At 31.9% G+C, this 118,142-nt stretch overlaps 19 protein-coding genes and 6 pseudogenes across 23 annotated transcripts; 19 read left to right on the top strand and 6 right to left on the bottom strand.

Moving 5' to 3' along the window:
* Positions 1-267: 267 nt before the first annotated feature.
* Positions 268-1,174, top strand: LOC107171351 (uncharacterized; annotated as a pseudogene).
* A 2,269-nt stretch (positions 1,175-3,443) lies between these two features.
* Positions 3,444-4,673, top strand: LOC149060482 (uncharacterized). Its single transcript, XM_089229308.1, has one exon. The coding sequence runs from the start codon at positions 3,444-3,446 to the stop codon at positions 4,671-4,673; it is 1,230 nt and encodes a 409-aa protein (XP_089085434.1).
* A 1,514-nt stretch (positions 4,674-6,187) lies between these two features.
* LOC107171911 (uncharacterized) lies at positions 6,188-8,170 on the top strand. Its single transcript, XM_015522171.2, has 2 exons — positions 6,188-6,238; positions 6,339-8,170. The coding sequence occupies exon 2, from the start codon at positions 6,410-6,412 to the stop codon at positions 8,168-8,170; it is 1,761 nt and encodes a 586-aa protein (XP_015377657.2). The 5' UTR covers positions 6,188-6,238; positions 6,339-6,409.
* A 6,996-nt stretch (positions 8,171-15,166) lies between these two features.
* On the top strand, positions 15,167-16,349 carry LOC149060483 (uncharacterized). The gene is made up of 2 exons (XM_089229319.1): positions 15,167-15,239; positions 15,364-16,349. Exons 1-2 carry the CDS (start codon positions 15,167-15,169, stop codon positions 16,233-16,235), a joined length of 945 nt encoding a protein of 314 aa, XP_089085445.1. The 3' UTR covers positions 16,236-16,349.
* A 3,308-nt stretch (positions 16,350-19,657) lies between these two features.
* Positions 19,658-27,132, top strand: LOC149060484 (uncharacterized). The gene is made up of 11 exons (XM_089215897.1): positions 19,658-20,089; positions 21,202-21,279; positions 23,634-23,837; positions 24,293-24,454; positions 24,529-24,720; positions 24,808-24,930; positions 25,180-25,332; positions 25,402-25,512; positions 25,591-25,853; positions 26,214-26,373; positions 26,938-27,132. The coding sequence occupies exons 3-11, from the start codon at positions 23,642-23,644 to the stop codon at positions 27,054-27,056; spliced, it is 1,479 nt and encodes a 492-aa protein (XP_089072023.1). The 5' UTR covers positions 19,658-20,089; positions 21,202-21,279; positions 23,634-23,641; the 3' UTR covers positions 27,057-27,132.
* On the top strand, positions 21,365-23,460 carry LOC149060485 (uncharacterized; annotated as a pseudogene).
* An 11,236-nt stretch (positions 27,133-38,368) lies between the features above and the next one.
* On the bottom strand, positions 38,369-39,223 carry LOC149060486 (uncharacterized). The gene has a single exon (XM_089229339.1). It carries the CDS (start codon positions 39,221-39,223, stop codon positions 38,369-38,371), a length of 855 nt encoding a protein of 284 aa, XP_089085465.1.
* A 1,146-nt stretch (positions 39,224-40,369) lies between these two features.
* LOC149060487 (uncharacterized) lies at positions 40,370-41,013 on the top strand. The gene is made up of 3 exons (XM_089229347.1): positions 40,370-40,439; positions 40,493-40,603; positions 40,658-41,013. Exons 1-3 carry the CDS (start codon positions 40,370-40,372, stop codon positions 41,011-41,013), a joined length of 537 nt encoding a protein of 178 aa, XP_089085473.1.
* A 37-nt stretch (positions 41,014-41,050) lies between these two features.
* LOC149060488 (uncharacterized) lies at positions 41,051-42,106 on the top strand. Its single transcript, XM_089216813.1, has 4 exons — positions 41,051-41,165; positions 41,221-41,397; positions 41,458-41,562; positions 41,628-42,106. The coding sequence occupies exons 1-4, from the start codon at positions 41,147-41,149 to the stop codon at positions 42,104-42,106; spliced, it is 780 nt and encodes a 259-aa protein (XP_089072939.1). The 5' UTR covers positions 41,051-41,146.
* Positions 42,107-48,645: 6,539 nt separating this feature from the next.
* LOC149060489 (uncharacterized) lies at positions 48,646-49,916 on the top strand (annotated as a pseudogene).
* A 42-nt stretch (positions 49,917-49,958) lies between these two features.
* On the bottom strand, positions 49,959-63,345 carry LOC149060490 (uncharacterized). Of its 5 annotated transcripts, XM_089216827.1 has the most exons (6): positions 53,748-63,345; positions 53,653-53,689; positions 52,755-52,897; positions 52,170-52,360; positions 51,953-52,113; positions 49,959-51,856 (listed from the first exon to the last, which is right to left on the bottom strand). In XM_089216827.1, exon 1 carries the CDS (start codon positions 59,563-59,565, stop codon positions 54,916-54,918), a length of 4,650 nt encoding a protein of 1,549 aa, XP_089072953.1. In that variant the 5' UTR covers positions 59,566-63,345; the 3' UTR covers positions 49,959-51,856; positions 51,953-52,113; positions 52,170-52,360; positions 52,755-52,897; positions 53,653-53,689; positions 53,748-54,915. The 5 variants fall into 5 exon arrangements, with proteins under 5 accessions (XP_089072953.1, XP_089072954.1, XP_089072955.1 ...); XM_089216825.1 differs by lacking the exons at positions 49,959-51,856; positions 51,953-52,113; positions 52,170-52,360; positions 52,755-52,897 and adding exons at positions 52,963-53,162; positions 53,229-53,383; XM_089216828.1 differs by lacking the exons at positions 51,953-52,113; positions 52,170-52,360; positions 52,755-52,897.
* Positions 60,137-61,517, bottom strand: LOC149060491 (uncharacterized). The gene is made up of 2 exons (XM_089229351.1): positions 60,756-61,517; positions 60,137-60,175 (listed from the first exon to the last, which is right to left on the bottom strand). The coding sequence occupies exons 1-2, from the start codon at positions 61,515-61,517 to the stop codon at positions 60,137-60,139; spliced, it is 801 nt and encodes a 266-aa protein (XP_089085477.1).
* A 40-nt stretch (positions 63,346-63,385) lies between the features above and the next one.
* Positions 63,386-64,400, top strand: LOC149060492 (uncharacterized). The gene is made up of 4 exons (XM_089216840.1): positions 63,386-63,459; positions 63,515-63,691; positions 63,752-63,856; positions 63,922-64,400. Exons 1-4 carry the CDS (start codon positions 63,441-63,443, stop codon positions 64,398-64,400), a joined length of 780 nt encoding a protein of 259 aa, XP_089072966.1. The 5' UTR covers positions 63,386-63,440.
* Positions 64,401-70,822: 6,422 nt separating this feature from the next.
* LOC149060493 (uncharacterized) lies at positions 70,823-72,211 on the top strand (annotated as a pseudogene).
* Positions 72,212-72,371: 160 nt separating this feature from the next.
* Positions 72,372-73,226, bottom strand: LOC149060494 (uncharacterized). The gene has a single exon (XM_089229360.1). The coding sequence runs from the start codon at positions 73,224-73,226 to the stop codon at positions 72,372-72,374; it is 855 nt and encodes a 284-aa protein (XP_089085486.1).
* A 1,868-nt stretch (positions 73,227-75,094) lies between these two features.
* LOC149060495 (uncharacterized) lies at positions 75,095-76,109 on the top strand. Its single transcript, XM_089215885.1, has 4 exons — positions 75,095-75,168; positions 75,224-75,400; positions 75,461-75,565; positions 75,631-76,109. The coding sequence occupies exons 1-4, from the start codon at positions 75,150-75,152 to the stop codon at positions 76,107-76,109; spliced, it is 780 nt and encodes a 259-aa protein (XP_089072011.1). The 5' UTR covers positions 75,095-75,149.
* Positions 76,110-82,414: 6,305 nt separating this feature from the next.
* On the bottom strand, positions 82,415-88,104 carry LOC149060496 (uncharacterized). The gene is made up of 2 exons (XM_089216324.1): positions 82,692-88,104; positions 82,415-82,602 (listed from the first exon to the last, which is right to left on the bottom strand). Exon 1 carries the CDS (start codon positions 84,939-84,941, stop codon positions 84,087-84,089), a length of 855 nt encoding a protein of 284 aa, XP_089072450.1. The 5' UTR covers positions 84,942-88,104; the 3' UTR covers positions 82,415-82,602; positions 82,692-84,086.
* LOC149060497 (uncharacterized) lies at positions 82,538-83,926 on the top strand (annotated as a pseudogene).
* Positions 86,810-87,824, top strand: LOC149060498 (uncharacterized). The gene is made up of 4 exons (XM_089216325.1): positions 86,810-86,883; positions 86,939-87,115; positions 87,176-87,280; positions 87,346-87,824. Exons 1-4 carry the CDS (start codon positions 86,865-86,867, stop codon positions 87,822-87,824), a joined length of 780 nt encoding a protein of 259 aa, XP_089072451.1. The 5' UTR covers positions 86,810-86,864.
* A 6,017-nt stretch (positions 88,105-94,121) lies between the features above and the next one.
* LOC149060499 (uncharacterized) lies at positions 94,122-99,811 on the bottom strand. The gene is made up of 2 exons (XM_089216833.1): positions 94,399-99,811; positions 94,122-94,309 (listed from the first exon to the last, which is right to left on the bottom strand). Exon 1 carries the CDS (start codon positions 96,646-96,648, stop codon positions 95,794-95,796), a length of 855 nt encoding a protein of 284 aa, XP_089072959.1. The 5' UTR covers positions 96,649-99,811; the 3' UTR covers positions 94,122-94,309; positions 94,399-95,793.
* Positions 94,245-95,633, top strand: LOC149060500 (uncharacterized; annotated as a pseudogene).
* LOC149060501 (uncharacterized) lies at positions 98,517-99,531 on the top strand. Its single transcript, XM_089216841.1, has 4 exons — positions 98,517-98,590; positions 98,646-98,822; positions 98,883-98,987; positions 99,053-99,531. The coding sequence occupies exons 1-4, from the start codon at positions 98,572-98,574 to the stop codon at positions 99,529-99,531; spliced, it is 780 nt and encodes a 259-aa protein (XP_089072967.1). The 5' UTR covers positions 98,517-98,571.
* An 11,519-nt stretch (positions 99,812-111,330) lies between the features above and the next one.
* Positions 111,331-112,932, top strand: LOC107166498 (uncharacterized). The gene is made up of 3 exons (XM_089229365.1): positions 111,331-111,393; positions 111,621-111,876; positions 112,130-112,932. The coding sequence occupies exons 1-3, from the start codon at positions 111,331-111,333 to the stop codon at positions 112,930-112,932; spliced, it is 1,122 nt and encodes a 373-aa protein (XP_089085491.1).
* A 566-nt stretch (positions 112,933-113,498) lies between these two features.
* Positions 113,499-115,022, top strand: LOC107172728 (uncharacterized). Its single transcript, XM_015523024.2, has one exon. The coding sequence runs from the start codon at positions 113,565-113,567 to the stop codon at positions 114,921-114,923; it is 1,359 nt and encodes a 452-aa protein (XP_015378510.2). The 5' UTR covers positions 113,499-113,564; the 3' UTR covers positions 114,924-115,022.
* A 791-nt stretch (positions 115,023-115,813) lies between these two features.
* Positions 115,814-117,906, top strand: LOC149060502 (uncharacterized). The gene is made up of 2 exons (XM_089229374.1): positions 115,814-115,993; positions 116,635-117,906. The coding sequence occupies exons 1-2, from the start codon at positions 115,814-115,816 to the stop codon at positions 117,904-117,906; spliced, it is 1,452 nt and encodes a 483-aa protein (XP_089085500.1).
* Positions 117,907-118,142: the final 236 nt, after the last annotated feature.

The following is a 118,142-nucleotide window of genomic DNA, read 5'->3' on the forward strand; positions in this document are numbered from 1 at the left end:
ACTCGGTACATTTTAGCGCATTTACATAGTTTTACCACTCCTGAACAATATATTTTAGAGTTGAGCAAAAATAAAAGTCATTAAACCCCCCCCCTCGGGTAATTCCTGGCTACGCCACTGGAAAAACTAACATATTTATTTCATTTATAACATATTTTGTTTTATTATAGGTTCACAGAGTTATTCAGTTTAATCAGTCAGACTGGCTTAAGAAATACATAGAATTAAACACAGAGATGAGAAATAAGGCGAGGAACGCGTTTGAGAGAGACTTTTTTAAACTTTTAAACAATGCTGTTTTTGGAAAGACGATGGAATCCGTTAGGAAGAGAATTCAAATTGAGCTGATTTGTAGTAAAAAACGTTTACACAAGCTTATAAATAAGTGTACGTTTAAACACTGCACTACATACGATGAAAATCTCAATGCCATATCGTTGGAAAATAAAATCATTGATTTTTGCAAGCCTATTTATATAAGTAAATATAATATACTTCTTATAGTAGCTGAATTTTAATATATTTTTTTCAACAGGTTTTGCAGTGTTGGAAATTTCTAAGACCGTCATGTATGATTATCACTACAACGTTATGCAAGCCCATTATGGAGATAAAATTGAGCTCATGTATACCGATACAGGAAAATGTTTTCAAACTATACTAATTTTCATATATTAAATTATATTGTTTTCCAGATTCACTGGTATACTATGTCCAGACCTATGATTTTTACAAAGACCTTAAGAATAATTCCAATTTACTTGATCGAATGGATACATCAGACTTGCCACCAGATCACCCTTGCTACATTGCCGAACGAAAGAAGATACCAGGACTCTTTTCCGATGAAACTAACTCAGAGGTAATGACACATTTTTGTGCTCTCCGTGCAAAGTCTTAAACATATAAGATCAATGGGAAAGAGAAGATCAGGGCGAAAGGAATCCGTGGACGTGTAGTGAAAAACCACATGAAATTTAACGATCATTATCGTTGTCTGTTTGGAGATGCAACCTTGGAAACTATGACAGAAAATGTCTCTATAAGTTCATTCAAACATCAATTGAAGACCATAAAGTCGAACAAAGTGACTTAAAATAGTTTCGATGACAAGAGGATTGTACTTGAGGGTAAAATACATACCCTGGCTCACGGACACTACTACACAGAGTAAGTTAATAATTTCATACTTGTAATATTTTACTTATAATATTTTTTAATTTTATAGGCAACCCGATCAGCGAAGTAAGATATCAACCCGATCCGGACAGATAGTTTTTAATCAAAAATAAATAAATAAATTGTAAAACACCTTTTTAAAATACCTTTGTAGATATTTATTTTTTGTAAAATATGTACAGTGAAATTATTTATTTATTTATTTTTATTTTTTTTTTTTTTTTTGTAAGGTATTCCTGTAGATATTAAGTTTGGATAGGTTAGGATGAAGAAAAAAACTCTATAGTAAAAAAATATAAATGATTTTTATGAAATGTGTACAAGATTATAAAGAATATTTAAGGACCATGTCAACTTTAAACAGTATGAATAATATTCACTAACAAACGGTTGATCTTAATCGACGAATATCATATCGGCCGATGATATTTAATCTGACTTATCCTTACCACGATCAAAAGGTTTTGGGAGTTAAAAAGCCCTGACATATTGAGTATAACAAGTCAATAGACAGCAACGAAAACACATTAACGACAGAAACTTTAAAGGAGCACACAACACAAAAATCTAAGTTTTTAGATTTTTAAAATCATATTCGATTCTAAGCATAATGGTAAAGGTTAGGTTTATACGGTAAAATTTAGGAAGACTAAAAAAATAAAAATAAGCAATTCAGTCATGAACAAAACAATAAAATTAACTTAATCGAAAGCGAATAACTTCATTTTGACGAGAAATACCCCACATAACAATTATTAGTGTTTAAACTTATTTAAATATTGGTTTTGAATTAAATTATTAATACTCAAAAGTAAACGTTTAATTTAACTTGGTTTTACATTATTTTATATATATTTAAAACAGTTACATATTTTAATATTAAATTAACCTTAATTTATGATTGAAACATTAACGTTTATTGTACAACATTTACTTAAGACTATTGTATAGCTAAAATTTTAATATTTAAATTCAGTTAGTATATTAATATAAATGAAATATCGTTTTGTAAGTATTCCATCAATATTATGCTCTTAATATTTATAATACATTAGTTAATAGTATTAAAACCTAAATATTTACTAAACATATATTAATGTTTAAAAATTATATTATAATATAATAATTATAGGTATGTAAGAATACACATACAAAATATATGTATTATTATATAACAGTTGGATGGTGGCCCGTGGTTAAATATGCTGAGCAGACTAAAAATTTAAACATATTATAAAAATAAAATTTTACTAATAATAAAGGACGCAGAGTAACACTGAAAAGTGCGGCGTACAATTATGCGTGACTATATAAATATATAATAATACCTATATAAATAGTGATGATAATAATGATGCCCGGTGCGACAGCCGACGTCATGCAATCGTCAATTATTGAACCCAGCATAATATTATAATAAAGTAAATTTACTTAATCCATATTTAACTCAGTTTCAATTGTCAATACCATCCATAAACGCGAAGTGACATTATATGTTATAATGTTATGACTGAAACAGCCGGCCCGCGGCCGCGGCGTCGTTATCTTTATAAAAACTTCAAAAACCCGTCGAATGACCTATTTATAAATTATCTAGCTTGCTATAATATTATGAAAAACACAATATTTCAATTCAGTCATTCAGATACATAATATAATATTATCATTATTGTTAAATATTTCTCATTCTAATTATTTAAAACAATATTACTACAGATTTTTTGAATATATGGAAAACTTGATTTTAAAGTCTCCCCAGACAAGCCTCCACTGCATGTATATTAGATAAATATATCTGTAACATAAAATATATAATATATAGCCTAAAATTGAAGACCTGAGGGCAACAACAAGACATCTCCATATTTTGGCCAAAATCAGTTTTTGATTGTACATTATCAAGAAAAAAAAACTGCGTCGTTTAGTGCAACAACCAGACAAATCCGACTGCTAAATACAAAGATATCATATAAATGGAGATGTCTGGTTTTTATTTTAGTGCAACAACAAGACATCTCCGGAGATATCTTGTTGTTGCCCTAAAATAAATAGTGGGAGATATCTTGTTGTTGCATTGGGAACACTGTTAATTCGCACATGGTCCTCTTGTTATGATTGTGTTAACGTATCACTGTATTACTAGTGGCGGGCTGCTCACTACAATCACACTCGATATTCGATAATAGCAAAATATTATTAATATTTCTAGTATTAAAATATATTGTAAGTTAATTCTACGTTTATACTTTTAAATCAAATTTAAAATGAGTGATATTAGTGACTTAAGCTCTTTTGATGACACTATGAGTGATCCAGATTATGGGAATCCGAATTCACCAATAGAAGTATCAGATTTCGAAAATATGTCTGAATATGAAGAGTTACTACGTAAAAATGCAGAAGAAACTAACAATACTTTTGGCGTTGATGGTGACGACGGAGTACGTGTTATAGAAGACTCTGATGAAGAAATAACCGTAGGTAAAGGTAAAAAAAAAATTAAAGATCCTAATAACTGGAAACGTAATAAGTGTAAAAATGCGAATGCGTCTGGGGATGAGCATTATAGTTTGCGTGGGAAACATATTTTACAAAGGAAAACAGGGCCGGATTGTAAGTGTAAAAATAAATGTTTTTTGAAAGTAAGTGATGAAGAAAAACATAAAATTTTAAGTTGTTTTAACCAAATCGGAAATAAGGAAAAACAAGATACGTACATTGCGGGCTTGATAAAAATAAATAACGTAGTAAGACATAGACCAAAAAATAACACTAAACCAAGATCTTGTTCATGTATTTATAAAGTTAGGATAAATCATGTTGAAAAAGTTGTGTGTAAAAAGTCATTTTGTTCTTTTTTCGGTATTGGAAAATCTAGAGTGGAAAGGATTGTTAAGTTGCTCCAAAACAACGTACCGAGCCCAGTGGATAGACGAGGAAAACACAGAAATAGAGGCAATATAAAAGATGAACACATTTTATTCCAAATTGATACACATATTCAAAGTTTTCCCGCTCGTCAATCGCATTATAGCCGTTCTAAGAATGATGAAGTAAGATATTTATCGCCGGATCTGAATATAAGCAAAATGTATAATCTTTATTTAATGAAATATGAAAATGAAACATGGGAGTTAATGAAAAATAAAAATAATAGCATAAAACCAACAGTTTCCGATCATTTTTATCGAAATCGTTTCTATACAAATTTTAAATTGTCTTTCGGGTATCCACGCTCCGACACGTGCCAAACTTGTGATAATTTAGTAAATTTAATATCCACTGAAAATGACGAAAATATTTTTAAAAAAATGGAAACCGAAAAATTATTACACCTATCAAAAGCCGATGTATTTTACAGTGATCTGAGCCAAAGAACTGTTGAGGCAAAGGTAGAAGGTAATAAAATAGATGTCTTAGCATTCGATTACCAACAAAACATGCCGTTACCTCACATTCCCTGTGGGGACGTGTTCTATAAAAGGCAACTTTAGGTGTACAACTTTTGTATTCATTCTGCAAGAACTGGGAAATCGTACTTTTTTATGTATGATGAAGTAACGGCACTCAAAGGACAAAACGAAGTTATTAGTTTTCTGCAATATTATTTTTCGAAAATTATGAACCAAACTGTAGAAAACGTTTACATTTTCTCAGACAACTGCAGTTCACAAAATAAGAATTTTGCTTTGACACAATATTTGTATACGATTGTAACAAAAAATTTATATGGCATAAAAAATATAATACATCGGTATCCGGAGCCCGGCCATAGCTTTTTGCCCTGTGACCGTGCATTCGGTTTAATCGAGAAAAACAGAAGAAAGCTTGAACGAATATATTTACCAGAGGAGTATAAAGAACTAGTTAAAGGTACTTGTAAAAAATTTCATATAATCGATGTCAAACAAGACATGATCTTAAATTATAGCGAACATTTAAAACCCCTTTTTAAAAAAACCGTGACAAATAAAGACAAAGCTAATTTTTCTATTTTGTCGTATCGGTTTATTGAATATACACAACGTGGATTATATGCTAGTGTGTCTGTGCATTCAACTGCAAAAAATCATTTCATACTACAGAAAGCAAATACTACTTTAAGTCTACCCGAACCTACGTATTTATTATACCATGGCGCCCTAAAGATAAAACAAGCCAAGTTGAAAGATGTAAGCGATCTTGCTTCGAAGTATGTTCCAGCTGAATGTCTATGGTACTATAAGGATCTTAAATCAAATGAAGATCAAGAAAATATTGACTACAGTGATATAGAATAAAAATTTGATACGTTTTTTTTATTTATTATTTTATTACAGAAAAGTTGTTGATTTTTATTACATAAAGAAAAAGTTGTTTATTTTTTATTTTATTAGGACTTAGTTGTTTTTTATTTTATTTTATGACGACTAAGTTGTTTATTTTTTATTGTATTACAACAAAGTTGTTAATTTTAATTTTATTAGGACTTAGTTGTTTTTATTTTATAACGAAGAAATTTAATGTATTGTTTATTTTATTTTATAACTAAAAAGTTGTTTATATTTTGTTTTATTTTATATTATTATGTTATATTAATGACAAAAAATAGTGAAATATGTATTGTAAAAAATACATAAAGTTAAAAATAATTTGTCAAGTTCTAAAATATATTAAATATTAAAAATAAATAAAATTTCAATTGTGTTGAATATTTATAAATATAGCTATATGTTTCGAAAAAAATAAAATATTTCCTTTGAATATAAGTGATTTTTAACAATGATGTAGGTAAGTATACATTTTTTTCATATTAATAACCGTAGAACGGGGTGAAGTGAACCTGCTGGTATGAAGTGGCCCATTCTAATTTTTTTAAATGTTTATCAGCATAACTTTAACATTGTTTCATCAAAATTAGTTTAATAAATTCTACCTCCATAGCATTATGATAACAAACAATGTTTGATACTAGTGATAACAATACGTGCAAAATATGTTATCAAAATAATTTTGATAACAAACCTCATTTTTTTTGTTTTTGTATGATGGTTGTCAAAAAGTCAATTAAATCTCAAAAGTAAGTAACTAAATTGAAAATGTTCATACTTAATAATCATTTCAATAAGTTCATATGAATTAATTATTTCAATCATAATTGTTATTGTATTGTTATTTAGCTTTTGGTGAAACAACTCGTACAACATTTTAAAACCATAGGCTGAAGTGGTCCACCAACCAAAAAGTAAAAATGCCTAGAAACCATAAAAAGAACTTCACAGGACGTTACAATTTGAAGTACACCAACGAAAATTTATCTTTGGCTGTAAATGCTGTTAAAAGAAAACAATTAACCCTAAGAAAAGCTTCAGAGCAGTATGGTATTCCAAGAACAACTTTAAAAAGAAAAGTAAGCGGTACTCATACTCGTAATTATGGAGGACAAAAAGTCTTAAATGAACTAGAGGAAACTAATTTATGTGAAGGTTTATTATTGTGTGCTAAATGGGGGTTTCCTATGACAAGAAAAGACTTAAGATTATTAATTAAAAGTTACCTTGATAAGATAGGACGTAGTGAAAAGCGATTCAAAAATAATTTACCTGGAACCGATTTTGTAAAACATTTTTTAAAACGCCATCCGGAGTTAAGTGAACGGTTTGGAGAAAATATTAAAAGAGCAAGGGCTAATATTACTAAAGAAGTGGTGAACAATTTTTTTGATAATTTATCACAGTCACTTGAAAATGTTTCTCCTTGTAGTATTGTAAACTACGACGAAACTAACTTCACTGATGATCCAAAAAAACAAAAAATTATTACAAAAAGGGGTTCCAAACACCCTGAAAATATTTTAGATGCTTCAAAGACTAGTATATCTGTGATGATGGCAGGAAATGCTGAAGGTGAATTATTACCTCCGTACATTGTTTATAAGGCTGAGAATTTATATCCAACTTGGACAGAAAATGGACCTCAGGGAGCTAGGTATAATCGAAGTAAAAGTGGTTGGTTTGATGAAAGGATTTTTGATGATTGGTTCCATTCCCTTGCTCTACCATTTTTGAAGAAAAAACCTAGTCCACGTGTACTTATTGGTGACAATTTATCTAGTCATGTTTCTATTTCTGTTATTAATACTTGTATAGAACATGATATAAAGTTCATTTTATTGCCACCTAACACAACACATATATGTCAACCTTTAGATGTGGCATTTTTTGGGCCCCTTAAAAGGAAATGGAGAGAAATTCTATTAACTTGGAAAATTTCAAACAGAGGAGTTGTACCAAAAAGTGAATTTCCTATGCTTCTAAAGTCTACAATTGATGCACTACAATCAAAAAGCACTAACTTAATTGCTGGGTTTTCTGCTTGTGGTATATGTCCTCTTAATAGATTACAAGTCCTTAAAAAATTACCAGATTCAGAATTAAGTTTAGAAAGTTCTACAATTGCATGGTCCAGTTCCATAATTGAAACTTTAAAGACACTAAGGTGTCCTGAACAAAGAGAAGGTAATCGTGTAAGAGGTAAAAAACTAAATATTGAACCAGGTAAAAGTTTTGGTGCTGAAGAAGAAGAAAGTGATCTACATTCATCTATTGATTCTCCTGACTCTATTAGTGATATAAGTTCTATTGAAGAAACTAATGCTGAAGTCGAATCTTTATCCCCCATAGATTCCAATGACAATAACATTATAGCTTGTCTGCCAAATAATGAAACAGTTTATTTAGTTGATGAATTTATTGTGGCTAGGTTTGAATCCAAAAAAAGAGGCTTATTATATGTTGGTAAAATTTTAAATGTGAATAAAAAAACATTATATGTAAGTTTTATGAGAAAAATTACAGGGAAGAATAATATTTATTTTTCTTTTCCAAATATCAATGATGAATGTGAAATTGACTATAAAGATGTAGTATGTAATATTTATGAACCAGTAAACTTAAGAAGAAATAGGTATGTGTTTCCTAATTTACATTTAGATTATGATCTCCTTAACTGATAAGTGAATTAGATATGTGATAATTATGATAAAACCATATTGTATTATATTAATTAGTGCCTATAAAGAGTAAATATAGGTACAATTTGTTAACATGTTTAAGATTTTTCCTATTGTTTTTTATACTTAATTATATATTATCCATTTGTTGTAAGTTTCAAGATTGTAATTTTTTTTATGTTTAAGAAGTATTTTTATTTTAACAATTGTTTTATAATAATAAGGACAAAAGACTTAATGTAAAATCAAGACTGATTACATAAAAATATCGAAATGTTATACCTATATATAAATAAAGTGATCTTAACTATGTACCAGTGTCATTTTTTTTTTTAAAAATGTAATTTAGTGGTCCACTTCAAAACTAGAATCGATTGAAGTGGTTTTTAATGAAAAACAAATGACTGGTCCACTTCACCCCACATATTGAGGTAAAGTGGACCACTTTTTAGAACAAAAAAAAAAGTTTAAAAAAAGTTTAAAAAAAAAAATAATGTCATTAAGTGTAGCATACATATGTATAGATTATATATTCCAAGTTTCAATCGTTTTGATCAAATAGAGTCTTCAGAATCTTAAGAAATATACCAAAAACTGGTCCACTTCACCCCGTCCTACGGAACATTATTCTTACTATAATATTTATATGTATATAATTTCTTAGTGTAACAACAAGACATCTCCAAGTTTTGTTTTTTATTTTTTAGAACAAAAAAACTTGAATTTGACAACTTGTCACTGGCTACTACTTATACGTACTGACGTTGTATCTAAATATATTTTTTGTTAATTTTTAAAACTATTATTTAATTTTTAAAACAGTTTAAATCGATTCCTGAAAAATTGTATAAATTGGAGAAGTCTTGTTGTTTCCCTCAGGTCTTCAATTATTCATTACATTTATAAATTATTTAAATTATATTGTTATTGGCATTTCGCCCCCTTCGATATGTAGGTATTATAATATATAACAGTCTATGTTATATTATATAATATATAGTTGCCCAGACAAGGACAATTAATAATTATGTTTTATAAATGTATTATAAATTATAATATATACATTAATACGGCTGTAATAACTTGCTTGATTTGAAGCATACTTTGATTAAAGCTTATTTTATATAGATACCTGAAGTTATTGGGTTTCGTTATAGACTCGAAGACTGATGATGATGCTCTTGTGATTCTAACGGCGTGTAACATATTTTAATTTTGTTTACGGTTATTTATCGAAAACTATTATGTTTTATTTTCTCCAAAAGATGGTGAAACGTCGACGTAACCGATAGTATTAAAATTTACAAAATATGTCTAGGTACAATGATTTATAACAGATGGCTGGATACGTATTTGTTACGTTAAGTTAAATGTATTTTTATTATATTATTGATCTAGTATTTAGATTTCCCGGGAGTGATCCCGGGAAGAAATATTCCCGTTCCCAGGAATTCCCGACAACGCCAGGAACGGGAATTCCCGGAAATTAAAAAAATTGTTGAATCGTCGGAGTAGTAAAATAGTATAATATTATTAGCATGATAAAATAACATCATTAATTATTCTGATTATTAATACGTTATTTTCTGTCACCTGTTGGCATCACTGCATCGGCAATAATCATGACCACTCATCGCCACAACAACAACTACACTAATCCGTCTATTTATATATTTATTATTAAAATATAATTAAAAATAATTATACTCTATGGTAAAAATATGTAAACACAGGGTAACACACTCTATGGTAAACACATAGTTCTGATAACGATTACAAATTATTTCAATATTGTGAGACGTGAGTTTATTCTTTCGTATAACAGTACATTCTTTATGGCTACATTTTTATTTAATCCATTCCTTTAAATTAAAAATAGTAGCTTGGCTTTATAGAAAAAAATAAATATGTCGTTCAATATTATAAGGAAGTATTTTGATTATAGCGATTGTTTAAATAAAATTAATTACCACTGTAAATATTGCGGACAGTTGTATACCCACAAAAACACAACAAAAATGACTAAACATTTGACCAACAGTAAGTTGTGTAAAATACCACATGAAACCAGAAAGGCTTTATTAAGAGAACTTAATATATTTGACAAACCCAAAGTTGTGGTAAGTATTTTACCTGTTAAATATATCATATTAATTGAAATATGTATTGTTGTAAGCTTATACATATAATGCAACTTTACATTATTAGATGCGAACTGTCATGAGTAATTCTCAGCTGAGTAGTCAAGAAATAGATTCACCAGATGAAGTTGATACTAACAAAATGTTAAATAATACAGAAAATACAACAGTGCCCATATTTGATGTAATGAAATCATTTGTTGATAGAATGGATGACTCTTCTAAGGTATTATGATGATAAATACTTATTATATAATTTTTTTTTAAATACTAACAATAATAATAAAAAAAAAATACATAGATACATAATTTTAATGGTTATAGATATTTATTTATTTATTTTTATTTATTTATTATTTATTTACAAACAAACAGTGAATTATAGTACATTAAGCAAGAACATTTGTTTGACACCTTCTTTAAGCAATTGCTTGTGTTGAAGGTGGTGAGTTCATAATATCTTAATATCTAAAGTTTACATCGATCCATTTTAATATTAAGTTATATTAAAAGAGAAAAATAAATAAAAAAACAAAAAAGAACAAAACATAAATTTAGTAATCAAATTAAATCCTTATAATAAACTAATCTGGTTTATTATATAAGATTTAAAATGCTTATAGTTATTGAAATTATTAACATTAATTGACATTTTATTATATAGTGAAAGTGCTCGACTTAGGCAACTTTTATATCCAAATTGATTGTTACATTTTGGAATAGTTATATTTATATTTTTCCTAAATCTCGTATTGTAATCGTGGTTACAAGAAGATAAGTACATTTTATGCTTAAAACTTAATAGTAAGGTACATTTAATAAGAAGTTTACCTGGACTGCAGAAATCCAAGTAGTTCAGCTTCAGATGTCCATACAACAGAAAATGATATAATTGATATAAACATGGAAGAGGAGGTTACACAAATTGACACAAATTCATTTGTCTTGGTCAATTTCTTTGGAAATACTTTGACAACTAAAAATCAAGTTTTTAAATATGTGTGTATGGTTAAAAGTATTCTGAAAACTGGTTTTAAAGTTCAGGGTCTAAAATCAGTTGGTGGATCTAAAAAACATTTTAAAATTATTGATGGAGATGTATCATTGGTAAAAATTACAGATATCATTTCCAAACTTGATTTTCCAAAGAAAACATATGATCAAAAAAATAAATGTATGATATATATATTTTCTTCAAATATTGATATAAGTAAACAGTGAGTGTTGTAAATTGTTTTTATATATTTGAACTACCTATTAAAACTAAGAGAAGCTTATTTGGTTTAATAAATATTACTATTTACTACTATATTTTGGGTTTTTTTTGTTCATATTTAATTAATGTTGATTAATACATTTTTGAAGTTGTATATGCAAAAAGGGTATTCTATGTATTTTATTAAATTGGTATTTGCTATTTATTATAAGGTTCTAAAGGGACGAAATAACAAAACAAATAAAACAAATGGAAAGCGACGGTATAATAGAACCAAGCAGTAGTCCATGGAATAGTCCTATACTTTTAGTTCCGAAAAAAATAGACGTATCAGGAAAACCTAAATTTCGTTTAGTAGTGGATTTTCGAAAATTAAATAATATTACAGTAGGTGACAAAATGCCATTACCACAAATACAGGACGTATTAGATCGACTAGGTAGGTCTAAATACTTTTCTATACTCGACCTTGCTCAAGGTTTTCATCAAATTTCGTTAAATAAAGAGTCACGGGTTAAAACAGCCTTTAGTAGTGACATAGGGCATTGGCAATATACTAAGTTACCCATGGGATTAAAAAACAGTCCTCCCACATTTCAACGATTAATGAATAATGTACTTTGTAATTTAATCGGTTTAAAATGTTTAGTATATTTGGATGACATTATAATTTTTTCCACTGATTTACGTGAGCATGACAAACGAATTAGAGAGGTGTTTTCTCGATTACGCACACATAATTTAAAATTACAACCTATAAAATGTGAATTTTTAAGAAAGGAAGTAATCTATTTGGGACATAAATTAACAGAAAAAGGTGTACAACCCGACGAACGAAAAATTAAAAGTGTTAAAACATTCCCTACACCCACAACGGTAAAAGAAATAAAATCGTTTCTCGGATTAACAGGTTACTATAGAAACTTTGTACCTGACTATGGAAAAATCGCTAAACCAATAACAAATCTATTAAGAAAGGGAATAGAATTTATATGGACACCGGAGTGTCAAGAGGCTTTTGAAAAATTAAAAAGTATACTATGTAACGAACCACTATTGCAATATCCGGATTTCGAAAAACCATTTATTATTACGTGCGACGCTAGTAATTACGCGGTAGGATGTGTTCTCAGCCAAGGTGTTATACCGGCCGACTTACCTATCGCTTACGCATCACGTACACTCAATAAAGCTGAAATAAATTATTCAACAACCGAAAAAGAACTAGTAGCTATTATGTTTGGTGTTAAACAATTCCGACCATACGTTTATGGACGAAAATTTACAATCATAACCGACCATAAGCCATTAACATGGTTATTTAGTGTCAAGGACCCAGGCAGTAGACTACTTCGATGGCGAATAAAGTTAGACGAGTTCGATTATGAAATTCAATATAAAAGTGGTAAAACTAATTTAAATGCGGATGCATTAAGTAGAATAAAAGAAATTAACTTAATTGAAACTACAACCACATACGATAAATTTTGGGAACAGTTTAATTCTAAAATAATTATAAATACTCGAATAAAAGAAATAAGTGGACAAATAGCAAATGCACCTAGGGATTCAATAGTAGTGATAGATATACCTAAGGATAAAATAATAACTAACGAATTAATCCAAACCATAACTAGAGAGGTTGACCTAACTAATATTAATACCATTATCGGGGATATAGCGTATATAGAAAAAGACAAATTAATTTGTTTAGTAACTAAGGAAAATGATAGCGACGTACCTACTTACGAAAATATATATAACACGTTAATAAACCCACACAGCATTTGTCAATCAAAACAATTGTATAAATATTAAATTTGAATTGGGTTTCAAATATTTAAATTTAAAAGTTAATAAATTATTGATAACATATTTTATTTTTTACCTTTTAATCAAAACATTGTATAGTTACAAATAAATATTGGTTTAACAATATTTAATTTTTAAAGATGATTAAAAATTGAATAAATCTTAAAATTTAACATTTAATTAACATGACAAAATAAAAATTTATTTTTGGTTTAAAACTCATTATTTATTCATTCTTTAATATTAATATTTTATATTTATTTTCTATTTGTTGAATAAAATATATTTTATTTCCAATGCAAATTGGAAATTAAATGTATCTTATGATGTAACATTAAATAACTAAACTATATTAATATTTATTTTTTGTTAATACTAATAATTTATTCAATGTTTATAATTATTATTTTATTTTGATTTTTTATTCATCAAATAAAATTATATATATTATTTTCAATGGAAATTTTAAATTAAATGCAACTTAAAATGTATCATGAAATAATTATAATATACTAAAAAATGTTGTATTTAATCTTAACAATGTTTATTATTTTATTTATTAATCTGCATTAATAATACAAATATATAATATTAGTATACTGCAATTTTGCACTTAGCAGCTATATATATAGTTGACAATATAAAATAATAGATGTTCATATATTATAGTTATAACCAATAAATTCATTCAATGAGTAGGTATTTCACTACAATTAATTGGTGTTTACATAATTTATCCAAGATTTTATTAAATCAGATTATCAAATAATGGAATATGGATAATAACTTTGATATATTTTTTACTAATTCTGTTAATAATAATGAAGCTCTCATGTTGTATAATAATAACTTAAAAGAAGAATCAGCAATAGATTTTAACAAATTATCAGTAAAACTTATATTATAGATCCAATGATTTATTAATATATTTATATAATACCTATATAACACAAATTTAAAAGGAGTAGGTATAATATTTCCATCACAGAACAATAACTATATATATTTAAACCGCTTTTTAAAATTGGGGATAAACAAATATTAAATAATTACAAACCAAAACCGTTGGTCAGTAATTTTGCAAAGATCCTGGTTGAAAAAGATCTAACGCCAAGTTGTGTTTAAACATTTTTAGAAATAGTAATAAACTGCATGCTTTAGAAAAATCAATAAGGTTTTAGACCGAAATAAAAAGGATGATGCTTTATTATACATGGCATAAAAATATATATTTATGATGCACTTGATAAAAGCTGCTTAAAAAAAAAATATTTTCGTATTATCGTATTTCTAGATTTTGTAAAAGTATATTATACGCTGCTATACCGATATGTAATATTGGCGCTATAGACTATAATACAGTCGTGCTATACAATTATTTTTACATATTACCTATACTGATTGTAATATAATTGAAATATTTATTGGTTTGTAATAGCAGGTATCTATTTTTTAGCTTTATATTATAGTAAAATACTAAAATATAATATTAACGAGGTAATAATAATAATAATAATACCTATTACCATTGATTATACATAGTATAGATGTCTCACTGGCGACATTTCACGCTACGCTCAGGCTAGTGCAACTGTATAGGGACGATTTAAACAGTGTTAGTTCGTTTCACAAAAACTAGTAGCGTTGCATTCGCGCAGTGGTTGCCCCTCCAGTGACCGTTAATCGGTGGCCCGGCGGCCGGACGGTTTTCACTTATCAGTTTATCACTAACCCACTTTTGTACTTATCTATGAAACCCACCGACGTTGATTTTTATTTTTTGAGTGCATCGTGCTTTACTGCTTTTGTATTAAAATATTGAATTCTATGAAGTTTATAAATACAAATGGAAAAGTAGTAAAAGTTCCTACAATTCAAAATTGGATTACTACTATTAGAGGTAAGGTTACATTTAAATATTTTTTTTTTTTTTTGTTAGACTTCACTAGGCCAGTGCGCACTATATTAATCAAAGTTACATTGATAGATAACTAAAATTGAGTATGATGTTTTTATTTTTATAGGGTTTCAAACATTGTCACAAAGTCTTGGTGAAAAAGGTATCAAGTCGCTACTTCCAAGACACCTGAACCAGGATCCTCTTGAAAATTTCTTTGGTGCTGTGAGAAGTCTGGGTTGTGATAACCCAACATGTAGTGCATTTATAACTGCCTACAAAACGCTGCTATTGAACAATTTGGTGTCGTCACAATCTCCAGGGGCCAACTGTGAGGATTTTACAGAAAGTTCCTTAATATCATTCCAGCATTTTTTCACTGCTAATCAAGAACCAACCAAGTCACCTGAGCTAGCAATGAATTTACCACTACTAGAAGCCAGTAAAGAGATGGACAAAACCATTGAGCACTTGACAACAGTGACTCATACCTATATAGCTGGCTTTATAGCAAAAAAACTAAATCGGGATGTTTTTAAAAAGTGTAAGGAATGCTTAAAACAAATTTGTAGTGATCAAGTATCCAAAGAACACGAACTAATTATAGCCCGAGATTATCAACCGGAAAAAAAATGTCTGAAATATCCAGCCCAGCAGTTCCGTTTATTAGTTCATAAAATAATGGTTTATGTCGGACAACAGCTACCATCAAAATGCCATTCATTAGGGATTGGAGACCTATTAGTTAATGAAGTCATGGCATTATTCGACACCAAACAATTACATTGTCCACAACATGATGAACAATACACAAAGAAAATCACAAAATCCATAGTAACATTGTTGGTGAATCACTGGTGCTGTGACGTGAATCGTTTGCTTAGAGGAAAACGGATGTTTCAACAGGGAGAAAAGGACCCGATTAAAAAACTGGCCCATATATGGTACTCAAAACATTCAAAAAAAAAAGTTATTAGAGGCAAGTTTAGTATGGTTTAAATTCTATACTATTATTATTATTTTTTTTTTTTTGGTAAATGTTGTACATTGTTGTGTTTTACAATATTACATGAATACATGATAAAACTTAATAAAATAATAAATTAAAAATTATTTGTACAAAAGTATAAAAATGTGTTTTTTTTTTCAATTCTGTATTAGGAATAGTTCCTTAATATTTAAAAGAAGTACAATAATTAATAATATTTATTAAAAGGAAAAAAATGGCTACACTGTTTTAGTTCGTTTCACAAACACCGCCCATCTAGAGCGCTATAGATGGTTCAAAATTTTTACATAGGAGTTGCCGATCTATTTTATATACTTATCTATGGCTACGCTCAAATGGATACGGCCGTTACGCATCGCTGCAGTCGCGGCGTTAGTTCTGGATAGAAACACTAGATGAGCGCTAGAAGTCTACTATAGTTATGGATATGTTCGCTAGATCAGCGCTAGTAACTGTTAGACGTTAGTAGAGTAGTAGACAGTGTTTACTAGATATCCATTCTTTATATTATCTATGGATACTACGTCCTGGGTGCATTTTTGTCTATGCTGTGTAGTGTCGTGTTGGTTTATGCGGTTTGCGCTTATTATTACGCCAACGCACATGAATACTCAATTACACTATTTTTTTTGTTCCGTTTAATATTAAAATTTGACTATTATATATTATATAAAAATAATATATATATTTTTATTATAATATAATGAGAATACTGAATAACAAACGTGTTCCGGTATTCGACCGACGACCGTGTCACTATATTTATTATAGTAAAACAATACTGTTGGTTAATGAAATTAATTAATTGGTACCATAACTGCCTTATGATCAAATTTGTACAAATGTACCTAATATTGATGTAACGACCTAATACTAGGACGTATTATAATATTAGACGGAGACAACACATGCGGGTGTGACGTCTTCTTAAGGAAAAACGGGAATTTTTATGTAAAATCGGTTTTTGACCAAATGGATTTTGATTTTTAGTGTAACTCAAAAACAAATGACGTACCTATATACATAATAGATGAAATTTTCACTGGTTGTTTGTATTCGCATTTTCTATACACGAACATTTTCAAAATATTTTGTTTTGTTTTGAACTGTTAGGAACTTGGGAACATTATCAGTTTCCAATTTTATTAATCTTTTTTTTCTATGCATGTTAATAAAACTTTATTTGGTGGGTAAAAAAGCTTGAAGATGTAATACAAGGCTCCAGGGCCTGATTTACCAATTTATAGGCCCAGTACAATTTTCAATTTTGGGCCCCAAATTGTCCATCTCTACTTTCTTCAATGCTAAAATAAAATTTATGCATATTGTATTTTTAAATTAGTTGCATATACATGAGTATAAGTAGTTAGATCCCAAAATAAAATTGTATTGTTAAAAATTTGATTATTTATAATATACAAGAACACTTTACACTTTCAATGCGTCTAATTAATGTTTAATATTTATTCAAGTAAGTATACAAATTAAAAAGCAAACGTCTTTTTTTTTTTTTTTTTATTTAGTATTTTTGATTATTACACTTATATAATATATCAAAGTAAATGTTTTTAAGTTTAGTGTTTAAAGTCAAATTTGATTTTATACCGTATAGTATTTTTGTTTCTTCATCTGGTCTATCCTTTAATTTTCTCTTCACTGAACCATTTAAGTATTTTTTTGACATTTTAAATTATTAAAAATAATAAACAAATTACAAATATGAAATATATATACAATAAATACGACTGACGTACCTATATCACGTAGCTACGCAAGACAATAACCTCAATAGTAATATTACGACGGTAATAACGGTAATTTATTAGATTTTGTTGTCAGCAAAGTTGATTAAGGCCGTCGTTTTCAGGGAAAATACATTATACTTTATGACCCACCAAAATATCCAAGTAAAATCGAAATCTATTTTGTTTTTTCAAAGTATTATAAAAAGGCATACAATTAATATTTTGTATGCTTGTAATCGGTGGGCCCCTCTCTTGAGTGGGCCCAGTGCAAATGTCCCCATTTGTCCTTGCATAAATATGGCACTGCAAGGCTCCTAATATATTGTTGCAATGACATTTAAAAAATATTAAAAATCCTTAGTCACAGTTTTTTTTATAAGTATTTAAAGTTCAAACCTTAACAAAGTACGGAAAAATCACCAAAATATGCAAATTTTTATAAGTTAGAAATTCATAAAAGATTTTCATTTTAAATCCAATAGATTTTAAAATGTAATACAAGATTTCTTATTTTGTCTACCCTTATCAACAAAAAAATCTACCGGAAAGTCAAATTAAATTTTTATGAGCGTATGAAGTTCATATTTTTACAAGATTAGATTTTCACTCGATTCCTCATGTAGCGATTTTGTTGTAATTCAAAAACAAATAATGTAGACACATGAAAAATTCACTAAATGTTCATATTTTCATTTTCTGTACACCATAAAATTTTGAAAATATTTTCACTTTTTTTGAGCTGTTTACGAACATTGTCAGTTTTTAATTTTTTTTTTTCTATAATTGTATTTGTTGGGTAAAAAAGCGTGAACATTTAATACAAGGTACCTGCAGATATATTGTTACAATATCAGTTGAAAAATATTAAAAATACATATATGTAGGCACAATTTTTTTTTTATAACCATTTAAAGTTCGAATTTTTACAAAATTTAATAATTATTTTATAGTTAAAAATGTATAAAACGGGTATGAATTTATAGGTATGGATTGAAAATTTAAAACAAGGTTTTACGTAAATAAGTTTTATATACATTATTAAAATCAAAATTACTAAAATCATAATATCGAAAATATAATGTGATATAAAATGGCGAATGTCTTTTCTTAATCATTACCAATGTGACTATGTTGAATTAAAACTATTTAATTTGGAATACTTGTCTTATAATTATATGACTACAAAAGATTCAATTTGTTTTAAAAAAAAATAAAATGTAATAAAAATGATGAGTTTAAAATTTGAAATTTGCTCCCCTCTATGTTTAGCGCCCGGGGCATGGGCTCCGGATTACCCTCCCCTAGATCCGGTACTGTAATAAAATTACACATTTAACACATTTTTCTGGTGTAAATATAATTAATTTAGACTATTGCTAAAGAGTGCTTAAACTTGGTGTTTTATACATAAGCGCAACTATGGAGGGGTGCAGGACCTAGGCCACCCCAAAACTACTCACATCTCCCTAAAGAAAAATTAATCTTTAAACTCATATAAATTATCAATACATAGCATACATTCTTAAAAATAAATAATAATGAAGCATTAATTTAGCATATTATTAGACGGTAAAATGTTGTGCGTGAGCGTGACATGCACATATTCAAAATTATGCAAGCACACAACGTATTAGTATTTTATAATGCCAGAGCTATCGCGTATCATGGATAAATGAACAGTTGTTTTTTCCGTAATCTATTGGAAAATTTGAAATATTGGCTATTTTTATATTATCCGTGAATTTTCTAGAAGCGTATAATTACGACCCCACCCTACTCCTCATTATCTACGACGGTACGAACTACGAATTTCAGCCGCTGTTCTGCGTAGCGCGTATTGCGCGTCTGCAGTCTGCAATTCTGCATTTAATCTTTTTCCATGTCCACTGTCCGCACGAGCAAGTCCGAGACGTCGAAAACTCGAAACTGTCCCGTAGACAAGAAACTCAAACGCGTTATAGGTAATAACTAATAATCAATTATTTTGGTGCGACATCGAAAGTTCAAGTATTTGGCACTGCGACACTATTATTATATACTCACTACCTCACTACGATATACCTATATGGACACATATCACACATGGAGTTATAAATGTTGTAAGTATATAACTTAATCAATATTATTATTGTTGCTATACCTACTTATATTACTAAATAATAATAGACGTATTCTTGTCCGATCGCTTTGTAAAAAGCTGCTAGGTTTTACTATAGCTGTTATTAGAATTTAGGAAGTACCTATTATCTTCTAATCATATTCCATAAAATCGAAAATTGAATTTTGGAAAATTTTCACTTTAACTACCTACTGTATTTTTTGATTTTCTTTTACTTATTTATTTTAAATAGTTAAGAACCATGATGCAAAAAAATAATTTGGAAACTACTATATAGTTTTGAAGTTTAGGTATTGCTGTTTTGTTTATTTTATTATAAATATTAAATACATCTATGAATAGGGACTCTAATTTTAATATAGTTATAAATGCACTACTTGCAGTTAAATTAATAGAAATATATCTAGGTAGGTAGTAACCAGTAGGTACTAATTTTATAATAGATATTATAATAATGAGTATATACTATATATTATACCTATATGCACATAATAATTACCTAACTTATAAGTTATAATCGCATATCATAATAATATTACTCATCGCCTTTGACTATCGCCCCGATAGTATCCTAACCTAACCTATTTATTTTTATTAAAAAAAGAAAATACTTTCCTCTATTGAGTGTTCCAAATTAAACAAAATAACAAGCATAATAATACGACATATTGTTCTATTTTAATTATTGTTGGATGAGCAATGGTTTTTGAGATGCAATTGCTAGAAAAAAGGGTATTACCAATAACTGAAGTTAATGTAAATTAAAGATACTAGGTAGGCATATTACCTGGACTATGCTAAATTTGTGTAAAGAAATAATAATAATTTAATTTTGGTTTTTGCTGTTATGCATCAACTTTTATCATCATGATTTGTAAATCTTCATTTGTACAAATTTAATTTTTAGTGAAATATCAAAAATAAAATTAAAGTTACTGACAACAATTAATAAATCCTAGCATATACCTACAAGTAAAACACTAAGACATAGCAGCTTTTTACCTATAATGATCAAACTTTATTGGTATATTAATTATAATTTATTTATACATAAGAATATAATTATGTTTACATACAATATTTTTATTTCAGCTAGTTGTTGCACATATATCAAGCCTAATCTGACGATCACCATAGATTTAGACTAATAGTAAATAGCTTTGATAGCCAGTAAGTAATTTTTGTATTTATACACCTAGGTATTACCTACTAAGTTAAATAATTACTTTTATATAATCAAAAACAATATTCAGTTATGTATAACCATAATATTAGTAAATCTACTAAGCGTAGAAGGTTTTTAGAAGAACTTGAAACAGTAAATTTTTTGATCGATGACCAACCTGAATTAGGTCCTCAACCATCTTGTTCATCTTATGAAATCCCTTTTATGTCAAGTTCTGAGAGCTCTAATAATCTTATAACTGAATCAAACATTTTAAACCAACCACTTGATGCTACTGAAAAAAATAATTTTGTACATGGTTCTTTTTCAATAACTTCTGATTCTAGTAGTGATGAATCTATTTGTCATGAAATTAATATGCTGGACATATTTGATGAAAAACAATCAATATTAAATTCTTTAGCGAAATGGACTGTGAATTATTCAATTACATCGGAATCTTTTTCTAGTTTGTTAAAAATATTAAAAGGTCATAGTTGTTTCAACAATTTTCCTATTGATTCAAGAACAATTTTAAAAACAAATAAGAAAAATCAATCTAGTGAAATTCAAACTATTCATCCTGGTTTATATTACCATTTTGGTATTGAAAATGGTTTAAGATCTCTTTATGATTTGAGTCTTTTTGAGGAAAAAATTAATTTAGTTGTGGGGATTGATGGCTTACCACTGACCAAGAGTTCTTCAAGTACATTCTGGCCCATTCTCGGTTATGCTCGTTATCCTAAATATAAACCGAATTTATTTATAATAGGTCTTTATTGGGGGAAAGAAAAACCTAAATGTAGTAATTTGTTTCTGAGTGATATGGTTGATGAACTTAAACGTTTATCCTATAGTGGCATGATTACGGAATTTGGTACTAAGTTTGTTGTTTTAGATTTAATAAGTTGTGATCTTCCTGCTCGAAGTTTTGTTACTCGCACTAAGAATTTCAATGGATACAATTCTTGTTCAAGATGCACTGTTGTGGGTGAAAGGATTAATTTTACAACATGCTTTTTGGGAACAATTTTTTGTAAAAGAACCCATAGTGACTTTTTAAATCGTACTGATGATGATCATCATGTCACTAATGATGTTTCTATATTAACTGAAGTACCATATATTGATGTGGTTACATGTTTCAGTTTAGATTATATGCATTTAGGGTGCTTAGGTGTTATGAAAAAGTTAATTCTCCTTTGGTTAGGAATGATGAAAAATGCATCTGTATCAGTTCGATTACAAAATTGTGATGTAACAAAAATATCTAATCATCTTTTATCCATTAAATCATTTATTACAAGTGATTTCCCTCGAAAGACTAGAGGGTTAAATGAAATTTTGAGGTTTAAGGCTACTGAGTTTAAATTTATGCTAGTATATGTTGGACCAATTGTTTTAAAAGGTGTAATTACAGATGAATGTTATTCTCATTTTCTATGTTTACATGTAGCCTTTAGGATTCTGTTATCACCACACAGTAGTATGAATCGTGTAGAGTTTGCTGAAAAGTTACTCGTATATTTTGTAGAAACATTTGAAGAATTATATGGGGCACAGTTTTCTTCTCTTAATATACATGGTTTAATACACCTTGCTGATGATTACAGAAAATATGGAGCCCTGGATAATTGTTCATGTTTCCCTTTTGAGAATTTCATGAAGTTCTTAAAAAAATGGTTAGGAAACATGAAAAACCTTTGGAACAGGTGATAAATCGTTACCAAGAATTCATAACTTTCAACAAACCATTGGTCAATAATAATAGCAATGTATCTTTCAAAAAAGAACATACCAATGGTCCTTTAACTGAACATTATACTGGACCTCAATTTCAAATTCTTATTAAAAATAACCTTAAAATTAATACTAAGTCTGGGTCTGATGTATATATTGGTTTCAAAGAACAAAACAAACTATCCATTTTTAAAATTCTAAACATATGTCATGATCCTCGTTCAGGTAAAAATGTATTTTTAAGTAAAAGTTTTACTCAGGTTGAACCATTTTTTGATAAACCCATTAACAGTTTGAAGCTAGGTATAGCTAAAGTTGGTAATCTATCAAAAAATTTTACAATTATTGATATTGAAACGGAATTTTCTAAATATATGATTATGTATGATTATAGTCTCAACCATAGTATTGCATATCCTATTATACATACATATTATGAATAGTGTGAATATTAATTATAATAGGTATTAAGAATTTTATTTTATTGTTTTGTCACTTTTTAAATATTTTTAAATTATCAGTTATTATTATATAATTTGTATTTGCTAAATGTGTGAAATTTTAATTTAATAAACAAAATTATTACTGTATTCTATATGTATTATATTTTATAAAGGTATAAAAATGAATACCTATTCAGTGGTCGTTTTCACCGAAGATAATTCTATTGAAGCTGTTCCTACAAACTGGTTTAAAAATAATAAGTGTGCCTGGCCAATAACCAAAAATCATTCTACAATTAGAAAACTAATTGAGCGAAGAAGTGTCCCTAATGAAATTGAATATACTTATTTCAACGCCAAAGTATTGAAAACAACTGGTAAAATACTTACTTAAACTTAAGTAAACTTAACTATAGTTTTTAATTTAGTGTATATTTGGTATTGTTATATTTATAGTTAGGTATTTCTTATTATTTATGGGTATCATTATGTATTTTTAATTTGCATTCCAAGTTAGGTATGGTTATAATAAACCAACATGACTTGTAAGTTTGTGCACTAAGAAACAAAATTCATCAATAATAAGCTATAAAAGGTTAATATCTTGAATGTAATTTCCATAATATGTCACTTATTTAACTATCGAGACAGCAATAAGTCCTGCTTATAACATAAACATAATAGTACTATAATATAACCTTAATAGTAACATATTATTATATTATACATTTATAAAGAATCAGTATAGAACATCAATGAATATGTTGATATATCTCATACTATCATATTCATAGTTGTTATACATTATACTTAAAAATGTACAATATTATAGATTCATTGCTTAGAGCTCGAGAAATGACAAAAAAAGGTTTAAATAGAACAGATATATCATCTGCCGAGGACTATGATAATATTGTAAGAACCAAACGGAAAAGTAAGGGTACAACATTAAAAAATATAATGGAGCCCGGTTCCTCCTGCCCAACTTACTCAGGTATCTACATTAAATATTAAAATACCAAACTACTTGGATGTTTGTTAAAAAACAAAGATTTTTTTTTAATTTAGCATCTGAGGATGATGATGATGATGACAATAGTACTGACAAACGTAAAGCTTCCTGTAGGAATACACCTAAGAGTGGATGGTCACCGTCACCGAAAAAAATTAAATGTGGGTTAAATGATGATGACAATAGTACTGACAAACCTAAAGCTAGGAATACACCTATGAGTGGATGGTCACCGTCACCGAAAAAAAGTAAATGTGATAGTTAAATACTTATACTTTTCTGAAATACCTACTATAAAATAATAAATAAAAGTAATACATCCCATTTGTATATAGTTTTGATAAGTCCAATTTCTCCAAATACTAAAATCGTAAACAGCAGCTATTACAAAGAAATGGATCACCATTCACAAACCAAATCAATCTCCAGAAAACTTTCTTATAATATTGCAAATGAAGGTATGTTGGTTTAAATAAATTATTTTCAGCCTAAGACGCGTAAATGTTGGTAGTGACGGCATTGGGAGTAAAAGATGAACATTTTATACAATTTTACTACAATACTCAGTATAAATAGCTATTTTTTTGCATTTACAAACATTTACATCTGCAAATTATTTTCTTTCATTGTAAAAATATAATATAGGTACTATTAAAATAATATAGAAACATCTTATTATAATTTATAAATTGTAATCTAATTTACAGTAACAGAAACTATAACTAAAAAACCATTAAACCGCAATGACTATACAATTGATAATGATGGGGACTGCAGTGTTGGAAATAATAATGACATTAATACCACTGATGTTTTACAAGTTGATAAAAATATAACAAAACCTATTGAATCCCAACCAGGTAAATTAAATTAATTATTTCTAATTATCAAAACTAATAATTACACAATATGCATTAATCCATGACTAGGTATTGTAAAAAATTATGAGCATTTTGTGAAAATAAATGACAGTTTTAATAATACATCCGCTTCCCCAGATGACCAATCATTAACTAATATAATTTCATATAAATCAGTGGGTAAGTTACATTGTGTGATATTCATTAATAAAAAAAAACAATTATACAAATATGGTTTTAAAATTTCCTGCAATATAGATAATGGTTTTCAAAAAGATGTCCTGCATAGATTGGCTTTTATAAAGTATGAGTTAAGAAGAGTTGTAAACAATCAATTGGATTTGAGCCAGAGATTTGAAACATTTGAGTCCAAATTTGAAGACATTTCACATGCTAGTCATCCAGATAACCAGTCATTATTGAACAATATAATCGACTGTCCTTTACCTATGGATAATACAATTGACCTTGAGACGTTTAACGATAAAATATCTGGCGATAGCAAATTCAGAATTAATTTGGTATACTAACCAACATATTTTAAACATTAATTACTTTTGAATAGAGCTGAGAATTTTTTGGATAAGCGTTTTTATTAAGCTTATTGCAAAATATAATTTTCCATTGATGAATATTTTTATTTTAATTGAGGAACTATTGAAATAGTTTAAATGTTAAAATTTTTTATTCATAAAATGGTTTTTTATTTTCTATATGACTATTGACTCTTATATTAGAATTTTGATTTTTTAATGAATTGTACGGTGTTTTAAGAATATTGAATGTATCAGATTATAATAATCAGATTCACAGCCCTAATTATTTTAACATTATTATTTATAACCCATACCTATAGTCAAATTATTTTCTGTTTTTTTAAGACCAATCAATTATCTTACATCGGTGGAAAACATTGTAAGTCAATGATTAAAAGGATTATGAGTAAGCTGTTTACAGATGAGTTGTTGAAATTGTATTCATTTAGCGGGAAAAAAGGAAAAATTAAGTTTTCACAATTGGCTGTTTGTTCAGTCATATTTGGTAAGTTCACAATTACATTGGTTTTATTAATTTATTTTAGATTCTGAATAGAGCGATGAATAAATATTAATATCCTAAAATATTGATATCTTAATTCTTAATCTGATAGAGATCATAATTTCTCTTCAGAATCACTTTTTATTATATACAATAATTTATCATTGAATTCAAATTTAAAACATCTACGAGTGGCCTACCTAATGGCGAGGTGCACTCGAAAACTACTATACAGCAGAGAAATTTTTCCGTTTTTAAAGTTTTAAATTTGTTTTCAATACATAATCGCTAACAACTGTGACTACCTAATCAATTTTTCCAAATAATTCTAGATTTCATTAAAAAAATATAAATAATGCATGCAGATTTTTATTATTGCTCTTATAATCAATAAATATTTTTACATCTAATCAACTTCTTTAGTATTTTGAATTAAATAACTTAATATTATCTTAATTCTAATATTTAAATAATTAGTATGTAATGATTAATTACTGACCCAACTGATGTATACCTATTAATTATTATTATATTAATAATGATTTCCAATACATTTTATACTTGCAGATGCAGTTAAACAAAATCATAAATTCAAAAACGTTACTCAAAATGACATGGAGGAAGTTATAAAATATGTATTGGCACAAGCTCCTTTCAATATTAAAAGACTTGAAAAAAAAAAATGATTCTATATTCTTTTAATTATTAAATTTTATAATTTTCTATATACTTATTATTAATTTTTATTAATTTTTCAAAATGTAAAAGGATACTAAAGATTATAATCCAGCGACACGGTAGTGTCGCGAGCTAAGTAAAAAAAAAAGGAAGGCGAAGCACTCGACCGTGTATATATACAGAAACCTAAACATTCCCATTTAATACGTGTTAATATTTTGGTATTCTTTATTAAAGGCTGTAGGTCTAATAAATGAACCAAATAGTTAGAATGAGATATCAATCGATCGAGAAAATCATAGGCTACGTGCTTTTATAATTTTAAATAGAATCGGTTGAATAGTATTTTAGTTATGATCAAAAAACTGTGGATATTTAAGTGATCATTTTATATTACTTTCGCCGCCGGCTGCCGTATTAAACGCGTCATGTTGACGGGACGAGTGAGAGGATTCTTGCGACGGCGGCGTGTGTCTCCCACTACTATTGCTTCCCCCCACCGCTAGACACATACAACATACTAACACGCGAACATGGTCCACAATCGCTTATCAGTTATCGGTATCGGTGCATTCTGTTTTCGTAATTTGAAATTTCGTTCTTTCGTCTCGCGTCCTGCGTACGAGCTTGTTGTCGGCGTTATTGTCTCGTGTCCATAATATTATTATTCAATGCACGTGGTATCACCAAACCTAACCGTATCGACTATCTATCATTTTCCATTGAGCATTTTATTGTTAAATAATATATAGTCGTTATAATAATAATTATTATTATAACAGTCTTTATTATAATTTATAATACTTTATTATGACTGTCTTCATATTTGTGTCGAATTGTGTCTACATTAAAAATGGTAACTTAACTCCAAAAGGCGCGAGATATGAGGAAAAAAAATATCAGGAGTCTACTCAATCTAAAATCGTAGTTGAAAGTTATAATAGTACTACTATTAAACAGTGCAGTATTAACACGGTACATGAAGTACCACTAAAAAGAAAGAATCCAAAATCCAAACAGTTATTTCCATTTTATTAAATATTGAAAAATGTACCAATAGATCAATTGGTAAATTAAAAATGCCTCTGGTTCAAGGTAGGTGTACTGCAGATAGAGTATTAAAATGGGTGCTGAAGTATAGGAAACAAAATGTACTTTTGTACAGAACGATATGTTTAAACATCTTAAAAAAATTATAAATAAGACATTACATCATAATAATGGAAAAAAAAATAAAAAATATCTTGACCCTAATAAAAACTAATGATATCTCAACAAAAACACTACGTCAACTCCGTGTAAAAAAACGCTAAGTAAAAAAAAAAAAATATATAAATGCAATAAAATGTGTGATATAAGGTGGAATCTAAGTAAATAGTTTAATGAATAAAATGTATGTATAAATAATTAATTCAAATTTAATAAAAATTGGTTATTTATATTAATTTATAATATGAATTATTTTAACTCAAATTGATCCAATTTTGGTTTACTTGGCCGGAAGATTCAGTCTAAAAAATGTATAGCCAAGTACTAATAGTTTATGTAATAAATAATGAAAGCACCATTACAATAAATAAATTGTTTCCGGCTAAGTAAACCAAAATTGGATCAATTTGAGTTAAAATAATTCATATTATAAATTAATATAAATAACCAATTTTTATTAAATTTGAATTAATTATTTATACATACATTTTATTCATTAAACTATTTACTTAGATTCCACCTTATATCACACATTTTATTGCATTTATATATTTTTTTTTTTTTACTTAGCGTTTTTTTACACGGAGTTGACGTAGTGTTTTTGTTGAGATTTGAAATACATATTATAATGATTTTTATAATGCATCAATATTTTTTGTATTAATAAATAAATATAATTAATATAATAATCATAATGCGTTGGTAATTTATTTATTTTTTATAAATATTCATTAACTAGCTAGGTGTCTTGCAATACAAATTAAATATTGGATTTACAATATTTTATACAAAAATTAGGCCAACATTTATTGCATGTCTTTTATAAATGTTGATTTAACTTTGGATGTATACTATTAAATAATTATTTATAAAAAAAATTTATTTAACATTGGTTTTCAATATTTAATTGAAAATGCAAAAGGGTTCACCCAATGGTTATTTAATCAAAATTAAATATTTAAAAATCTATTGTCAATAAAATTTCGATATTTAATAATGATTGACATTTATTCTTAAATATTTATTTAACATTGAATAAATATATCTATGCTGTGTGGGAAAGCTAAGACAGTTTTGTGAAAGTAATCGGATAAATAAACTGACAATACTTAAAAATGAAATAAATTATACGAAAGATAAATTAAATTGGGCACAAGTAAGAGCCATGTATAGATACATATTTAAAAGTACACCTATAAACGTTTTAATATATTCTGAAACTGTAATGAGTAGCCAGGACAAAATAGATGTAATTAAGTTATATCACGATTCACTTCTGGGAGGTCATTTAGGTATGACCAAAACGTTAAAAAGAATACGAACACAAATACAATGGAAGGGAATGAGGAAGGACGTACGACAGTATATAGAAAAATGCGAATCATGTCAAAAGAATAAAAATTCTAAAAATATTAAATTACCAATGGCAATCACTACGACATCGACAAAACCTTTTCAAAAGATATTTCTAGACATAGTAGGTAAACTACCCACATCTTATAGGAATAACTCTTATATATTAACTATTCAAGATGACCTAACAAAATTCTTATTAACAATACCTTTAGAGGACCATACAGCTAACACAATGGCTAAGGTATTTGTTACTAATTTCGTATGTATTCATGGGATACCTATGAATATATTAACTGATAACGGTCCCGAATTTGTAGGTGAAATATTCACGGAAGTATGTAAAATTCTTAAGATTAATAAAATGATGTCTAGTGTATATCGACCACAAACGAACGGGGCTCTCGAACGGGCTCATAAGGTAATAAAAGAAATGCTTAGGCATACAATAGATAAGCACGCACAAAATTGGTGCGAGCACCTGCCATTTGTAACATTTGCATATAATTCAGCTGTACATGAAAGTACCAACTTCCAACCATACGAATTATTATATGGAAACCCCGTAAAATTACCATCACCTTTGCAAAGGCGAACCGAACCTTGTTATACATATGATAATTATGCATATGAAATGAAACAAAAAATGCAAGCAGCACATGAACTTGCAAGAGAACTGCTTATAAAGACGAAACATAAAACAAAAGAATACTATGATAAAGGACAGAATGAACAGAATATACATGTAGGAGATAGCGTATTAATACTTGACCATGCTAGAAAGCATAAGCTGACACCAATATGGGTGGGACCGTATCCGGTAATAAAAGTATTAGACTATAATGTAAAAATACAAAAGGAAAAACGAATAGCTACTCTGCATAAAAATCATGTTAAATTATTTAAAGAATAATAATAATTAGTTTACTGTACATTAATATAATTTAATTACCGTAATTCGGGGTAACTCCGGACAGACGGGGTAACTTCGGACAAAACAATTTTTAAATTATATTGGATCATTTTGATAAGCGCTTTGATAAATTAATAACACTGTTATCAAATATTATCGGTGGGTATCTCGAACAAATGATTTGCATCGGTCGGCATATTCGACCTCCATAATATGCGTGTTGTATGGAGGTAAACGGTTGATAATCAAAAATGCCGTTTGTAAAATTCAAAACTGATAACAGTCACAGCACATTGTGTGATAATGTGATCGGAGTGTGGTTTTTATCATTATCTTCATATTTTTGTACACTACAAGTGGGTTTAGTTACAATTTAGATTATATAAAAACCTAAGTTGTGATTTTAATAAGTTCCGAAAATTTGTGTTTGGTGTATAACTCCGGACACAATTTATTTAGTGCGTAATAGGTATAATGCCGAGAACATACGTGCGAAAAGTTGGCGGCAGGCCTTATCAAAACTATAATGTTGAGTCTTTGGACAAAGCTTTAAATGCTATATTGAAAACAAATATATCGATAAGACAAGCTGCTGAACAATTTCAGGTACCAAGAAGTACAATAAGTGACCACTTGAAGGCACACAAATCAAATAACATTATTCATAAACCAGGTACTCCCACAATTTTAAATACTGACCAGGAGGAAAAACTTGTTCAAGGGCTATTAATTTTTTCTGAATGGGGATTTCCTCTAAAGTGTAGAGATATTCAGCTAGTTGTAAAGTCGTTTTTAGATAGGTTAGGGAAAAGTCATCGCAATCGTTTTATAAATAACATTCCAGGTAAGGATTGGATTAATTCATTTCTCCGAAGACATCAAAATTTGACATTACGTTTTGGTGAGAATATTAAAAGGGTTCGTGCAGGTATAACGAAAACAACTTTACAATTATATTTTAATAATATAAAAGATATTCTTAAGGATGTCCCACCAACCAATATTTTTAACTATGACGAAACTAATTTTGTGGACGATCCTGGAAAAAAACTAGTTGTTGTAAGGAAAGGTACAAAACATCCGGAGGTAGTTAGGGACACCTCTAAAACAAGTGTTTCTGTGATGTTTTGTGTGTCCGCTGATGGAAAAATATTACCCCCATATACTGTGTATAAGGCAAAACATCTTTATCCCACATGGGTTGATGGTGGTATAGAAGGGGCTGGTTATAACAGAAACGATAGTGGATGGTTTGACATGCCGATTTTCGAGGATTGGTTTATTTCGTGTTATTTACCAGCAATTAGACATTTAGATGGGCCCAAGGTGATAATTGGTGACAACTTATCAAGCCATTTATCACTAGAAGTTATAAAGTTATGCGATGCGAATAATGTTCGTTTTGTATTATTGCCGCCGAATGCTACACATTTGTGCCAACCTCTCGATGTGGCCATTTTTAGGCCTATTAAAAGAGAATGGAGAAAAGTTTTAGATACTTGGAAAGATAAGCATTTTGGCACAATACCTAAGGCTGAATTCCCCAAGCTTCTTAAAAAGACAGTTGAAAATGTTACAAATATGTCGGACAATATTAAGTCTGGCTTTAGAGCAACCGGAATTTATCCATACAACGACCAAATTGTTTTAAAAAAAATCCCAAGTTTAACAGATGAAGATGAATCAACTACAAGTATTGGTACAAACGCTTCGTGGACTCAAGCTTTCGTTGACATTTTATCCGACTACAGAACTCAAAAAGACACACCTAAAAAACCCAGGGGAAAAAAAATTAATATTGAGGCAGGAAAAAGTATAAGGTTAGAAGACATTAATATTGATCAACCCGATGACAAAGTAATGGATGGTGACGAAATCATAGAAGATATACATTTACCTTCAACAAGTGGAACGCAAACAAATTATAATAACAAAAACAAAAAACCCCGGCTTATACGAGATGATGAAGATTATTCGGAAGACGATTTAGCAACTAAAGACAAAGAAATAAATTTGGAAAAAATTAACGAAAATGAAACTATTAATAGTAAAAAAACAAAATTAAATGACGGCGATTTTATTATAGTTAAATACGAAGTAACAAAAAGAAATATTTTGTACATTGGCCAGATTTCGAAAGTAAATACTCCATTACTTCAAGTCAACTTTCTTAGAAAAAAAAAATGTTTTGACGGGTCAAGCACTTTTATTTTCCCACAAGTTCCAGACAAAAGTAATATTACGATGTCTCAGGTTGTTCGAAAAATTGTCCCAATAAAATCATTGAAACGTGGACGATTCACTTTTCCTATAGATTCATATAATTTTAATTGATTGACTTTATAATAATAATATGTAGGTAACATTTTATTATTTATTAAGTTTTTGAATTTTAAACATGTTAACCAGAGTTTGGTATAGTTACTTCATTTTATTTTATTATTTTATTGTGTTTTTGGATATTTAATTAATTCATAACATTTTACCAAGTTTTGGGATTAATAAACATATTTTATTTTAGTATTTTTTTATATATTATATTATTTTAAACTTTAAACTTTGTTCAAATCATCAATGCACTTTTTTAAAAACGTGAAATAATGTCCGGAGTTAACCACTCAAATAATAACATCGTTTTTCTATGAATTTTTATAGGTGTCCGGAGTTACCCCATTTTACGGTTAACTCCGGACAATATTGAACTTTATATAAAAGCTCATATATGACGATAATAATTTTTAGGAGCTTTTCGTCATCTTCTTACATGTATTGGCTGTATTGTACATTTTTTACAGAATTTTAGACTCATTATTTTCAGAAATATTAAAAAAAAACTGTAAATTTTGTCCGGAGTTACCCCGTTTTACGGTATAGGTTTATAATAGTGATAGGAGCTTTCCAAGCCGTTCAATCGCAAAATTCGTCATATAATGTTTCAACGATTCCGCACGAGAGTGGGATCTACTTCGAGAATCGAGGTTCACTAAGGTTAACCAATTCGGATTGGAAATTATTAATATATATTAATTTAGATAATTATAATAATAGGCATGTAGAAACCATTAATTTTTATAACAAAACAGTTAACATATGCGAAAATCTACAAAAGGAGCATCCTGAAATATTTAATACTACCTGCGGTAACTTTGCATTAACCTCCGCGTCATTGTTACAAGAAATTAATAGAAAAAGGTCCAACATGTTACAGTCCATAGACGTGGAAGAAATAAATAAACGCGAAAAAAGGGGACTAATTAATATGGTAGGACATATACAGAAAACGTTATTCGGAACGTTAGACGACGAGGATGGGGAAATGTATAATACGCAAATAAGGGAGCTTCAAAATAGTAGAGTAGGCATGTTAAAAATAGTTGATAAACAAACTAGCATATTAAAATTAACCAATAGTGCATTTAAAGACGCACAAGGAATGGAAATCCAAATAAAAAGCTTAAATATAACGTGTAACAATCTTGAAACCAGTTTAAGACGTGTATGGTATCAGGTAGATATGTTAGAAATACGGACGACAATAACGAATTTAATAACAACATTGTTATTGTTACTCCAACAATTAGTATTCGAAACGGACATGGTAGGTGAAATAATATCTGCAGCACAGAATGGTATAATACATTCAGGTATAATAACCACAAGAGAACTAAGGATGCAACTGCGGGACATACTAATAAGTCTGCCCGGGCAGTTAAAATTACCATTCGATGTAAACTCTATATCACTATATGAATTAAGTAAAACATCAAAATTGGCTATAGTGTATATGAACGGAACTCTCGTATTCGAGTTAATAATTCCATTACTAAATCCAGTAGAGCTGACACTATACCACATAATACCACTACCAGTACGAAGGGAAAAACTATATATGCATCTCACACCCGAATTCGAATACATGGCCATTTCAAAAACACACGAATACTATCTAACGATTTCCGTAACACATTTAACGAAATGTAAAGAACTAGCAGGCATAACTATGTGCCCCGAAACCCAACCATTACGTATAGGATCCGCAGGACTACCTTGTGAAATTGAATTATTCATGAAACCAACGGTGGTACCGTCAACCTGTGCAATAAAATACTTAGAATTATCGCGTAGCGTCTACCATAAGTTAAAATATCATAATAAGTGGATTTATATAATAAACACGTTAGACAATGTAGCTGTCACTTGCGATCGGTGGGATAACGCTAAGAATATACAATTAAGGGGTGTAGGTATAATAACTTTAGACGAACATTGCAAGGCACACACACCGCAGGTAGTATTAACACCTAACCGGCATCTGAAGTCTATTCAGTATCTCGACTTCATTCCTCCGGTGAACATACCAACTAGTGCTAAAATTCCGTTACTACCCAGTGCTAAGCTCGACAGTTTACTTACCCACCAACATCCAGTAGTCAAGTTAAACGACATTAGCGATTTCTCCAAGACAATCGAGGAGTTGGAAAGCGCAGTCCAAGAGGAAAAAGATAGGAACATATTAGAAACGACGAGTGGTATGCATACAAAAATAATCATTATATTAAGTATAATATTAGGTTTAATAATAACTTACAAGTTATTTAAAATATATAATAATCGTAGATATCATAATCATAGGATAATAGTGCCTAGAGTAGAGGTAACCAACTTATAAAAAAGGCAATTTTATTATAGTGTAGTATAATATACCTTACCATTCTAGAGAAACACACAAAAACAATGAGCACGATAGTCATTAACAGGGCATTACTAGAGCAGTTCATAGAGCAACTGAAGTTCACTTTAAACCAGGAATACCATGTAGTGCCAACAGACCCGTACCGATACCGAAACCCGTCCTGTTTAAGGGGACACATAAGCACCACCAGCAGAGATCTAGGGGATCCTTTTACCGAGGATCAAATTGATTTAATTAATGCACACCTGTGCAGTTTCATACATTTTTCAAAATTAAGGAGCATGGCTGATAAAGCACCATGTATGTTATTGTATGGGTTTCTAGGGTTAAGGAATGTGGTAATTAATAGATTGATGGCTATGCTGACAGTAGGAATACGCTAACTTACTATTTTAATACATGTAATATTAAAAAAAAAATTTTTTTGTAATATTTATTAATAATGAATTTCGCTGTACGAATATATATATGTAATTGTAAAAAAAAAAAAAATGATAATACTATACTAACATAGCATAAGAAATAATTGTACCACCAGAGTAATAAAAAAAAAAATATTTGTACAGTATGGATACCGAATATTAGTCGTAAGACAACAGTTAGAGGTCTTATTTAGCATAAGCCCTCGTTTTGTGGGGGAGGTGTTGCAATGGCCACAAGGTCTGAGACCACACATATATTGTTTAGAAAGTATTCACAGGATGTACGTGTTGTACATGTACAAATGTATCACGTAATGAACACAAGGAAAAGTTAGTTTCTAAAAGTATATCGAAAAGCCCACTGCGAATACTCAAGTGGGACCTTGTAGAAAGACAATGCATTCTGACTGTTGTCTTTCCTATATAAAGACGCTCGTAGGGCGATCTCGACACACTTAGAACTCTATGGTAGGCTTTTCAATTACCCCACCTGTTAAGCTTCTAGAGGCTACACCCGAGGTCACCGCCACACCTTTCGTACGCATGCGCACTGTAATATTTCATAATTTTCAAAAATGACCTGAAACATCCGTTTAGTACGTCTACAGTCTTAAACCGTTGTACACGTATATTTTTCGTTATCGAACTAAGCCATTAAAATATTGTTAGCAAGTTTTTATTTTACTGTTCAACATTATTTACACGGAACTCATAGTGTTTATTTTTGTTTTGTTACCTTATAAAATTTGAAAAAAATGTTTAAATGCGAGCAGTGTCCATCCACGTTTACGCGTAAGAGTAATTTGACTGCTCACCAAAAAAATCATAATGGTGTTCGTATTTCTTGCACTATTTGCGCGTCGACATTCAGTTACAAGACACATCTCAATAGGCATATGCAAAATGTTCATGGCAAGTATTTATATAATATTATTTAGTATTAATTTATATCTGATGTTCAATATTAATTATATTTATAGGTATCGTTCCGGCTCATCGTCAGCCTGCATCGGTTATTGCTCAACCCACTCGACAGAGTGTTATACAATTCACGCCTCGCGTTGCTCCACAGGGAGACATACAGATTGCCCCTCAAATATTTGTCCCTGATATCCCGGCAGGTGGCTCGAACATGATGTCCGATGACGAGATTTGCATGGCAGCTATGGACGAATTTGAAAAAGCTCAAGACGATAATACAGGTTAGTTTTATTTTTAATATTATAGATGGGATATAATTTTCAAAGATTCGTATAAATCATAAATTTTATTTATATGCTGGTGGGTTGCACCGGTTGATACATTTAATTTTAAACGATACACAAAATTTTTTTACTATTATAAGAAAATTATTTTTTTTTAAATTTTATTTTTAAGTCTCTTATACAACTACGGGCGTAAACGGCAAACGAGTTTCCACCGCCAATACCGCGTCAGCAGCTAGGGCAAAGAAGGCACGCATGAGTCTAGTGCAGTCCTCCGGTTTCGTTGAGATTTCATCCTCATCAAGCAGAAAAATTTTTTTTTTCAAAAATTCAGTTCAATATTTATTTTACAAGCTGTTGCTCGCGTTGCTCCGAATAGGCCTGATGAGCCAAGCTACTTTAGGCTACTTTCAGACTAGAAACCTAGACGTATCAAGGAGAAAATGTGCTAGTGATTGAGTCGAAAAGACAAGCCGGGTGTCGAATATTGTTAAATAGGACAGATTTAATGAAAATGCAATATTTAGAATGGTCAATTCATGAAACGGTCGTTCGAAAGTCAACCATCATACGGCCAGTTGTCTTACAACAGTTTGAGGTTATTGGAAATTATTTGGACCAGGAATTCACCAATGTGAAATCACCACCGAAAAACAACGATGAAATGATCGTTTTTATCAAAAAATTTAAATGACGATAAAATAATTGGATCAACTCCTAAAGAAGACATGAACTTCATCAGTCAGCTCAAAATAAATGCTACTACTCAATTAGCTGAACAATGGGCGCAACGATGGAATGGTGAAACGTCACCCGAGGTAAACCTTTAAATTATATCGTTTGTAAAAATATTTAACGTATAATTATTATTTTATAGTTATTCGCCGAATCCGAAATGAGGCTCATATCACCCTTGTCGCCACCTCAATACTCAGCCATGTCTCCAATTCTATCACAAGCAGGGGTAATTTATAACTTATTTATATTGAAATAATTTAAGTATTAATTATAATAATTATTTTAGGGGACTGATGAGGATCGTGGAATTGAAGAATTTTTAACACAGGCGACATGGGTACCAACCCAGTCATTGGTAACATTTAATTTTTAAAATAAATATATATATATATTAACAAATTATTATTATTTGTGTAGCCTATCAGTACACCATCGTTCGACTGTTTAGACAATTGTGGGCAGTACCCTCCATGGCATGATAAATACATCGAATCTACAAGTCCCGCAGTTGATGAGAACGACGGGCCGACGTCTTTCAACCACTCGCCATCTATTCTCGACTTCACAGGCGGCAAGCCCACGAAAAAATTAAATAAGCGGAACGCTAAACGCAAATTATTTGAATAATATTGTTTAAACAATTTTTGTGTAAAATAAAAACAAGCGTGATACTTAAACAAGTTTTTTCATTTATTTTTTTTACAATAAGGTTTACAATTTATATTTAAAACAAGGTATTAATTACAAGGTATAAAAATAATTATTAGATCTAAAATATTTACAAGGTTTACAATTTTCTAACATCTCCACTAAACGGATTGTAAGTTATAATCTGGTCATGTAGTATTAAACAATAAGCTGCAGTCTTTTCTGGAATGACGGTGTCTGTTTCAAAGTCTATTCGTAGGTCCAAGGTCGATGATTTCACGTTATCATTCTGGTACGACAAATCAACAACGACGATTGGCACATAGTTTTGAAAAATATGTTTTGATAACAATGGTTCACAATAATCTCTCTCGTAATACGATTTTTGAAAGTCTGTATAAGCTTTGTAGAGTATGCTGGTGGTATTATTTTTAAAATCAGCTCGAAAGTCTTCATATGGATACACCTCGGAGTTTAAGTGTACTTTAAGATTTTTTAGTTGACAGTGATCAAATCGCCCAGCGTCGACTTCGATATTGTTTTTTCTACTTGTCTGTAATCCAAACAAAACAAATCTAGGTTTTTCGAGCAAGCTGCTAGACTTTACAGTCCACGAATGAGAAGTGTTTCTAGGGAGCACGGGATACTCGCATAGATCCCAGGTCCTGAACGCACACGACAGTGTTTTACGAGAATCTAATACTTTCAATAACTTTAATTTTTCTTTATCACTGACTTTGATAATAGGCATCTTCCAAGTCACCTTAGTCAGTTCAATAGTAATTTTCTTATTTTTCTCAACGTTTTCGGTGGCTCCGGTACCCACAACATGTATCGCATCGAGATCGGTAGATGCGCGATTTAAAATCAGTTGCTGATTGCAATTGAGTAATATTTTCTTATAATCTTCGCGAAACCCAAATACATGTTTTAGTGGAATGCATCCAGAAAATACGTTGTTGGTCATAAAATTTTTATTATCTTCGCTGTCCATTGCCGAGTCCCAAGCCGCGTTCTCTAACGCATTCAAATCGTTCGGAGTATACGATCAGTATGCTTTCAAACATGATGACACTCCAGGTGATTTCAATTTCTGTATTTCTATCCCGTTTATTTCATATCACATCTCAGAGAATAAAAATGCCAATCCGTTATTTGAAAAACGAACTTCACCAACTGCATCGGCAGGTTTATTTATTTTCCCCTCGATGTAAATATAACTCTCACACGGCAAAGTGTAAGAATCCATGTTTTGAACATTAATTCTAATTTCTTCATTGTACGATAGAGCGGCGCTTGAATACGGTGTGAACGAATGGTAACTCTTTTGAGTTATTTTACAATCGTCGGCATAGTCGGCCGTCACGTCTAAATATGAGTCATCCATCATTGTAAAGAACGAAGAAATGAATTATGTAAAGCATGTAATTTATGTAAAAATAGGTTTTCTGTGGAAAACCATAAAGTAGCAGATCACTCCCACTTATCCGGTCAATTCCGTCAAACATTATGTAATACTTGTAACCTCAAGCTTCAAACGCCTAATTTTGTACCATGCTTTTGACATAATTTGTCCAATTACGATGCTCATTTCATCGTAACCGAGCTAGGATATGACACTAAGACAATTTCAGTCATTCCAAATACTGAAGAAAAATATATATCATTTTTAAAACATGTAAACAACGATTTTTCAATAAGATTCATTGACACATTCAGATTTTTGGCTTCAGGCTTATCGACTCTGTCCTCAAATTTAATTACTCCTGGTTTTGAAAAATTCAGAGAAATTTCTAAAGTTTTTAAATCCGAAGATATGCCTTTTGTTACCCGTAAAGGGGTATATCCTTACGAGTACACTGATGGGTGGAACAGGTTAGAAGAATCATGTTTACCGGAGTACAAAGATTTCTACAGTACACTCACAGAGTCACATATTGAAAACGAAGAGTATAAACATGCAGCAGATGTATGGAACCACTTTAAATGCAAAACACTTGGAGATTATTCGGACTTGTATTTAAAGATTGATGTTTTATTACTGGCAGACGTTTTTGAAAATTTTAGGGATCTGTGTTTGACTACATATCAACTGGACCCTGCATTTTACCACACAGCACCAGGCTTCAGCTTTGATTGTATGTTAAAATACACTTCAATGAAGCTTGAGCTACTCACCGAGTATGATATGTTGTTAATGTTCGAGGAAGGTAAATATTTCGCGATTATTTTTACTATAAAATTTAATTATTTATGGTCATAGGTATCAGAGGTGGATTGACTCAAGCTAGTATGAGATACGCTAAGGCAAACCATGAAAAAACACCTGATTATAACGTAGATAAAGAAAAATCGTGGCTGATATATCAGGATTGTAAGTATATATATTTTATTTTATTTTTTTTGTATTATTAAAATTTTATTTTAGGTAATAATCTCTACGGGTGGGCGATGTCACAGTACATGCCATATGGTGGCTTTAAGTGGGTCAAGCCATCGCTAGATGGTCTAAGTGATTTAAACGAAACATCTCCTATCGGCCGAATATATGAAGTTGACGTCAAGTATCCGGTAGAACTACATGATAAACATAATGACTTACCATTCCTACCTCAAAACAGTGTTCCATCAGGTTCTAAAGTAAAGAAACTCATGGCAACACTAGAATCGAAAAAAAATTATGTGATACATTATCGAAACCTACAGCAAGCTATAGCCAACGATCTCATAGTCGAAAAAGTAAATATATTGTCGTTTATACTTGACATACCTCAAAAATGTTAACATATTAATTTTACTATAGGTGCATAGAGTAGTTCAATTTAATCAATCAGCTTGGCTTGCTGAATATATCAATCTTAATACAGAGTTGCGGAAGAAGGCAAAAAACGACTTTGAAAAGGATTTCTTTAAGCTGATGAACAATGCTATTTTTGGTATGTTAATATAAAATCATAACTAATACTCGTTATATTAATTTCATTTGTCTAGGAAAAACGATGGAAAGTGTAAGAAAAAGAATTAACATTGAACTGGTGTCTAGTGAACAGCGACTACAAAAACTTATTAACAAAACAACCTTTAAACACTGCACTACATACAACGAAAACCTACATGCGGTTACGTTAGAAAATAAAATCATTAATTTTTGTAAACCTATTTATATTGGTAAATATTCACTTTAAATTGACGTATATTGTTAGATTTTAATGTTTCAATTGATTACAGGTTTTGCTGTGCTAGATATTTCAAAGACCCTGATGTACGACTATCACTATAACGTTATGAAAAAACACTATGGCGATAAAATCGAGCTGATGTACACTGACACCGGTAAATTAATAAATTTTAAAAAAAAAAATAGTGATATATCATTAATAATAATAATGTTATCGTAGATTCACTGGTATACTACATTCAGACCGATGATTTTTACAATGATCTGGTGAATAATTCTAACTTGCTCGATCGAATGGACACGTCAAATCTACCCCAGGACCATCCGGGTTACATTGCTGAGAGAAAGAAGATTCCCGGGCTATTTTCTGATGAAACAGATGGGCACATTATGAGAGAATTTATAGCCCTTCGAGCAAAGTCCTATGCATACATTTTGGATGATGAAGAAAAAATCAAAGCTAAAGGCATCCGAGGTCATGTTATTAAAAATCACATGACATTTGAAAATCATAAAAAGTGTTTATTCGGTGAAACTGACTTCGATTTCTACCATCAAAATTTCTCCATTCGATCATTCAATCACCAACTTAATACTATAAAGATGAACAAATTAACTTACAACAGTTTTGATGATAAGATAGTGGTATTGGACGATAAAATACATACCTTGGCTCACGGCCACTACTCTATAGAGTAACCTAACCTGACATATTGAGTATAACAAGTCAATAGACAGCAACGAAAACACATTAACGACAGAAACTTTAAAGGAGCACACAACACAAAAATCTAAGTTTTTAGATTTTTAAAATCATATTCGATTCTAAGCATAATGGTAAAGGTTAGGTTTATACGGTAAAATTTAGGAAGACTAAAAAAATAAAAATAAGCAATTCAGTCATGAACATAACAATAAAATTAACTTAATCGAAAGCGAATAACTTCATTTTGACGAGAAATACATGATAATTACATAAAACAAATTTTAAAAATTAATTATCAATCGTTTATCGTTATTTCTAATAAGAAAACAAAGTCTTATATTACATTGTCAGTGAGAAACGAAACAAAAATTATATCTTATGCTCAATAAGTGTTTAGTTTAAGATGTTTAATATATATATATATATATATATATAGGTATATGTATTTGTTAATTCAAAAGCAGTTTAATGATGTTTATTTTTTTTTGAAAGTATCAATTCTTCTAGCAATGTTGTGAAGTTTACGTAATTACCAATTGATTAATTAATCCTCAATAACATTTAATCCTACGTATAACATATTTTGATAGCCAATATTATATCAAAAATATATTATAGATAAAATTAATTATGTATTCAATATAACAACTACTTGGTTTTCTTTTCCAACACATTTGATTATGAGTTTGTTACCATCTATTAGCCAATAAACCGTGTAAGCTAAAATCTAATTGTGCATACATGTAAATCACATATATACATATACATATTATATTGTATAATCTCATATTATTCATCATTTATGTTGATATTATTGGTTGTGATTTATTACATTCATTTTAACTTACAATTATGAGCTTACGAATGGTTACATCACGCCAGAGGCTCATACATATACATTTGTCGATAATATATATTATCATACCTAAATTATCCATGTACAGTAGTTAAATCACAGTAATCATACACAATAATATAACACGTATAATTGTTTTTTCTTATTAAAAAATAACACGTTGGATCAATGTAACGCACAAATGTGGAAGCAAAGAATAAATAGCTATTAAAAGTATACACAACTAATAGTTTATTTGTAATATGATAATTACGTAAATTTCTAAAAAATTTGAATTACAAATAAATATTTTAAATGTAATTAATGTACAAAACTTTAAATTAAATTTCAAAAACAAAGTATACCATACGTTATTTATTCCAATTATTAATTAAATATGTTATCAAAAGTGTTCACCTTAAAACTACAACTTTTGAATTAACAAGCATACAATTGTTTTAACTTGATTTAATATTTGCCTCAATTATTTAAGAAAGTGGATATGTTCATGACTCAAATAAGATACAAATTTGTGATAAAATAATTAAATAAAAACACTGATTGTAAAAGTAAAATTGTAACCAGTGGATTACAACTACTGGTTACTTTTGTATTTCATTACAACATAGAAATATGATAAGAAACTTAATATGACAAGGTGATAAGTGTTGAGGTTGACAATGCTTAAAGTTTATTCGATATTGGGGTTTAAATTAAACTATCTTTGTGTTTAAAATCAAATGATTTAGGTAAGTTTATTTCTGAAGTGGTTCCATACACTATTACAAATTATACAAATAAACAAAAAAATCTATTTCACATTTGTTTAGAATTTGTATATGCTGTTGATGGCGATGACACTATAAATCTCAATGAAAATGATATATTGAATAATGAAGCTGCTGTTGTTGATGATGGAAAAAATGTGTGCAAAACAAAAAATCCCAAGGGTAAAATATCCAAGAGTAAAACCAAAAAATCAAATTATTTAGGTAAGGAACTATATTAGTTTTTTTTCAAATGTAATTTTATTTTATTTTTATTTTTTAGATGAGTCAGAGTGTTCAGATGACGACCAGGTTTGGGCTCGAAAGACTGGTGTGAAAACTGTAAGACGTGAATATTTAAAACCAGAAGGAGCCACCAACGGATGTATTCATGGTCTTCATGGAATCTATTTTAGATGACTTGGTTTATCAAACAAATTTGTATGGAACACAAAACAACAAAACATTGAGAATTCAAAGAGAAGACATGCTTGTATTTATTGGCATAAACTTTTTTATGGGGTATCACAGTGTTCCATCTTATGAGGACTACTGGAGAACATCACCCGATTTAGGTGTGAAGTTAATTTCAAATGCTATGCCTCGTAATACTTTTGAAAAAATACTTGTTAACTTGCACTGTAATGATAATAAATCATTGCCCCCTAATAACAAGGACAAGTTATTTAAATTGAGACCAATTATAGAAAAATTTAATGTTTCATTTGAAAATAATTTTTTTGGAACAAGAGAAATAAGTGTCGATGAGAGTATGATAAAATTCAAAGGCAAATCAAGTATCAAACAATACAACCCGATGAAACCCATCAAAAGAGGGTACAAAATTTGGAGTATGACGGATCAGAAGGGATATATGTTGGCATTTAAAGTGTATCAAGGCAAGGAAGAAAATATAAGGTCAGAATTTGAAAATTATGGTCTTGGTGAACGTGTCATCCTAGAACTAACCAAATCTGTGTGGAATGAGTACCGTGAAATCTACTTTGATAACTATTTTTCTTCTCCAAAACTTTTACAAAAACTACATGTTGAAAGAACACTTGGTTGTGGGACTATACGATCAAATAGAAAAGGATTGCCTAATAAAATGGTTTTGGACAAAAAAATGAGTAGAGGAGACTCCGATATTAAATATTTAGCAGATGGAGTGTCATTTATAAAGTGGATGGACAATAAAGCTGTTCACTTTATTTCCAACTTTCATGGGTCAGAAATTACAAATGTAAATCGAAAAAATAAAGATGGTTCATCAGTTTCGGTTAAATGTCCAGCTTCAGTATCAGACTACAATAAATTTATTGGTGGGGTAGATCATGCAGACAGGTTACGTGCTCTATACAATATAGAACGAAAATCACGTAAATGGTGGCATAGACTATTCTTCGGGCTGCTGGATATTATGTTTGTTAATTCATACGTAGTATACTGTTCCTCCTTTTTGGGAAAATTTAAGTATTAGAATATAGAATATCTGTCGTTCAAGGGTTACTTACAAAACAAACGCTTGGAAAAAAAAGGCCATCAACTCAAATTGACAAAAATGTTAAAAGGAGAAAAAATCAATTTTCATTACAAGATGTGCGCACTGGTAACAGAGGAATACACTGGCCAACTTTTGTAAAAGAACGAAGAAGGTGTGAGGTATGCAGCTCAAAACAAATAGAGTCTAGACCCTATTCAAAGTGCATGCATTGTAACATACACCTGTGTATCAATGAGAAAAAAAACTGTTTTAATGAATATCATGAAATTTAAATAAATATCTTACCTTTGTATTTGTGTACTCATTTTTTTAAAATTGTAATTGTTTCATTTTTTTTTTACATTTTTTATTAAAATTCCTTAATTTTATAATTATTTTTACATTGCTTGTATGTAAAAAAAAAATGACCTAGATGACTGACGGGACCTTTAAGTCCAGACCATAGAGGACCGACGGGACTTTTAAGTCCCAGGATAAAATAAGGATGAAGGATAAAAAAAAAATATTTTTTTTTTTCAAATCCTATCTTAGAAACAGGAAAAATTTTGAAATTGCCAAAAAAATTGTTACTTTTTCAACGTTATTAAGGTGCTGTCCTGAAAGGGATAATAATATACCATTTATATTTTATATTTATTAATTTGTATAAATAAATTGCATGCACTATAATAATACTTTTATTTCTTCAAAAATACGTATTTACCAAAATGTAAAAGAGAAATAATAATACTCGTATAACAACATGTTTGAAATTAATTTACGCGGCAAATGATTGTAGAAACCCTGACGAAATTCGGCCACCCAGAGCGTTGGTATCGCGGCTCATTTTTCGCTTGCCGTATTAAAGTACGTGTTTACGACGTTTACGTTCGACAGTTCGACTTATATTTAAATAATTTAAAATTTAAATCAATTATTTCAACTATTGATTATATTGTTTATGTTTATTTTATTATAATAACATACTTATTAATTATATTTAGTGATAAATCTGTTGGTTATTTAATAAATTATAAATGGAGAATATTGCAGACGACGAAGATTTAATTAGGTTGGACATGATTGCACATCTCCCAAAAATAACCGAAGTAGGATAAAAAAGAGAGTTCAAACACCGCCACCTGACCCCGCTGACCCTGACCCTGACCCTGACCAACCCACTGCTGCCACCCGATCGCGTACGTGCGTGACATACATTATCAGTTATCATAAATGTTATCAGTTGTCACATGTTATCACTTGTTATTCCGTCGTGGAAAAAACTTCAAAATAACAGATCGGGTATCGAACCCGGACCTACCACCTCCCGTGCGACTTTGTTGCCACCGACTAGGCCAGCAGACCGCATTGTCTTAAATCGTTATTTTCACCTATTTAGCCAGAGTTTGATTATATTTAAAGTTAAGAAGAAGACGAAGATAAAAAATGTATTATAACTATATAATATTATAAAAAGAAACACATTTTATTATAAATGTTAATTATTTTCATCGAATGAGTTGAGGAAGCCGCTGTCCGGAGAATAGACTTCTGACATTTATATTCTCCACCACTATAAATGATTTTATTGTCAGAAAATAATAATACGATATTAAAATTCCTATTAGTGAATAACTCAGTAATGGCCGATTAGTCGCCAGGATGTCGCGGACTCTTAATAGCCGCTATATATATATCAATACTAATAGCTTACACCTGCACACTTAGAACTCTATGGTAGGCTTTTCAATTACCCCACCTGTTAAGCTTCTAGAGGCTACACCCGAGGTCACCGCCACACCTTTCGTACGCATGCGCACTGTAATATTTCATAATTTTCAAAAATGACCTGAAACATCCGTTTAGTACGTCTACAGTCTTAAACCGTTGTACACGTATATTTTTCGTTATCGAACTAAGCCATTAAAATATTGTTAGCAAGTTTTTATTTTACTGTTCAACATTATTTACACGGAACTCATAGTGTTTATTTTTGTTTTGTTACCTTATAAAATTTGAAAAAAATGTTTAAATGCGAGCAGTGTCCATCCACGTTTACGCGTAAGAGTAATTTGACTGCTCACCAAAAAAATCATAATGGTGTTCGTATTTCTTGCACTATTTGCGCGTCGACATTCAGTTACAAGACACATCTCAATAGGCATATGCAAAATGTTCATGGCAAGTATTTATATAATATTATTTAGTATTAATTTATATCTGATGTTCAATATTAATTATATTTATAGGTATCGTTCCGGCTCATCGTCAGCCTGCATCGGTTATTGCTCAACCCACTCGACAGAGTGTTATACAATTCACGCCTCGCGTTGCTCCACAGGGAGACATACAGATTGCCCCTCAAATATTTGTCCCTGATATCCCGGCAGGTGGCTCGAACATGATGTCCGATGACGAGATTTGCATGGCAGCTATGGACGAATTTGAAAAAGCTCAAGACGATAATACAGGTTAGTTTTATTTTTAATATTATAGATGGGATATAATTTTCAAAGATTCGTATAAATCATAAATTTTATTTATATGCTGGTGGGTTGCACCGGTTGATACATTTAATTTTAAACGATACACAAAATTTTTTTACTATTATAAGAAAATTATTTTTTTTTAAATTTTATTTTTAAGTCTCTTATACAACTACGGGCGTAAACGGCAAACGAGTTTCCACCGCCAATACCGCGTCAGCAGCTAGGGCAAAGAAGGCACGCATGAGTCTAGTGCAGTCCTCCGGTTTCGTTGAGATTTCATCCTCATCAAGCAGAAAAATTTTTTTTTTCAAAAATTCAGTTCAATATTTATTTTACAAGCTGTTGCTCGCGTTGCTCCGAATAGGCCTGATGAGCCAAGCGGAGATTTTAACGATGGGTATGATGATCTCTTTATGGATGCTCATGTTTTCGATGAATTCTTATCGCAAATCAACCCTACACATGCGACATGGTCACCAACCCAGTCATTGGTAACATGTAATTTTTAAAATAAATATATATATATTAACAAATTATTATTTATGTATAGCCTATCAGTCCACCATCATCGTTTGACTGTTTAGACGACACAGCTGATGGATTTGATTCAGATAATTATGCACAGCGGCCTCCATGGTATACATCACCAACGAACCTAGTAGCTTATGTAAACGAAGGATCCATTGATTTTGTGTAAAATAAAAACAAGCGTGATATTTAAAAAACAAGTTTTTTTTTTTATTAAAATATAAGGTATATAAAAATAATTATAAGCTATTTACATATCATACATACGCCCGCCACCGCCACCACCGCCACCGACGCCGCCGCCGCCTGACACTAGCGCTACCAATGTTTCCCACTTTATATTGTCGATCAAAATCGTTAGTAGCTGAGTATCCGTTCTAGCAGCAAGTCGTTTAAAAGAGTGTTTTAGTGTTTAAAAATTATTTTAATCATGGCTGGATCAATCAGAAACATGGAAACAATTTACCAGAAGAAGAATTTTACATATATTCCACCAACACCGCCTGCAGATCTCATCGACTGTAGCAATTTTACACTAGACTTCACCGGCCGTAAGTTTTTGAATGTAGGTCTTGATCCTACAGATGATTTCAACACTATAGTGCAAATAATAACACCTTCACGATATGTAAATATGTCTACCGAATTTCTAAAACGTATTTTCTCACTTATGGGAAATATATTGTCGTTTATACTCGAGCAACCTAAAAAATACAAGCGAAATTTATTTCTGGAAACAGAAATTATTTCGCTATCTAACATGACGTATCAAGGAGAAAATGTGCTAGTGATTGAGTCGAAAAGACAAGCCGGGTGTCGAATATTGTTAAATAGGACAGATTTAATGAAAATGCAATATTTAGAATGGTCAATTCATGAAACGGTCGTTCGAAAGTCAACCATCATACGGCCAGTTGTCTTACAACAGTTTGAGGTTATTGGAAATTATTTGGACCAGGAATTCACCAATGTGAAATCACCACCGAAAAACAACGATGAAATGATCGTTTTTATCAAAAAATTTAAATGACGATAAAATAATTGGATCAACTCCTAAAGAAGACATGAACTTCATCAGTCAGCTCAAAATAAATGCTACTACTCAATTAGCTGAACAATGGGCGCAACGATGGAATGGTGAAACGTCACCCGAGGTAAACCTTTAAATTATATCGTTTGTAAAAATATTTAACGTATAATTATTATTTTATAGTTATTCGCCGAATCCGAAATGAGGCTCATATCACCCTTGTCGCCACCTCAATACTCAGCCATGTCTCCAATTCTATCACAAGCAGGGGTAATTTATAACTTATTTATATTGAAATAATTTAAGTATTAATTATAATAATTATTTTAGGGGACTGATGAGGATCGTGGAATTGAAGAATTTTTAACACAGGCGACATGGGTACCAACCCAGTCATTGGTAACATTTAATTTTTAAAATAAATATATATATATATTAACAAATTATTATTATTTGTGTAGCCTATCAGTACACCATCGTTCGACTGTTTAGACAATTGTGGGCAGTACCCTCCATGGCATGATAAATACATCGAATCTACAAGTCCCGCAGTTGATGAGAACGACGGGCCGACGTCTTTCAACCACTCGCCATCTATTCTCGACTTCACAGGCGGCAAGCCCACGAAAAAATTAAATAAGCGGAACGCTAAACGCAAATTATTTGAATAATATTGTTTAAACAATTTTTGTGTAAAATAAAAACAAGCGTGATACTTAAACAAGTTTTTTCATTTATTTTTTTTACAATAAGGTTTACAATTTATATTTAAAACAAGGTATTAATTACAAGGTATAAAAATAATTATTAGATCTAAAATATTTACAAGGTTTACAATTTTCTAACATCTCCACTAAACGGATTGTAAGTTATAATCTGGTCATGTAGTATTAAACAATAAGCTGCAGTCTTTTCTGGAATGACGGTGAACGGGCCGGGAGCGTAAGATAATAATACGCGCGCCCGGTTACCCAACTACTTCGTAGCGCACGCATACACCGACCGACCTGTGTAAATGTGTATACGTGTATATAGCGACTCAAGGGAAGTGGACGGGGTCGCCGAGCAAGACCAGAGAGTGCTAGTGTGTGGTGGTGTGTGTAGATGTGTATATTTGTGTGTGTGTGTTCTTAACTGATAAAGGAGATAGGTAACTCTAAGTAAAAATGGTAACTCAATTTAAATGCTGATAAATATATAATAAACAGTAATAATGATACTACGGCCCTTTTGGCCCAACAGGTAAAAATATAATATTATGCTGCTATGTGAGCTTGTATAATTGACAAATATAAATATATAATACGTAGCCCTCCTGGCCCAACAAGATATAATATACGCTGCTATGTGAGCTTGTATAGACAATAAATATAAATATATAAATTACGGTCCCTCTGGCCGGTAAAAATAATAATATTATAATAGTGTAAATAAATAACAATAATAGTAAAAACTCACAATTTGTGGAGCGCAGTCTGGCCAGCTGGTCCTAGCTATACGGAAAAGTTCACACTCACACATACAAAATAGAAAAATATAACAATAATAATAATAATTCACGACATACACACTATGCCGGAACAATAGTAAAAATAATAATCTGTGGCGATTAGCGCCCGTACAATATAATAATATTAAATAAATTAAAGTGGCGATTCGCGCTCACACGAATTACGAATTATAATAATACTAAATAAATTAATGTGGCGATTCGCGCTCACAAGACATAAAATAATACTTGGTAATTCGTGCCGATAAACAAACTATATAAAATAAAAAGACGGCGATTTGCGCACGTAATTCTTTGCGAGTATTTCTCGTGATACTCCGAAAACTCATAGACCTATAAACTAATGGACTGCGCTTAGACAGAGAAACGTGGCGTCGATATGGTTAAAGAGAGAAAAGAGACCGTGGGGGATACAGTGTGACCAATATTTGAAAAAAAAAAACTATTGTGCTAGATTCTAATTTTTTTAAATATTAAAAAATGTTGTTGTGTAAACAAATCCCCACTCCCCACTGGACATTGGACGTACCTAGCACCTACTTGCGTAGTTCAGTAGCTGTGACGTTGTGTTTACATGTGTTTTTTATGCTGTTTTGCTAATTACACGTTTTTTATTTTTTTTTTAAATTTAATTTGATATTTTTTCAAATAAAAAATGGTTAAAACTTGTTCAGTGAAAGGATGCAACTCCAAAGCTGGTCAAGGAATTAAGTTTCACGGGTATTTATTTTTTATTGACATTCTAACAATAAAAAACACATTTTGAAAAAAATTCAATTTTTTTTTTAAATTTTTCTATATGTTTGAATTAAATAGGCTGTATTTACTAGTGGGTTATTAACATTTAGGAAACATTGTCAAGTAGTCTGCACGAAATGGTGATGAATCAATTACATACATTTTCAGGGAACACAGTAACCCCAGAATTACGATCTTTTGCACTCACATTGCATTTCTATTCACCTGCAGCATACAATTATGTGAGAAAAACATTCAAAAAATGTTTGCCTCATCCAAGCACTATCCGTAAGTGGTATTCCACTATTGATGGGTCTCCAGGAATTACTCAAGAATCATTGAATGCCATTGCAATGAAAGTAACTGAAATGAAACAAAAAAATTTAAATTTAGTGTGTGGTTTAATCATGGATGAAATGTCTATCAGAGAAGCTGTACATTTTAATGGTAAACACTTACAGGGATACATTAATTATGGACACAAAGTAAATGATTCGGATGCAATGCCAAAAGCTACAGAAGTTCTTGTGTTCTTAATTGTTGCATTAAATTCACATTGGAAAATCCCTGTTGCATACTTCCTAATAAATGGATTAACTGCTGAAGAAAAAGCCAATCTCCTTGAGACGTGTCTAATTAATATTCATGAAACCGGTGCCATTGTAAAAACTCTTACCTTTGACGGAGCTGCTTCTAATATTTCAATGGCCAGACATTTAGGAGCAGATCTACACAATCAAATTTCATCGTTTCTCCATCCAGTGACAAAAGAAGATGTGTGTATATTTTTAGACCCAGCTCATATGCTAAAGCTAGTCAGAAACACGATTGGAGATTGGGAAATATTATATGATGCTGACGGCAACGCTATAGAGTGGAAATATTTTAAAGAATTAGTCAAGTTGCAAGAAGACAACAGGCTGCATTTGGCTACAAAAATTCGGTCTAGACATGTTTTTTATAGCAAAGAAAAAATGAAGGTTTCCTTGGCTGCACAAGTACTAAGCACAAGTGTAGCTGATGCATTGTTATATTGTAAAACAAAACAAATTAAAAATTTTGAAAATTGCAATGCAACAATTACATTTTGTAGAAAAATAAATGATGTGTTTGACTTTCTTAATACTAGAAATTTTTTAAGCAAACTTAAATACAAGAAACCATTATTCTTAGAACACGAGACTGATATGAATAATTTTATTGATTCATCAATAAATTATTTAAAATCGTTACAAAGCAGAGATCATTTAAACATACTTACATCTCCACGAAAAACAGGTTTTAATGGACTCATTGTGTGTCTTCAAAGTATGAGAAGATTATTCGAAAATGTTATTAAAACTGGACAAATGAGTTTTATCCTTTCATACAAAATTTCTCAGGACCATCTGGAAATGCTGTTTTCTGCAATAAGATCAAGAGGTGGTTTTAATAATAATCCTACAGCAGCACAGTTTGAAGCCACTTACAAAAGATTACTGGTTCATACTGAATTGTCAGTTTCTACAAATGCTAATTGTGCCCCTCAAGATTCAACCAGTATTTTATTTGTTTCTAGTGGTAAAAAAATAATGAAAGAAAATTTCTTGGATATTTTATGTGTAGAGGAAGAGCAAAGTTTTGCTGATGACAATGAACAAGATGAAGCTGTAGACATGGATATCGATACCTATAGACAAGATATAATTGAATACATTTCAGGTTTTGTAGTAAAACAATTAAAAAAAACTATTACTTGTCATATTTGTTGTGATGCTCTTGTAGATCAGACAAAAAAACATGCACTTATTGACATAAAAAATAGAGGAGGACTAATAAAACCATCAACTGACGTCATAACACTTTGTAAGGCAAGTGAACAAGTATTTACTTCCAGAATTAATGAAGTTCCTAAACATTTGGGAAACCCAATAGATTTTTTAATAATAAAAACCATGTCTCAAATTAACATAAAAAATATATTTCCTTCTTTAAATAGTCACATTTTATCACAATCTCCACTAAACAATCATTTATTACAAATTGTTAAATTTATCATACAAAAATACATGAAAATTAGATTACACTATTATAATAATCAATTATGTCAACCAAAAAAAAGATTGAGATCCAAATTAACAAAAATAATTTTGTTTCAACATCAATAATAAACTAATTACCTCAATGTATTTGTTGTTTTCATTTAAAAATATGTACCTATATAAAATATTTATATTATATTATCGAGTAAAGAATATTGACTATTCAATAATACCTGGCTTCTAGGTGAGTATTAATAAGTCATTTGAAATTGAAACGATATAACCATTTAAGTTAACTTAAAATAGTTAAATAAAGCAGTAAGCACTAAAGTAGAAAACTAAAATAGTAAAATGTGGAAACAAAGCTATGGTTTTTTTTTAATTTTATATTGTGGTGATAACCATAGACATATAAACTTTATAGGACTATGGTGATAACTAAATATTTTCATGGAATAAATAACTTTAATGACTAACTCTCCTCCATGATTCCCCCAACATAGTTCTCTCTCACTCACACTATATCGACGCCACATCTTGTGGGCCGGGTGGTGAGGAACACGCAGTCCATTAGTTTATAGGTCTATGCGAAAACTAGACTGGTTTGGTTGGGCGGCCGTGCTAAGTATATTCGCTTAACAGCGGCGGGCGATCGCACGTAATCTACATATTATATAATAATTCACAGTTGATACGGACAATTAAAACAGAAATAAAAACAATAATACAAAATATAAATATATAGGTACAAACAGGTAACAGATATGTGATGTGGGTGTGTGTGTGTGGTGAGCCGGTCGGTGGCTATATAGTGTTATATGGCGTCGACATCCTCCCCCCGTTGAAAATCTGATTTTTCAACACTTGAGTCCTCATCATGCACTGGAAGGCAACATAGTTTCACTGTTGGTCGACGCATTTCCACTCCGCTGGCCGTGCGAAGAGTTACCACTCGAATAACTCCATCCTTACCCGGATGAAGCTGGATGACTCTTCCTAAATTCCACTTGGTTGGGTGATTGCTTTCTCCTCTTATTATCACTACGTCATTTATCTGCATTGGTCTTGTACTGCATAACCACTTACCGCGCACTTGACACTGTGGCAGGTACTCACTCTCCCATCGTTTCCAGAATGTTTGCATCAGATATTGTACCTTTTTCCAACGCCGTATACCATTTGGCTCGGCTTCTGTGAGATCATTCTCAGGTGGTAGGAACATGGGCCCACCAATTAAAAAGTGCGCTGGTGTTAGCGCCTCTAAATCAGCCGGATCGCTACTCAGAGGTGTCATTGGTCTTGAGTTTACACAGGCCTCTATCTGGCATAATAACGTGCTGAGTTCTCCCAAAGTGAGCCGTGTGTCCTTCATTATCCTTGTGAGATGAAATTTTGTGCTTTTCACAGCATTCTCCCAAAGCCCTCCAAAATGAGGGGCTGATGGGGGGTTGAATCTCCATTCGATTCCTTCTCCTTCCATTCGCTTATCAATTTTGTCCATGTATGCAGTGAGCTCCTTTTGCGCCCAACGAAATTAGTACCATTATCGCTATAAATTCTCTTACATTTTCCACGCCTTGACATAAATCGACGTAAGCAAGCTACGAATGCAGCACTTGTTAGGTCTTCCACAGCCTCTAAGTGAATTGCCCTAGTCGAAAAACACACAAAAACAGCAATCCAGGCTTTGATGCCGGTTACTCGACGGATTCCGCTTCTGATAACAATCGGACCAGCAAAATCTACCCCAGCGATAGCAAAAGGCCGAGAGCATTGTACTCGATCCTTTGGTAATGGGGCCATGAGTGGTAACAAAAACTTAGGTCTTGCCCTTATACACTGAACACAACGTGATGTTACTGAACGTGCCATTATTCGTCCTCTCAGTGGCCAATACATTCTTCTTATTTCGGCCAACAAGGCCTGTGGTCCACAGTGCAGTAATTCTCGGTGCCGATCTTCAAATATTAAGCGCGTTATTTTGTGGCTTGCTGGTAGTACTAATGGATGCTTTTGCTGTTCAGATATGTTGGAATACTCTAGGCGCCCTCCGACATGGATTATCCCGTCCTTTATGAATGGCTGCAAATTCTTGATTTTGCTTCTTCGAGGTAGTTCCTTATTAGCTTCTAATGATTTTATCTCCTCGTGAAACGACTCTCTCTGAACCCATTTGATCACAGCGACCTTAGCGCCTTGTAACTCGGGAACTAATAAATGCTTTGGATATTCAATAGTTCTTTTTAGCTTCATATACCTTTTGAATCGTAAGAGCCATGCTACTGAGCGTACTAGTTTGTGCCAATTCGAGAACGCGTCGAAGAGCTTAGTTAATGGTAGAGAAATCACTAATGCAAGTTTTACTGTTCGTTGTTCCGGGATCTCTTCATCTTTGATTAACTGTACTTCTGAAGTATTCCATTGGCCTTTTTGATCTGACATCCATCTTGGTCCATGCCACCAGAGATCTGCTCCCAACAGCTCCTTGGCACTTATGCCACGGGAAATAACATCAGCAGGGTTCTCGGCTGTACGTACGTGGTGCCACTGGCTCGCATCAGTTAATTCCAAAATTTGAGATATTCGATTTAGAACGTAAGATTTTAATCTGGTTTGCTGACTGTTTATCCAACTCAAGACTACGATCGAATCAGTCCATAATTGGCAACTTCCCAACTGGAAGCCCCATGACTCTGACACTTTGTTGACTAATTCGGCAAGTAATAGCGCCCCATTCAGCTCTAAGCGTGGAATGGTAGTTCCCTTCAAAGGTGCTACACGGGTTTTCGAACATAAGAGTCTCGAACTCCATATTCCGTTGCCATCTATAGAACGTACATAAATGCACGCGCCGTACGCTTCTTCCGAAGCGTCGCAGAACCCATGGACTTCGATGTCCTTCGACAGACTTGGAATCGCTTTCCTTGGAATTTCTAGTACCTTCAACTGCCCTAAACTTTGGTAAAAGGCGCTCCATTTTGTTTGCATGGCTATTGGCAACGGTTTATCCCAATCCATTTTCTCTGCCCACATTTGTTGCAGAAAAATTTTTCCTTTTATCAGCACGGGTGTCAAAAACCCAAGAGGGTCAAAAATCTTATTGAGATCTGATAATATCACTCGCTTAGTTAAACATTTCGGTTGTAAAATAGGAGATATAGTAAAAAAGAATTGATCTAACAGTGGCTTCCATTCCAGTCCTAACGATTTCACTATTTCTCCATCTCCTATCTCAAGTGTAAACAACGTATCACCTTCCCGTTTACCCATTTGTTCAATTATATCTCGTGAGTTTGAACACCACTTTCTCAGTGGCATTTTTGCAGAATCAAGGATAGAGTTTACCTCTTTCTGAATTCTACAACAGTCCTCCACACTGTCCGCGCCTGTCATTAAATCGTCCATATAAAAGTCACGAAGAATAGACCTTGACGCTTCGGGGTATTGTTCCATCACTTCTTCTGCCAAAGCAACTAGGCATTGTGTAGCCAGAAATGACGCTGGTGTCGTTCCATAGGTCACAGTCGTCAATTGATAAGTACGCAACTGCTCTTCCGGATTTTGTCTCCACAAAATCCGTTGCAGGTTCCAATCATCCTCTGAGACGCGTACTTGACGGAACATTTTTTCGACGTCGGATGTTACGACGTATTGGTGTTTTCTAAAACGGGTAAGTATTCCGAATACGTCCTCTTGCACGGTAGGACCGCATTTCAATACCTTGTTGAGCGATAGCCCTGACGAGCTTGTGGCTGACGCATCAAACACAACTCGGAGCTTGGTTGTCAGACTTGAGCCTTTAAGGACCGCATGATGTGGTAGGTAAAAAGATGGTTTTGGTAGCACTAGTTCATCGACGACTTCTACCATATGTCCCATTTCAATATATTCATTGATGAACCTTGTGTATTCAGTTCTAAACTTCTCATCGTGCTGGAATCTGCGTTCCACACTGAGGAATCGGGATGTCGCCATAGCCAACGTAGAACCCAACTCATTCACTGTGTCTTTCCTTGGCAGACGTACTATGAACCGTCCCTCCTCATCTCTGTATGTAGTTTGATTAAAATGTTCAACCGTTTCTGCCTCTTCCAAACATCTTTGATTTGCCTTCGATAGCCGTCCGAAACTGGAAGTCTCACCGACCATAATCGCTTTCCAATCTTCCTCTAAAGATTCGCCGACTGAATGAATTCCAACTAAGGTCACTACTCCTATTTCACCGGTCACTATCCACCCAAGATTGCTGGAGTTCAAAACTACATTTTTGACGTTTAATGGTATCCGAGGTACAGTAGTTGAGAACACATCAAAAAATACTCCACCACCTATTAATAAATCAACTGTCCCTGGATTTTGAAAGAAAGGGTCTGCTAGTTGTGACATCAAATCATCTGGAATTTGCCAACCCTCTTTTGGCGTTTCACATGATGGTAAATTATTCACAATTGTTGGCAACACGTAACATACCAACTTAACACAATAATCACTTAGTCTTGATTGAACTAAGACTTCAACATAGGATACAGCTCTCACTTGGCTCGCCCCAATACCACCGACTGGTAGGTTAGACTTTTTACATTCTAGTTGCAGTGACTTGGCGAGGTTCCCTGATATAAAATTCACCTGTGAGCCGCTATCAAGTAGAGCTCTACACTTACGCTGATTGCCTCGCCTATCAGTAACAAGGACAACTGCAGTTGCTAGAAACGTGTAGTTTTGTTCTAGTCCATTAAAAGCGGATGCAGCTGCCGACACGTTTGACGTCTCTGTTGTAGCCCGTTCCCTTTCAGTGGGTTGTTGAGGCTCTGGATCCTTGTCAAAGTGCAACAGTGTGTTGTGCCTTCGTCTGCATATACGACAACCATAAAGAGATTTGCATACAGTTGCCATGTGAGTTGGAGAAAAACAGTTGAAGCATAATCTTGAGTCTCGAACCACTGTGACACGATCTCCTATTGATAGATCTTTAAACTTACCACATGCGTATAGTTTATGTGGTTCAGAGCAGCAGCTGCATTTTATATCATTGGGGATTGAGGCTATGAGTCCTTTTCTTGTAGCTGTATGATTAGACGTCTTCTTCGTAATTGCGCTATTCGTCGGATATCTTGCCCTTTCACCCTTTTCATTAGCATCTAGTGTTTCGGAGCTCTCAAATGCAATACAACGACTTGCAATGAATTCTTCCAGCTCGATATATGTTGGTAAATCTGTGTTAGTTCGACGCAACTGCCATTCATGACTTGTGGTCTGGTCTAATTTCCTCAAAATAATTGTTACGAGCCATGCGTCCCAGTGCTCAATCGGTTGGCACAACGACTCAAGTGCGGCGATATGAGTTGAGACACATGAATGCAGCTTCTGCAGTTCGTTCGCCGAAGCGACCTCTACTCGGGGTGCGTCAAGAATGGCACGAATATGCGACTGAATAACCAAGCTTTTGTTTTCGTATCTCTGTTGTAATTTTCTCATAGCTACTTCATAGTTGAGTTCTGTGATCGGTATCCCTTTGATAATATCCGATGCTGGACCACCTAGTGCCAATCTAAGGTAGGAGAATTTCTGAGCTAACGAATAATGCTCATTATTGTGAACCATTGCCTTATAAAGGTCAAAGAAGGAATTCCACTCCTGTATATTACCGTCAAATTTCGGTATTTCAATAGGAGGAAGCCGCGCTTGTTGAGAATGCGAAGCACTAGCAATTAATGAATTATTACTCATCGACGAGTTATGCGACTTCTCCTGGTTAATCAACTCTTGCATCTCCGAGCGAACCGCATAATAATCATTTTCAAAGGCTTCTCTAGCCTGCTCATTATCCTCAAAATTGTCAACATCAAGAAGTTCGATTTGACATTGTATCTCATCGAACTTCCTGCTGATCTGCGGCAGTTCTTCCTGCCTGAACTCCACTAACGTAATAGCTTGTTCTCTCGGATTAAATGTATTCATAAAATTTCGAGCTCGTGTTAACGAAGCCTTTATGACACCTCTTTTCCTCTTTAGGTCAGTTAAGATCCTTTGATCGCTCTCGTCTAAACCCATAATCAATGTGAACTAATACAATATCACGTCGAGGTCACCAAAATGAACGGGCCGGGAGCGTAAGATAATAATACGCGCGCCCGGTTACCCAACTACTTCGTAGCGCACGCACACACCGACCGACCTGTGTAAATGTGTATACGTGTATATAGCGACTCAAGGGAAGTGGACGGGGTCGCCGAGCAAGACCAGAGAGTGCTAGTGTGTGGTGGTGTGTGTAGATGTGTATATTTGTGTGTGTGTGTTCTTAACTGATAAAGGAGATAGGTAACTCTAAGTAAAAATGGTAACTCAATTTAAATGCTGATAAATATATAATAAACAGTAATAATGATACTACGGCCCTTTTGGCCCAACAGGTAAAAATATAATATTATGCTGCTATGTGAGCTTGTATAATTGACAAATATAAATATATAATACGTAGCCCTCCTGGCCCAACAAGATATAATATACGCTGCTATGTGAGCTTGTATAGACAATAAATATAAATATATAAATTACGGTCCCTCTGGCCGGTAAAAATAATAATATTATAATAGTGTAAATAAATAACAATAATAGTAAAAACTCACAATTTGTGGAGCGCAGTCTGGCCAGCTGGTCCTAGCTATACGGAAAAGTTCACACTCACACATACAAAATAGAAAAATATAACAATAATAATAATAATTCACGACATACACACTATGCCGGAACAATAGTAAAAATAATAATCTGTGGCGATTAGCGCCCGTACAATATAATAATATTAAATAAATTAAAGTGGCGATTCGCGCTCACACGAATTACGAATTATAATAATACTAAATAAATTAATGTGGCGATTCGCGCTCACAAGACATAAAATAATACTTGGTAATTCGTGCCGATAAACAAACTATATAAAATAAAAAGACGGCGATTTGCGCACGTAATTCTTTGCGAGTATTTCTCGTGATACTCCGAAAACTAGACTGGTTTGGTTGGGCGGCCGTGCTAAGTATATTCGCTTAACAGCGGCGGGCGATCGCACGTAATCTACATATTATATAATAAATCACAGTTGATACGGACAATTAAAACAGAAATAAAAACAATAATACAAAATATAAATATATAGGTACAAACAAGTAACAGATATGTGATGTGGGTGTGTGTGTGTGGTGAGCCGGTCGGTGGCTATATAGTGTTATATGGCGTCGACAGACGGTGTCTGTTTCAAAGTCTATTCGTAGGTCCACGGTCGATGATTTCACGTTATCATTCTGGTACGACAAATCAACAACGACGATTGGCACATAGTTTTGAAAAATATGTTTTGATAACAATGGTTCACAATAATCTCTCTCGTAATACGATTTTTGAAAGTCTGTATAAGCTTTGTAGAGTATGCTGGTGGTATTATTTTTAAAATCAGCTCGAAAGTCTTCATATGGATACACCTCGGAGTTTAAGTGTACTTTAAGATTTTTTAGTTGACAGTGATCAAATCGCCCAGCGTCGACTTCGATATTGTTTTTTCTACTTGTCTGTAATCCAAACAAAACAAATCTAGGTTTTTCGAGCAAGCTGCTAGACTTTACAGTCCACGAATGAGAAGTGTTTCTAGGGAGCACGGGATACTCGCATAGATCCCAGGTCCTGAACGCACACGACAGTGTTTTACGAGAATCTAATACTTTCAATAACTTTAATTTTTCTTTATCACTGACTTTGATAATAGGCATCTTCCAAGTCACCTTAGTCAGTTCAATAGTAATTTTCTTATTTTTCTCAACGTTTTCGGTGGCTCCGGTACCCACAACATGTATCGCATCGAGATCGGTAGATGCGCGATTTAAAATCAGTTGCTGATTGCAATTGAGTAATATTTTCTTATAATCTTCGCGAAACCCAAATACATGTTTTAGTGGAATGCATCCAGAAAATACGTTGTTGGTCATAAAATTTTTATTATCTTCGCTGTCCATTGCCGAGTCCCAAGCCGCGTTCTCTAACGCATTCAAATCGTTCGGAGTATACGATCAGTATGCTTTCAAACATGATGACACTCCAGGTGATTTCAATTTCTGTATTTCTATCCCGTTTATTTCATATCACATCTCAGAGAATAAAAATGCCAATCCGTTATTTGAAAAACGAACTTCACCAACTGCATCGGCAGGTTTATTTATTTTCCCCTCGATGTAAATATAACTCTCACACGGCAAAGTGTAAGAATCCATGTTTTGAACATTAATTCTAATTTCTTCATTGTACGATAGAGCGGCGCTTGAATACGGTGTGAACGAATGGTAACTCTTTTGAGTTATTTTACAATCGTCGGCATAGTCGGCCGTCACGTCTAAATATGAGTCATCCATCATTGTAAAGAACGAAGAAATGAATTATGTAAAGCATGTAATTTATGTAAAAATAGGTTTTCTGTGGAAAACCATAAAGTAGCAGATCACTCCCACTTATCCGGTCAATTCCGTCAAACATTATGTAATACTTGTAACCTCAAGCTTCAAACGCCTAATTTTGTACCATGCTTTTGACATAATTTGTCCAATTACGATGCTCATTTCATCGTAACCGAGCTAGGATATGACACTAAGACAATTTCAGTCATTCCAAATACTGAAGAAAAATATATATCATTTTTAAAACATGTAAACAACGATTTTTCAATAAGATTCATTGACACATTCAGATTTTTGGCTTCAGGCTTATCGACTCTGTCCTCAAATTTAATTACTCCTGGTTTTGAAAAATTCAGAGAAATTTCTAAAGTTTTTAAATCCGAAGATATGCCTTTTGTTACCCGTAAAGGGGTATATCCTTACGAGTACACTGATGGGTGGAACAGGTTAGAAGAATCATGTTTACCGGAGTACAAAGATTTCTACAGTACACTCACAGAGTCACATATTGAAAACGAAGAGTATAAACATGCAGCAGATGTATGGAACCACTTTAAATGCAAAACACTTGGAGATTATTCGGACTTGTATTTAAAGATTGATGTTTTATTACTGGCAGACGTTTTTGAAAATTTTAGGGATCTGTGTTTGACTACATATCAACTGGACCCTGCATTTTACCACACAGCACCAGGCTTCAGCTTTGATTGTATGTTAAAATACACTTCAATGAAGCTTGAGCTACTCACCGAGTATGATATGTTGTTAATGTTCGAGGAAGGTAAATATTTCGCGATTATTTTTACTATAAAATTTAATTATTTATGGTCATAGGTATCAGAGGTGGATTGACTCAAGCTAGTATGAGATACGCTAAGGCAAACCATGAAAAAACACCTGATTATAACGTAGATAAAAAAAAATCGTGGCTGATATATCAGGATTGTAAGTATATATATTTTATTTTATTTTTTTTGTATTATTAAAATTTTATTTTAGGTAATAATCTCTACGGGTGGGCGATGTCACAGTACATGCCATATGGTGGCTTTAAGTGGGTCAAGCCATCGCTAGATGGTCTAAGTGATTTAAACGAAACATCTCCTATCGGCCGAATATATGAAGTTGACGTCAAGTATCCGGTAGAACTACATGATAAACATAATGACTTACCATTCCTACCTCAAAACAGTGTTCCATCAGGTTCTAAAGTAAAGAAACTCATGGCAACACTAGAATCGAAAAAAAATTATGTGATACATTATCGAAACCTACAGCAAGCTATAGCCAACGATCTCATAGTCGAAAAAGTAAATATATTGTCGTTTATACTTGACATACCTCAAAAATGTTAACATATTAATTTTACTATAGGTGCATAGAGTAGTTCAATTTAATCAATCAGCTTGGCTTGCTGAATATATCAATCTTAATACAGAGTTGCGGAAGAAGGCAAAAAACGACTTTGAAAAGGATTTCTTTAAGCTGATGAACAATGCTATTTTTGGTATGTTAATATAAAATCATAACTAATACTCGTTATATTAATTTCATTTGTCTAGGAAAAACGATGGAAAGTGTAAGAAAAAGAATTAACATTGAACTGGTGTCTAGTGAACAGCGACTACAAAAACTTATTAACAAAACAACCTTTAAACACTGCACTACATACAACGAAAACCTACATGCGGTTACGTTAGAAAATAAAATCATTAATTTTTGTAAACCTATTTATATTGGTAAATATTCACTTTAAATTGACGTATATTGTTAGATTTTAATGTTTCAATTGATTACAGGTTTTGCTGTGCTAGATATTTCAAAGACCCTGATGTACGACTATCACTATAACGTTATGAAAAAACACTATGGCGATAAAATCGAGCTGATGTACACTGACACCGGTAAATTAATAAATTTAAAAAAAAAAAATAGTGATATATCATTAATAATAATAATGTTATCGTAGATTCACTGGTATACTACATTCAGACCGATGATTTTTACAATGATCTGGTGAATAATTCTAACTTGCTCGATCGAATGGACACGTCAAATCTACCCCAGGACCATCCGGGTTACATTGCTGAGAGAAAGAAGATTCCCGGGCTATTTTCTGATGAAACAGATGGGCACATTATGAGAGAATTTATAGCCCTTCGAGCAAAGTCCTATGCATACATTTTGGATGATGAAGAAAAAATCAAAGCTAAAGGCATCCGAGGTCATGTTATTAAAAATCACATGACATTTGAAAATCATAAAAAGTGTTTATTCGGTGAAACTGACTTCGATTTCTACCATCAAAATTTCTCCATTCGATCATTCAATCACCAACTTAATACTATAAAGATGAACAAATTAACTTACAACAGTTTTGATGATAAGATAGTGGTATTGGACGATAAAATACATACCTTGGCTCACGGCCACTACTCTATAGAGTAACCTAACCTGACATATTGAGTATAACAAGTCAATAGACAGCAACGAAAACACATTAACGACAGAAACTTTAAAGGAGCACACAACACAAAAATCTAAGTTTTTAGATTTTTAAAATCATATTCGATTCTAAGCATAATGGTAAAGGTTAGGTTTATACGGTAAAATTTAGGAAGACTAAAAAAATAAAAATAAGCAATTCAGTCATGAACAAAACAATAAAATTAACTTAATCGAAAGCGAATAACTTCATTTTGACGAGAAATACATGATAATTACATAAAACAAATTTTAAAAATTAATTATCAATCGTTTATCGTTATTTCTAATAAGAAAACAAAGTCTTATATTACATTGTCAGTGAGAAACGAAACAAAAATTATATCTTATGCTCAATAAGTGTTTAGTTTAAGATGTTTAATATATATATATATATATATATATAGGTATATGTATTTGTTAATTCAAAAGCAGTTTAATGATGTTTATATTTTTTTGAAAGTATCAATTCTTCTAGCAATGTTGTGAAGTTTACGTAATTACCAATTGATTAATTAATCCTCAATAACATTTAATCCTACGTATAACATATTTTGATAGCCAATATTATATCAAAAATATATTATAGATAAAATTAATTATGTATTCAATATAACAACTACTTGGTTTTCTTTTCCAACACATTTGATTATGAGTTTGTTACCATCTATTAGCCAATAAACCGTGTAAGCTAAAATCTAATTGTGCATACATGTAAATCACATATATACATATACATATTATATTGTATAATCTCATATTATTCATCATTTATGTTGATATTATTGGTTGTGATTTATTACATTCATTTTAACTTACAATTATGAGCTTACGAATGGTTACATCACGCCAGAGGCTCATACATATACATTTGTCGATAATATATATTATCATACCTAAATTATCCATGTACAGTAGTTAAATCACAGTAATCATACACAATAATATAACACGTATAATTGTTTTTTCTTATTAAAAAATAACACGTTGGATCAATGTAACGCACAAATGTGGAAGCAAAGAATAAATAGCTATTAAAAGTATACACAACTAATAGTTTATTTGTAATATGATAATTACGTAAATTTCTAAAAAATTTGAATTACAAATAAATATTTTAAATGTAATTAATGTACAAAACTTTAAATTACATTTCAAAAACAAAGTATACCATACGTTATTTATTCCAATTATTAATTAAATATGTTATCAAAAGTGTTCACCTTAAAACTACAACTTTTGAATTAACAAGCATACAATTGTTTTAACTTGATTTAATATTTGCCTCAATTATTTAAGAAAGTGGATATGTTCATGACTCAAATAAGATACAAATTTGTGATAAAATAATTAAATAAAAACACTGATTGTAAAAGTAAAATTGTAACCAGTGGATTACAACTACTGGTTACTTTTGTATTTCATTACAACATAGAAATATGATAAGAAACTTAATATGACAAGGTGATAAGTGTTGAGGTTGACAATGCTTAAAGTTTATTCGATATTGGGGTTTAAATTAAACTATCTTTGTGTTTAAAATCAAATGATTTAGGTAAGTTTATTTCTGAAGTGGTTCCATACACTATTACAAATTATACAAATAAACAAAAAAATCTATTTCACATTTGTTTAGAATTTGTATATGCTGTTGATGGCGATGACACTATAAATCTCAATGAAAATGATATATTGAATAATGAAGCTGCTGTTGTTGATGATGGAAAAAATGTGTGCAAAACAAAAAATCCCAAGGGTAAAATATCCAAGAGTAAAACCAAAAAATCAAATTATTTAGGTAAGGAACTATATTAGTTTTTTTTCAAATGTAATTTTATTTTATTTTTATTTTTTAGATGAGTCAGAGTGTTCAGATGACGACCAGGTTTGGGCTCGAAAGACTGGTGTGAAAACTGTAAGACGTGAATATTTAAAACCAGAAGGAGCCACCAACGGATGTATTCATGGTCTTCATGGAATCTATTTTAGATGACTTGGTTTATCAAACAAATTTGTATGGAACACAAAACAACAAAACATTGAGAATTCAAAGAGAAGACATGCTTGTATTTATTGGCATAAACTTTTTTATGGGGTATCACAGTGTTCCATCTTATGAGGACTACTGGAGAACATCACCCGATTTAGGTGTGAAGTTAATTTCAAATGCTATGCCTCGTAATACTTTTGAAAAAATACTTGTTAACTTGCACTGTAATGATAATAAATCATTGCCCCCTAATAACAAGGACAAGTTATTTAAATTGAGACCAATTATAGAAAAATTTAATGTTTCATTTGAAAATAATTTTTTTGGAACAAGAGAAATAAGTGTCGATGAGAGTATGATAAAATTCAAAGGCAAATCAAGTATCAAACAATACAACCCGATGAAACCCATCAAAAGAGGGTACAAAATTTGGAGTATGACGGATCAGAAGGGATATATGTTGGCATTTAAAGTGTATCAAGGCAAGGAAGAAAATATAAGGTCAGAATTTGAAAATTATGGTCTTGGTGAACGTGTCATCCTAGAACTAACCAAATCTGTGTGGAATGAGTACCGTGAAATCTACTTTGATAACTATTTTTCTTCTCCAAAACTTTTACAAAAACTACATGTTGAAAGAACACTTGGTTGTGGGACTATACGATCAAATAGAAAAGGATTGCCTAATAAAATGGTTTTGGACAAAAAAATGAGTAGAGGAGACTCCGATATTAAATATTTAGCAGATGGAGTGTCATTTATAAAGTGGATGGACAATAAAGCTGTTCACTTTATTTCCAACTTTCATGGGTCAGAAATTACAAATGTAAATCGAAAAAATAAAGATGGTTCATCAGTTTCGGTTAAATGTCCAGCTTCAGTATCAGACTACAATAAATTTATTGGTGGGGTAGATCATGCAGACAGGTTACGTGCTCTATACAATATAGAACGAAAATCACGTAAATGGTGGCATAGACTATTCTTCGGGCTGCTGGATATTATGTTTGTTAATTCATACGTAGTATACTGTTCCTCCTTTTTGGGAAAATTTAAGTATTAGAATATAGAATATCTGTCGTTCAAGGGTTACTTACAAAACAAACGCTTGGAAAAAAAAGGCCATCAACTCAAATTGACAAAAATGTTAAAAGGAGAAAAAATCAATTTTCATTACAAGATGTGCGCACTGGTAACAGAGGAATACACTGGCCAACTTTTGTAAAAGAACGAAGAAGGTGTGAGGTATGCAGCTCAAAACAAATAGAGTCTAGACCCTATTCAAAGTGCATGCATTGTAACATACACCTGTGTATCAATGAGAAAAAAAACTGTTTTAATGAATATCATGAAATTTAAATAAATATCTTACCTTTGTATTTGTGTACTCATTTTTTTAAAATTGTAATTGTTTCATTTTTTTTTTACATTTTTTATTAAAATTCCTTAATTTTATAATTATTTTTACATTGCTTGTATGTAAAAAAAAAATGACCTAGATGACTGACGGGACCTTTAAGTCCAGACCATAGAGGACCGACGGGACTTTTAAGTCCCAGGATAAAATAAGGATGAAGGATAAAAAAAAAATATTTTTTTTTTTCAAATCCTATCTTAGAAACAGGAAAAATTTTGAAATTGCCAAAAAAATTGTTACTTTTTCAACGTTATTAAGGTGCTGTCCTTGAAAGGGATAATAATATACCATTTATATTTTATATTTATTAATTTGTATAAATAAATTGCATGCACTATAATAATACTTTTATTTCTTCAAAAATACGTATTTACCAAAATGTAAAAGAGAAATAATAATACTCGTATAACAACATGTTTGAAATTAATTTACGCGGCAAATGATTGTAGAAACCCTGACGAAATTCGGCCACCCAGAGCGTTGGTATCGCGGCTCATTTTTCGCTTGCCGTATTAAAGTACGTGTTTACGACGTTTACGTTCGACAGTTCGACTTATATTTAAATAATTTAAAATTTAAATCAATTATTTCAACTATTGATTATATTGTTTATGTTTATTTTATTATAATAACATACTTATTAATTATATTTAGTGATAAATCTGTTGGTTATTTAATAAATTATAAATGGAGAATATTGCAGACGACGAAGATTTAATTAGGTTGGACATGATTGCACATCTCCCAAAAATAACCGAAGTAGGATAAAAAAGAGAGTTCAAACACCGCCACCTGACCCCGCTGACCCTGACCCTGACCCTGACCAACCCACTGCTGCCACCCGATCGCGTACGTGCGTGACATACATTATCAGTTATCATAAATGTTATCAGTTGTCACATGTTATCACTTGTTATTCCGTCGTGGAAAAAACTTCAAAATAACAGATCGGGTATCGAACCCGGACCTACCACCTCCCGTGCGACTTTGTTGCCACCGACTAGGCCAGCAGACCGCATTGTCTTAAATCGTTATTTTCACCTATTTAGCCAGAGTTTGATTATATTTAAAGTTAAGAAGAAGACGAAGATAAAAAATGTATTATAACTATATAATATTATAAAAAGAAACACATTTTATTATAAATGTTAATTATTTTCATCGAATGAGTTGAGGAAGCCGCTGTCCGGAGAATAGACTTCTGACATTTATATTCTCCACCACTATAAATGATTTTATTGTCAGAAAATAATAATACGATATTAAAATTCCTATTAGTGAATAACTCAGTAATGGCCGATTAGTCGCCAGGATGTCGCGGACTCTTAATAGCCGCTATATATATATCAATACTAATAGCTTACACCTGCACACTTAGAACTCTATGGTAGGCTTTTCAATTACCCCACCTGTTAAGCTTCTAGAGGCTACACCCGAGGTCACCGCCACACCTTTCGTACGCATGCACACTGTAATATTTCATAATTTTCAAAAATGACCTGAAACATCCGTTTAGTACGTCTACAGTCTTAAACCGTTGTACACGTATATTTTTCGTTATCGAACTAAGCCATTAAAATATTGTTAGCAAGTTTTTATTTTACTGTTCAACATTATTTACACGGAACTCATAGTGTTTATTTTTGTTTTGTTACCTTATAAAATTTGAAAAAAATGTTTAAATGCGAGCAGTGTCCATCCACGTTTACGCGTAAGAGTAATTTGACTGCTCACCAAAAAAATCATAATGGTGTTCGTATTTCTTGCACTATTTGCGCGTCGACATTCAGTTACAAGACACATCTCAATAGGCATATGCAAAATGTTCATGGCAAGTATTTATATAATATTATTTAGTATTAATTTATATCTGATGTTCAATATTAATTATATTTATAGGTATCGTTCCGGCTCATCGTCAGCCTGCATCGGTTATTGCTCAACCCACTCGACAGAGTGTTATACAATTCACGCCTCGCGTTGCTCCACAGGGAGACATACAGATTGCCCCTCAAATATTTGTCCCTGATATCCCGGCAGGTGGCTCGAACATGATGTCCGATGACGAGATTTGCATGGCAGCTATGGACGAATTTGAAAAAGCTCAAGACGATAATACAGGTTAGTTTTATTTTTAATATTATAGATGGGATATAATTTTCAAAGATTCGTATAAATCATAAATTTTATTTATATGCTGGTGGGTTGCACCGGTTGATACATTTAATTTTAAACGATACACAAAATTTTTTTACTATTATAAGAAAATTATTTTTTTTTAAATTTTATTTTTAAGTCTCTTATACAACTACGGGCGTAAACGGCAAACGAGTTTCCACCGCCAATACCGCGTCAGCAGCTAGGGCAAAGAAGGCACGCATGAGTCTAGTGCAGTCCTCCGGTTTCGTTGAGATTTCATCCTCATCAAGCAGAAAAATTTTTTTTTTCAAAAATTCAGTTCAATATTTATTTTACAAGCTGTTGCTCGCGTTGCTCCGAATAGGCCTGATGAGCCAAGCGGAGATTTTAACGATGGGTATGATGATCTCTTTATGGATGCTCATGTTTTCGATGAATTCTTATCGCAAATCAACCCTACACATGCGACATGGTCACCAACCCAGTCATTGGTAACATGTAATTTTTAAAATAAATATATATATATTAACAAATTATTATTTATGTATAGCCTATCAGTCCACCATCATCGTTTGACTGTTTAGACGACACAGCTGATGGATTTGATTCAGATAATTATGCACAGCGGCCTCCATGGTATACATCACCAACGAACCTAGTAGCTTATGTAAACGAAGGATCCATTGATTTTGTGTAAAATAAAAACAAGCGTGATATTTAAAAAACAAGTTTTTTTTTTTATTAAAATATAAGGTATATAAAAATAATTATAAGCTATTTACATATCATACATACGCCCGCCACCGCCACCACCGCCACCGACGCCGCCGCCGCCTGACACTAGCGCTACCAATGTTTCCCACTTTATATTGTCGATCAAAATCGTTAGTAGCTGAGTATCCGTTCTAGCAGCAAGTCGTTTAAAAGAGTGTTTTAGTGTTTAAAAATTATTTTAATCATGGCTGGATCAATCAGAAACATGGAAACAATTTACCAGAAGAAGAATTTTACATATATTCCACCAACACCGCCTGCAGATCTCATCGACTGTAGCAATTTTACACTAGACTTCACCGGCCGTAAGTTTTTGAATGTAGGTCTTGATCCTACAGATGATTTCAACACTATAGTGCAAATAATAACACCTTCACGATATGTAAATATGTCTACCGAATTTCTAAAACGTATTTTCTCACTTATGGGAAATATATTGTCGTTTATACTCGAGCAACCTAAAAAATACAAGCGAAATTTATTTCTGGAAACAGAAATTATTTCGCTATCTAACATGACGTATCAAGGAGAAAATGTGCTAGTGATTGAGTCGAAAAGACAAGCCGGGTGTCGAATATTGTTAAATAGGACAGATTTAATGAAAATGCAATATTTAGAATGGTCAATTCATGAAACGGTCGTTCGAAAGTCAACCATCATACGGCCAGTTGTCTTACAACAGTTTGAGGTTATTGGAAATTATTTGGACCAGGAATTCACCAATGTGAAATCACCACCGAAAAACAACGATGAAATGATCGTTTTTATCAAAAAATTTAAATGACGATAAAATAATTGGATCAACTCCTAAAGAAGACATGAACTTCATCAGTCAGCTCAAAATAAATGCTACTACTCAATTAGCTGAACAATGGGCGCAACGATGGAATGGTGAAACGTCACCCGAGGTAAACCTTTAAATTATATCGTTTGTAAAAATATTTAACGTATAATTATTATTTTATAGTTATTCGCCGAATCCGAAATGAGGCTCATATCACCCTTGTCGCCACCTCAATACTCAGCCATGTCTCCAATTCTATCACAAGCAGGGGTAATTTATAACTTATTTATATTGAAATAATTTAAGTATTAATTATAATAATTATTTTAGGGGACTGATGAGGATCGTGGAATTGAAGAATTTTTAACACAGGCGACATGGGTACCAACCCAGTCATTGGTAACATTTAATTTTTAAAATAAATATATATATATATTAACAAATTATTATTATTTGTGTAGCCTATCAGTACACCATCGTTCGACTGTTTAGACAATTGTGGGCAGTACCCTCCATGGCATGATAAATACATCGAATCTACAAGTCCCGCAGTTGATGAGAACGACGGGCCGACGTCTTTCAACCACTCGCCATCTATTCTCGACTTCACAGGCGGCAAGCCCACGAAAAAATTAAATAAGCGGAACGCTAAACGCAAATTATTTGAATAATATTGTTTAAATAATTTTTGTGTAAAATAAAAACAAGCGTGATACTTAAACAAGTTTTTTCATTTATTTTTTTTACAATAAGGTTTACAATTTATATTTAAAACAAGGTATTAATTACAAGGTATAAAAATAATTATTAGATCTAAAATATTTACAAGGTTTACAATTTTCTAACATCTCCACTAAACGGATTGTAAGTTATAATCTGGTCATGTAGTATTAAACAATAAGCTGCAGTCTTTTCTGGAATGACGGTGTCTGTTTCAAAGTCTATTCGTAGGTCCACGGTCGATGATTTCACGTTATCATTCTGGTACGACAAATCAACAACGACGATTGGCACATAGTTTTGAAAAATATGTTTTGATAACAATGGTTCACAATAATCTCTCTCGTAATACGATTTTTGAAAGTCTGTATAAGCTTTGTAGAGTATGCTGGTGGTATTATTTTTAAAATCAGCTCGAAAGTCTTCATATGGATACACCTCGGAGTTTAAGTGTACTTTAAGATTTTTTAGTTGACAGTGATCAAATCGCCCAGCGTCGACTTCGATATTGTTTTTTCTACTTGTCTGTAATCCAAACAAAACAAATCTAGGTTTTTCGAGCAAGCTGCTAGACTTTACAGTCCACGAATGAGAAGTGTTTCTAGGGAGCACGGGATACTCGCATAGATCCCAGGTCCTGAACGCACACGACAGTGTTTTACGAGAATCTAATACTTTCAATAACTTTAATTTTTCTTTATCACTGACTTTGATAATAGGCATCTTCCAAGTCACCTTAGTCAGTTCAATAGTAATTTTCTTATTTTTCTCAACGTTTTCGGTGGCTCCGGTACCCACAACATGTATCGCATCGAGATCGGTAGATGCGCGATTTAAAATCAGTTGCTGATTGCAATTGAGTAATATTTTCTTATAATCTTCGCGAAACCCAAATACATGTTTTAGTGGAATGCATCCAGAAAATACGTTGTTGGTCATAAAATTTTTATTATCTTCGCTGTCCATTGCCGAGTCCCAAGCCGCGTTCTCTAACGCATTCAAATCGTTCGGAGTATACGATCAGTATGCTTTCAAACATGATGACACTCCAGGTGATTTCAATTTCTGTATTTCTATCCCGTTTATTTCATATCACATCTCAGAGAATAAAAATGCCAATCCGTTATTTGAAAAACGAACTTCACCAACTGCATCGGCAGGTTTATTTATTTTCCCCTCGATGTAAATATAACTCTCACACGGCAAAGTGTAAGAATCCATGTTTTGAACATTAATTCTAATTTCTTCATTGTACGATAGAGCGGCGCTTGAATACGGTGTGAACGAATGGTAACTCTTTTGAGTTATTTTACAATCGTCGGCATAGTCGGCCGTCACGTCTAAATATGAGTCATCCATCATTGTAAAGAACGAAGAAATGAATTATGTAAAGCATGTAATTTATGTAAAAATAGGTTTTCTGTGGAAAACCATAAAGTAGCAGATCACTCCCACTTATCCGGTCAATTCCGTCAAACATTATGTAATACTTGTAACCTCAAGCTTCAAACGCCTAATTTTGTACCATGCTTTTGACATAATTTGTCCAATTACGATGCTCATTTCATCGTAACCGAGCTAGGATATGACACTAAGACAATTTCAGTCATTCCAAATACTGAAGAAAAATATATATCATTTTTAAAACATGTAAACAACGATTTTTCAATAAGATTCATTGACACATTCAGATTTTTGGCTTCAGGCTTATCGACTCTGTCCTCAAATTTAATTACTCCTGGTTTTGAAAAATTCAGAGAAATTTCTAAAGTTTTTAAATCCGAAGATATGCCTTTTGTTACCCGTAAAGGGGTATATCCTTACGAGTACACTGATGGGTGGAACAGGTTAGAAGAATCATGTTTACCGGAGTACAAAGATTTCTACAGTACACTCACAGAGTCACATATTGAAAACGAAGAGTATAAACATGCAGCAGATGTATGGAACCACTTTAAATGCAAAACACTTGGAGATTATTCGGACTTGTATTTAAAGATTGATGTTTTATTACTGGCAGACGTTTTTGAAAATTTTAGGGATCTGTGTTTGACTACATATCAACTGGACCCTGCATTTTACCACACAGCACCAGGCTTCAGCTTTGATTGTATGTTAAAATACACTTCAATGAAGCTTGAGCTACTCACCGAGTATGATATGTTGTTAATGTTCGAGGAAGGTAAATATTTCGCGATTATTTTTACTATAAAATTTAATTATTTATGGTCATAGGTATCAGAGGTGGATTGACTCAAGCTAGTATGAGATACGCTAAGGCAAACCATGAAAAAACACCTGATTATAACGTAGATAAAAAAAAATCGTGGCTGATATATCAGGATTGTAAGTATATATATTTTATTTTATTTTTTTTGTATTATTAAAATTTTATTTTAGGTAATAATCTCTACGGGTGGGCGATGTCACAGTACATGCCATATGGTGGCTTTAAGTGGGTCAAGCCATCGCTAGATGGTCTAAGTGATTTAAACGAAACATCTCCTATCGGCCGAATATATGAAGTTGACGTCAAGTATCCGGTAGAACTACATGATAAACATAATGACTTACCATTCCTACCTCAAAACAGTGTTCCATCAGGTTCTAAAGTAAAGAAACTCATGGCAACACTAGAATCGAAAAAAAATTATGTGATACATTATCGAAACCTACAGCAAGCTATAGCCAACGATCTCATAGTCGAAAAAGTAAATATATTGTCGTTTATACTTGACATACCTCAAAAATGTTAACATATTAATTTTACTATAGGTGCATAGAGTAGTTCAATTTAATCAATCAGCTTGGCTTGCTGAATATATCAATCTTAATACAGAGTTGCGGAAGAAGGCAAAAAACGACTTTGAAAAGGATTTCTTTAAGCTGATGAACAATGCTATTTTTGGTATGTTAATATAAAATCATAACTAATACTCGTTATATTAATTTCATTTGTCTAGGAAAAACGATGGAAAGTGTAAGAAAAAGAATTAACATTGAACTGGTGTCTAGTGAACAGCGACTACAAAAACTTATTAACAAAACAACCTTTAAACACTGCACTACATACAACGAAAACCTACATGCGGTTACGTTAGAAAATAAAATCATTAATTTTTGTAAACCTATTTATATTGGTAAATATTCACTTTAAATTGACGTATATTGTTAGATTTTAATGTTTCAATTGATTACAGGTTTTGCTGTGCTAGATATTTCAAAGACCCTGATGTACGACTATCACTATAACGTTATGAAAAAACACTATGGCGATAAAATCGAGCTGATGTACACTGACACCGGTAAATTAATAAATTTTAAAAAAAAAAATAGTGATATATCATTAATAATAATAATGTTATCGTAGATTCACTGGTATACTACATTCAGACCGATGATTTTTACAATGATCTGGTGAATAATTCTAACTTGCTCGATCGAATGGACACGTCAAATCTACCCCAGGACCATCCGGGTTACATTGCTGAGAGAAAGAAGATTCCCGGGCTATTTTCTGATGAAACAGATGGGCACATTATGAGAGAATTTATAGCCCTTCGAGCAAAGTCCTATGCATACATTTTGGATGATGAAGAAAAAATCAAAGCTAAAGGCATCCGAGGTCATGTTATTAAAAATCACATGACATTTGAAAATCATAAAAAGTGTTTATTCGGTGAAACTGACTTCGATTTCTACCATCAAAATTTCTCCATTCGATCATTCAATCACCAACTTAATACTATAAAGATGAACAAATTAACTTACAACAGTTTTGATGATAAGATAGTGGTATTGGACGATAAAATACATACCTTGGCTCACGGCCACTACTCTATAGAGTAACCTAACCTGACATATTGAGTATAACAAGTCAATAGACAGCAACGAAAACACATTAACGACAGAAACTTTAAAGGAGCACACAACACAAAAATCTAAGTTTTTAGATTTTTAAAATCATATTCGATTCTAAGCATAATGGTAAAGGTTAGGTTTATACGGTAAAATTTAGGAAGACTAAAAAAATAAAAATAAGCAATTCAGTCATGAACAAAACAATAAAATTAACTTAATCGAAAGCGAATAACTTCATTTTGACGAGAAATACATGATAATTACATAAAACAAATTTTAAAAATTAATTATCAATCGTTTATCGTTATTTCTAATAAGAAAACAAAGTCTTATATTACATTGTCAGTGAGAAACGAAACAAAAATTATATCTTATGCTCAATAAGTGTTTAGTTTAAGATGTTTAATATATATATATATATATATATATATAGGTATATGTATTTGTTAATTCAAAAGCAGTTTAATGATGTTTATTTTTTTTTGAAAGTATCAATTCTTCTAGCAATGTTGTGAAGTTTACGTAATTACCAATTGATTAATTAATCCTCAATAACATTTAATCCTACGTATAACATATTTTGATAGCCAATATTATATCAAAAATATATTATAGATAAAATTAATTATGTATTCAATATAACAACTACTTGGTTTTCTTTTCCAACACATTTGATTATGAGTTTGTTACCATCTATTAGCCAATAAACCGTGTAAGCTAAAATCTAATTGTGCATACATGTAAATCACATATATACATATACATATTATATTGTATAATCTCATATTATTCATCATTTATGTTGATATTATTGGTTGTGATTTATTACATTCATTTTAACTTACAATTATGAGCTTACGAATGGTTACATCACGCCAGAGGCTCATACATATACATTTGTCGATAATATATATTATCATACCTAAATTATCCATGTACAGTAGTTAAATCACAGTAATCATACACAATAATATAACACGTATAATTGTTTTTTCTTATTAAAAAATAACACGTTGGATCAATGTAACGCACAAATGTGGAAGCAAAGAATAAATAGCTATTAAAAGTATACACAACTAATAGTTTATTTGTAATATGATAATTACGTAAATTTCTAAAAAATTTGAATTACAAATAAATATTTTAAATGTAATTAATGTACAAAACTTTAAATTACATTTCAAAAACAAAGTATACCATACGTTATTTATTCCAATTATTAATTAAATATGTTATCAAAAGTGTTCACCTTAAAACTACAACTTTTGAATTAACAAGCATACAATTGTTTTAACTTGATTTAATATTTGCCTCAATTATTTAAGAAAGTGGATATGTTCATGACTCAAATAAGATACAAATTTGTGATAAAATAATTAAATAAAAACACTGATTGTAAAAGTAAAATTGTAACCAGTGGATTACAACTACTGGTTACTTTTGTATTTCATTACAACATAGAAATATGATAAGAAACTTAATATGACAAGGTGATAAGTGTTGAGGTTGACAATGCTTAAAGTTTATTCGATATTGGGGTTTAAATTAAACTATCTTTGTGTTTAAAATCAAATGATTTAGGTAAGTTTATTTCTGAAGTGGTTCCATACACTATTACAAATTATACAAATAAACAAAAAAATCTATTTCACATTTGTTTAGAATTTGTATATGCTGTTGATGGCGATGACACTATAAATCTCAATGAAAATGATATATTGAATAATGAAGCTGCTGTTGTTGATGATGGAAAAAATGTGTGCAAAACAAAAAATCCCAAGGGTAAAATATCCAAGAGTAAAACCAAAAAATCAAATTATTTAGGTAAGGAACTATATTAGTTTTTTTTCAAATGTAATTTTATTTTATTTTTATTTTTTAGATGAGTCAGAGTGTTCAGATGACGACCAGGTTTGGGCTCGAAAGACTGGTGTGAAAACTGTAAGACGTGAATATTTAAAACCAGAAGGAGCCACCAACGGATGTATTCATGGTCTTCATGGAATCTATTTTAGATGACTTGGTTTATCAAACAAATTTGTATGGAACACAAAACAACAAAACATTGAGAATTCAAAGAGAAGACATGCTTGTATTTATTGGCATAAACTTTTTTATGGGGTATCACAGTGTTCCATCTTATGAGGACTACTGGAGAACATCACCCGATTTAGGTGTGAAGTTAATTTCAAATGCTATGCCTCGTAATACTTTTGAAAAAATACTTGTTAACTTGCACTGTAATGATAATAAATCATTGCCCCCTAATAACAAGGACAAGTTATTTAAATTGAGACCAATTATAGAAAAATTTAATGTTTCATTTGAAAATAATTTTTTTGGAACAAGAGAAATAAGTGTCGATGAGAGTATGATAAAATTCAAAGGCAAATCAAGTATCAAACAATACAACCCGATGAAACCCATCAAAAGAGGGTACAAAATTTGGAGTATGACGGATCAGAAGGGATATATGTTGGCATTTAAAGTGTATCAAGGCAAGGAAGAAAATATAAGGTCAGAATTTGAAAATTATGGTCTTGGTGAACGTGTCATCCTAGAACTAACCAAATCTGTGTGGAATGAGTACCGTGAAATCTACTTTGATAACTATTTTTCTTCTCCAAAACTTTTACAAAAACTACATGTTGAAAGAACACTTGGTTGTGGGACTATACGATCAAATAGAAAAGGATTGCCTAATAAAATGGTTTTGGACAAAAAAATGAGTAGAGGAGACTCCGATATTAAATATTTAGCAGATGGAGTGTCATTTATAAAGTGGATGGACAATAAAGCTGTTCACTTTATTTCCAACTTTCATGGGTCAGAAATTACAAATGTAAATCGAAAAAATAAAGATGGTTCATCAGTTTCGGTTAAATGTCCAGCTTCAGTATCAGACTACAATAAATTTATTGGTGGGGTAGATCATGCAGACAGGTTACGTGCTCTATACAATATAGAACGAAAATCACGTAAATGGTGGCATAGACTATTCTTCGGGCTGCTGGATATTATGTTTGTTAATTCATACGTAGTATACTGTTCCTCCTTTTTGGGAAAATTTAAGTATTAGAATATAGAATATCTGTCGTTCAAGGGTTACTTACAAAACAAACGCTTGGAAAAAAAAGGCCATCAACTCAAATTGACAAAAATGTTAAAAGGAGAAAAAATCAATTTTCATTACAAGATGTGCGCACTGGTAACAGAGGAATACACTGGCCAACTTTTGTAAAAGAACGAAGAAGGTGTGAGGTATGCAGCTCAAAACAAATAGAGTCTAGACCCTATTCAAAGTGCATGCATTGTAACATACACCTGTGTATCAATGAGAAAAAAAACTGTTTTAATGAATATCATGAAATTTAAATAAATATCTTACCTTTGTATTTGTGTACTCATTTTTTTAAAATTGTAATTGTTTCATTTTTTTTTTACATTTTTTATTAAAATTCCTTAATTTTATAATTATTTTTACATTGCTTGTATGTAAAAAAAAAATGACCTAGATGACTGACGGGACCTTTAAGTCCAGACCATAGAGGACCGACGGGACTTTTAAGTCCCAGGATAAAATAAGGATGAAGGATAAAAAAAAAATATTTTTTTTTTTCAAATCCTATCTTAGAAACAGGAAAAATTTTGAAATTGCCAAAAAAATTGTTACTTTTTCAACGTTATTAAGGTGCTGTCCTGAAAGGGATAATAATATACCATTTATATTTTATATTTATTAATTTGTATAAATAAATTGCATGCACTATAATAATACTTTTATTTCTTCAAAAATACGTATTTACCAAAATGTAAAAGAGAAATAATAATACTCGTATAACAACATGTTTGAAATTAATTTACGCGGCAAATGATTGTAGAAACCCTGACGAAATTCGGCCACCCAGAGCGTTGGTATCGCGGCTCATTTTTCGCTTGCCGTATTAAAGTACGTGTTTACGACGTTTACGTTCGACAGTTCGACTTATATTTAAATAATTTAAAATTTAAATCAATTATTTCAACTATTGATTATATTGTTTATGTTTATTTTATTATAATAACATACTTATTAATTATATTTAGTGATAAATCTGTTGGTTATTTAATAAATTATAAATGGAGAATATTGCAGACGACGAAGATTTAATTAGGTTGGACATGATTGCACATCTCCCAAAAATAACCGAAGTAGGATAAAAAAGAGAGTTCAAACACCGCCACCTGACCCCGCTGACCCTGACCCTGACCCTGACCCTGACCAACCCACTGCTGCCACCCGATCGCGTACGTGCGTGACATACATTATCAGTTATCATAAATGTTATCAGTTGTCACATGTTATCACTTGTTATTCCGTCGTGGAAAAAACTTCAAAATAACAGATCGGGTATCGATCCCGGACCTACCACCTCCCGTGCGACTTTGTTGCCACCGACTAGGCCAGCAGACCGCATTGTCTTAAATCGTTATTTTCACCTATTTAGCCAGAGTTTGATTATATTTAAAGTTAAGAAGAAGACGAAGATAAAAAATGTATTATAACTATATAATATTATAAAAAGAAACACATTTTATTATAAATGTTAATTATTTTCATCGAATGAGTTGAGGAAGCCGCTGTCCGGAGAATAGACTTCTGACATTTATATTCTCCACCACTATAAATGATTTTATTGTCAGAAAATAATAATACGATATTAAAATTCCTATTAGTGAATAACTCAGTAATGGCCGATTAGTCGCCAGGATGTCGCGGACTCTTAATAGCCGCTATATATATATCAATACTAATAGCTTACACCTGCACACTTAGAACTCTATGGTAGGCTTTTCAATTACCCCACCTGTTAAGCTTCTAGAGGCTACACCCGAGGTCACCGCCACACCTTTCGTACGCATGCGCACTGTAATATTTCATAATTTTCAAAAATGACCTGAAACATCCGTTTAGTACGTCTACAGTCTTAAACCGTTGTACACGTATATTTTTCGTTATCGAACTAAGCCATTAAAATATTGTTAGCAAGTTTTTATTTTACTGTTCAACATTATTTACACGGAACTCATAGTGTTTATTTTTGTTTTGTTACCTTATAAAATTTGAAAAAAATGTTTAAATGCGAGCAGTGTCCATCCACGTTTACGCGTAAGAGTAATTTGACTGCTCACCAAAAAAATCATAATGGTGTTCGTATTTCTTGCACTATTTGCGCGTCGACATTCAGTTACAAGACACATCTCAATAGGCATATGCAAAATGTTCATGGCAAGTATTTATATAATATTATTTAGTATTAATTTATATCTGATGTTCAATATTAATTATATTTATAGGTATCGTTCCGGCTCATCGTCAGCCTGCATCGGTTATTGCTCAACCCACTCGACAGAGTGTTATACAATTCACGCCTCGCGTTGCTCCACAGGGAGACATACAGATTGCCCCTCAAATATTTGTCCCTGATATCCCGGCAGGTGGCTCGAACATGATGTCCGATGACGAGATTTGCATGGCAGCTATGGACGAATTTGAAAAAGCTCAAGACGATAATACAGGTTAGTTTTATTTTTAATATTATAGATGGGATATAATTTTCAAAGATTCGTATAAATCATAAATTTTATTTATATGCTGGTGGGTTGCACCGGTTGATACATTTAATTTTAAACGATACACAAAATTTTTTTACTATTATAAGAAAATTATTTTTTTTTAAATTTTATTTTTAAGTCTCTTATACAACTACGGGCGTAAACGGCAAACGAGTTTCCACCGCCAATACCGCGTCAGCAGCTAGGGCAAAGAAGGCACGCATGAGTCTAGTGCAGTCCTCCGGTTTCGTTGAGATTTCATCCTCATCAAGCAGAAAAATTTTTTTTTTCAAAAATTCAGTTCAATATTTATTTTACAAGCTGTTGCTCGCGTTGCTCCGAATAGGCCTGATGAGCCAAGCGGAGATTTTAACGATGGGTATGATGATCTCTTTATGGATGCTCATGTTTTCGATGAATTCTTATCGCAAATCAACCCTACACATGCGACATGGTCACCAACCCAGTCATTGGTAACATGTAATTTTTAAAATAAATATATATATATTAACAAATTATTATTTATGTATAGCCTATCAGTCCACCATCATCGTTTGACTGTTTAGACGACACAGCTGATGGATTTGATTCAGATAATTATGCACAGCGGCCTCCATGGTATACATCACCAACGAACCTAGTAGCTTATGTAAACGAAGGATCCATTGATTTTGTGTAAAATAAAAACAAGCGTGATATTTAAAAAACAAGTTTTTTTTTTATTAAAATATAAGGTATATAAAAATAATTATAAGCTATTTACATATCATACATACGCCCGCCACCGCCACCACCGCCACCGACGCCGCCGCCGCCTGACACTAGCGCTACCAATGTTTCCCACTTTATATTGTCGATCAAAATCGTTAGTAGCTGAGTATCCGTTCTAGCAGCAAGTCGTTTAAAAGAGTGTTTTAGTGTTTAAAAATTATTTTAATCATGGCTGGATCAATCAGAAACATGGAAACAATTTACCAGAAGAAGAATTTTACATATATTCCACCAACACCGCCTGCAGATCTCATCGACTGTAGCAATTTTACACTAGACTTCACCGGCCGTAAGTTTTTGAATGTAGGTCTTGATCCTACAGATGATTTCAACACTATAGTGCAAATAATAACACCTTCACGATATGTAAATATGTCTACCGAATTTCTAAAACGTATTTTCTCACTTATGGGAAATATATTGTCGTTTATACTCGAGCAACCTAAAAAATACAAGCGAAATTTATTTCTGGAAACAGAAATTATTTCGCTATCTAACATGACGTATCAAGGAGAAAATGTGCTAGTGATTGAGTCGAAAAGACAAGCCGGGTGTCGAATATTGTTAAATAGGACAGATTTAATGAAAATGCAATATTTAGAATGGTCAATTCATGAAACGGTCGTTCGAAAGTCAACCATCATACGGCCAGTTGTCTTACAACAGTTTGAGGTTATTGGAAATTATTTGGACCAGGAATTCACCAATGTGAAATCACCACCGAAAAACAACGATGAAATGATCGTTTTTATCAAAAAATTTAAATGACGATAAAATAATTGGATCAACTCCTAAAGAAGACATGAACTTCATCAGTCAGCTCAAAATAAATGCTACTACTCAATTAGCTGAACAATGGGCGCAACGATGGAATGGTGAAACGTCACCCGAGGTAAACCTTTAAATTATATCGTTTGTAAAAATATTTAACGTATAATTATTATTTTATAGTTATTCGCCGAATCCGAAATGAGGCTCATATCACCCTTGTCGCCACCTCAATACTCAGCCATGTCTCCAATTCTATCACAAGCAGGGGTAATTTATAACTTATTTATATTGAAATAATTTAAGTATTAATTATAATAATTATTTTAGGGGACTGATGAGGATCGTGGAATTGAAGAATTTTTAACACAGGCGACATGGGTACCAACCCAGTCATTGGTAACATTTAATTTTTAAAATAAATATATATATATATTAACAAATTATTATTATTTGTGTAGCCTATCAGTACACCATCGTTCGACTGTTTAGACAATTGTGGGCAGTACCCTCCATGGCATGATAAATACATCGAATCTACAAGTCCCGCAGTTGATGAGAACGACGGGCCGACGTCTTTCAACCACTCGCCATCTATTCTCGACTTCACAGGCGGCAAGCCCACGAAAAAATTAAATAAGCGGAACGCTAAACGCAAATTATTTGAATAATATTGTTTAAATAATTTTTGTGTAAAATAAAAACAAGCGTGATACTTAAACAAGTTTTTTCATTTATTTTTTTTACAATAAGGTTTACAATTTATATTTAAAACAAGGTATTAATTACAAGGTATAAAAATAATTATTAGATCTAAAATATTTACAAGGTTTACAATTTTCTAACATCTCCACTAAACGGATTGTAAGTTATAATCTGGTCATGTAGTATTAAACAATAAGCTGCAGTCTTTTCTGGAATGACGGTGTCTGTTTCAAAGTCTATTCGTAGGTCCACGGTCGATGATTTCACGTTATCATTCTGGTACGACAAATCAACAACGACGATTGGCACATAGTTTTGAAAAATATGTTTTGATAACAATGGTTCACAATAATCTCTCTCGTAATACGATTTTTGAAAGTCTGTATAAGCTTTGTAGAGTATGCTGGTGGTATTATTTTTAAAATCAGCTCGAAAGTCTTCATATGGATACACCTCGGAGTTTAAGTGTACTTTAAGATTTTTTAGTTGACAGTGATCAAATCGCCCAGCGTCGACTTCGATATTGTTTTTTCTACTTGTCTGTAATCCAAACAAAACAAATCTAGGTTTTTCGAGCAAGCTGCTAGACTTTACAGTCCACGAATGAGAAGTGTTTCTAGGGAGCACGGGATACTCGCATAGATCCCAGGTCCTGAACGCACACGACAGTGTTTTACGAGAATCTAATACTTTCAATAACTTTAATTTTTCTTTATCACTGACTTTGATAATAGGCATCTTCCAAGTCACCTTAGTCAGTTCAATAGTAATTTTCTTATTTTTCTCAACGTTTTCGGTGGCTCCGGTACCCACAACATGTATCGCATCGAGATCGGTAGATGCGCGATTTAAAATCAGTTGCTGATTGCAATTGAGTAATATTTTCTTATAATCTTCGCGAAACCCAAATACATGTTTTAGTGGAATGCATCCAGAAAATACGTTGTTGGTCATAAAATTTTTATTATCTTCGCTGTCCATTGCCGAGTCCCAAGCCGCGTTCTCTAACGCATTCAAATCGTTCGGAGTATACGATCAGTATGCTTTCAAACATGATGACACTCCAGGTGATTTCAATTTCTGTATTTCTATCCCGTTTATTTCATATCACATCTCAGAGAATAAAAATGCCAATCCGTTATTTGAAAAACGAACTTCACCAACTGCATCGGCAGGTTTATTTATTTTCCCCTCGATGTAAATATAACTCTCACACGGCAAAGTGTAAGAATCCATGTTTTGAACATTAATTCTAATTTCTTCATTGTACGATAGAGCGGCGCTTGAATACGGTGTGAACGAATGGTAACTCTTTTGAGTTATTTTACAATCGTCGGCATAGTCGGCCGTCACGTCTAAATATGAGTCATCCATCATTGTAAAGAACAAAGAAATGAATTATGTAAAGCATGTAATTTATGTAAAAATAGGTTTTCTGTGGAAAACCATAAAGTAGCAGATCACTCCCACTTATCCGGTCAATTCCGTCAAACATTATGTAATACTTGTAACCTCAAGCTTCAAACGCCTAATTTTGTACCATGCTTTTGACATAATTTGTCCAATTACGATGCTCATTTCATCGTAACCGAGCTAGGATATGACACTAAGACAATTTCAGTCATTCCAAATACTGAAGAAAAATATATATCATTTTTAAAACATGTAAACAACGATTTTTCAATAAGATTCATTGACACATTCAGATTTTTGGCTTCAGGCTTATCGACTCTGTCCTCAAATTTAATTACTCCTGGTTTTGAAAAATTCAGAGAAATTTCTAAAGTTTTTAAATCCGAAGATATGCCTTTTGTTACCCGTAAAGGGGTATATCCTTACGAGTACACTGATGGGTGGAACAGGTTAGAAGAATCATGTTTACCGGAGTACAAAGATTTCTACAGTACACTCACAGAGTCACATATTGAAAACGAAGAGTATAAACATGCAGCAGATGTATGGAACCACTTTAAATGCAAAACACTTGGAGATTATTCGGACTTGTATTTAAAGATTGATGTTTTATTACTGGCAGACGTTTTTGAAAATTTTAGGGATCTGTGTTTGACTACATATCAACTGGACCCTGCATTTTACCACACAGCACCAGGCTTCAGCTTTGATTGTATGTTAAAATACACTTCAATGAAGCTTGAGCTACTCACCGAGTATGATATGTTGTTAATGTTCGAGGAAGGTAAATATTTCGCGATTATTTTTACTATAAAATTTAATTATTTATGGTCATAGGTATCAGAGGTGGATTGACTCAAGCTAGTATGAGATACGCTAAGGCAAACCATGAAAAAACACCTGATTATAACGTAGATAAAAAAAAATCGTGGCTGATATATCAGGATTGTAAGTATATATATTTTATTTTATTTTTTTTGTATTATTAAAATTTTATTTTAGGTAATAATCTCTACGGGTGGGCGATGTCACAGTACATGCCATATGGTGGCTTTAAGTGGGTCAAGCCATCGCTAGATGGTCTAAGTGATTTAAACGAAACATCTCCTATCGGCCGAATATATGAAGTTGACGTCAAGTATCCGGTAGAACTACATGATAAACATAATGACTTACCATTCCTACCTCAAAACAGTGTTCCATCAGGTTCTAAAGTAAAGAAACTCATGGCAACACTAGAATCGAAAAAAAATTATGTGATACATTATCGAAACCTACAGCAAGCTATAGCCAACGATCTCATAGTCGAAAAAGTAAATATATTGTCGTTTATACTTGACATACCTCAAAAATGTTAACATATTAATTTTACTATAGGTGCATAGAGTAGTTCAATTTAATCAATCAGCTTGGCTTGCTGAATATATCAATCTTAATACAGAGTTGCGGAAGAAGGCAAAAAACGACTTTGAAAAGGATTTCTTTAAGCTGATGAACAATGCTATTTTTGGTATGTTAATATAAAATCATAACTAATACTCGTTATATTAATTTCATTTGTCTAGGAAAAACGATGGAAAGTGTAAGAAAAAGAATTAACATTGAACTGGTGTCTAGTGAACAGCGACTACAAAAACTTATTAACAAAACAACCTTTAAACACTGCACTACATACAACGAAAACCTACATGCGGTTACGTTAGAAAATAAAATCATTAATTTTTGTAAACCTATTTATATTGGTAAATATTCACTTTAAATTGACGTATATTGTTAGATTTTAATGTTTCAATTGATTACAGGTTTTGCTGTGCTAGATATTTCAAAGACCCTGATGTACGACTATCACTATAACGTTATGAAAAAACACTATGGCGATAAAATCGAGCTGATGTACACTGACACCGGTAAATTAATAAATTTTAAAAAAAAAAATAGTGATATATCATTAATAATAATAATGTTATCGTAGATTCACTGGTATACTACATTCAGACCGATGATTTTTACAATGATCTGGTGAATAATTCTAACTTGCTCGATCGAATGGACACGTCAAATCTACCCCAGGACCATCCGGGTTACATTGCTGAGAGAAAGAAGATTCCCGGGCTATTTTCTGATGAAACAGATGGGCACATTATGAGAGAATTTATAGCCCTTCGAGCAAAGTCCTATGCATACATTTTGGATGATGAAGAAAAAATCAAAGCTAAAGGCATCCGAGGTCATGTTATTAAAAATCACATGACATTTGAAAATCATAAAAAGTGTTTATTCGGTGAAACTGACTTCGATTTCTACCATCAAAATTTCTCCATTCGATCATTCAATCACCAACTTAATACTATAAAGATGAACAAATTAACTTACAACAGTTTTGATGATAAGATAGTGGTATTGGACGATAAAATACATACCTTGGCTCACGGCCACTACTCTATAGAGTAACCTAACCTGACATATTGAGTATAACAAGTCAATAGACAGCAACGAAAACACATTAACGACAGAAACTTTAAAGGAGCACACAACACAAAAATCTAAGTTTTTAGATTTTTAAAATCATATTCGATTCTAAGCATAATGGTAAAGGTTAGGTTTATACGGTAAAATTTAGGAAGACTAAAAAAATAAAAATAAGCAATTCAGTCATGAACAAAACAATAAAATTAACTTAATCGAAAGCGAATAACTTCATTTTGACGAGAAATACATGATAATTACATAAAACAAATTTTAAAAATTAATTATCAATCGTTTATCGTTATTTCTAATAAGAAAACAAAGTCTTATATTACATTGTCAGTGAGAAACGAAACAAAAATTATATCTTATGCTCAATAAGTGTTTAGTTTAAGATGTTTAATATATATATATATATATATATATAGGTATATGTATTTGTTAATTCAAAAGCAGTTTAATGATGTTTATTTTTTTTTGAAAGTATCAATTCTTCTAGCAATGTTGTGAAGTTTACGTAATTACCAATTGATTAATTAATCCTCAATAACATTTAATCCTACGTATAACATATTTTGATAGCCAATATTATATCAAAAATATATTATAGATAAAATTAATTATGTATTCAATATAACAACTACTTGGTTTTCTTTTCCAACACATTTGATTATGAGTTTGTTACCATCTATTAGCCAATAAACCGTGTAAGCTAAAATCTAATTGTGCATACATGTAAATCACATATATACATATACATATTATATTGTATAATCTCATATTATTCATCATTTATGTTGATATTATTGGTTGTGATTTATTACATTCATTTTAACTTACAATTATGAGCTTACGAATGGTTACATCACGCCAGAGGCTCATACATATACATTTGTCGATAATATATATTATCATACCTAAATTATTCATGTACAGTAGTTAAATCACAGTAATCATACACAATAATATAACACGTATAATTGTTTTTTCTTATTAAAAAATAACACGTTGGATCAATGTAACGCACAAATGTGGAAGCAAAGAATAAATAGCTATTAAAAGTATACACAACTAATAGTTTATTTGTAATATGATAATTACGTAAATTTCTAAAAAATTTGAATTACAAATAAATATTTTAAATGTAATTAATGTACAAAACTTTAAATTACATTTCAAAAACAAAGTATACCATACGTTATTTATTCCAATTATTAATTAAATATGTTATCAAAAGTGTTCACCTTAAAACTACAACTTTTGAATTAACAAGCATACAATTGTTTTAACTTGATTTAATATTTGCCTCAATTATTTAAGAAAGTGGATATGTTCATGACTCAAATAAGATACAAATTTGTGATAAAATAATTAAATAAAAACACTGATTGTAAAAGTAAAATTGTAACCAGTGGATTACAACTACTGGTTACTTTTGTATTTCATTACAACATAGAAATATGATAAGAAACTTAATATGACAAGGTGATAAGTGTTGAGGTTGACAATGCTTAAAGTTTATTCGATATTGGGGTTTAAATTAAACTATCTTTGTGTTTAAAATCAAATGATTTAGGTAAGTTTATTTCTGAAGTGGTTCCATACACTATTACAAATTATACAAATAAACAAAAAAATCTATTTCACATTTGTTTAGAATTTGTATATGCTGTTGATGGCGATGACACTATAAATCTCAATGAAAATGATATATTGAATAATGAAGCTGCTGTTGTTGATGATGGAAAAAATGTGTGCAAAACAAAAAATCCCAAGGGTAAAATATCCAAGAGTAAAACCAAAAAATCAAATTATTTAGGTAAGGAACTATATAAGTTTTTTTTCAAATGTAATTTTATTTTATTTTTATTTTTTAGATGAGTCAGAGTGTTCAGATGACGACCAGGTTTGGGCTCGAAAGACTGGTGTGAAAACTGTAAGACGTGAATATTTAAAACCAGAAGGAGCCACCAACGGATGTATTCATGGTCTTCATGGAATCTATTTTAGATGACTTGGTTTATCAAACAAATTTGTATGGAACACAAAACAACAAAACATTGAGAATTCAAAGAGAAGACATGCTTGTATTTATTGGCATAAACTTTTTTATGGGGTATCACAGTGTTCCATCTTATGAGGACTACTGGAGAACATCACCCGATTTAGGTGTGAAGTTAATTTCAAATGCTATGCCTCGTAATACTTTTGAAAAAATACTTGTTAACTTGCACTGTAATGATAATAAATCATTGCCCCCTAATAACAAGGACAAGTTATTTAAATTGAGACCAATTATAGAAAAATTTAATGTTTCATTAGAAAATAATTTTTTTGGAACAAGAGAAATAAGTGTCGATGAGAGTATGATAAAATTCAAAGGCAAATCAAGTATCAAACAATACAACCCGATGAAACCCATCAAAAGAGGGTACAAAATTTGGAGTATGACGGATCAGAAGGGATATATGTTGGCATTTAAAGTGTATCAAGGCAAGGAAGAAAATATAAGGTCAGAATTTGAAAATTATGGTCTTGGTGAACGTGTCATCCTAGAACTAACCAAATCTGTGTGGAATGAGTACCGTGAAATCTACTTTGATAACTATTTTTCTTCTCCAAAACTTTTACAAAAACTACATGTTGAAAGAACACTTGGTTGTGGGACTATACGATCAAATAGAAAAGGATTGCCTAATAAAATGGTTTTGGACAAAAAAATGAGTAGAGGAGACTCCGATATTAAATATTTAGCAGATGGAGTGTCATTTATAAAGTGGATGGACAATAAAGCTGTTCACTTTATTTCCAACTTTCATGGGTCAGAAATTACAAATGTAAATCGAAAAAATAAAGATGGTTCACCAGTTTCGGTTAAATGTCCAGCTTCAGTATCAGACTACAATAAATTTATTGGTGGGGTAGATCATGCAGACAGGTTACGTGCTCTATACAATATAGAACGAAAATCACGTAAATGGTGGCATAGACTATTCTTCGGGCTGCTGGATATTATGTTTGTTAATTCATACGTAGTATACTGTTCCTCCTTTTTGGGAAAATTTAAGTATTATAATTTAGAATATCTGTCGTTCAAGGGTTACTTACAAAACAAACGCTTGGAAAAAAAAGGCCATCAACTCAAATTGACAAAAATGTTAAAAGGAGAAAAAATCAATTTTCATTACAAGATGTGCGCACTGGTAACAGAGGAATACACTGGCCAACTTTTGTAAAAGAACGAAGAAGGTGTGAGGTATGCAGCTCAAAACAAATAGAGTCTAGACCCTATTCAAAGTGCATGCATTGTAACATACACCTGTGTATCAATGAGAAAAAAAACTGTTTTAATGAATATCATGAAATTTAAATAAATATCTTACCTTTGTATTTGTGTACTCATTTTTTTAAAATTGTAATTGTTTCATTTTTTTTTTACATTTTTTATTAAAATTCCTTAATTTTATAATTATTTTTACATTGCTTGTATGTAAAAAAAAAATGACCTAGATGACTGACGGGACCTTTAAGTCCAGACCATAGAGGACCGACGGGACTTTTAAGTCCCAGGATAAAATAAGGATGAAGGATAAAAAAAAAATATTTTTTTTTTTCAAATCCTATCTTAGAAACAGGAAAAATTTTGAAATTGCCAAAAAAATTGTTACTTTTTCAACGTTATTAAGGTGCTGTCCTGAAAGGGATAATAATATACCATTTATATTTTATATTTATTAATTTGTATAAATAAATTGCATGCACTATAATAATACTTTTATTTCTTCAAAAATACGTATTTACCAAAATGTAAAAGAGAAATAATAATACTCGTATAACAACATGTTTGAAATTAATTTACGCGGCAAATGATTGTAGAAACCCTGACGAAATTCGGCCACCCAGAGCGTTGGTATCGCGGCTCATTTTTCGCTTGCCGTATTAAAGTACGTGTTTACGACGTTTACGTTCGACAGTTCGACTTATATTTAAATAATTTAAAATTTAAATCAATTATTTCAACTATTGATTATATTGTTTATGTTTATTTTATTATAATAACATACTTATTAATTATATTTAGTGATAAATCTGTTGGTTATTTAATAAATTATAAATGGAGAATATTGCAGACGACGAAGATTTAATTAGGTTGGACATGATTGCACATCTCCCAAAAATAACCGAAGTAGGATAAAAAAGAGAGTTCAAACACCGCCACCTGACCCCGCTGACCCTGACCCTGACCCTGACCAACCCACTGCTGCCACCCGATCGCGTACGTGCGTGACATACATTATCAGTTATCATAAATGTTATCAGTTGTCACATGTTATCACTTGTTATTCCGTCGTGGAAAAAACTTCAAAATAACAGATCGGGTATCGAACCCGGACCTACCACCTCCCGTGCGACTTTGTTGCCACCGACTAGGCCAGCAGACCGCATTGTCTTAAATCGTTATTTTCACCTATTTAGCCAGAGTTTGATTATATTTAAAGTTAAGAAGAAGACGAAGATAAAAAATGTATTATAACTATATAATATTATAAAAAGAAACACATTTTATTATAAATGTTAATTATTTTCATCGAATGAGTTGAGGAAGCCGCTGTCCGGAGAATAGACTTCTGACATTTATATTCTCCACCACTATAAATGATTTTATTGTCAGAAAATAATAATACGATATTAAAATTCCTATTAGTGAATAACTCAGTAATGGCCGATTAGTCGCCAGGATGTCGCGGACTCTTAATAGCCGCTATATATATATCAATACTAATAGCTTACACCTGCACACTTAGAACTCTATGGTAGGCTTTTCAATTACCCCACCTGTTAAGCTTCTAGAGGCTACACCCGAGGTCACCGCCACACCTTTCGTACGCATGCGCACTGTAATATTTCATAATTTTCAAAAATGACCTGAAACATCCGTTTAGTACGTCTACAGTCTTAAACCGTTGTACACGTATATTTTTCGTTATCGAACTAAGCCATTAAAATATTGTTAGCAAGTTTTTATTTTACTGTTCAACATTATTTACACGGAACTCATAGTGTTTATTTTTGTTTTGTTACCTTATAAAATTTGAAAAAAATGTTTAAATGCGAGCAGTGTCCATCCACGTTTACGCGTAAGAGTAATTTGACTGCTCACCAAAAAAATCATAATGGTGTTCGTATTTCTTGCACTATTTGCGCGTCGACATTCAGTTACAAGACACATCTCAATAGGCATATGCAAAATGTTCATGGCAAGTATTTATATAATATTATTTAGTATTAATTTATATCTGATGTTCAATATTAATTATATTTATAGGTATCGTTCCGGCTCATCGTCAGCCTGCATCGGTTATTGCTCAACCCACTCGACAGAGTGTTATACAATTCACGCCTCGCGTTGCTCCACAGGGAGACATACAGATTGCCCCTCAAATATTTGTCCCTGATATCCCGGCAGGTGGCTCGAACATGATGTCCGATGACGAGATTTGCATGGCAGCTATGGACGAATTTGAAAAAGCTCAAGACGATAATACAGGTTAGTTTTATTTTTAATATTATAGATGGGATATAATTTTCAAAGATTCGTATAAATCATAAATTTTATTTATATGCTGGTGGGTTGCACCGGTTGATACATTTAATTTTAAACGATACACAAAATTTTTTTACTATTATAAGAAAATTATTTTTTTTTAAATTTTATTTTTAAGTCTCTTATACAACTACGGGCGTAAACGGCAAACGAGTTTCCACCGCCAATACCGCGTCAGCAGCTAGGGCAAAGAAGGCACGCATGAGTCTAGTGCAGTCCTCCGGTTTCGTTGAGATTTCATCCTCATCAAGCAGAAAAATTTTTTTTTTCAAAAATTCAGTTCAATATTTATTTTACAAGCTGTTGCTCGCGTTGCTCCGAATAGGCCTGATGAGCCAAGCGGAGATTTTAACGATGGGTATGATGATCTCTTTATGGATGCTCATGTTTTCGATGAATTCTTATCGCAAATCAACCCTACACATGCGACATGGTCACCAACCCAGTCATTGGTAACATGTAATTTTTAAAATAAATATATATATATTAACAAATTATTATTTATGTATAGCCTATCAGTCCACCATCATCGTTTGACTGTTTAGACGACACAGCTGATGGATTTGATTCAGATAATTATGCACAGCGGCCTCCATGGTATACATCACCAACGAACCTAGTAGCTTATGTAAACGAAGGATCCATTGATTTTGTGTAAAATAAAAACAAGCGTGATATTTAAAAAACAAGTTTTTTTTTTATTAAAATATAAGGTATATAAAAATAATTATAAGCTATTTACATATCATACATACGCCCGCCACCGCCACCACCGCCACCGACGCCGCCGCCGCCTGACACTAGCGCTACCAATGTTTCCCACTTTATATTGTCGATCAAAATCGTTAGTAGCTGAGTATCCGTTCTAGCAGCAAGTCGTTTAAAAGAGTGTTTTAGTGTTTAAAAATTATTTTAATCATGGCTGGATCAATCAGAAACATGGAAACAATTTACCAGAAGAAGAATTTTACATATATTCCACCAACACCGCCTGCAGATCTCATCGACTGTAGCAATTTTACACTAGACTTCACCGGCCGTAAGTTTTTGAATGTAGGTCTTGATCCTACAGATGATTTCAACACTATAGTGCAAATAATAACACCTTCACGATATGTAAATATGTCTACCGAATTTCTAAAACGTATTTTCTCACTTATGGGAAATATATTGTCGTTTATACTCGAGCAACCTAAAAAATACAAGCGAAATTTATTTCTGGAAACAGAAATTATTTCGCTATCTAACATGACGTATCAAGGAGAAAATGTGCTAGTGATTGAGTCGAAAAGACAAGCCGGGTGTCGAATATTGTTAAATAGGACAGATTTAATGAAAATGCAATATTTAGAATGGTCAATTCATGAAACGGTCGTTCGAAAGTCAACCATCATACGGCCAGTTGTCTTACAACAGTTTGAGGTTATTGGAAATTATTTGGACCAGGAATTCACCAATGTGAAATCACCACCGAAAAACAACGATGAAATGATCGTTTTTATCAAAAAATTTAAATGACGATAAAATAATTGGATCAACTCCTAAAGAAGACATGAACTTCATCAGTCAGCTCAAAATAAATGCTACTACTCAATTAGCTGAACAATGGGCGCAACGATGGAATGGTGAAACGTCACCCGAGGTAAACCTTTAAATTATATCGTTTGTAAAAATATTTAACGTATAATTATTATTTTATAGTTATTCGCCGAATCCGAAATGAGGCTCATATCACCCTTGTCGCCACCTCAATACTCAGCCATGTCTCCAATTCTATCACAAGCAGGGGTAATTTATAACTTATTTATATTGAAATAATTTAAGTATTAATTATAATAATTATTTTAGGGGACTGATGAGGATCGTGGAATTGAAGAATTTTTAACACAGGCGACATGGGTACCAACCCAGTCATTGGTAACATTTAATTTTTAAAATAAATATATATATATATTAACAAATTATTATTATTTGTGTAGCCTATCAGTACACCATCGTTCGACTGTTTAGACAATTGTGGGCAGTACCCTCCATGGCATGATAAATACATCGAATCTACAAGTCCCGCAGTTGATGAGAACGACGGGCCGACGTCTTTCAACCACTCGCCATCTATTCTCGACTTCACAGGCGGCAAGCCCACGAAAAAATTAAATAAGCGGAACGCTAAACGCAAATTATTTGAATAATATTGTTTAAATAATTTTTGTGTAAAATAAAAACAAGCGTGATACTTAAACAAGTTTTTTCATTTATTTTTTTTACAATAAGGTTTACAATTTATATTTAAAACAAGGTATTAATTACAAGGTATAAAAATAATTATTAGATCTAAAATATTTACAAGGTTTACAATTTTCTAACATCTCCACTAAACGGATTGTAAGTTATAATCTGGTCATGTAGTATTAAACAATAAGCTGCAGTCTTTTCTGGAATGACGGTGTCTGTTTCAAAGTCTATTCGTAGGTCCACGGTCGATGATTTCACGTTATCATTCTGGTACGACAAATCAACAACGACGATTGGCACATAGTTTTGAAAAATATGTTTTGATAACAATGGTTCACAATAATCTCTCTCGTAATACGATTTTTGAAAGTCTGTATAAGCTTTGTAGAGTATGCTGGTGGTATTATTTTTAAAATCAGCTCGAAAGTCTTCATATGGATACACCTCGGAGTTTAAGTGTACTTTAAGATTTTTTAGTTGACAGTGATCAAATCGCCCAGCGTCGACTTCGATATTGTTTTTTCTACTTGTCTGTAATCCAAACAAAACAAATCTAGGTTTTTCGAGCAAGCTGCTAGACTTTACAGTCCACGAATGAGAAGTGTTTCTAGGGAGCACGGGATACTCGCATAGATCCCAGGTCCTGAACGCACACGACAGTGTTTTACGAGAATCTAATACTTTCAATAACTTTAATTTTTCTTTATCACTGACTTTGATAATAGGCATCTTCCAAGTCACCTTAGTCAGTTCAATAGTAATTTTCTTATTTTTCTCAACGTTTTCGGTGGCTCCGGTACCCACAACATGTATCGCATCGAGATCGGTAGATGCGCGATTTAAAATCAGTTGCTGATTGCAATTGAGTAATATTTTCTTATAATCTTCGCGAAACCCAAATACATGTTTTAGTGGAATGCATCCAGAAAATACGTTGTTGGTCATAAAATTTTTATTATCTTCGCTGTCCATTGCCGAGTCCCAAGCCGCGTTCTCTAACGCATTCAAATCGTTCGGAGTATACGATCAGTATGCTTTCAAACATGATGACACTCCAGGTGATTTCAATTTCTGTATTTCTATCCCGTTTATTTCATATCACATCTCAGAGAATAAAAATGCCAATCCGTTATTTGAAAAACGAACTTCACCAACTGCATCGGCAGGTTTATTTATTTTCCCCTCGATGTAAATATAACTCTCACACGGCAAAGTGTAAGAATCCATGTTTTGAACATTAATTCTAATTTCTTCATTGTACGATAGAGCGGCGCTTGAATACGGTGTGAACGAATGGTAACTCTTTTGAGTTATTTTACAATCGTCGGCATAGTCGGCCGTCACGTCTAAATATGAGTCATCCATCATTGTAAAGAACGAAGAAATGAATTATGTAAAGCATGTAATTTATGTAAAAATAGGTTTTCTGTGGAAAACCATAAAGTAGCAGATCACTCCCACTTATCCGGTCAATTCCGTCAAACATTATGTAATACTTGTAACCTCAAGCTTCAAACGCCTAATTTTGTACCATGCTTTTGACATAATTTGTCCAATTACGATGCTCATTTCATCGTAACCGAGCTAGGATATGACACTAAGACAATTTCAGTCATTCCAAATACTGAAGAAAAATATATATCATTTTTAAAACATGTAAACAACGATTTTTCAATAAGATTCATTGACACATTCAGATTTTTGGCTTCAGGCTTATCGACTCTGTCCTCAAATTTAATTACTCCTGGTTTTGAAAAATTCAGAGAAATTTCTAAAGTTTTTAAATCCGAAGATATGCCTTTTGTTACCCGTAAAGGGGTATATCCTTACGAGTACACTGATGGGTGGAACAGGTTAGAAGAATCATGTTTACCGGAGTACAAAGATTTCTACAGTACACTCACAGAGTCACATATTGAAAACGAAGAGTATAAACATGCAGCAGATGTATGGAACCACTTTAAATGCAAAACACTTGGAGATTATTCGGACTTGTATTTAAAGATTGATGTTTTATTACTGGCAGACGTTTTTGAAAATTTTAGGGATCTGTGTTTGACTACATATCAACTGGACCCTGCATTTTACCACACAGCACCAGGCTTCAGCTTTGATTGTATGTTAAAATACACTTCAATGAAGCTTGAGCTACTCACCGAGTATGATATGTTGTTAATGTTCGAGGAAGGTAAATATTTCGCGATTATTTTTACTATAAAATTTAATTATTTATGGTCATAGGTATCAGAGGTGGATTGACTCAAGCTAGTATGAGATACGCTAAGGCAAACCATGAAAAAACACCTGATTATAACGTAGATAAAAAAAAATCGTGGCTGATATATCAGGATTGTAAGTATATATATTTTATTTTATTTTTTTTGTATTATTAAAATTTTATTTTAGGTAATAATCTCTACGGGTGGGCGATGTCACAGTACATGCCATATGGTGGCTTTAAGTGGGTCAAGCCATCGCTAGATGGTCTAAGTGATTTAAACGAAACATCTCCTATCGGCCGAATATATGAAGTTGACGTCAAGTATCCGGTAGAACTACATGATAAACATAATGACTTACCATTCCTACCTCAAAACAGTGTTCCATCAGGTTCTAAAGTAAAGAAACTCATGGCAACACTAGAATCGAAAAAAAATTATGTGATACATTATCGAAACCTACAGCAAGCTATAGCCAACGATCTCATAGTCGAAAAAGTAAATATATTGTCGTTTATACTTGACATACCTCAAAAATGTTAACATATTAATTTTACTATAGGTGCATAGAGTAGTTCAATTTAATCAATCAGCTTGGCTTGCTGAATATATCAATCTTAATACAGAGTTGCGGAAGAAGGCAAAAAACGACTTTGAAAAGGATTTCTTTAAGCTGATGAACAATGCTATTTTTGGTATGTTAATATAAAATCATAACTAATACTCGTTATATTAATTTCATTTGTCTAGGAAAAACGATGGAAAGTGTAAGAAAAAGAATTAACATTGAACTGGTGTCTAGTGAACAGCGACTACAAAAACTTATTAACAAAACAACCTTTAAACACTGCACTACATACAACGAAAACCTACATGCGGTTACGTTAGAAAATAAAATCATTAATTTTTGTAAACCTATTTATATTGGTAAATATTCACTTTAAATTGACGTATATTGTTAGATTTTAATGTTTCAATTGATTACAGGTTTTGCTGTGCTAGATATTTCAAAGACCCTGATGTACGACTATCACTATAACGTTATGAAAAAACACTATGGCGATAAAATCGAGCTGATGTACACTGACACCGGTAAATTAATAAATTTTAAAAAAAAAAATAGTGATATATCATTAATAATAATAATGTTATCGTAGATTCACTGGTATACTACATTCAGACCGATGATTTTTACAATGATCTGGTGAATAATTCTAACTTGCTCGATCGAATGGACACGTCAAATCTACCCCAGGACCATCCGGGTTACATTGCTGAGAGAAAGAAGATTCCCGGGCTATTTTCTGATGAAACAGATGGGCACATTATGAGAGAATTTATAGCCCTTCGAGCAAAGTCCTATGCATACATTTTGGATGATGAAGAAAAAATCAAAGCTAAAGGCATCCGAGGTCATGTTATTAAAAATCACATGACATTTGAAAATCATAAAAAGTGTTTATTCGGTGAAACTGACTTCGATTTCTACCATCAAAATTTCTCCATTCGATCATTCAATCACCAACTTAATACTATAAAGATGAACAAATTAACTTACAACAGTTTTGATGATAAGATAGTGGTATTGGACGATAAAATACATACCTTGGCTCACGGCCACTACTCTATAGAGTAACCTAACCTGACATATTGAGTATAACAAGTCAATAGACAGCAACGAAAACACATTAACGACAGAAACTTTAAAGGAGCACACAACACAAAAATCTAAGTTTTTAGATTTTTAAAATCATATTCGATTCTAAGCATAATGGTAAAGGTTAGGTTTATACGGTAAAATTTAGGAAGACTAAAAAAATAAAAATAAGCAATTCAGTCATGAACAAAACAATAAAATTAACTTAATCGAAAGCGAATAACTTCATTTTGACGAGAAATACATGATAATTACATAAAACAAATTTTAAAAATTAATTATCAATCGTTTATCGTTATTTCTAATAAGAAAACAAAGTCTTATATTACATTGTCAGTGAGAAACGAAACAAAAATTATATCTTATGCTCAATAAGTGTTTAGTTTAAGATGTTTAATATATATATATATATATATATATAGGTATATGTATTTGTTAATTCAAAAGCAGTTTAATGATGTTTATTTTTTTTTGAAAGTATCAATTCTTCTAGCAATGTTGTGAAGTTTACGTAATTACCAATTGATTAATTAATCCTCAATAACATTTAATCCTACGTATAACATATTTTGATAGCCAATATTATATCAAAAATATATTATAGATAAAATTAATTATGTATTCAATATAACAACTACTTGGTTTTCTTTTCCAACACATTTGATTATGAGTTTGTTACCATCTATTAGCCAATAAACCGTGTAAGCTAAAATCTAATTGTGCATACATGTAAATCACATATATACATATACATAGTATATTGTATAATCTCATATTATTCATCATTTATGTTGATATTATTGGTTGTGATTTATTACATTCATTTTAACTTACAATTATGAGCTTACGAATGGTTACATCACGCCAGAGGCTCATACATATACATTTGTCGATAATATATATTATCATACCTAAATTATCCATGTTCAGTAGTTAAATCACAGTAATCATACACAATAATATAACACGTATAATTGTTTTTTCTTATTAAAAAATAACACGTTGGATCAATGTAACGCACAAATGTGGAAGCAAAGAATAAATAGCTATTAAAAGTATACACAACTAATAGTTTATTTGTAATATGATAATTACGTAAATTTCTAAAAAATTTGAATTACAAATAAATATTTTAAATGTAATTAATGTACAAAACTTTAAATTAAATTTCAAAAACAAAGTATACCATACGTTATTTATTCCAATTATTAATTAAATATGTTATCAAAAGTGTTCACCTTAAAACTACAACTTTTGAATTAACAAGCATACAATTGTTTTAACTTGATTTAATATTTGCCTCAATTATTTAAGAAAGTGGATATGTTCATGACTCAAATAAGATACAAATTTGTGATAAAATAATTAAATAAAAACACTGATTGTAAAAGTAAAATTGTAACCAGTGGATTACAACTACTGGTTACTTTTGTATTTCATTACAACATAGAAATATGATAAGAAACTTAATATGACAAGGTGATAAGTGTTGAGGTTGACAATGCTTAAAGTTTATTCGATATTGGGGTTTAAATTAAACTATCTTTGTGTTTAAAATCAAATGATTTAGGTAAGTTTATTTCTGAAGTGGTTCCATACACTATTACAAATTATACAAATAAACAAAAAAATCTATTTCACATTTGTTTAGAATTTGTATATGCTGTTGATGGCGATGACACTATAAATCTCAATGAAAATGATATATTGAATAATGAAGCTGCTGTTGTTGATGATGGAAAAAATGTGTGCAAAACAAAAAATCCCAAGGGTAAAATATCCAAGAGTAAAACCAAAAAATCAAATTATTTAGGTAAGGAACTATATTAGTTTTTTTTCAAATGTAATTTTATTTTATTTTTATTTTTTAGATGAGTCAGAGTGTTCAGATGACGACCAGGTTTGGGCTCGAAAGACTGGTGTGAAAACTGTAAGACGTGAATATTTAAAACCAGAAGGAGCCACCAACGGATGTATTCATGGTCTTCATGGAATCTATTTTAGATGACTTGGTTTATCAAACAAATTTGTATGGAACACAAAACAACAAAACATTGAGAATTCAAAGAGAAGACATGCTTGTATTTATTGGCATAAACTTTTTTATGGGGTATCACAGTGTTCCATCTTATGAGGACTACTGGAGAACATCACCCGATTTAGGTGTGAAGTTAATTTCAAATGCTATGCCTCGTAATACTTTTGAAAAAATACTTGTTAACTTGCACTGTAATGATAATAAATCATTGCCCCCTAATAACAAGGACAAGTTATTTAAATTGAGACCAATTATAGAAAAATTTAATGTTTCATTAGAAAATAATTTTTTTGGAACAAGAGAAATAAGTGTCGATGAGAGTATGATAAAATTCAAAGGCAAATCAAGTATCAAACAATACAACCCGATGAAACCCATCAAAAGAGGGTACAAAATTTGGAGTATGACGGATCAGAAGGGATATATGTTGGCATTTAAAGTGTATCAAGGCAAGGAAGAAAATATAAGGTCAGAATTTGAAAATTATGGTCTTGGTGAACGTGTCATCCTAGAACTAACCAAATCTGTGTGGAATGAGTACCGTGAAATCTACTTTGATAACTATTTTTCTTCTCCAAAACTTTTACAAAAACTACATGTTGAAAGAACACTTGGTTGTGGGACTATACGATCAAATAGAAAAGGATTGCCTAATAAAATGGTTTTGGACAAAAAAATGAGTAGAGGAGACTCCGATATTAAATATTTAGCAGATGGAGTGTCATTTATAAAGTGGATGGACAATAAAGCTGTTCACTTTATTTCCAACTTTCATGGGTCAGAAATTACAAATGTAAATCGAAAAAATAAAGATGGTTCACCAGTTTCGGTTAAATGTCCAGCTTCAGTATCAGACTACAATAAATTTATTGGTGGGGTAGATCATGCAGACAGGTTACGTGCTCTATACAATATAGAACGAAAATCACGTAAATGGTGGCATAGACTATTCTTCGGGCTGCTGGATATTATGTTTGTTAATTCATACGTAGTATACTGTTCCTCCTTTTTGGGAAAATTTAAGTATTAGAATATAGAATATCTGTCGTTCAAGGGTTACTTACAAAACAAACGCTTGGAAAAAAAAGGCCATCAACTCAAATTGACAAAAATGTTAAAAGGAGAAAAAATCAATTTTCATTACAAGATGTGCGCACTGGTAACAGAGGAATACACTGGCCAACTTTTGTAAAAGAACGAAGAAGGTGTGAGGTATGCAGCTCAAAACAAATAGAGTCTAGACCCTATTCAAAGTGCATGCATTGTAACATACACCTGTGTATCAATGAGAAAAAAAACTGTTTTAATGAATATCATGAAATTTAAATAAATATCTTACCTTTGTATTTGTGTACTCATTTTTTTAAAATTGTAATTGTTTCATTTTTTTTTTACATTTTTTATTAAAATTCCTTAATTTTATAATTATTTTTACATTGCTTGTATGTAAAAAAAAAATGACCTAGATGACTGACGGGACCTTTAAGTCCAGACCATAGAGGACCGACGGGACTTTTAAGTCCCAGGATAAAATAAGGATGAAGGATAAAAAAAAAATATTTTTTTTTTTCAAATCCTATCTTAGAAACAGGAAAAATTTTGAAATTGCCAAAAAAATTGTTACTTTTTCAACGTTATTAAGGTGCTGTCCTGAAAGGGATAATAATATACCATTCATATTTTATATTTATTAATTTGTATAAATAAATTGCATGCACTATAATAATACTTTTATTTCTTCAAAAATACGTATTTACCAAAATGTAAAAGAGAAATAATAATACTCGTATAACAACATGTTTGAAATTAATTTACGCGGCAAATGATTGTAGAAACCCTGACGAAATTCGGCCACCCAGAGCGTTGGTATCGCGGCTCATTTTTCGCTTGCCGTATTAAAGTACGTGTTTACGACGTTTACGTTCGACAGTTCGACTTATATTTAAATAATTTAAAATTTAAATCAATTATTTCAACTATTGATTATATTGTTTATGTTTATTTTATTATAATAACATACTTATTAATTATATTTAGTGATAAATCTGTTGGTTATTTAATAAATTATAAATGGAGAATATTGCAGACGACGAAGATTTAATTAGGTTGGACATGATTGCACATCTCCCAAAAATAACCGAAGTAGGATAAAAAAGAGAGTTCAAACACCGCCACCTGACCCCGCTGACCCTGACCCTGACCCCGCTGACCCTGACCCTGACCCTGACCCTGACCAACCCACTGCTGCCACCCGATCGCGTACGTGCGCGACATACATTATCAGTTATCATAAATGTTATCAGTTGTCACATGTTATCACTTGTTATTCCGTCGTGGAAAAAACTTCAAAATAACAGATCGGGTATCGAACCCGGACCTACCACCTCCCGTGCGACTTTGTTGCCACCGACTAGGCCAGCAGACCGCATTGTCTTAAATCGTTATTTTCACCTATTTAGCCAGAGTTTGATTATATTTAAAGTTAAGAAGAAGACGAAGATAAAAAATGTATTATAACTATATAATATTATAAAAAGAAACACATTTTATTATAAATGTTAATTATTTTCATCGAATGAGTTGAGGAAGCCGCTGTCCGGAGAATAGACTTCTGACATTTATATTCTCCACCACTATAAATGATTTTATTGTCAGAAAATAATAATACGATATTAAAATTCCTATTAGTGAATAACTCAGTAATGGCCGATTAGTCGCCAGGATGTCGCGGACTCTTAATAGCCGCTATATATATATCAATACTAATAGCTTACACCTGCACACTTAGAACTCTATGGTAGGCTTTTCAATTACCCCACCTGTTAAGCTTCTAGAGGCTACACCCGAGGTCACCGCCACACCTTTCGTACGCATGCGCACTGTAATATTTCATAATTTTCAAAAATGACCTGAAACATCCGTTTAGTACGTCTACAGTCTTAAACCGTTGTACACGTATATTTTTCGTTATCGAACTAAGCCATTAAAATATTGTTAGCAAGTTTTTATTTTACTGTTCAACATTATTTACACGGAACTCATAGTGTTTATTTTTGTTTTGTTACCTTATAAAATTTGAAAAAAATGTTTAAATGCGAGCAGTGTCCATCCACGTTTACGCGTAAGAGTAATTTGACTGCTCACCAAAAAAATCATAATGGTGTTCGTATTTCTTGCACTATTTGCGCGTCGACATTCAGTTACAAGACACATCTCAATAGGCATATGCAAAATGTTCATGGCAAGTATTTATATAATATTATTTAGTATTAATTTATATCTGATGTTCAATATTAATTATATTTATAGGTATCGTTCCGGCTCATCGTCAGCCTGCATCGGTTATTGCTCAACCCACTCGACAGAGTGTTATACAATTCACGCCTCGCGTTGCTCCACAGGGAGACATACAGATTGCCCCTCAAATATTTGTCCCTGATATCCCGGCAGGTGGCTCGAACATGATGTCCGATGACGAGATTTGCATGGCAGCTATGGACGAATTTGAAAAAGCTCAAGACGATAATACAGGTTAGTTTTATTTTTAATATTATAGATGGGATATAATTTTCAAAGATTCGTATAAATCATAAATTTTATTTATATGCTGGTGGGTTGCACCGGTTGATACATTTAATTTTAAACGATACACAAAATTTTTTTACTATTATAAGAAAATTATTTTTTTTTAAATTTTATTTTTAAGTCTCTTATCCCTTTTGGTACTAGCGGGACGTTTGAGTCCCGGACACTTTAATCGGTAATAGAAAATATATGCTTTTAGATATCGGTATGTTCTGGCCTGGCGGGACATCTGAGTCCCGTCTAATATACGTTGAAAAAAAAAAAGTGAAATATACTTATTCATAGACTATTTATTTTACACTGTAACAGGGGAAACCCAACCGTACTCTTATCTGCCAGCAATTGTATTTTTCTAGTTATATTCTACGTATATAATCTGCTTGCAGACGACGCTAATCGTTTGTTTATTTTTCAATACTTCTCAATAATGAAATAAAATATGATTGGTCGTCATATTATCAATATTTACGAAATTAATCAACATTTTTGTCGCGGGACTCATATATCCCGTCAGTATTAGTCAGTCGTAAAACACCCGATCGTGTGTTCGCAATATAATATAATATAATTTAGTCTTCCGTACGCACGTCTCGTATATTTCGTCGTCAATTTTTATCGTAAAAATATTTGTTCGAATTATTTTTTTTCAAAATGAGTGCAAGTAAAAAAGATCAAGATATCGAAGATTGGCTATTAATGGATGTTCCGGATGATCCAGAATCTGAGGACGAATACGATGTAGATGATGGTGATACCGACGAGCAAGCCCAACAAGAGGTAATTGAATTTGGTAATTTTTTTTTGCAAAGTGAATGTGAAACCGGTAAAGATGACAAAGAACCATTAATAATTGATAATTCGGATGTTATTATTTTTGATTTTCCGGAATTTGACTTTTCCCATCAAACCGAGGACGTAAGTCTAAAAACCACTAATACACCAAACTGTTCTAGAACTTTGAGACCACGAGTATCAAATTCAACTAATTTGTCCAATAAATCTATTTCTGACCATGTTATACTTGATAATACACGCACACCAGAACATATCGATAATAATACGACTATAGAATTTGCTGTTAATAATACTCCAGATCCTGTTGAAGTTAATAGGCAATGGCGTAAAAAAAATGAAATTACAGCAGCTTTACCAGATTATGAAAAAAGTTTAGGTTACAACCAAGTGATGTTTGGTAACTGTAAAACGGCAACGGATATATTTTTAAAACTTATTAATCCTATCATAGAAAATATTTTGGACCAAAGTAATCTGTACGCAACTCAAAAAAATAAAAATCTCAAACTACGAGAAAATGAACTACTCTCTTTTTTTGGAATTAATTTTTGTATGGGGTATCATAAACTACCTTCATATAAACATTATTGGAAGGGGGCCAAAGATTTAAATGTGCCAGCTATTTCTGAAGTTATGACAAGAGATCGATTTGTAGAAATACTATCTAATATTCACGTCAATAATAATGAAAATATTCCTCAGAACAATAAAGATAAATTGTTCAAATTACGTCCTATGATAAATAGTTTGAACCAAATATTTTTTGAGTCTTCATCTGGAACACGTGAACTTAGTGTTGATGAGTCTATGATTAAATTCAAGGGTCGCAGTACGTTAAAGCAATATAACCCAATGAAACCAATAAAAAGGGGTTACAAATTGTGGTGTATTGCAGACCAGAACGGATATATTATGAAATTTTCGGTGTACCAAGGAAAAAACGAAACGTTAGAAAAAGAGTTCGAGAACACTAATTTGGGAGAAAGAATTGTATTGCAGTTGACAAAACCATTTTGGAACGAATCTAGACTTGTATTTTTCGATAACTATTTTACAACTATTTCACTCCTTGAAAAGTTGAGAACGCAACAAACACTAGCTTGTGGTACAATCAGACAAAATCGTAAAGGGATGCCACAAAATTTCAAAAAAGATTCTGAAATACCTCGGGGAGAATTTGACTACCGATTTTCTACTTCAGGTATTGGAATATTCAAATGGAAAGATAACAAAGTGGTACATATTGGGTCAAACTATCACGGTAATGAAATAACATCTGTTGATAGGACTATGAAAGATGGCTCTAGATTGAGCATATCGTGCCCAAATCCAATCAAAGACTACAACAAATATATGGGTGGAGTTGATCACGCAGACAGATTGAGGGCATTATATAACGTTGACCGTAAATCCAAAAAGTGGTGGCTTAGGATTTTTTGGGGACTGTTAGACATAACGTTTGTAAACGCATATGTCATTTATTGCCAAATGTTTGAAAAAACGGATGTATTTGATTTCCGTCGATCAGTTGCCCTTGGTCTGATGACAGCTCGAAATACTCCATCAAGAAAATCTATAAGCCTGAAAAGATCAGCTCCACAAACGCCATCAAATCGAAGAAAGAAAACTTTATCCAACTCCAAAGACGTCAGATTGGGCAACAGGTATAATAAAACTATTTCATCATTATTTTTTATTATTATTTATATTTTTTATTTTATCACAGGGGTATTCATTGGCCAAGTTTTGGTACAAAGAGAGGTAGATGTGAACTTTGCAGCGTTCGAGGAGTAGAGTCCCGGCCACTTTCTTCGTGTAACCACTGCCGAGTATTTCTGTGTTGCAATGAAAGGAAAAATTGTTTTGTAGAATACCATCAAGTTGACATTGTATAATTTTTTTAATTATTTACAAAAATTTTTATAATTTTACTACTATGTATTATTTTTTTTTTTACGTAAAATAACAAAGTAAAAATTGGCAAGAAGTCCGTTCATTTTTATGTTTACGATTTAAATAAAATTATATTATCAGAAGTAGATTTCTCGTATTTTTAATGCAAATAATGATTTGCTATTAATTTTCATTGTAATGCATATCAACCTGACGGGACTTTGAAGTCCCGGACAAAAAAGTAAGTGAAGGGCCTAAAAAAAAATTTTGAAAAAAATCATAGACTTTAGTTGCACCACAATAAAAAATTTTGTCAAAAAAAATTTTAACTTTTTTCATTTTTTCCAATAGCCGGGCTCAAAGGGTTATACAACTACGGGCGTAAACGGCAAACGAGTTTCCACCGCCAATACCGCGTCAGCAGCTAGGGCAAAGAAGGCACGCATGAGTCTAGTGCAGTCCTCCGGTTTCGTTGAGATTTCATCCTCATCAAGCAGAAAAATTTTTTTTTTCAAAAATTCAGTTCAATATTTATTTTACAAGCTGTTGCTCGCGTTGCTTCGAATAGGCCTGATGAGCCAAGCGGAGATTTTAACGATGGGTATGATGATCTCTTTATGGATGCTCATGTTTTCGATGAATTCTTATCGCAAATCAACCCTACACATGCGACATGGTCACCAACCCAGTCATTGGTAACATGTAATTTTTAAAATAAATATATATATATTAACAAATTATTATTTATGTATAGCCTATCAGTCCACCATCATCGTTTGACTGTTTAGACGACACAGCTGATGGATTTGATTCAGATAATTATGCACAGCGGCCTCCATGGTATACATCACCAACGAACCTAGTAGCTTATGTAAACGAAGGATCCATTGATTTTGTGTAAAATAAAAACAAGCGTGATATTTAAAAAACAAGTTTTTTTTTTATTAAAATATAAGGTATATAAAAATAATTATAAGCTATTTACATATCATACATACGCCCGCCACCGCCACCACCGCCACCGACGCCGCCGCCGCCTGACACTAGCGCTACCAATGTTTCCCACTTTATATTGTCGATCAAAATCGTTAGTAGCTGAGTATCCGTTCTAGCAGCAAGTCGTTTAAAAGAGTGTTTTAGTGTTTAAAAATTATTTTAATCATGGCTGGATCAATCAGAAACATGGAAACAATTTACCAGAAGAAGAATTTTACATATATTCCACCAACACCGCCTGCAGATCTCATCGACTGTAGCAATTTTACACTAGACTTCACCGGCCGTAAGTTTTTGAATGTAGGTCTTGATCCTACAGATGATTTCAACACTATAGTGCAAATAATAACACCTTCACGATATTTTACTATTTTTAAAAATCGGGAGTGTTAAAGTCTTAGAACATAAATTTATAGTACCGGCGCACACCCGAATGGAGTGTGATTCCGATCATACCCAAAATGAGAAAAAAAAAAGGTTTATGATGCACCAATTTATCACCCACATGACTGAACACAACTTATAGGTTTTAAAGGGAAAAATTCACCTTTTGAAGTAGTAGAACTTAAAAATGAAGACATATTTGATTTTGGGAGTCTTTTGAAAACAGTTGTTACTGGTATACAGGGTGATTCTTGTATCAAACAACACTCATTATTTGAAAAAGTATTGACTTTTTTATTAGATAAACCGCTATCAACTTTTGATTTTCAAATGGTAACCTATACTTAAAATTTAATAAATTAATAAAGCTTTTTTTTTATTTATGATTACATTAAAATTTTGAATTTAGCGCTAGTAGTTTATGAGTTATAGGTATTTAAAGTTTAGATTGGCAGAGTGGAGTGGTACGGGGTTACCAGATAGGTACATTCAGATTTGGTGAATTTGGTACGTCATTATAGATAACTTTTTATCATTTTACTTCAAATCAAACCATATTTACTAAAAGAATATTATGCTTAAAATGTAATAAATCAAGTTTAATAATAATATGATTGAATTATGAAATGTGTATAGAGAATGAGGCATGTGTAAAAAGGTATAAGTCAGTATCATGATGTGTAAAAAATAATAAGTCTCTTAAGTACTAAAATAAATTTAATTTCAAAATATATTGTTATACAATAGTTATGTAACTCACTATGTAGTTGACATTTTTGATAAAATAATAATTTAAAAAAAAAAATTATTGAAGAAATGAGATGTTATTTTTGATTCCTAAAAACTATAGATTTTTGACTTATTCCCTTTTACCCGCCCACTGACCATATCATCAATACCCCACGAATGAGGAATCAAAAGTAAAATAATTGCTTTTTTCTCCAGATAATACTAATTGTAACTTTAGTGGTGTAGCTCGAAATGGAAAAAATAATGTATTTTACAAACTTAAAGTGATTTTTAATAAAGATTTAATCGGAGTTGGCTGTGCTGCACATATACTTAATAATTCAGTACAAACAGCAGCAGACACATTAACAATTGATGTACAGGTTATTATTTGAAAAATTTTTCAGCATTTTTATATTTACACAGTTCGAATCCATGTCCTTAAAGAATTTTGCGAATTTGTAAATATTGAATACAATACCCTGTTAGGACATTCTAAAACTCGCTGGTTGTCTTTATTTTCTGCTCTCGCTCGACTCATAGATATGTTTGATGGTTTAAAATCATATTTTCTTTCAATTGACAAGTGTCCAACTTTAATAAAAGATTTTTTTAATAATCCATTATCATATTTAATTCTGATTTTTTACAAATTCAATGTGAATTGCTTTTTACATGTATAAAAAGTGTGGAGGCCAAAAACATTTCAATAATTGAAGTTAAATATTATGTTGAGACTATCACTAAAAAATTGAATCTCGTAAAAATGAAAATGTTTTTACATCTAAAGAACAAGAAGTTTTAACCCTAAACTTGGCGATGTATCTTTTAAGATACATCATATAAGAACTATAATTTTATCGTAAATATAAAATATATTATATTGACTATTATATTTTATAATGTCTTTGGAAGTCCACTATCATTATTGTTACCAATTTACAGCTTTCCGCGCCATACTTTATCTATTATGCTTTATCTAAAAATGTACTATCAGTTGTTTTAATAATTTTAGCTGCTGACTCATTTTTATCTCATTTAATCCATAACTTTAAAGCCGTTCTGATTCAAAATAATTATTGAAACTTCTTCAGGTACGTCTATAGTCTGTTCAAAATAAGAAACGCCTGCGGCGGCGACCAGTTTTCGTCGCCGGCGGTCAGGTCACGCCCGTTATTCTCCAGCTGCTTTCCCCACTCCACCGACCGGGCCCGACTGACCCGACGCAGGTGGTCGCTTGTGCGCGCCTTTCCGTTAAATTTCAAATAACAACGTTCACTGTTCATTGTAGAAATTGTGTTCATTCTGTCACAACGTACTAGATTTGTATCAATTTTTACAGCTCGTTATTTTTTACAATGAGTGGGCAAAGCGAAAAAGATTCTACTATTTCTCCAAAACGAAAAAATCCAAATGGAAAAGTAAGTAAATAAATGTATATTGTTAGAATTTATTATGTCGAATCAGCAAAAAAAGGTGGATTTCAAGTAGCTACTGCTTTTATTTTTTTTATCATTGTAAAATCAATACATTCATCACTGCTCAGAATCTAAAATGGTCCTATAATCCACATACTAATCAAATACCAATTAAAATATTAGTCTTCAATGTATTTTAAAGTTTATAATTTTAATTTTCTTTTTCGCAGTATGTACTCAGTCGCCAAAAAATTATTATCGTTAATTTGCACAAAGATGCTCTGTCAAAGAATCCAGATATAAATTATACTGATTTGTATGACAATATGTCAAAAGCCACTGGTATAGGCTATCGTACAATCAAGGATACCATCAACGAGTACAGGAAGACAAGTACAGTGAAATCTCCCAACAAGAAGAGAGTAAAGACATCGCTTTTTGATAAAACCGATGATCTTGATCGCAATGGACTACATACGTCAAAAGGTACACGCAATTTGGTTAAGGGGTGAATTACCGACAGTTGATAAAATACTATTTGATGTGAACGAAGATCCAACACTCCCCAACTTCAAACGTACCACATTATACAATATTATAAAAAAATTAGATTTCGTGTTCACAAAGAGAAAAAGATGTAGTGTGTTAACGGAAAGGAACGATTTAATTAATTGGCGCCGCAACTATTTATACGATATCCGAAAATATCGTGGCGAAGGTAAATCTATATATTATTTAGATGAGACGTGGTTGAACGTCGGTGATTGTGTAGACCGTGTGTGGGTAGATACAACGATACAATCAAAACAGGATGCATTTAACAAAGGCCTAACCACCGGCCCGAAAAACCTGACTGGTAAGGGACAACGATTGATTGTACTACATATAGGTTCAGACATGGGTTTCCTCGAAGGCGGCCTATTATGTTTTGTATCAAAAAAAAATAGTGCCGACTATCATGACGAAATGAACGGCGATACATTTAAAGACTGGTTTGTATCTATTCTACCTCGGCTACACCCAAATTCTATTGTGGTGATGGACAATGCACCGTACAATTCCGTTCAAACTGAAAAATATCCAACTTCCAATTCAAAAAAAGCTGACATTTTGGAGTGGCTTAATTCTAAAGGTATCACTTTCGATAGACCATTGTTAAAGGCTCAACTTCTAACTAAAGTACAAGAGTTAAAACCACGTACAAAATCCTACGTTATTGACAATCTTGCAAAATACGCTGGACACACCGTACTCCGATTACCACCGTACCATTGCGAATTCAATCCAATTGAATTAGCGTGGGCGATGGTAAAAGGGTACGTGAAACAAGAAAATACAATGTACAAGATCGACGACGTTCGCCAACTTTTGAATTCGGCAATTGAACGAGTAACGGCAGAAAACTGGAAAATTTTTATAAAACATGTCATCGACGAAGAAGATAAAGTTTGGAAAGTTGACGACATCATGGATGAAATAATCGACGAAATGGAACCATGTATTTTGACGATTACAGGAGACACTGATTATTCTTCTGAATAATTTGTTTTTATTTGTTTTTGTATTATAATTATTATTTTTTGTATTTATAATTAATTTTTTTTATTATAGTAAAATATTAGAAAAAAAAATTGTTTTTATTTTTTACGTTTGTACGTATTGCATTTGGCAAAAAAAATATTGAAATAAAAGGTAAGTTAATAAAATAGGAGACATGAAATAAACTGGTTGAATAGCACGCTTTCGTACGAAAAATAAATCGCCTCATGACGCAATCAGGAGTATACAATGTATTTTAAATTAAGTGTCTATGCCAGTGGTCTATAGTCCGCGCAACAAAAACTGGCCGGTTACCCCCGAAACCCGCCCGCCATGAACGTGCCGCTAGCCGCGGGTTCTCAAACTACGCGTCGCCGCTGCGATGTTATACAATAGGCGCACGCGGTGTGTTTGTTATGCGATGTTGAAAACCAGTTTTAGCTGTATAACTGGAATGTATTGTATAGAGGGATCGTAACACGGAGGGGTCTTAACAGGAGGGTAGTGGGTAGTGTATACTGTTGATTTTGTGCATTATGCTACAGACATTTGTAACCGACAGTGTGCTGTACCAGTGTTTTGTATATTTTTTGTGTTTCTGTTTGAATAAATTGTTGTTCTTAGATTTATTAAAAATGTCTCTTACCAATAGTGATACTCGTAGCCAGACTAAACAAATTGTTTATAAAGTGTATACGTTTCTAAAACAACTGTCAACACATCCAAATTTAACCGCCGATTTTTTTAAAAACACACAAATACGTACTGCCGAAGCATGTGGATTGTCAGAGCGCACTATCCGACGTATTTGCTCCGAAGCAAAAGAAAAAACCGAAGAATCAACGTCAGTTATGTTATTTAAGTCTCCACGCAAAGGTTACAAACGTGCAAAAATTGTGTCGGAGATCGACGATTTTGATTCTGATGTCGTTAGGAGAACTGTGCACGAGTTCTACGATCGAGGTGAGTATCCAACTGCACAATTGATACTAAATGCTTTAAGACAAAAAATCAATTATTCCGGATGCTTACGCTCCATGCAATATTTATTGAAGAATTTGAAATTTTCTTATAAGAAGTGTAATGATGGCCGTAAATTTTTGATGGAGAGAAATGACATCGTTGCACTTCGATGTAAATTTCTTCGAGAAATTTGTACGTTGCGCGAGATGAAGGATGATCGCCCTGTTGTTTATATTGACGAGACATGGGTTAATCAAAATCATTCGAGATCGATGATTTGGCAAAATGAACACGGCACTGAAGGATTGAAAGTTCCAACAGGAAAAAGAGGTCGGCTTATCGTGTGCCATGCTGGATGTGCTCGTTATGGCTTTATTCAAGGGTCCAAACTAGTATTCCGTAGCAATACAGGCAATACCGCCGACTACCACAGTCAAATGAATGCCGAAGTTTTTAAAAAGTGGTTTATTGAATTATTAAACAATTTAGAAGAGCCATCTGTTTTGGTGATGGATAATGCGTCATATCATTCCACACTAGTACATAATCACCCAAAAAGTAATTGGAAAAAATCGGACGTACAAAAATGGTTGAATGAAAAAAATATCGAATTTCATCCTCTTGAAACTTTAGCAGAACTTCATCAGAAAGTTAAAGCCTTAATTCCGCACCAAAAAAAATACTTGCTTGACCAAATTGCATTAGAAAAAGGTCACGAAGTAATACGCCTACCTCCATATCATTGCCAATACAATGCAATTGAACTTATATGGGCCCAAGTTAAGGGTCAAGTAGCAAAAAAAAATAATACATTCAAGATGGTTGATATCGAGCGTCTTACCCATGAAGCGTTGGATGCGGTAACCAAAGAGGATTGGGAAAATTGTGTAAGGCATGCCGAAAAAATACAAGATTCAGATAACCGAAAGGAAATTCTTAGGGACACCTTAATCGAACCAGTAGTTTTGACCATATTGCCCGATGACAGCGATTGCAGTGATGAGGAATCAGATATAGAGCAATTGGAATAACTGATATTGATAATAATTTTATGTATTTATGTATTTGTAGACTGTTTTGTAAATATTATTGACAATTATTAATAAATGTAAAATATTAAGTATAGCCAGTATAGGTATAAATATTATTTTATTTTTATTGTATGTGTAAAAATATTATTTTTTTTTTACTGATTTGCAATTATTATTAACAATCAATAAACTGTATATATATTATATCACGTATTGAAATTATGTTTTATACTGATAATTTTTTAAACCATTTTCTCTCATGATTGGTATAATAATTAATTAATATATACCATGTGAACGAATAATTTTAAAAAAACGCGGCAATTAGCTTAATAACCACTTATTGACAATTGCCACTAGAGTCGCACCAGTCACCGGCCAGTTTTCGTTGCGCCGACTATAGGATTGACTAATTACGTCGCTCTTGCCGACGCACCGTGGTGGCATCGTTCGAACGCCGAACTTTTAGTGAAACCACGCCCATGCGCAGTAGCTGGCCGCCGCAGGCGTTTCTTATTTTGAACAGACTATATATATTTTATTTTTACTTAAATAAAGTTGATCACTTAGATATTTATTTAGTTACTTTAACATAAAATATTGTGTATCCAAAAAGACACTGTGCTTTGTACTCCGAAATGTGTTACTGTATCCAAAAAGACACATGGCTTCCCACTCCAAAATTTGTTATTGTATCTAAAAAGATACATTACTTGCTAGCCCGAAATGTTTTACTGTATCTAAAAAGATACATTGTCTCTTATTCTGAAATTAATGATATTGCCCTATATTACTCGTACTTGTTCTACATATCTAATTCATTTTAAATAGTTCTTTATTATTATTTTCTTAGAGAAATGAATCGTAACGTTTCAAGTAGAACATAAAAGATGATGATGGCTGTATTGCCACCCTTAGATTCAGAAAGTTCTGATAGCGAAGAAGAGTTAGAAGTACCTATTCCAAAAATTGATAACACACATTTATCTGACCCCGATTGTGATACTAATAGTGATACATCAAGTGCCCCTACCAGTGGCGCCGAAGTGTTTAAAAAATACTATGACATCGTACATTCAGAGGACCCTCTGGGGCCTGCCCCACCCTAATTTTTTCACAACCTAACCACAACCAGGCCACAGTACCTCTTGGGGGGCCCCCCAGCTATAAAATCTACTATGACATATGTCATTGATAAATTATAGTGCGTTTCACAACAAATGTCCCTCGATAGTTGCGCGCCTAGCGGTGGTTTTTACTGAAACCAGGGGTTCGAAATTCGGGCTGAGAAATAAAGAGCGCGTGTTTTTAAAATATGATACGCAGCAGTTCCACATTTTTGGATCATTGGCATTCATTGTATTATAAGGAATTCGGGACACTATATAGGACAGATGTTTTTATTGTATATTCTTCTCCCTGTTGTATTTTCTAGTGTGTACTGCATAGTACCGGTCCTGGTCTTGTACTGTTTGTCGATTTACTGGTTTGTCGTTGACTCAGTTGACTGTCGTTGCTACGCGTTACTTGTACTCAGTGTTGTTTCCACGTGCGTTTGCAATTTTTGTATATCCAAACAGTTTTTACTGTTGTATTTACTTTTAATTTAAATAGTTATTTTTTAATATGTCTTCCCATTCAAGAGATAAACATTCACAAAGTAAAAAAAATTATTTTTAGTGTTTATACTTATTTTAAAATCTTGGCCAAGGATTTGTCTCAACCCGAAGTGTCTAAATTTTTTCTTCAAACGCAACAAAAAACATCTGAAGCATGTGGAATACATATTAAATCAGTGAAACGTATTACGGCAGAAGGTTCTAAATCCCTTTTACATACAGAAAGTTCAGAACCGTCATTTACTTCACCTCGTAAGACATTTAAACGCCTTAAATATGCGACAGGAATCGATGACTTCGATGAAGACGTTGTACGAAGAAGCGTACATGAATTTTACGATAAAGGCGAATTCCCTACATCGTTAAAAATTTTATCCAAATATCAAGAAAAAACCGGCTATAAAGGTTCAAAAACTTCTATGTGGAGAATTTTAAAACAAATGAAATTTAGGTATAAAAAATGTAACAACGGTCGAAAATTTTTAATGGAAAGAAACGACTTTGTGGCAATGCGAGTGCGGTTCTTAAGGCGTATGGTAAACCTACGTACAAATAATGATGATCGACCAGTCGTCTACTTGGACGAGACGTGGGTGAACCAAAATCACACGCGGAATCATATTTGGCAAGACTCTGATAACTCTGAAGGATTTAAAGTCCCTACAGGTAAGGGCAGTCGCCTTATTATATGTCATGCTGGTTCGGGATCATTTGGGTTTGTAAAAAATTCAAAATTAGTCTTCCGTTGTACGTCAAGTGTATCTGAGGATTACCACTCTCAAATGAATTCGGAGGTCTTTAAAGAATGGTTCATACAAATGCTTCGTAATTTGGAAGAGCCTTGTGTGGTAGTTATGGATAACGCGTCGTACCATTCAGTCCAAATGAACAATTATCCGAAAAGTAATGCTAGAAAAATAGAATTACAAGAATGGCTAAAAGAAAAAGAAGTCGATTTTTCACCCATGGAAACGGTGTCAGAATTACGCGAACGTATCAAACGGTTAATTCCACACGGAAAAAATTACGAGCTCGATGAGATTGCATTGTCAATGGGTCATGAGGTTATACGGCTACCTCCATATCATTGCCAGTACAATCCCATCGAGCTCATATGGGCACAGGTCAAAGGAAAGGTCGCAGAACAAAATACAAGTTTCAAGATGGCAGATGTCGAACAGTTGGTTCATAACGCATTGGATTCCATTACAACTGATGACTGGAGAAAGTGCGTGTTACATTGCAATAAATTACAGGACGATGATTTTATCAAAGAAGGCTTGCGTGATGAAATATTGGAGCCAATAATAATGACGATCAATCCTGATGATTCAAGTGAGAGTGAAGACGAGGACGACTACTAAAATTATGTAAGACATTATTTAGGTAGAAATTGTAAATATTCTGTATATTATGTAATACAAATTTAAATTAAAATATAAATTACTTTGTGCAATTATGTATGTATTTTTTTTATTATTTTGATATTTGATGTACAAGTAAGTTGTTTAGAAATAATTAAGGATTTTTTGTTAAATAAATATCGAATTAGAGAACAAAATAAAAAAACACGTATTTAATTTTAAATTTCCCGCCGTAA

Source organism: Diuraphis noxia, unplaced genomic scaffold (genome assembly GCF_037042655.1).
Source record: "Diuraphis noxia isolate RWA-SAM2 unplaced genomic scaffold, SU_Dnox_SAM2 contig0001, whole genome shotgun sequence".
Classification (NCBI taxonomy): Eukaryota; Metazoa; Arthropoda; class Insecta; order Hemiptera; family Aphididae; genus Diuraphis; species Diuraphis noxia.

Coding starts and splice junctions, on each gene's coding strand:
- LOC149060496 (XM_089216324.1), bottom strand. CDS start 84,941: ATGGACAGCGAAGATAATAAAAATTTTATGACCAACAACGTATTTTCT.
- LOC149060484 (XM_089215897.1), top strand. CDS start 23,642: ATGAATACCTATTCAGTGGTCGTTTTCACCGAAGATAATTCTATTGAA. Junction 24,721..24,807: donor GTCACCGTCACCGAAAAAAA/GTAAATGTGATA, acceptor ATTTGTATATAG/TTTTGATAAGTCCAATTTCT. Junction 25,333..25,401: donor ACCTATTGAATCCCAACCAG/GTAAATTAAATT, acceptor ATCCATGACTAG/GTATTGTAAAAAATTATGAG.
- LOC149060492 (XM_089216840.1), top strand. Junction 63,692..63,751: donor TTGTAAACCTATTTATATTG/GTAAATATTCAC, acceptor AATTGATTACAG/GTTTTGCTGTGCTAGATATT. Junction 63,857..63,921: donor GCTGATGTACACTGACACCG/GTAAATTAATAA, acceptor ATGTTATCGTAG/ATTCACTGGTATACTACATT.
- LOC149060501 (XM_089216841.1), top strand. Junction 98,823..98,882: donor TTGTAAACCTATTTATATTG/GTAAATATTCAC, acceptor AATTGATTACAG/GTTTTGCTGTGCTAGATATT. Junction 98,988..99,052: donor GCTGATGTACACTGACACCG/GTAAATTAATAA, acceptor ATGTTATCGTAG/ATTCACTGGTATACTACATT.
- LOC149060486 (XM_089229339.1), bottom strand. CDS start 39,223: ATGGACAGCGAAGATAATAAAAATTTTATGACCAACAACGTATTTTCT.
- LOC149060483 (XM_089229319.1), top strand. CDS start 15,167: ATGAAGTTTATAAATACAAATGGAAAAGTAGTAAAAGTTCCTACAATT. Junction 15,240..15,363: donor TTGGATTACTACTATTAGAG/GTAAGGTTACAT, acceptor TTATTTTTATAG/GGTTTCAAACATTGTCACAA.
- LOC149060491 (XM_089229351.1), bottom strand. CDS start 61,517: ATGGACAGCGAAGATAATAAAAATTTTATGACCAACAACGTATTTTCT. Junction 60,176..60,755: donor TAGACTTTGAAACAGACACC/GTCTGTCGACGC, acceptor TTTTCCGTATAG/CTAGGACCAGCTGGCCAGAC.
- LOC149060482 (XM_089229308.1), top strand. CDS start 3,444: ATGAGTGATATTAGTGACTTAAGCTCTTTTGATGACACTATGAGTGAT.
- LOC149060487 (XM_089229347.1), top strand. CDS start 40,370: ATGTTAAAATACACTTCAATGAAGCTTGAGCTACTCACCGAGTATGAT. Junction 40,440..40,492: donor GTTGTTAATGTTCGAGGAAG/GTAAATATTTCG, acceptor TTATGGTCATAG/GTATCAGAGGTGGATTGACT. Junction 40,604..40,657: donor GTGGCTGATATATCAGGATT/GTAAGTATATAT, acceptor ATTTTATTTTAG/GTAATAATCTCTACGGGTGG.
- LOC149060490 (XM_089216829.1), bottom strand. CDS start 59,565: ATGGGTTTAGACGAGAGCGATCAAAGGATCTTAACTGACCTAAAGAGG.
- LOC149060498 (XM_089216325.1), top strand. Junction 87,116..87,175: donor TTGTAAACCTATTTATATTG/GTAAATATTCAC, acceptor AATTGATTACAG/GTTTTGCTGTGCTAGATATT. Junction 87,281..87,345: donor GCTGATGTACACTGACACCG/GTAAATTAATAA, acceptor ATGTTATCGTAG/ATTCACTGGTATACTACATT.
- LOC149060494 (XM_089229360.1), bottom strand. CDS start 73,226: ATGGACAGCGAAGATAATAAAAATTTTATGACCAACAACGTATTTTCT.
- LOC149060495 (XM_089215885.1), top strand. Junction 75,401..75,460: donor TTGTAAACCTATTTATATTG/GTAAATATTCAC, acceptor AATTGATTACAG/GTTTTGCTGTGCTAGATATT. Junction 75,566..75,630: donor GCTGATGTACACTGACACCG/GTAAATTAATAA, acceptor ATGTTATCGTAG/ATTCACTGGTATACTACATT.
- LOC107172728 (XM_015523024.2), top strand. CDS start 113,565: ATGTCTCTTACCAATAGTGATACTCGTAGCCAGACTAAACAAATTGTT.
- LOC107166498 (XM_089229365.1), top strand. CDS start 111,331: ATGAGTGGGCAAAGCGAAAAAGATTCTACTATTTCTCCAAAACGAAAA. Junction 111,394..111,620: donor GAAAAAATCCAAATGGAAAA/GTAAGTAAATAA, acceptor TCTTTTTCGCAG/TATGTACTCAGTCGCCAAAA. Junction 111,877..112,129: donor TGGACTACATACGTCAAAAG/GTACACGCAATT, acceptor TATATTATTTAG/ATGAGACGTGGTTGAACGTC.
- LOC149060488 (XM_089216813.1), top strand. Junction 41,398..41,457: donor TTGTAAACCTATTTATATTG/GTAAATATTCAC, acceptor AATTGATTACAG/GTTTTGCTGTGCTAGATATT. Junction 41,563..41,627: donor GCTGATGTACACTGACACCG/GTAAATTAATAA, acceptor ATGTTATCGTAG/ATTCACTGGTATACTACATT.
- LOC107171911 (XM_015522171.2), top strand. CDS start 6,410: ATGCCTAGAAACCATAAAAAGAACTTCACAGGACGTTACAATTTGAAG.
- LOC149060499 (XM_089216833.1), bottom strand. CDS start 96,648: ATGGACAGCGAAGATAATAAAAATTTTATGACCAACAACGTATTTTCT.
- LOC149060502 (XM_089229374.1), top strand. CDS start 115,814: ATGATGATGGCTGTATTGCCACCCTTAGATTCAGAAAGTTCTGATAGC. Junction 115,994..116,634: donor TTAAAAAATACTATGACATC/GTACATTCAGAG, acceptor ATCTTGGCCAAG/GATTTGTCTCAACCCGAAGT.